At 35.6% G+C, this 144,179-nt stretch overlaps 2 protein-coding genes and 1 long non-coding RNA gene across 9 annotated transcripts in view; 2 read left to right on the top strand and 1 right to left on the bottom strand.

Annotated features, from left to right (window-relative positions):
* The window catches only part of LOC123001062 (uncharacterized), a 4,298-nt gene extending 1,667 nt beyond the window's left edge, over positions 1 to 2,631 (top strand). For both annotated transcript variants that reach the window (XR_006409588.2, XR_008957505.1), the window contains 2 exons: positions 833 to 922; positions 2,397 to 2,631. This is a non-coding gene — a long non-coding RNA (uncharacterized LOC123001062). The remainder of the gene's footprint in view (positions 1 to 832; positions 923 to 2,396) is intronic.
* A 452-nt stretch (positions 2,632 to 3,083) lies between these two features.
* CCNH (cyclin H) lies at positions 3,084 to 24,297 on the top strand. Of its 6 annotated transcripts, none has more exons than XM_026498660.4 (9): positions 3,084 to 3,439; positions 5,697 to 5,819; positions 7,938 to 8,011; positions 9,238 to 9,448; positions 13,582 to 13,745; positions 16,910 to 16,980; positions 19,531 to 19,642; positions 22,607 to 22,667; positions 23,244 to 24,297. In XM_026498660.4, the coding sequence occupies exons 1-9, from the start codon at positions 3,323 to 3,325 to the stop codon at positions 23,280 to 23,282; spliced, it is 972 nt and encodes a 323-aa protein (XP_026354445.1). In that variant the 5' UTR covers positions 3,084 to 3,322; the 3' UTR covers positions 23,283 to 24,297. The 6 variants fall into 6 exon arrangements, with proteins under 6 accessions (XP_026354445.1, XP_048076733.1, XP_026354444.1 ...); XM_026498659.4 differs by having other exon boundaries at positions 3,096 to 3,439; positions 22,607 to 22,682; XM_048220776.2 differs by lacking the exon at positions 5,697 to 5,819 and having other exon boundaries at positions 3,092 to 3,439.
* Positions 24,298 to 25,435: 1,138 nt separating this feature from the next.
* On the bottom strand, positions 25,436 to 138,150 carry RASA1 (RAS p21 protein activator 1). The gene is made up of 25 exons (XM_057307130.1): positions 137,025 to 138,150; positions 89,229 to 89,381; positions 88,093 to 88,232; positions 87,385 to 87,451; positions 83,092 to 83,209; positions 80,005 to 80,036; positions 69,065 to 69,117; positions 66,602 to 66,752; positions 62,132 to 62,210; positions 55,214 to 55,334; positions 53,838 to 53,994; positions 45,932 to 46,019; positions 43,894 to 43,971; positions 41,751 to 41,908; positions 41,189 to 41,265; positions 39,766 to 39,938; positions 39,281 to 39,440; positions 38,052 to 38,194; positions 36,496 to 36,611; positions 35,693 to 35,779; positions 33,391 to 33,458; positions 31,724 to 31,812; positions 30,045 to 30,122; positions 27,588 to 27,722; positions 25,436 to 26,546 (listed from the first exon to the last, which is right to left on the bottom strand). The coding sequence occupies exons 1-25, from the start codon at positions 137,543 to 137,545 to the stop codon at positions 26,463 to 26,465; spliced, it is 3,126 nt and encodes a 1,041-aa protein (XP_057163113.1). The 5' UTR covers positions 137,546 to 138,150; the 3' UTR covers positions 25,436 to 26,462.
* Positions 138,151 to 144,179: the final 6,029 nt, after the last annotated feature.

The raw sequence follows: 144,179 nt of genomic DNA, 5'->3' as shown, positions 1-144,179 counted from the left end.
ATATCTCTGTTAATCACCTTATCCTCCAACCAAGCTATGTTCTTTTCTCTCTCTAGATACACACTGTACTTTGTGCCCCTCTACTTTGCCCAAGCAAGTCCATCCACCTGGAGTGTCACCTCCCTCAGTATCAATAACAAAATCAAATTCACATTAGTGTTATATCCTCCAATTAGCCAGTTCTAGGTGTCCATTAAGTAATAACTAACATTTATCGAATAATTTGTAGAAGCCAGTCACTCTGCTATGTCTTCACCTGCATTAACTACTTTAATTTTCGTAACTACCTTATTAGATAGCTACAACTATTTCCTCCACTGTTCAAAAAAATGAAACTCAGGATAAAATAGATTGAAGTGATTTTCCCAAGAGTACTCAGTAGCAAATAGTAAAGCTGAGAGTAAAGCTGAGATTCTGATTTCATATCCTGAGCTCTGAAATACTAGATTTACTGAGTCACAAATGAAATCTTTCCACCCTGTTAAATTGCTATAAAATTGTGTTGGAAATGATTAAGTGGTATTCTATATAATGGATTTATTCACTATTGATTAATTGATATAAAATAAGGATAAGATGGTAACAGATCACTCCCAAACATGGTTGCAAGTGAACTAAGCCCAACTTTTTTTTGGGGGGGTGGTTAACAGTAATTAAAACAACACCAGCACCACATAGAAATTAGCTTCATGTTAACCACCTAACTATCAGAAGAGACACTAAGCCTTTGGACTGAACTGTAACCAGTGGGGGTTGAATGAACTAGGCTGTGGTTTTTCCAGATCAAGCAGTCTGATATTCTTTATTTTTCCCAAAACATTACGATCACTAGGGCGGCACCTGCGGAAGAGGGAAATTTACCTTATAGCGAGAAGAGAGAAATTCCTAATACTGTCCAGAGAAACCTTGGCATCACACATGGGTAAGTATAGAGACTTTCCACTATGACTAGCAGATGACACCTGTTCCGCATCGCCTGATCTCAGATGCACAGTGCTTGGTTTTGAGGCAATGCATGCAGTCAAAATATTTAGTTTGTCTACAAATACATACTGTAACACAATTTAACAACTGCAGCACAATAAAAGAGATCGTGTGTACTTAAAAACTCCCTGTAATCTTTCCTGTTAACATTCACTTTCTGGGTAGTGTCTAATGAAATCATCTTTGTTTTCAAGTTTTGAATCTTTCTATTTCTACAAAGTATAGATTCTATCAGTTTGTTTAGTTTATTTGAAACATCTCCATCTAGTATCAGGGAAATTATGATTTAACTGGGGTGGGAAGTGGAAGGGAATTGACCATGCATTGATAATTTTGAAATTCATTTCTAGTCTTTGAACTTTTACATAAATAAAATAGAAAGCATGGAGAGAAACACTTTCTACTTTTTCATTGGAATTGGAAATGGAACTAGGTAAAGGCACCCAGTTCTAAGTCCACAGTCTGCCTTCCACTGTAGAAATAGCACAAGGAATAAACTTGTGCTCAATAAGCTCAACAGGGGAATGTCACTCACACATAGTGACTAATGTGGCACCCAGCCTGCTCACCTTAATAAGAAGGAATCATATGTGAGCCTTAATGTTAGGGCATCAGTAACAACTTTATTCTGTAGCTGGTTAATTTAGATACAATTCTTTATACATCCCCAACATATGGTCAGTGTTAATTTTTGTAGGCTAAGATTTGTTACAGGTTTAAAAAAATAGTTACATCATCAACATCAGCTTTTTCATATTTGTCTTCCTAAATGAACTCTGACACTAAGCAATTTTACTGTTACCCCTGAGGAAATCCTATTCTGCCATCTCTCCCAAATCCCCATCTTTGGATTCCGCTTTATGTAAAACTAAAGGAGTTGTCAAATGCCTTTCAGAAAAACAAAATAAAAAGAATTGACATGGTATACATAACTGTCATGGGCCAAGATCTCATGTACATACTAATTTATCTAAACAACCTCATTTCCTGACTATCTTTTGTACCTTTCTGTTTTTCCTTTAAAATTATTCTCCCCCATTACACAATATTTTACAATGCTTACAATCCACTGGACTCAAAATTTGCCATGTCCTTCCTTAACATCATCTCATTTAATCCTTTCTGTTTTTTTAGCCAATTTACTAGTCCAGATTAGCAACATATGTTCAAGGAGTGTCTGGATTTCCAGTTATAAACTACAAATGCACAAGTTTGAGGAATTCAAATAACCCTGGCAAACTCTACCTTCAACTGTATCTACCAAAATGAAACCAAAAAAACCTCTCCCTTAAGCCTCTAAAAACATTTTCATAGAACGCAGAGTTAGAGATACCGTGCCACCTCTTTTAACTATGTAAATTTTCAAGACCTAAACTCTCTTCATCTCACCTTTATCTGCTTTTTGTTTCTAGATAAACAATTTGCTATAGGTCAGTCCATCTTTCTAACCCGATGTATGATGCACAGAATAGGTATGCTTAAATGGGACAAAGAACAATAGCTTATTGCAAGTCTCCCTTGGGGCAATAACGAAGATGGAAATTCAAGAGCTTCAGATATGGAAATGCGGTAAGATTGGCTAGTAATCAACAGAAGGGGAGGGAAAAGATCATGGGAAAAGGATAGGGTCACAGTAGCAGTAGAACAGTAAAGAACAATATATATGCACTGCTTCTGGCTTTTCGACCATGTTCCGTGTTCTCTGAGACCATTTTTTGTAATGTTCCAAGCACATTCTTCTTTAAAAGTCCCAGGAATGCTTCTGCCTTAGGACCTTGACTGTTCTATCTGCTCCCCCAAATCACCCCCCACGTGACTGATCGGCTTACTCCCTCAACTCTTTCAAGCCTTTGCTCAGATGTCACCTTTTCAGTGAGGGGTACTCTGAACACCCTACTTAAAAGTTGACAATTTCCCAGGTTCTTTGTCCACTTCTGCCTACTCCATGTAAATTGTTTATGTCGGCCTCCCCACAACCTCACCTTCCGTCGCTGGCGGACACCCCTGCCTGTCGCTTCTCCTTTAAATTTTGTCGGGAAGGGGCGGAGCTAGGGCTTAGCCTTACAAAAAGGAGGAGTAGTGTCCGTAGGCTCCGCCCACTTGCGTGTCGGGCGCCAGCGTGACGGACCCCCGGGATGTTCTCCTCTTAGTCCGCTCCGGAAACGCCACAGCGGACGGAAATATCACATGATCTTAACGTCAACGCGCCCGCGCCGCCTGAACGGACGCCCTCGGTTTCCGCGGGCTAGCGTTTGTGATTTCGGTCCTTTTTTCCCCCACGGTGTTGTGGCGTTTGGGGTCTTCTCCAGACTCTCGGGGCCTGCTTTGGAATTTCGCGATGTACCACAACAGTAGCCAGAAGCGGCACTGGACTTTCGCGAGTGAGGAGCAGTTGGCACGACTGCGGGCAGACGCCAACCGCAAATTCAAATGCAAAGCGGTGGCCAACGGGAAGGTGAGGAGTCTGGCGGCCGATTCCCTGCCCGGCCTCTAAACTCTTGAGCAGCCGCTGCCCACCCCCCTTCCCTGTTCTGCCTTCCCTGGGGCTTCCGCACACCTTCGTCTCCGCTGCCCGTGCCTCTGCGGAGCGTTTTATTTAATAAGCAGGCGAGTACTTTGCCAGGTGTAGTGGGTACAGAGACCGACAACGCCGTTAACGTAGTCGAATGGCAGAGGAGTAATCAGTAACGTGGCGAAGAAAAGACTTTGTAGGATGCTATCGTAGTGCGGGACCAGAGCTTTTTATTAGTCGAGAGGATAAGTAGGCGAAGGTTTTTCCCATTCGTTCACGGAGGGAAGATGGGGGAAAGGACGTTCCCTGCCGACAGAGCCACAGGTGCGAAGTGGGAGGTCGGAGTTGCAGGGCGGCTGCGTGGAAGGCTCCTGATCGTGTGGCAGAAGCTCCATACAGGTGCTTGAAAGGCTGGAGAAGGTATAGGCCGGGAACTTCTAAGCGGTAGTAAGGGGTTTGAGTTTACGACGATGAGATGGGGAACTTTTGAAAGATTTTAAATGGGAAATTAACCTTTCAGATTCTGTTTTATAAGATTTTATTTATTTATTTATTTAACAGAGAGAGACAGCCAGCGAGAGAGGGAACACAGCAGGGGAGTGGGAGAGGAAGAAGCAGGCTCATAGCGGAGGAGCCTGATGTGGGGCTCGATCCCATAACGCCGGGATCACGCCCTGAGCCGAAGGCAGACGCTTAACGACTGCACTACCCAGGCGCCCCCAGATTCTGTTTTAGAAAGAGATCTCAGGAAACCTGGTAGTGAATGGTTTGGAGGGGGCAGGTGGAGGTAGGGAAACAGGGACGGTCAGTACAAACCAGTTGACTGAAGATGGTTTAGACTTTGATCCTGCCGGCCAGGTCCTTTCTGTTAAAGCTCCCACCGGTTTACTCTTCTTTCACAAGTACTACTACCCATTCTAGTACAAGCTTCCCTCTGGCAAGTATTCCATGTTTCAGACCTAGGGGTACTGAGCCACTTTACCTTTTACATTTAACTCACGTCTGTTTCATGCCGCCGAATTTTTGGACTACACAAAGTAGTACGTACTGTGCTGTGTACAGGTACTATTCTAAGCAATTAGTAAGTGTTAGCTCATTTAATCCTCACAACTACCCCATGAGGTAGATGCTGTTATTATCCTTGCTTTACAGCTGAGGAAACTGAGGTATAGAGTGTTGAATAACTTTTCAGGACTACATCGTTGGTAAGTGGCAGAGCCAGGATTTTGAACCCATTTCTGTTCTAAATCATAATGCCATGCTGTCTCTATGAAATCAGTTTGTATTAATATTAGTTTCCTTGGGCTAGCATAAAAAAAATTCACACAATCTGGGTGGTTTAAAACAACAGAAATTTACTGTTTCACAGTTCTGGAGGCCTGAAGTCTGGGATAAAGCTGTAGTTTTTAAGGGAGGCTCTTTTCCTCTTTCGGCTTCTGGTAACCCTGGGTGTTCTTTGCTTCTACCTCTGTCTTTACATAGTGTTCTCTCTGTGTATCTTCCCATGTTCTCGTTATAAGGATACCAATCATTGGATTAGGAGCCCACTGTACTCCAGTATGACCTCATCGTAACTAATTACATTTGTAGAGATTCTGTTTCCAGATAAGGTTACATTCCGAGGCACTGGGGGTTAGGACTTCAGAATACCTTTTTTTGGTAGTCCTAGTTGATCCGGTAACACTGCCTAGCAGATACTTGTTGTAAAATTGTTGTATTATTTACCATCTAGTGTATTCTGTAGAGAGTTTATAAAGACAAATAGGAGGGAATGTTTTTAAGGGCCATAATCATCGTGGAGACACGTGTTTTTTTTTTTTTTTTTTTTTACCTCAACCTGCGTGACTTGAGAATGAGCTGTTGAAAGCTTTCCAACCAATGACAGTATGTGTCTTCTTTTTGATTTATAATTGACATCAAACTTGAGAGCATATGCACACCCTCTGTCATGATTCTTTTTACTCTAATACAGCAAATGTCCAGCTGACATTCGAGAAATTGTGAAATGATGGTATAGTTTTAGTTTATCAAATATTTCACTAAAACTGTTTTGTGTAATAATTAGCTCTATAAAGAGAAAAATGACATATGGGTATATTTCCCTTTGGTTGGAGATACAAGCCAAACTTCATCTGGACAGAGAAAAGTATTTTAAGATTTTTCATTTCATTGAACTTTTGTTGTAACTTTTGATCTAAAGGTTCTTCCAAATGATCCAGTCTTTCTTGAGCCTCCTGAAGAAATGATACTTTGCAAATACTATGAGAAGAGATTATTAGAATTCTGTTCAGTGTTTAAGCCAGCAATGCCAAGGTCTGTTGTGGTAAGTTATGATGGTGATAAAGTATAATGTCCTTTACCTGACTTCTGAAATCAGAACTCTTCTAAACGTGTAACTCAGTTCTTTGTCCACATTAGGCAAACTTACATATTCAAGCTTTTGTCGGTTTATGTATTTTTTGATAAATTCCTTAACTTAGGAATTCCTGTATCGTTTCCTGCAAAGTATTTTCATTCTCATTTCATTGTCAAAAGAGTTTTGAGATCTGCTAGACAGGTCATGACATCCTCATTTTATAGAGAAAGAAAAGATTACTTTCTGTCTGGGTTCTCAAATAATGAGCAATAGAACTGGGAGTAGAACTTAAACTAGTGCCTTTTCAATCTGACAAATATGTTTGAAATAAGTCATTCATTCATCATTCGTAATCAAATGCACCAGCGAAAACTCATGCCATAAGAAGTTCTTAAACCTTGATTAGGAGAAGCTGGAGATTTACCTTTGGGTAAAAAATTGTCTTGTGGTTGTTTGAGATGCATGGTTCTGAGGACTTCATTTGTGTGGGTGTGTTTACTGTGGTGTGGCACTGGTGAGGAGAAACAGGTAGTTAGAATTTTGTGGCTAAAGGGATTTGCATGCACTGTCCTTGAAATAGTTCCTTTAGTATATATTCTTGTTTATTGCACATAAGCTGCAGTTGAAAAGCTGAAAGATAAAAGAGGAGGAGCATAAAACATTTTTTCATAATTCTCTCACAGGTTTGCTGTGAAGATCAAATATGAAAGTCTGTCTTAAGTGAAAGACTATCTTAAGTTTCAAAGTTCTACGGAGTGGGGCGCCTGGGTGGCTCAGTTGGTTAAGTGTCTGCCTTCAGCTCTGGTCACGATCCCAGGTCTCTGCTCTGCAGAGAGCCTGCTTCTCCCTCTCCCTCTGCTTGCAGCTCCCCCCTGCTTGAGCTCTCTCTCTCTGTCAAATAAATTATAAATAAAATCTTTTTTAAAAAAAACAACATAAATATAGTTATACAGAGTGAATAACTTATGACTTAATAGAGAATAACTACCTAGGGAATAATCTCCATTTTCAAAGTTGAAAAAACTGAAGTAGCGAAATTTCTTTGCATAGTGTGCTTATTTATAACTGATGGAAGTTTTTTGTTTTATTTCACATAAATTGTCAAACCTAAACTTTTAAAATATTTAAAAGGAAACTTCTTTATATCCTAAAATAGGTGAACGTCTGTTTCGTTGGTTCTAGCCAGATGGCATGGTGGTTAAAAGTACAGGCAGGTCTTAGTTGACTCCATCCCTGTTCCTTATTACATGTGTGACCCAAATAAGACAGTTAACCTCACCGATAGTTTCCTTCTCTGTAAAGTGGAAATAGCAGTACTTCACCAAGCTGTTGTAAGGATTAAAAAAAGATGATGGCTTGGTGCTTGGCACAGAGTCTGGCCCATGGGATACAGTCAGTACATGGTAGGTGCTGTTTCTACTGTTTAGCTTGGCAACATGATCATGGTTCTATCACACAATCCAAAGTGGATTTACAAAGAAGGTTTATTGCCCCACCTGTGTTAATTCTGTCAATGTTTTCACAAGATTGACTGGTTAAGCTGTGAATATTTGTATGTTTCTCCTTGATTTTTTCTACTCTCGTTGGCGTTTGTTACTCAAGTCTAAAATAAACACACACACAGACTTTAAAATTAAGTCAGTGACCATAGGAAGGGTAACCAGGGTGGGTGAGGAAGGACAACAAAAGGTCTTTTGGCTGTGACATTTCCATAGTAATTCATCGCAATTTATTTGATTAAAGAAGAATTAAGTTTTGGTATTTTGTATGGGTAACTTTTTCAAAGAAACCTTTGCATAAGTAAGTTTTAAAAAAATTCCTTTTTTTTAAGATTTTGTTTATTTATTTGACAGAGAGACAGCGAGAGAGGGAACACAAGCAAGGGGAGTGTGAGAGGGAGAAGCAGGCTTCCTGCCAAGCAGGGAGCCCGATGCGGGGCTTGATCCCAGGACCCTGGGATTATGACCTGAGCTGAAGGCAGACGCTTAACGGCTGAGCCACCCAAGCGCCCCTAAAAAATTTTTTTAACAAAATTTAACATGTATGTGTGAGTAGATTCTGATAATGTATTATTTTTAATCTTAGGGTACAGCTTGTATGTATTTCAAGCGTTTTTATCTTAATAACTCAGTAATGGAATATCACCCCCGGATAATAATGTGAGTATAATTCTAATTTATTGATTTTCATTTAAGAAAACCTTTATTTGTGTGGAAAAAATGAGTTCCTAATAAAGAGTAACTTAGAGTTGCATTCTGTTACAAATTTATACTGTCTTTATACTCCTTAAATATCTGTAATATTCCCTCCCTGTAATACTGATGGCATCTGAACTTCAACTTGTTCATATTCAAATTCTGTTTTTCTCAAACTGTCTTCCCTCATATCTGTTAGTGGCACCTTTCTTGTCTTTGTTGCTCCAAGAATCATTTGTGGTACTTCCTCTCCTTCTGTATCTGTCGGTTTACAAGTCTTGTAGCTGCAGATTCATTTCAGTTGAACAAAAGTCCATTAAAAATAAAGATGAAGCTAGTATGAGACTCATCAAAGAAGTTGCTTTCAGTCACATTGTCCCTGTTTCTCTCTTTTTCGTTTTCTTTGCTGCCAGTCTAGGTCAGGCCCTTGTTACCTCCAATCTTGATTTTTGTGGTAATTTTATTACTAGATTCTCACTCTGAAACTTATGGTAGTAGCTATGAGAGTTTCACAGATTACTGAGGTAATACTGCAGAGACTTCACTGATGGCCTTCCACAGTGTTCCTTCAACCTACCTTTCTTCCCCGGGCTTCCCGTGCTTTCTTCCCAGGTACATCTGTGTATACTGTTGTGTTCTTCCATCTACATTTCATGATTCAAAGTACTCTTAATCTTCAGTTATTTTTCCAGATATTTATGTTGAACTATATGAAACTGCCATTAAGTCAATATTGGTTGAATGCTGTGGCAAGATTATACAGTTCATCCTAATTATAGTGTCTTCTAATGGATAAAAAGCTTGAACAGAAAACTCTTTCTCTCTCTCTCTTTTTTTTTTTTTTTTGTTTTTTAAGATTTTATTTATTTATTTGACAGAGATAGAGACAGCCAGCGAGAGAGGGAACACAAGCAGGGGAAGTGGGAGAGGAAGAAGCAGGCTCATAGCGGAGGAGCCTGATGTGGGGCTCGATCCCAGAACTCCGGGATCACGCCCTGAGCCGAAGGCAGACGCTTAACCGCTGTGCCACCCAGGCGCCCCCCCTTTTTTTTTTTTTTTTTTAATAAATTTCCTGCAGTGTCTAGCACAGTCACTTGTTAGGCATTTTTACAACTTACTTTTAGCAATAAAATATTCGGGTATTTCTTAAAGTATGTACAGATCCCATTCCTGGCCTTTTTTTCTTCTAGGCTCACTTGTGCATTTTTGGCCTGCAAAGTAGATGAATTCAATGTGTCTAGTCCACAGTTCGTTGGAAATCTGCGGGAGAGTCCTCTTGGACAAGAAAAGGCACTTGAACAGATTTTGGAATATGAACTACTTCTTATACAGCAGCTTAATTTCCACCTTATTGTCCACAATCCTTACAGACCGTTCGAGGGCTTTCTCATTGATTTAAAGGTAATCTTGTTGATATAAAAAATAAAATGGTAGAATGTACACCTTTGCTATAGTTCTTTAACCAGAAAAATGAAAATTTTATTATAACTTGTAATCATCCTAATTGTTACAACACGAGCTCATCTAAACCGTGAATTTAGCTTGGACCTCTAGTGCTATAGTTCTCAAACTTCAGTGCCACCTAGAAGATTCGTTAACTCGGATTGTTGGGCTACAGTTCCAGAGCTTCTCATTTAGTAGATCTGCAACTACTTATCCAAAAACTGTGATGAGGAGGATTATCAGTTTAGAGTAATGCTTTCGAAGATTTGAGTTAACTCTTCTAACTCTGAAGTAGACTGTCATGGATCTGATTTAAAGAACCACATAAATTCTTGTTTTTAACTAGGCGATTGCTAAGTGATTTCTATTTTTAGTGCATTGTGAACTTGAATCAGTATGTAGGCATCAAATATATAAGGAAATAAGCATTGACAAAAGCAACTTAAGTTGTTTTGTTTGGGCCCTGAAAGGGGACTTGGATAGTGTAGTGAAGTCAAAATGGAAGTCAAAAACTGGTTCATTCGTCTCGGTTGAGTGGCAGAATTTGGGTACATACCATATGCCAAACCGTTGTGCTTGAGGATTAAGACAACAACAGCCTCAACTCTCATAGGTCTTACAGTCTAATGGGAAAGGTAATCCTATATCCAGTGTGCTAAATTGTTCCAGAAGGAAAGATACTGGATACTTCAGAATGGGATGGCAGATTGAGAGGAAGGGAAGACAGTTGTGAGAAGGGGTCATTTAGAGTGAAATTCAGAGCAAGAGTAGCAATTAGGTAGTAGAAGAACATCCCAGAGAGTCTTCTTTAGTTCAAGGTCCAGATTCAAGAAACCACAGTGCACTAAAGAACCTAAATAGAGCTTAGAAATAGAGGGGGAGTGCTGCCTGAGTGGTAGGTAGAGTCTAGACTGTGGAGGTGATCTTAAGGATTTTGAACAGAGCAATGGGAAACCAGCATAAGGCTTAAGTCTGGGCAGTGGCATAGTTAGGTTTGCAGTTTAAAAAAAGAAAATCCTGTTGGCAAGCTCTTGCATCAGTCTGCGTCAGCTGTTTATTGCACATATGTGTGTGTCAGGCATAACGTGGAGAATGGATTAGAGTGGATGAAAGGATACCAGTGAGATGCTGTTAAGAGTAATCCAGGCAAGGGGCGCCTGGGTGGCTCAGTCGGTTAAGCCTCTGCCTTTGGCTCAGGTCATGATCTCCAGGTCCTGGGATCGAGTTCCACATTAGGCTTCCTGCTCAGTGGCGAGTCTTCTTCTCCCTCTCCCTCCGTGATCAATCTCTCGCTCGCTCTCTCTAATAAATAAATTAAAAAAAAAAAATGTCCAGGGAGAAGATGGTGGTTAGTTTGACTTACAGTGGCTGAGTACAGAGAGAACTTCCTAGACTTACGAGATACCAGTCAGAATCATTAGAGCTTGAGGATTGATTTCATATAGAGATTGAGAACAAAGGAGGAACCCCCCCGGTTTCCGGCCTAAGCATATAGGTAATGGTGGTTCACTTCCTGACACAGGAAACACTGGCATAAGACAGATTTGTTGATGATGGAGGGGTGGTGGTTGATGAATCTGGTTTGGGACGTAGTGAATTTCCAGTTTCTGCGAGACATAAGGTGTGTCTGGAGGTGGGAGAAGATGACCAAGCTATAGGTACAGATTTGGGTGTTGTTGCTCCTGGAAAATTTAAAGTGGATTGGCCGAAAGGATCGTTTAAGGGGTAGTTAGAGAAGGGCGCCGGTGGCTCAGTCGGTTAAGCGTCTGCCTCTTGGTTTTGGCTTAGGTCATGATCTCAGGGTCGTGAGATTGAGCCACACGTCACTCTGTGAGCATGGAGTCTGCTCGAGATTCTCTCCCTCTCCCTCCACCTCTGCCCTGCCCCTGCTCTCATGCTCGCTCACTCTAAGAAAATAAATTATTTTCAATAAATAAATAAAGGGTAGTTAGAGATATAAGAAGCCATTAAGGAGTCTGAAGAATATCCAGAGAGAGAGGACTTTCTGGAGAAGTGAAGAGAAGTAGAATACTTTTAGAAGATGAGCACAGGTCACACTCTAATCCTGTTCAGAATTCAGGCAAAGTAAAAGCAAAAGGATAATGTTTGCTGGATTTAGTGCCAGAAGAGTCATTTGTGATTTTTGTGAACTTAGTCTCCATTGAGTGTGGAGGAAGAAAGCGGATTGGAGCCAGTTGGGGAATACACAGAAGGTGAGAAAACAAGTTATTTATAACCTGGATTCAGCAGCTGGATTTTGAAGTAGAAAAAGGTGATTGATTGAGAAGGTGGGGGAACTCCTAGAAGTAGATGAGAGAGACAGTTTTTGTGTTTTGCTTTGTGGAAGAAACTGATGTGGAGAGCTAGTAGGGAAAGCTTAAAGGAAGAAGTGAAAAATCAGTAGCTGAAGTTTCTCTTTGGAGTAAGGTGAAGGGGCTGGCATGGGACTCAAAGCAAAATAGAAGAATCGGCCTTGAGAGAATAATAGCTCTTTGAACAGAGGGAAAGGGGAAAGCATGGGTTGAGGACAGTATCACACCTGGGGATTGATGCTGACAGGAAATGGAGTGTCTTTCTTTGTTAAAGGCAGAGATCATTTACAGAGAGTGATGGAGTCTGAAAATTATCAGAGACATTGAGACAGATGGAAGATGTTGAACACAGTCACTGAAAAATGGGAGAACAAATTTTCTATGGAATATTATCATAGCTAGGCAGTGTTGAAGAGCCCTCCTGAGGTCAGTGAACTTGAATTTGTAGTAGTAGGACCAGACCTCTTGGTGGTATTGTGTTCTGTTGCAGCACCCAGAAATGTGGATATAGTTACAAAGCAGAAGATTGCTTGAATTCAGCCATTGTTAAAGTTTTGTCTGAAATATGTTGGCAGCATATTGGGGCAGGGGATTCTGGAGGGAAATGAGAATCAGCAGACATTGGTGAGTAGGGGCAAGTAGAGGGATAAGGGGATAAGGGACCAAAGGTTCTGAGGAGGAAGTCAGGGAATAGCTGTGAAGTAATTGAGCAGATATATTGGGGGAAAGGAGTACCGTGGTCAGAGTGGAATGTCTGAATTTGTCATATCAGAGGTCAGGCATTTCAGGATAATAAGACATGGGTGTGACTGTACAATTAACTCAGGATATATTGTAAGAGCATAGACGAGATTTCTTAGTGCCTTGGGACTTGAATGTGGATATCTGAAATAGATCTGAGGGCTTAGGATTTAGAGTTCAGTATAAGAAGAGTTTTCAGGGAATATGGGCTCATCCATATTCCTTGGGCATATTCTAAAAATAATTCTGTAATCAAACCAAGATCCATTTCCATTTACGTCTTCCCGGAAGTAAACTGTAAGTAGCAGGAATTTCAAATCTAGATGAGGTGGTGCTTTGATTCCTAAATGGCCTCCAGCTGAATCAAAGCTGCACTGCCTGGGAAGCCTTTACCTTGGAGTATGTGTTTCTTAAGTCAACTTCAAACCTCTCTTCCCCTTACAACTCAGGTGGAAAAGGTCAAAGAGAGGGATTAACATAAATCAGTGCCAAGTACTATACTGGGAACTTAAGATAAATTATCTTAAAGCATATATTTCTTAGTATGGGTTGTGATTAAAAAAGAAAAGTTTGAACAAGTCACTGAGGAAAAGCAGATTCATAAAACATGCAGCATTTAATGATTATACTTTTGATACATTCCGATGCTGAATACAAAACAATCTTACATGGAAAGATTAAGCTGGGGCATTACCTTTTTTTTTTTTAAGATTTATTTATTTGAGGGAGCGTGTGCATAAGCAGGGAGGGTGGGGGGAGAGAAGGGGCGAGGGAAAAGAATCTCAAGCAGACTCCCTGCTGAACGGGGAACCCAGCGAGGGACTCCACGCAGGGACCATCCCACAACCCTGAGATCCTGACCTGAGCCGAAATCAATAGTAGGCTGTTGAACCAATGGAGACACCCAGGCACCCCTGGGGTGTTACTTTTATAGATGAAGAATCCTGTGTTAAGCATTTTCTTATTAATATAAATATTTTTGAACTACTATTACTGTATTAACTCGCAAAAGTGATAACATTTGCACTTTCTTTCTAGACTCGCTATCCCATGATAGAGAATCCAGAGATGTTGAGGAAAACAGCTGATGACTTTCTTAATAGAATTGCATTGACGGATGCTTACCTTTTATACACACCTTCCCAGATTGCCCTGACTGCCATTTTATCTAGTGCATCTCGAGCAGGAATTACTATGGAAAGGTATTAATCTGTGTTTTAGCTTCGATCAGACTGTTTATCCCTTCCTGGAGGCTGAGTTTTTAAGTGCGATTCACTTTGTGACTGTAGTTCCTTTGCACGTACTGTGGCTGGTGAGGGTGACTGAGAGAAAAAAATGAAATGACCTTTTATTTTTTTTTAAGATTTTATTTATTTGAGAAAGAGACAGAGACTGAGAGCCCATGAGTAAGGAGAAAGGGGCAGAGGGAGAGGGAGAAGCAGACTGCCTTTGCCCGCTGAGCAGGGAGCTGATGCGGGGCTCGATCTAGGACCCTGAGATCATGACCTGAGCCGAAGTCAGACGCTTAAGTGACTGAGCCACCCAGGCATCCCGTCACCTTTTAAAGAAATCTTTAAAAATTGAGTATCTTTGAGCTGAGAGGATCCATTTTATGACTAAGTAGAAGTAAATCAGGTGATCCTCGAAAGACTGAGCGAGCTGTCCATAGAGAATGAACGTAGTTTTGTGAACTGGTAAGCACCGTGCGCACAGCAAATATGTCTGCTTTATCGTTATTCTCCTGCTGTGGAGCGTGTGGCACGTGGAACTCAGTAGAGGTCTGTTGAATAAATAATGCTTTAGGGAATGTCCGAATGAATTGCACTCGAGCTGTTGACACCTATAGCTGATGCATAAATGCACAGTGAGAACCAGGCTTTGCGTTAAGCCCTTTACCTGAATTAAGTTTACTTGATTCTTTGCAACATCTTGTGCACAGATTAATTAAACATTGTTTTCATACCGGTTTGTAACTGAAGGACAGGCTAGTAGCAAATTAGATTTCGTAAATTTTTATCGTAATTTCTCTAGGATCTTTGAAGTTCTGCCTGATCTTATTCCTAGAAAAATCTGAGAAAGTTGATAAAATTTTCTGAACTTTAACTGTTCTCCGTGTTTGTAATACCCTTATCCATAATTTCAAAATCTATTGATAATGGTGGTAGAAAACGAGCAGATGTGATGTAGTCTGTATTCAGCTTAATGGGAGTGTTTGTATGTTTCCTCACAGAATATGAATGTAGCTGGTAACAGGCTGCTTCCCCAGACATTACTGGATTGCTGTACATTTCATGGTACTTCCCCTAGGTTCCCTTTCCAAATATTTCAAAACAAATCCAAGACGAGGGATTGTGGGCTTATGTTTAATTTATGGTATGCCTTTTTTCCACAAACACAGCTCACCAAATGTACATAAATACATACATTTAATCCCAAAGTGATATATACGTCCATTTATTTAACTAAACAAAACTTTATCAGGTGCCTTCTCTGTACGTTGCACTGTACTGTTAGAATGAACAAAGCTATCAATCCTTGTTCCAGTTAGGAAAGGTAGCCAGCAGATGGTTGCTATCTATGGAGTTTAGGTGTGAAGCTTCCATTCTCTAAGAGAGGAAAGCCTCTTTTCCACAATTCAGATTGCCAAATATTTGATTAATCTGTTGAAGCATCATATCTGATGCAGCATATATGCAGATTCTCCAGTGGTGAGATTGTCCTTATGTAGATGGAGAGGGATGAAGTTTATGTCATCTTGGAAGTATAGTTACAATTTCAGGTAGCCGAAACTGAAATTGGGGTAACTTGGGCTCATTGCAAATCAAGTGCACTTTTGAATTTCCCAGGGAGTATGAAGAGTTGGGCATTTTTTTTCCTTTGAGGAAGTATTTGTAAATCATTTTTAACTTCTGATTTACTTTGCAAACTTTGGGGATACATTGGAATTGCCTTTACATTTATTGCTGGTTTCAGAAAGGGAAAGTCCTTGTGCTGTTATATTCCGGATGATACTTTAGATTAATACTCATAGGATATTCTTTTGTTAGTTCTGAGTTGTCCTCTTTTTTACTGGATTTCGAGATTTGTTTTTCATCTCTTTGACTTCTTAAGTATTCCTGCTTGCTTATGGATTTTTTTTTAATAAGAATATTAAAATTCTAAACCAGATTGAGATTGAGTTGCTAACCTGAAGGTTCGTAGAGGTGTAAAGAGTCTGGTCAGCTAACTCTTCGAATCAAATGTATCACTCTTATGTTTAAGAAGTGGAAAAGAAAGGATAAAAAGAGAAGAAGATGCCAAAAGTGTGAGGGGTTTTAGGAAGAAAAAGGAAACGAAAAGACTGCTAGTTATTTTGAAATACTGATAACCAGAAATGTATTAATTACTAAGGGAGTTGATTTTTATATCTAATATTAATTCCCATCATAGATGATGAAGTTGTAACATCAGACTTAGTTATCAAAACTTACATAATATCATTAAATAATCTGGATAGTGTAACAGATAGCAACATTTCTTAAAAAATTGTCTGTTGTTGTAACCGTATTTCACCATGTATTCATTTTGCCAGTTTTCAGAGAAATTAATAATTTTTTTGCACTTGTGTTTGAAGGATTACTTATGCCCTCACAATCTGTTCACTTGGGCTTTTATCAATTGTAGTTCAAGTTCAGAGTAGGTGAATATTTAAATATAGAAATTATTTTCATGCTGCTATCATTGGTTCAGAGAAAAACAGATAATTAGGCTTTCTAGTCATTTACGGAAAAGTATTAACACTTTTGATTTGGACTCTATGCAAATAAGATGTAATAGATTTGCAAAGCATGAGGATATTCTTAACTGGTTTGAATACCTATTAGTCCCAAGAAGAGCACCTGTAGTTAACTTGATATTAAGGGGAGAGAGAATCCTTACTAGTACCATGTTCCAGCTCTGCTACTGCCTCGCTTTATGACTTTGGGCAAGTCACAAGATCATGACTTGTCTGTGCCTATGACTCAGATTGCTCAAATTGCTCAGATTGTAAAAGGAGTTAGATTCAAAGAGTTTATTAATTAGTACTTTAAATGTTATATTCATAACAATTTTCCTTCCCTCTGAAAGCTTATATATTCCAAAATTTAGGCAGATTTGAATATTAAACATCTTTTAAACTAAGTTGTATTAAACCCTTAAGACTATAATAGTTATAGATTATATAGTTTTGTGGTGTTCAAAGTATTGTTATTTAATACTTTTAAAGTAAATTAATTTTAAAATTGCCCTTAATGAAATGAACGTGGGGAAACTAATTTATGATGTCATGTTTCTCAAGAAGCTGTATGTGTTCAGTAGATTAAAACTTTTTTCCTTTCTTTACCAGTTATTTGTCAGAAAGTCTGATGCTGAAAGAGAACAGAACTTGCTTGTCGCAGTTACTAGATATAATGAAAAGTGAGTAACACAAGACACTTTATAAAATGTTCTTCTATTACAAAGCTACTTTCTAAATATCATCTTGATATTTAACCTGAGATATCATATAGATTGTTGTTTAAATTTACTTTCATTGAATTAACGTATCATGGGGGCATGAAGGATATATTTGTTGGTGGAGTACAAGTATAGGGCGTTGATGAAAGGAAGTAGTTTGTACACATAGAGAACTTACCAGAAAAGAAAACAGAAGATTCAGAAAGGGTTAAGTTTTAAAACAGAGTCCTTTTGAAGTGTACCCGGATATATGACAGGCACAGGAAAAGATCTAAAGGGAACCAAATTAAAGATAATACTTAAATTTGGAGTTCTGTGTTGTAATCAGCTTTAATTAATGCACGTTATTTGCTAGTTATATTGACACTACAAAAGCCGTGGTTCTCCACCAGGTGTGATTTTTGCACAACTGGGACACTTTTGGCTGTCAGAATTTGGGCGGGGGCGGGGGGATTGGCTACTACTGGCATCTAGTTGGTAGAAGTAAGCATGCTGTTAAACATCTTATAATTCAGTGTAACCCCTTGATCGGCTAAAAAATGGCTCCCCCCAAAAAAAAAAAAAATTGGCTCCCCGAAGATACCCACGTCCTAATCCCCGGAAACGGTGAATGTTACCTTAGAAAGTCTTTGCAGATATGTTTAAGTTGAAGATCTTGAGATGGGGACTTTATCCTGGATATCAGATAGGGCATAAATGCATCACAGGAGACTTTGTTACAGAAAGGCAGAGGGAGGTTTGACACAGAGAAGGCAATGTGAAGACAGAGCACAGAGAAAGATTTGAAGATGCACACCTTAAAAATTGGAGTGATATGGCCACAAGCCAAGGGATGCTGGCAGCCGCCAGAAGCTGCAACAGGGAAGGAATGGATTTTCCCCTAGAGCCTCCAGAGGGAATGGGGCTCTGCTGACATTTTGATATTGGCCCAGTGAAACTGATTTCAGACTCTGGGGCTTCAGAACTGAGAGAGGAGAATCCATTTCTGTTGTTTCAAGCCTTACTGAGTTTAAAGTAATTTTTAATAGCTGACTCAGAAAACAAATATGGCCCCTCACAACAAAGAATTTCCCAGCCCAAAGTGTCCCCAGTGCCAGTGTTGAGAAACCCTGTCTTAATGGTTGAGTAAAGATTACCAACCGACCCCTCTCCTTTCTTCATTCTTGCCCATGTGTCACTGAAGGCTCATGGCTACTAAGCTTTAGGATTAAAAGTCAGTTGTGTTTGTCTCCCAAACTTTTGTGGTACTTGTCCCTGTTAACTAAATATGTAGTTGAAATATAGGGTAAACCAATAAAAAGATCAAAAATCATGATCTTGGATGAGGGTAGTAAATGAGGGTACTTTTTATATGTTTTGTGTTTCAGAGGTAAGATGCTTCAAGGCGTGTAAATACCATTTCTTGATTCTCTGCTTGAAATGATCTTGAGGGCTTTTCCTTCAATTGCGAGTGATGGATTTGTGATTAATGAATCATAAAATTGTAGGTCTTCAGTTCCACCACTAGAGGGTGCACTTCCAAAGATATTGTGATTTGGCCAGCGATACTAGTTAGGACCATGGAATTTAGTAGGTAAAAGCTTTAAAGATAACCCACTGTGCTCATTGTACAGCTAACAGTTTTTGACTGATTTCTTCTCAGTACCCTTGTTTTACTCCACTTGTTTAAACAGAAGTAAGGATAGCTCTGGACAAAACACTCAGAGCTTTAACAATATTAAGGTATCTTATTCGTAATTTTTTGGAACAAAGACACTAAGCCACAAAGATGAATGCAGTTGAAAACACTGCTTTGTCTGCAAGCCAGCAAGCTCCACCTACCTGGCACATGTAGCTGGCTAATAAGAAGTCCTGGATCTCTCTCCATTCCCCTAAAAATTCTTGAGATTTCAATTTTTTGGTTTATTGTAGTTGAATAACATAAACAGACTAGGGTAGAGGGCATTTTTGCAATTGTAAAGTCACTGACACAGTAGTTTACTTTTTAGCCTAAAGAGAACCTTTTTGTGTTCTTGGTGACGCTTTATTGTATAGGTTCTGCTTTTTGTTGAAGCGAGCGATCATTGACACATTCGTACTAAGCATCCTCCCTTTATTGCATGTCATCTAATAATGGTTTCCTCTGTAAATGAGAAGTACAGTCTTCAGGCCACCATCTGTAGCACAGAGTGTTGTAAGTACAGTTGGCAGAGAACAAAGCATGTTTACTAAATCATGGATTTTTAAAGCCTTAAACCTGAAAAAGTGACCACGGTGGGATTTGGAAAAAATACTGGCTAGATTTGTAGAACATGCTTCATTTTATGCTGTGTGGGATATGGGCTAAGCCGCAGACAGCTCTAATTACTTGGAAGTATGTATTCATTGGATTTTAATGCAGAACATTACAATCCTAATCACATTTCAGGAGTTTTGTTATTGTTTCCATAATAAGATGGGAAAATACTCAGCTCTCTATGGGAACAGGACTTTTTATTATCTAGTGTGAATCTTTTTTTTATCTCCACATAGGTATGAGAAACTTGGTAAAAAAATACGAGCCTCCCAGACCTGAAGAAGTTGCTGTTCTGAAACAGAAGTTGGAGAGATGTCACTCTGCTGAGCTTGCCCTTAACGCAATTACGTAAGTAGATGGGAGTGTTATTCAAGGATAGATATAATTGTTATTGACAAGGCTTGCTCGTCCTCAAATCACTTAATTGGTAAATGTTTGCTTTTGTGGGGAAAAATGACTTACCTATTAAGTCGGGTAATGACCCACTTGACCACCTGACCACACTGACAGGCACTACTTTAGGACAAAATACCCATTCAGTATTTTTAATTGAGTGGACATTTCTAACAGGCTTATACATGAGATAACAGTTTGGCTTTCATAATACAGTTCTCCTCCTATGACTGATGTGTTCTTTGGCTTGCAGGCCTTCTCCCGTTACTCCTCATGGGACCTCTGGAGTCTTTCTAGGGTATCTCTGAACCTCTTTTGCCCTTTTAATGTTTGGGTTCTCTACAGGTCTTGTCTGAGAGAACAAGTATACTGTTTCAGACTTAGTTCTGTTAGCTAGAGCAGGGAAAGATGGCCTATTTCGGGGATAAACTTTAAATTGAAGACAGAATAAGTAGGAAAATGTGCTGTTAGATATTTTCTTGGCAGCCATAAGGAACATCTGTCTATAAGGTCTCTTATTTGTAGGCTGAATGTGGAAATCACAGAATTTGGGTTCTTTATGCTTTGCAAATTGAAGGATCCACTCAAACCTCATCTTTTAGAAGTTTAAACAAGTTGGGGGTCTGGGCCAGTAATAAGAATGGGAAAACTATTGTTTTCTCCTTTCTGTGGAATACATTCTGATTCAAAAGCTCTACCTTATTTGTTAATATTTAGTGGGAGTTAGCACTGCCATCTTACAGTTAAGATGCACCTGAGATGTTTTTATCTCTGTAACTGGTGAATATACTGTACTGCATCATGTCTGAGAAACCAGAACAGTGTTCCATGGCCTTCGGATCCAGTTCTTTACACAGCCACAGGAGGTGAATATGCAAGGATTTATGAAACATGCAAAATGTGGGACTACTTTATTATATCCTAGCCGTCACTGCAAAGCATGGCTTAGCTTAGAATTTAAAATTGGTACATCTCACTCGTGGGTTTGTGGTACACAAATGGAAGAGACAGAATTTCACAGAAATGAAAGAGTGGTTACAGAGAAGTGAAGAAATGTCAACTTGAATAAATCAAAGTATTGCAGCACTGATTATATTCTTTTCACATTGATTTTGAAATGGGCTTAGACCAAGGGTTGGCAAACTCTGGCCCACAGGCCAAATGTGAACTACTACCTGTTTTTAGAAAGACTTGTACTGGAACAGAGACATACCCATTAGTTTGCAGACTGTCTATGGCTCTTTTCACACCGCACCAGGAGTTCGGTAGTTGTGACACAGACTGTATCGCCTGTAAGTGTAGAGTATTTATATCTGAGCATATAAAGAAATGTATCACCCTCTGGATCAGACCATTGAACTATTAATCTACCCTTCTAGCTGGGTGACTGAACAGACCATAACCCAAAACCTCTAATTGCCAGAGCACCTCTTCTGACTGTGTGCGTTCGTACTGTGTCAGGCAAATTCTGCATCTCCGTGAGTACTTGGGAGGGGCTTTTCAGACTGTCTGAAAAGGACTTTTTTAAAAATCTAGGATAAAATGCAATAAATAACAAATTACTAGAATGAAATAGATAAAATATAAGCTGAAACTTTATTAGATTTTCAGCAGTCATAAAATTAATCGATGGAATTGCTATAAAATTTTCTAAACACAGTCTGTTTCTGTACTTCACCTTACTGCAAACTGAAAATGGTTCATGGCTGGTCCGTGGACCACACTGACAGGCACTACGTTAGGACAAAATAAAATTCCTTTTTCTTTCTTTCTCATTAAACAGTTAACTATATTGTCATTACTAAAGTCAGTACAGGTAAACCAAAGTTCCCTTTGACCAAAGCCCAAATCCAGTTGTGACTTCAGAGGTAATATTTAGTTGCTTTACCTTGGCCAATCTTTTCTGTGCATGTGTGTGTGAAATAAGTTTTTTCTCTTTATTAGTGCTTTCATACATACTGTACAACTTTTATAGTATCAGTCTTTAACTTTTGCCAGTTTAGGTGAGAAAACAGTATCACGCTGGTATTTTAATTTGTAATTTTCCTATTACTATGAGGCATTGGTGTTTCTGCTTTAACAGTCATTTTTATTTCTTCTTCTGTATTGCCTGCTTACAATCCTTGTGCAGTTTTCTGGTGTTACTTTCCTGAGTTGGAGTTTTTTACATATTTTATATACTTGTCTTTTCCTATATATTCTACAGCGATTTTCTTGTTTCTTTCAACTTACGTGATATTGAGGAGATTTGTGTTCTGTTTTATGCTTTTACGTTGGAATACCTTTTCTTACCCTAAAGTTAATCTTTATTTTGCTTTGTGTTCAGCTGTTAAAACCATTTAGAATTATTTGTGAATGACATGAGGTACACATCTTATAATACTAATTTTTTTCAAATAAAAAAATGTTATCTATCCGTTTTTTAAAAATTTGTAATTTTCCCCAGTTACATAGTCATCGTAGATTAAATTCCTATATATACATCGTTGTTTTTTGCCTATCTGCTCTGATTGATCATTGATCCAATTCTTGGTAATACATTAAATTATTTCATCTTTTATAGTGTTTTGATGATAACTGGGACAGGGGCCCCACACTTTATCCTTTCAGATTCTTTTTGCTATTTTTGCATAGTCTTGCATATCAGTTATACTTGACAGGTTCCATGAGAAATTTTATTAGAATTTTAGTTATCGTTAAAAGTTCAGTGCAATTCTGTCTCCTCTCCATAATTCATCTCTTTCCAACTACCATACCTTTGTTCTTCAGTAGATTTATATATATATATATAATTTCATATTTAATATATATGTATTTCACATATATATACATACGTATATATATATATAGCCTTGCTAGTTTATTTTATAGTTTCTGTTGCCAGTTATAGATAACTTATTGATGGCTGTTCAATTACAGGAAGAAGAGGAAAGGCTATGAAGATGATGATTATGTCTCAAAGAAACCCAAACATGAAGAGGTATGTTCTTCAAAGGTAAATTTTAAGTTATTCTTATTGTATAATCCATACTGTTAAGATTTTATTTTTCCAGAATGCAAGTATTACAGAGATGTGGGCTTTGAAGCCTTCATTTTTGTTTTTTGCATCCTTCTTGGCGTATATTGTCTTGCTATTATGGGATTTTTCTCACTTCTTTCTTACCCTGTTCTGAAGGGGGTATGATAGTTAATTGACGACGAATCCTTCCTATGGTTATGGAAGGCACCAGAAGTAGATATAACATGCTAAATTTCTCCTCTGTTTTTGATTCTCCAAGGATTCTTCTCTTACCCATTTCAAAAAAATTGTACCTTACACGTCAGATATAAATAATAAGAGGCAGAAGGTCACAACTGTAACCTTTACTCCTGACACTGGTGTAGTCTCGTGAGACCAAGCCATATTACTGTAAGATTGAACCTACTACAAATTGTCCTGGTTTATTACCTTCCTGTAATCAGAGTAAAAGGAGATTTTCCTGAAAGGTAAGGAGGTAAACAGTGCTGTTAAGCATCAGTATAATGTTATTCTTACTACGTTTTCTTTCCTTCTTAGGAAGAATGGACTGACGATGACCTGGTAGATTCTCTCTAACCATCTGAAATTGACTTTCCAGTGCTAACTAATCAACAGAAGGATGAAGCATACCTGGCATTTAACTTTATTGAAAACTGAAATAATGTGAAAGCATCAAATATATTAAACTTTTCTATTTAAATTTTTTTTTCCTTTCAGTATAGCTTTATGTGAAATAAAACCTGTGGAAGGAGCCAGAATAGCACCAGGTTTAGACAGTCTTGCCCCATCATGACTCATATCAAATCAGTCATAATACAGTAGTCAAAGCTGTAATTTATTTGCCTATATTGTTTTAAACGAAACCTATTTTTTTAGGAAAAAAGGCACCAAAAGTCACAAAAAATAAAACCGAGTAATCAGCTTTAACCATGCTAGGGAATGTTTTTCGTCCTCTAGAAACCTTTATAAATGCCTTCTCAAATGTCATCGTGATATACTTAGCTTTCTTGTATGTAACTACTGAACTACAAAATGTACTTCAACTGGCAAGTGCTTCACCTGTGAAACTGAAAGCTAGTTACCTAAGGTAATCATAATCCGTATGTGTTGTCCTCAGTTACCCGAAAACATTACCAAGTATGTTCTAAAGCAGAAATCAAACACGCTGTCTTGAATAGAGGTCTAGATAAAAAGATTAAGTTGCTGTAGGTCGGCAGATAGTCGCAAATTGAATATTCAGTTTCAAAACTAACACATTATTCAGGTGAATCCATATAAATAGGTGTTATAGTTATTAAGAACTTATCAAATTAAATATGTTCAAGAAATTCAAATTGAAATGAGTTGATAAAAGATGTAACTGCAGACTGTGGTACTAAAAACACTTGGGTATGATCTTGGCTATTTCACTTCATGACTCTGGTCAAGTTCTGAAGCTCTCTGTGCTAATTTCCCAAGGTGCAAATGGGAAAAATAATGCCTACTTTTTCCAGGATTAATGGGAAAGTGCTTGCATATACTAAGTGTTCAGTAAGTGTTGCACATTAAACTGTGATCTTATTTGGTTTCTAAGTTGGAACCAAATCATGAATGTCTGTTGAATTTTTTCTAGAAAACTGGGTTGCAGGAATTCTGAGAAACTCAGTAGCCCTGTAAACCTGAATTTGGTGGATACACAGCTATCCTCAGTGTCCGTGCATCCCAGGCTGCACGTGCCAATTCCAATCTCCGTACGTGAAGGCGGTATTTACTATATGCATATTCTAATACTTCTTTACATTTTAGGTTTGAAGTTTGTGGTTTTAGTTCCTTCTTGTGGAATGAAGTGTGATTTTACAAACGTGGACTGGAAGAGGCCAAAGTTGACAATCTTCCAGTGCAGTCCAAGTTAAGTAGCAGTGCTGCTAGCCTCTAGACAGCATTGCAGAGTGTTCATAATTTATCTTGTTTGTCTTTTAAGTCCCTAAACTTTGGTATCAGAGCAAGGTGCACCATTAAGAAAGTTTGAGGTTTTATTTCCTCTTTGACCCAACTAGTTACTGCAAGGAGTGTAAAGGTAAATGACACCTTTCCTATTTCAGCTTAAGAGAGAAAGATGGCATTAAAATATAAAAGGTAGAAGAGGAAATTTCAGCCTGGTCAGTATGGCTGAAGACTGAGGGGGGAGGACTAAGTTGCCTCGCCCTACAATTTGGACCTCTTTGGATAGTGTTTAAATGTTTCTGGAGATGTCACTAGTCCATATCCCTTCCACTCTGTCCTGTAACCCAAATGGGATACTGCCATGGTCGTCCAGCTGTAATGCAGGAGTGAGGGAAAAGTAAAGTAACAGGAATTGAACTGACACCAGGGAAAAGGGGCACAGGAGAGTAGACTGGGTGTTTGGCTGTTGAACACCAATGTTCACCTGCTTCCACAGGAGCAACAGCCTCTAATAGCTTAAAACTTTGCTATGCATCAATCTTATAAATCCTTGTTCTTTATTTCTGTATTTTAAAGTGTTAACTGAAGTGTTGCTCTTGGGATCCAGTCCTTTAGAAAATTATTTTTTCTTTTACTGTGGAAAATGCTTTTCTGCTGTGTACTTTTCGGTATGCCTTCTCCCTCTCCTGCACAATTATGGCAGGGAAGGAATTGTTACTTTCTTCTCCCTGGGCCTTGCTCTGGTACTAACTTTGAACTGCCCCTAAAAGGAGGAAGAAAATAATGAAATTGAATGCATAGCTGTATTTAGACAGAATTAATTATTCAAGATCTCCCTTGGTTTTATTTTAACTTAAACCCTTGTGAATACTTCACAAAAATACATATACAGAAGCAAATAAAACTATAATACAAACTATGCAGCAGATAGAACAAGTAGTAGTCAGAAGTTCAGAGATGGATGGATAGCTGTGTAAAAAATCAATTTGGAAATGAGTACTTTCAACAAAAGCATTCCAGATATTTTTAGACACATAAAATGGTAATCTAATCTATAGAATGGATGAATAGGTAACATGCATTGATCAGTACAACGACCAATAATATTTATTGAATTCAAACTATTTACTGTTGTAAACATTTAACGAAAGCATCATGAGATCTAAATACAGCCTTTGACAATTACAACAAAATAAGTGGTATGTTTAAAAAATAAAGCTGATGAGCAATAGATCCATTCTATATATTTTTTTTTCAACAGTTCAAGAGAAAGCACAGTATTTTAAAAAAGTATACAGCAAAGAAAGAAAGATTGTTCCTAATTAGAGTGTCAGACTCTGGAAACTGTAAATACAAATAGTCATTGAACAGTCAAACGGTCGTATTCCTAATCGGGAGGAAGTTACAGTAAGAACAGTCAGCAATCCAGTTATACTCCGAATGCTTTTTTTTCTTGTCAGTTGATTTCATAGTTCTTTTTCCAAGACGGAGCAAAACTTTGGCAATTGGATGTATTGAAAACATATTTTCCAAGTTCAAGAAATAGTCTTCGCATTTTGTTGTGTGAAAGGTGATCGGTACACCAAAGGCTCAGAAGTTGGTAAAGATTGATTCCGTATGTGGAAAAAGTGCAAATTTCCTGCACAGACAGCTTACAAAGCTGCTGGCACATGTACTCACCAGCAGAATCTTGGATTTTGTTTGCATAGCTCACACATCACTGGAATGTGGAAAGGTGTGCTGTTTTTTGGCAAGAGCAAAGGAGACATGATACTGATGTGAATTACCGTGTTGGGCATGCTGAAGCCAAGCAGAACACTTGGGCGAAGGCTGCTACCTGACATCGTTAGTTTTTGTATACTGGTTTTGTTTTTGCTGAAGCAGTTCTGTTATAGCCAGCAGCTTTTTCAGTACGTGCTAAACAAGGAAAAATAGTAAGAAAACAATTAGTAAATAAATGAAAGTTCAGTCAGAAACTTCAGGGAACCTGGATTTTGTAAAAAGCCACATCAATTCAAAGGAATTAATATTAACCATTCTACACAAAAGCATAAAACTGTGAACGTTTCTATTATTCAGTCCTTGACTCAATTTTTTTGGTCAAGATACAATTTTTGTACACTAAACAGAATTTCATTTATTTGGCATTTTCATATCTACTTAGGACAGAACATCTTGCTAGAAGATAGGCTGATCATTACAAATCATCTTAAGCCCCATAAGATCAATCAGCTTGCAGCCCAGTGAACACTATCAAGTATCATGGAAGAAACAGGACTAGACTACACTGGGCCTAAAATTAATTAGGCCAAATTCTCCAGTAAGAATTTCATTTGTAATTTAAGGCAAATCGTAACAAACTCAGCCCCAGTGTAGCAGGAAGGCATTATATATATACCAGGGACACATAAACAGGCCAATGGCACACATTCGGCCTAAAGTGACTGGAATCTTAATGAGCTAGAGGATTACCTAAACTTGAGGATTTTAGAATCTCTGGTTGAAGAAAACTCAGAATCCACAAACAAACACAGTGCTTTAATTTTAATCTCTTCTACAAGGCCCCTGCCAAATGGTTGGCCAGTACAGTGACAGTACTCAGGAGGAGCTGATTAGAAATGACCGTTTTCAAGGCCATACTCCAGAATCTCCGAATCTGGAGTTTGCAAGTCACTGGGCCATGCGCTGTGTACATCAGGCCACATCTCTGAAGTGTGTAACACCACCATTTTTCAGTAGAGTTCATACTATGCAGTGTCAAACACATAATTTTAGTCTGGGTCCATTATTCCTCCGCCAAGATCTTTGGGGAGGAGGCTTCAGATTCTTAAAAATATAACTGATAAAATAACAATGTTGACCATAATTCAGCTAGTTACCTCTCAGAGTCTTATACTGACGTTCTGCTTAAGTGCTAATCCAACGTCACTTAAATGAAGGCTGGCAAAAATACCCTACCTGCTGTGCACCACGTTCATTGCTAAGCGTTCGCAGTTCATCTGAATGGGCCACACAAATCTCATGCAGTGCTGCTAAATCACGAGACAGGTCAGTTCTAGAATGCTCTGTAGTGTCTGGAAGTTCAGGTACATTCTTTAAGAGAATGATAAAACTGCATTTAGAAATACAAATCTTTAAAGTCACTTCTGAAAAGATCTTAATGCTTATAGTAAACGGAATTTTTAATGTTCTCTTAAATTTCTCAAGAGTCTAAGATGCTATGTAACATTCAGTGCTATTTCTGATAAAGGTTCTATGACCTCAGTATTCACATAAAATCCAGGTTCCAATTTTCTTACAAAGCATGGCAGAATATTGTAGAGTATTAGTTATTCTAAATAAGTGGGCTTCCTAAATTCTTAGAGAGTTTTGGGGTTTTTTTTTTGATCTGGCACATAGAGCAAAACAATAACAAACAAAAAGAAAATAGTGTAACTGCTAATCTGGATTAAATGCAAGTGAAACTTAAAATTCCTCCACTTTCTTGGACTCAGTTTCATTATTTAGCTGCTATAGTCTGTCCCAATTTATCAGTATATGTATGTAAGGAATTACACTATGGAAGTGTGAGGAGAACTTGTCAGGCTTACTGATTATCTATGGACTATGCCCAAAACACTTGATAATGTGTGGAAATGATCAGTGTTAATTATGGTATCTTCAGGTAAGGTTCATTAAATGACTTCGTGCTTTATTAGCACTAAATACCAGTATTAGTTTGAGCCTCAGAATAAAATTCAACATGGATGCAGATTGCTGGTAGTTTTGAATAAATCCACTCCTCTCCGTAATTGTGATAATTAATTTGCTGTACATTCCTAAAAACTGCAAAACACTCAGTTTCTATGGCATGAACAAACAACTGAAATATAGTTCATTCTTCTTAATTAACTCTGTTACCCATTCATTTGGTGAATGAAGGATTATAGAGGTAAAAGACACTAGTATTTGCCTTCAGAGAGCTCGTAGTCTCTCTAGAAGACATAGCAACACAGATACGCAGAGAATATTTCAGAAGCAGAAGAAAAGGTTTTTGACTCAGGTTTAGTGCTCATCAAAGCCCTTCTGAAGGAGATATTTGAAGTGAGTCTGAAAAGAATCTGATTTATACATGTGGTAAAGGAATACAAGAACATGAGGCAGGAAGAATAGAATACTGGGAATTCTAAGCGGTTTAAAAGACTGATAAGAAAGCTGAACTGTAGACAGCTGTGATTATGGAAAATAAATGGAGTCCTAACCTTGAATCTAAAAACCCAGAAGTATATAGCCTAAGTCAAAGCTCAGTAGCTTTAAATATTGTACAGTTTTCACAGTTCTTTAAACAATACTATAGTAAGAATTTTTTCAATCACTGACCCAACTGTGTTTTTTGGTAGTAAGGAATTTTTTTTTTACCTCTTAAACGTCCCTGAGCTCATATATATATATATATGAAACATAGACATTTAGCCTTTGCCCCTTTTTTTCTCATTTTTATCCTAAGTATGGACCTATGTTGTAAATAACTTCTTTCACACTGGTTTTTATCCCTGAGGTAGCAAAGTAGGGGCCCTCAGGAAGTGCTAGTTACTTGCATTGCACACGGGTGTGCTTGTGGTTTTAACTGGATCTGAATACATTAAGGCAGAACGTGGGCACCTCAGTCTCCTACCCTAGGATTCCCTAACACCATACACCTGGCTAAACTGATAACCTTTTTGATAAACCTTTGTTTTTATATATGAACTGAATTACTAATATATTTTAGTTTTTAATCCATTATCTGTAAATTTGTAACAAGAAAATTCAACTTCTTTACTAAGAAATACAGGGTCTTAGGGAATTTTTATATACAATTGCTATTAATTTTATAATCACAATTTATAAAGGCCCCGAATAAGACATCAGTAGTCCTACTGAATGAAGTATAATACTAAATCCATGTATTTTATTCCTAGTCAAGCCCCAAGAACACTCTGCAGTCCATTTACTTATATAACCTGGTCAGATCTGGGTCATCTATCTTGTTTCAAGTTCCATACACCAGCAGCTAAGTAAAAGCAGCAACAGAGTATCACAGTAAGGAGATGGAGCAGCTAAAAGGATAATGAAAAACACAAGAAGTACAAAAGCCACAATAATGAGTACTTGGTATAAACCATTTAGTGTTAAGAATAAATGTTACAATCAATTTGTTTGTTTACAAAGGTAGACAAAACAGGCTTTTTTTTTTTTTTTTAAGTGGAGCCCAATGTGGGGCCTGAACTCACCAGCCTAAGATCCAGAGTTGGAGGCTTAACCAACTGAGCCATCCAGAGGCCCGTGTTTTTGTTTTTTAAGTTTTGGATAAAAATCTAAGTTGTTGCTTAAATGAGTTAATTCTCAGCGATATTAAATTTAGGTCTCAAAGCACTTGAAGAAATATATACATACCCCAAGTTCATCTAAAAACATGATCATACGATGTTTATTACTTTTGATAAATGGATTGACACCTTCCATATAGGGCTCCTAAAAACAAAACATTTACCATATATGTATCAAAAACAAACACCAATCTACTACCACCACTTACGTAGCAAGGATTCTTATAAATCTAATTATGTCCATCAACAGCAATACATGTTCACAAGAATTAGTTTAATCATATAAATTTCCTTCCAATAAAAGCAAATAGCTAAACCGAAGAACAGGAATATTTCCATGAAAGAGTAAGAAATTGTGGATGAAAAAAAAAACCCAAAGCACGAACGCCAACTGGTTGAAATCCATAAATAACTTAATTCCTCAAAAATGTGACTGAAAACCTGTTGTTGACCAGAAGCCTTATTACGGACAACAAACAGTTGACACATATTTTGTGTGTTACATATATTCTATTCTGTATTATTACAATAGAGTAAGCTAGAGAAAAAAATATTAAAATCATAAGAGAAAATACATTTACGGTATTGTAAAAACCATGAATAAGTGGACCCATGCAGTTTGAACCTGTGTGTCAAGGGTCAACTGTAATTCATTCAAAAATAATTACTGAGAAACTATTATTTGCCACCTGCCAAGATAAACCTGGGCCTAACCCAGAGGTTAGAATCTAGCAGAGAATATAAGTAAGTAAGCTACAGCGTGCTAACGACTGCAACAGGAATACGTATCACAACCTGCCTGCCTATTCAGATAAATTCAAAAGCTAAGCCTTACTATAAACTGCTCTTCGTATTAAAATATTAAGCCTATTTTAAAATGTGCTATGTTGTAAAACAGAAAATGTTTAATATTATCACAAGCTCTTTTAAAGTCAATAAACAAACGATGATAAAGACCTCATCAGTCAATTCCAAAGAAACTGACACAAAAAAATCAAAGTAACATTCTGCCCAGCAGGTTGGCAAAAATTAAACTGAATAATAATGAGTTTGGGCAAGGCTCTGGGGAGCAGAGAAGTATTACTTAGGATTTTCCTCCAAAATTAGTTTGAAACAACTGGACAAATTTGAAAGGAAATATATATGGATACTTGTTACAGCAGTATTTGTAACAGTGATAAGTTGGCAGCATCTAACTGTTGAGTAGAAGAGTACTTAACAGCTACATGATGGAATAATCATCATTAAGAATAACAAAATAGTTACATTTCCAGGCAAGAGGTTTGTTCAATATTGACAAAATCAGGCAACACGGTACAATCACTACCAGAATATTAACAATCCTTATCGTTAGGTAGTGGGAGCACATGTGGGTGTTTTAAGAACTCGTCCGAGTTATTTACAGTAAGAACTCATCCAAGTTATTTACAGTAAATGTTTATGATGAAATAAATAAAATGGACTTGAGTACATTTAAAAATATGCTTACTGATTTTTATATTTACGAGGAGAATTTTACTATATTGGAAATAGAAAATATAGTTTTCTATACTCACTAAAACAGCGGTTTTAAAAATTTCATTAAAATGTAAAATTTTTAAATATTTTTAAGAAGACACACATACCAACAAAAATATAACGATGTTTATGAAATAGACACTACTGAAAACATTATATCTTTATTCTATGGTTGTATCTCAAGGTTTCACTGGTAAATGACATTTTCCGGTATCAAAATGTTTTTACCTTAGCTCCAAATTCCACAAGATTTGCTAAGTTCTGCACAGATTTAGCCACTAATATCAGTGTTCTGGCAGCAATAGGCGATGGGGAATCTGTAAGAGAGAATTGGGCACCGGTAATGACACTGACTCCAAAGGCACTTTCAGGTAAAGCAGTATAGAGTTAGCACTTTAATATTTCTTTACTGCTAAAAATACTGACATTCTTGGAAATGATATGACCTGTATAATTCAAAACACTTGAGTTAAAGGGGGAAAGTTAAATACACTTATCAAAACTTCTAGTTTGTGAAAAGGGTGCTGCCGCGAGACTCAGCAATTCTCAGCTGGTTGATATTTCACAATACCTTAGAGCTTTAACTTTATCGCTAAAAAGACTGTCACTCCGCACACCTGCTTCATGACAGTTCACAAAGCTAATTTCAACCCCCTGCAGGTTAGCAGTTTGCAATGTGAGCAAGTCCCTACTACGAACCTCCAATGACTACATAAATAAATCACTTTAAAGCTCAGTAACAACGATAAAGCCTGGGACTTCTGCTTTACAGTGAGGGGGGAAAAACAATTTAATAAACTTAGAATATTAGAGAATAAACTATAATAAAGACTGGTCAGGAAACATTTCCCTGTAGAATATGCATAGTAGGGTGTAAATGAAAATCATATGCAGCTATTACATACAAGCCTTGAGACATAACAGAATTATTTAACAGTAAAAACATATAGGTAAGTCTAGCTGACTGCCTAATTTTAGAATGTTATCTTTGTATCTTAAGCTGCTGAACTATAAATGAGTACTGCCTAGTGGTTCAGAGACCAACATTCAGATAAACAATCTCTCCAGAATTCTACACCCTTAATTCTTAATAGAACCATAGATGTAACCATTTTAGTAGCAACAGAAGATAATGACAGAGACACGAGGACTATAACTATAATAAGGTAAAACTTAAGATTTAGTCCAAAGGATTTTTAAATACAACTTTGAGCTTCTAATTATTAAAAGAAAAATGGTTCAGGTTCCTTTTGTTAATAATGGCTCATTATTACATTTGTAGTCACAAATATCACTGTTCTCCTTTCTTTAAAAAATGCCTATGACATCTGAAAGTCCTTGCATAATGGACATATAGGCAATACGTAAAACCAAATCTGGTTTGTTGGAGTTTAAACCGGCCAAGTAACATGATCTAACTGGTGACAAACCTCTCCATCTCTAAGGGACCACAGTCAGGTATTCACAGAGCACTACTGCAACTGTAGTTATCATTTTATTTTGATCTTAAAATACAACTTGCAGTGGTAGCGATAGGGTCTAGTATGGGCTAAAAGCACACAGAAACCTCTTCCCAACTGAAAAAGCCAGGTTGTAGATTGAAAAAGTCATAATGAGAGCTTGAGACACAGGTAGCGATGGGGTAGAAGTGATACGTGTCTAATCATTGCCGCCTCAGGCTTCAGATACTGGATGGAAAGAAAAGAAGCAAAATAGAGAAGGTAAAGTAGCAAAAGGAGGGAAGAAGAAAAGGGCGCTTTGGAATGTTTTATATCAAGTCTTAGAACTGGATAATAAAAAATCAGATGTAAAAGAAAAAATGAATAATCTTACCAAATAATACCAAATTTTATTCTAATTTTTTTAATTCCAAAAGTTTATCAAAAGCTGATTACCTGAGATGATATTAAACATCCGTGGATTCAGGATGGCAGGACAGATAAGTCGAAGAAAAACAAAACCACTGAATGGGAGGGAAATTTTTTTTTTTTTAGAAAACTACTATATATGTTACATAAAAATAAACAAAAATTTTAATACTTGTAGAACCATGAACTTTGAACTGATGTAAAGAAGCCCAAACACAGCTTCAAGAAAATAGTAAGCTAAAGTATCTTACTTTAAGAACATGTATCTCTGCTTCTTACACTGTTTGCTTTTCCCAAATTTGGAATTTTCAGTTGATTTTGGGAACATTTAAGTTATATCTGTAACATTTATGGTCTTGGCAACTCTTTATTCCAATATACTTACTTTGAGGAAGCAATAGCCTTAGGAACACTAGGAATTTCTGAAATACTATAGGAGTATAAAAAAACCTTTTCATAGAGATACAGGCCTGTATGGTCCTAAAACTCACTTTCTCTCACTTCTTTCTTTCCTTAAACAGAATAAGCCCAATAAAGTCTGTTATAAATCAAGTTAATTACACTGATTTTGCTGATGAATCCTAAAAAGAATCCGTTCTATAGAGAAAAGTGATTTCTTGATAAATGAAAATGTATACAATCGAATGCTATAGAGCTTCTATGGCAATAAAGAAAAAGACCTCACCTTTCACCTTTTCCATTACAGAGCAGTTAAACCAAATTCTCAGCATTTACTTTCCAATCTAATGACAGTTTACTACTTTTTGGACTCTTAGAAATGAATGTTACTTCTCATATAGCATTTATTGCAATTACAATACACAATTATCAGCTCTTTAAATATCTCTTTTAAACTAATTTGTGAAGAATCTTGCATAAATTTTGCTTGAAAACATTTTGATACATAAGTGTTTGAATCTGAAATATAACCTACCAACATTTAATCATGAAAGAATTTCAGTATGCAAATCTACTTTCTCTGAATTTTTAGAAGTGATTTTAAATTTAAAAGGGATGCTAGGTACCTACACATATATTTAAAAGTAGGGACAGAAATCATCACTTTGGTCATAAGTGCCCCTTAAAAACTCTGTACTGTCAGAAATTCACACAGCAAAAATTCCTGCTGTTTGCTTAACAGTTATACTCGTTTGAAACAGAGTTTACAGAGGCTTTAATTTACATCCCACACAAAATTGTGCTGAAACTTAATGCTAATTCTAATTCCTCTCAATCACTACTAAAGAGAAGAAATAAAGAATCTACCATTCTTTAATACTTATGTCCTATCATTACTAACCAAGAGAAATTTTATCTACAAGAAGAGTAGAAGCCTCTTTACAAAACTTAGGTTGCAGGCAGGATTGACACACATTTTTCACAACTAACTGTACAGTATTAGTATCTTTAGTGGTTGTCTTATTTTTTTTTAAGGTGATATGACATGACTGGCATATGTATTCTACATAAAGTATCAGCAGACTGCTATATTCTCTGATGCTTTTGCACTGAATTTCCAGTTGTCTTCAGCGGGCACGGGTGTACTTAACAAAAGCCTATAATAGTGTTAGAGAGCTGACTGGACCTTAGAAGGTTGGCCTTTAGTTCTGCCTTAGCACAACCTTTCTTTATAACCTTAAGCAAACCATTTTTACCTCTACAGATCTGCTTCCTCATTGGAAAAATAAGTTAAAATAGTGATCATGAAGTCCCCCTGTATACAAGGTACAACATTCTGCAACTTGCCAAAGCGGTTCCTCCTAATTACTGCACAGCGAGTGCACTGAAACAGCTTCAGAGCAAGAGGCTCTGGCTGGAGATTAGCCCCGAGTCAGACTGCCACAAACCCACCAGTCAGTAGCTCGTCAGTTCTTAGCACTGACTGCTCTTCCTTCTTAGCACCACGTCAATCCCCCTTTCACTCCTCCCACTCTCCCCATCCTCCCTCTTCTTTCCTTCCTGAGAGGTATATGCATATATGCATGCAGGTAATGCATAGTGTGTATGAAGAGTACTATAGAATGTTAGCTACAGATTTTGCTGATTATAGAACTTTTAACCTCATTCTTTCTGATCATACATGGGTGTTCAGGTTTTTAGAAAACGCACAAGGTAGCTAAATATCTCTTAATAACTTCCAAAAAAAAAACACCAAACAGTAAAGTTAAATTGTAGTAGCCATCTGAACTCAGAAAATATTCAACAGGGTTCTGACATGAAAGTAAAAAAGTCTGGAATTATATACTGTTACTCTTCCGATTTTCACAGTCACCCACCTATCAGTGCACGCTATCCACAGTGATTTAACAAATGGATTGATGAGCCTTACCTAACAACTCTTGTTCTCATGGTGGTATTTGTAGGCCACTTGTGCTGGACAGATTTCTGTAAACACCCATAAATATATCTCAGTGTCCTGCCAAAACAACACAACATCTCAATACATAAAGCAAGGGAAAATGCTGATCACTGAGCCAAAAGCTTAATTTGCCAAATACACATTTTAATGCAACTGGCTCTTACCCCCCAAAAAGTACTCTGCTACAAGGAGTGAAGGAAACATTTGGCAAGGGATAAGGAAAACAAATAGTTTTCATCATCATTTAGTCAATTCTTTACGTTTACTTTGGAAGAATCTGACCATTTTTACATTGCTTCTGTATTAATGAAAAATAAGAAAAAAAGTACTGGAATGAGGATACAAAGGAAATACTAAGTTCAGATTCCAGGGAGATGGATTTTGACTTATGATAACTTCTACCTGAGTGAGTTCACTTTTACTAAAAGCAGTTAAGCAGGTACTAACTGTCTGGTGTACATTTAACCAAGATATTAATGATCTCAAATCTGAGATTATAAGTCTCTATTCATTACCCAAGTTACTGTATAAACCAGATATGTTAGCCTGTGTAAAAACATAATTTTGTTTTTATTTTAATGTATTTCACCACTGTGGTTTCTTCAAGTCACTCTTTTGCCTTAAACACAATTCACCTTGGAAGACTGAAAAACCCTTTTTCAGAGTGTAAAAACATTTATTAGGACAGTGGAAAAGCTTACACATTTTAGAAATACAAATTTTTCAAAATGCAGATACACAGTTTCTTGTCAAATTAAAATTTCACCACTTACGGTGGAAGTATTTCTGAAGCCATGAATATTTTCTCCACAAGCTCTGAAAGTATGTTCAATAGGTGTGCTAAATTAGTGTTCACATCTTCATTTTTTTCTAACTTTGATGGACTTAACTAAGAGAAGGAATAAAGTAATATAAATGCATCTTGGCAATGATAAAATGAATCAAGGTAATCAAACAGTAGTTTTCAAGGTTCTCTGTTTTTCCACTTTTCAATCTGTTTTAGTCTTGGGGGGTTGGATATAAATGGGAATTTTTAAGTAGTTTGCTCTACGGAACTCCTCATTTACCATTACTTCCCAATTATTCAACAAAACAATACAATAAGCAGTGATTATTCAGCACGTTTCATTTGCTCTGGGATTAATACCAGTGTTAAAATTCTCTTTTATTCATTTACCATGCTTTACCATAGATTTTTACAGCCACAGAAAATGGATTAGCCTTTATTTTCAAAATTATATTCTCAACTAGAAGACAAAAACCCAGCTTTACTGATCACATATACTAGGTATATGTGATATATATATATGATCACAAATATACTAGTATTTAAATAATGATCACCATGTATTATAAAACCTATCTTTAATTGTATTTATTTGAAAACAAATACCGATTAAAATAGAAAGGCTTTTCTGAATGCCGTAGACAGAATAATGAACCTTTCTCAAAACATTTTCAGTAACCCTTGAAATCTAAGAATTCTGATCTAGAATCAGTGGAATAGATTCATCTATGTAAGTCTGACTTCCCTAGCCTGATCTAGTGCCCACGAACACTGTGCAGACTTGCTGGATTTCTGTATCCATTTCAGTTAGGCCAACTACGGCATTACCCCAGGTGTTCAACACTGGATCCTCAATTTCTTCCCTTTAGGTTAATTAGTAAAAACTGACCACTGTAGTGCAAAATTAACATTTGACAGCTCCCAGTGTACATTACCAAAAGCAATTACTTGTTTTATTAATTTTGTATCAGATCTAAAAAATGTATTTAATATCTTCCTTCTGTAGTCACTCTATCTTCAAAATAAGAGAAGAACCATGTGAGATTCCACTCTTTCTCTTAATGTTTATTATGAATTTACACTGAAACCTTAATAATCTTAAAAGGATGTTTTTATTTGCTTTTGAGTGGAATATGTTGTACTTCTTTACCCCCAAAACCTTCAAGGATACCCCTGGCTGTTATTAGGAAGTGCTTCATCGACCTTAACTGGGTTATACAACCAAAGTCTCTAGCAAACACTTCAATTTATGTTATGTACACTTTCTGAAAGCAGCATACACTTTATTATTAGTAGAGCAGGATAAATGAGAAAGTACTTTCATTAATTTCTGGTGGAATTTGAGGTTTTTAATCTCAAAATACATCTTTTTTAAAAAGTTTATTTTGTCTAACATTTTTCTGAATGTATTGCAAAATGTGTAAATGCCCTGATGAATAATTTTAAAAAGCTAATATATTTTCCTTAAAATGTAATTAGCTATAAAGCATCACCTATTGAAATATGCTCTTTGCTGAAATACTTAAAACATGAAATTCGTACCTCGCAAGACTGCTTGCTTTCCATTATCTTTAAAATAGAGTCTTTCAACGCATGATGAACGAACTGTGTCGCAGTGGCTTTCATGTACTGCTCCATCAAGGTGCTTGCAAGTGTTGTAGCTCGAAAGAGAGTAGTGGCTTCATCTACATAAATATTTATATTAAAAGATTAGTTATATAAAGGATTATACTAATGTGAAACCAGATTAGAAATTAAATGAACTCATTTTTTCCTCAAACATTATACCCATGTAAGTATGCTTATTTGCATCCAGCACTGAAGTATGAATTATAATGACACCCTCTATTTCTATAAACTTAACTCTTCAAAGGACTTTATTCATTAGATCAACAGGAGGTGCTGACACTGCCATATTCATAAGAAAAAACAAAGGCTTAGAATGGGTACAGGACTTGTTAAGACCAAAGAGCCAGTGAGTGACAAAAATAAGATCAGACTTCAGCTCTGCTATCCACTGAGCCCACACTTTGGAAATTCTGAGTTAATTTCCAAATAAGAATATAACATAGTGGTATAAATAGACTTATCATAGGGATCATTTTGAAAAGTATAAAAATACCAAATCACTATGATACATACCTGAAGCTAACAGGATATTGTATGTCAATTATACTTCCAATTTTTTTAATGAAGAAAATGAAAAAAAAAACCCACAAAATCCCAGTATAAATTATTACGTTAAAAAACACAAATATTGCCAAAAAAAGACAGTCTCGGTGTAACATCTGGACCATCACTTTATCTTTCCTGACAAATCTATCTTTCACATTTTCTATGATTAGGAGGAAATAGTTTTAGCTTTTATAGTTTATTGGAGAACCTAGAAGCAAGCACTGTTACTGAGCCAAAGTGCTAGCTGGAAAGGGGTTAACTGTGACAAATCTGTAAGCTGTTACAAAGCACCATGTGTCCAGCTCTATTACCTGGGAACTACCTATCTATAGAAGCTAGAAATAAAATGCAGCTGTCACCTAACTTTTGTGCAAAGAATAAGTAAAATATAAATGAGAGAATATGGTAGGTACACCAAACTATTCTTAATAATCAAGCACCATAAGCCACTGATAGGGATAAAGAAGTCACTTTCTTATGGCTTCTAGTGGAATAATTTACCATGACAGAAACTGCCAAATGTTAGCCAGCACAAGGATCAGAACTGACATTCCGACTTTAATTTTTAATGAAGAAAAACAGAGTAGCTTATTTACCTTCCATGCTTATTTCTCTGTCATTTAGTGTACACAACAACAATGATTCAAGCTTTTCATGAAGAAAAATCCTTAGTAGGATGCTAGCCAGTAGTGTTCGGTCCTGTCCACATACATGTGATAAAGCATAGACTACATGAAGCTCCTTTTGCAGTATAAGCTAAAAATGACATCGAGAAAGATTATTGTAAGTACACAGCATTAAATGTTCTCAATGAGATGAACAGGAATTCTCTTATGTTCTTCTATTTAGAAATATGTTCTATTCAATACATTTATTAAAAATAGAATGAGTTTACAGCCTGCATATTTATAGTCTCTTAAGACCAACATCATACTACTGCAAGGTTTTTTAATTTTAACCTTCTGTGCCCATCACTGGTGCACTAAGTATGACATTACTATGTTTAACTTAAGGAATTTTTTGTTTAAATGTTTACTGTTAATTCCATCAAAAATAATTAGACTGGTAAATAACTTAATACCTCTTTAAATTCACTGTACTCTTCTTCTGGCATGATTTTTTCCATAGAATATCGTGCTCGCACACGCAGGGATCCTGGTTCAATACCTTTTAATGGTATATGGGAGCTGAGCAAAAACCATTCATCTGTGGCATGCCCTTTCTGTAACCGGCTCAACTGGCAGCGCATAAATACTTTAATAGAAAAACATCAGATGATTACTGTCTAAAAAGAGGACACTATAATTCGTCATACCACTAAATTTTCCTGACATTTTGTCTTCTCTGTAGTGTTAAATGCTTTAAAGGAGTTTTCAGTAGCAACACAAATTCAATACTTGATACTTACTTCATGCATTTACTCAGTGCCTATTTTGTGCCAGACTATGGTAGGCAGGGACATGGGATACAGACATGATTAAGATACGGTCTATGACCTGCATGGAGGTCACAGTAAGGCAAGAAATCAATCATGGTACAATACAGTGTGGTGAGTGCTGTTAACAGTGGCTAATGCTACCGAAGTAAAAGAAATAAGTAATTCAGCCCATGGAAAAATCCATTCCAAACAGGTAACCCTTAAGCTGACACTTAACAGGCTGTGGAGGTGTAGCTACGTAGAAAGGCAGAGAAAAAGAGCATAGTCCAAACAGAAGGTATGATGGGCACTTTTAAAATCCATGGATCGCTTCAGAGCTACAAAGAAAGCTGGTATAACTAGAGAGAGGATATACCAGAGACACACTATGAAAGCAACATGGTGGAGGAGTAGATCAGGAAAGGGCCTTTCTTCTGTGTTTACTACAGGTTTGGATTTTATTTTAAAAGTAACAGGGAACCACTAAAAAAGTGTTAAGCATTTAAATAGTACAGAACCGACAGAATAAATATTTTGTAGAGGAAAATTCAGGCTTTGATCTGTTCATGTATATCACTTCTTTCCCTAAGGCTGACTTTTAAGAAGGTATTAACCTAATTCACTCTGATGTGAACGGCTAAATCTCACTGCCACCTGTTTCAGCAACAGGCTGGGTGAAGGTGTGCTACTGAGAATAAGAATGGAAAAGGTTCACCAGAAATGAATAAATTTAAAGAAAAATTTTTAATAGAGTGATTTTATCCACTTACATAAAACTATACGAAAACAGGAAAAACCTACAAAGTACAAAGAAGGGATAGTGGAAGCACCATAGAAATATGGCCACTCTTACTGTTCTCTTGTTCCTGTCCACTGGGGAGGGAAGGGAAGATGAAAGATTAAATCAAGAGTTTAAGTTTACAATATGTACTATTTAGCCATTTTGGTCTTTTTATCTTATGAAACTCTTCCTCAACAATCAAAACTTTTAGAAGTACAAAAAGAAACTATGTCAAATTATATATTATTTGCACTTTTTTAGACTACATTATGAGTTTAAAAAAGTAAAATTTCTGTATCAACTTACAAATATCAGGATCTTTGCTTTTCTTTGTTTTATTACTAAGAGTTATCTCAAATCTGTTGATGTCAGGAGGAAGATCACTAGAGGACCAAAAAGAAAAAGAATTAACAAAATACCCTGGCATCAAATTCTAAGTCTTTTATTTCTACTATCGAATAAGTCCCTTATTTCTGCTATTAAACAATCTGAACATGCATGCTGGATTCAAAACGTATTATTATTTGGAATACAGGAATGCAGACAAGCAAATCATACTTTTCCTACTATCTTTAACCTCCTCAAGTAAATCCTGGAAACTATTGTAAACGTTTTTTATATGTCTCTTAAGTAAATGCTTCTGAACTTGTCAGTTAACACTAATTCCTATTAATAACTAGGTGAAAAACCAAGAACACAGCACTTCAGTAATAAAAGCAGGGAAAAAATATATAAGTACTACTAAAATGCCTGGACTCAGCCCTTTGTTCTGGTAGTTCAGAGACAGAGACAAAAAGAGAGAGAGAGAGAATGCAGGGGCAAAAGGGTAAAAGAAAAAGATTTAATGTAATGATAAAATCAGACTTACTCAAAGACAAACTCTTCCGACCATACAGGGTTTTGCCCTTCCCTTGCATGAGTTTTTGCTACTTGGACACTATTCAGGTAGATGTTACAATATGGATTAGTAAAATGTTTTACAGGGAGTTTATGGGCCTCTTCAATGTGTAAAACAAGACTGCTGACCTAAAGAAAACACAAAAAATTGTTACCCCAGATTTCAAGAATTATGCATTAGGTTTCAAAAGTAATTACTATTTAAAAATAACCCAAAACTGACTAATTTTTCCCCTTTCTTCAGACATTATGACCTGTAATTATATTTTCCTTTTTATGTGATGTATAAAATACAACATTCAAGCATTTAAAATAATTCTTTTTTTTTTTAAAAAGTGCCATTTTAAGTTATTCCTCCAATTACATTCTTGTAGCAGTTTAATGAAATGCACCTTTTTTACTAAAAAATAGTTCAGAGAAAATGGAAATAGAGGATTTTATTTTAACTTAAGTAAAAAACTGTCACCACCCAAATCAAAATCCTGTAGGTTATATAAAGCTCACCTGGGAGATTTATCTATAAACTTCCACAGCTAGAAAATATGTTTACAACACTGATCCTGCCTTCTCATTTTACAGAAAAAGATACAAATCCAAAGAAGCTATTTGTCAGTTTTGATGCCAAAACTGAGATCATTCACTTTCTAGTATCAGGTTCTCTTTCCCCCTTGCCACATACTGCTTCTATGGTGTAGGACAAGTCAGCCTCTCTGAGCCTCAACTCCTCAGAAAATTAGGATAAAGTCTACACTGCAAGTTGTTGTAAAGATTCGAAATAATACATGTAAAAGCATACAGCAGAGTACCAGCAAAAGGGCTCAAGAGATGTTAGCTATGATTTTATTATTTCTTATTCTGTAGTATTATAGCTAAAAATGATAACTTCATAGCTAAAGTTTCACACAAGACACAATCTGCAAAAACTCAGTCTGACTTTTTTTTTTACAGTTTACAAAAACGTTAAAAAAAAGATCTGAGAACACAATTATGTGTATAATTAAATGTCCTTGGGGAAAGGGTCAGACTTTTGGTTACAGGAAATGTAACTTATATTAACCATTTATTGACTAAATATTAACCATTTATTGACTTGCAATAGAACAATATATTAAATTCACAAAGCTTATTGGAAATTTCCATAAATAAAACAAGAATCACCTTTGGTCAATAAATGCTGTAGTAATGTTCCTCAAAACTCAAGAATATTAAAATTATTTTTTCCAACTATCTAGGGATAACAATACAGAAAAAAAAAAAAAAAGCAAAGATATGGAGGGTACAGAGTTGACTATACATACCTAGAAAGAAAGAGAAAGCCCAGCTTAACTCTATAAAATGAACACGTACAACATGTTACGGTTCAAATAAGACAGGACACTAGCTAACAGTTACACAATAGACTACAAAGCAAAAAACCGTAAAGTTTATTTGGATTAATACTTAAAGTCAGATGATCTTTTCAATAATTACCTTTAGTTGTACTTTTTGAAATAGGCCAAAATAATTCTTTCAAGAAAAAAACGAATGAAAGTGCCTAACAGAATGGTTTCTATTGTTGTTGGTTGGTATTGTTATTTTAAGTCAAAGAAAAAAAAAATCCTTGGTATGTATTCAAAAGATGGCATTATGGACTAAGTACCCAGCATGTATATAAAGAAACTTCTTTTTCATAAATATTTCTCCTGCTACTGAACAAAGTGGAAGCATGGCTTTAAAATGCCTGAAAAGATAAACTTCTCTTAAGAACTCAGAAGTGTTATTTCTTATGTTCCACACATGAGTGAAACCATACGATAACTGTCTTTCTCTGCTTAACTTACTTCACTTAGCATAATCCCCTCCAGTTCCATCCATGTTGATGCAAATGGTGGGTATTCATCCTTTCTGATGGCTGAGTAATATTCCATTGTATATACGTACAAAACCTAATGATGCACTGTATGTTGGCTAACTGAATATTATAAAAATAAATAAATAAATAAATATTTTAAAAAACAAACAAAAAAGTACTCAGAAGAGTTTGAAATGTAGCCCAAAACAGTTCTGATAGAAATAAAGAGCAAAGTAATAAAGTGAAACGTGATAACATCAAATCAAAGAAAATCAAGTTTCACCTGACGCAGGCGTTTATTAGATGACCCTGGACTACTTTTCCGTAAACTGCAAAATGCCTGCAGACCTTTCATCCAGTCCTACAAAAAATAACAGCATGTCAAAGAAATATACATTAGTTTATTCAGTTTCCAATCATCAGGATTTTTTCCCCCAAATTCAGTTCTTTCCTGCTCCAGATGGCCACTGCTATACTCAGAGTGTGCTGCACTTTTACACTGGGGGCCCCACAAAATAAAACGATGACCAAAACAATTATAATCATCCTTCAAATTGTATTTTTGTTGAATCCCTAAATTAATGTTAAGTATACCATGAGTGACCATTAATTAGCCAAAAAATAAAATCCATGTAAAATTATTAAACAGTTATATTTTGTGAAAGGAGGGCTGATTGCAAAACCAACTGATCATGTGATGACTGACTTGATGACCAGCACCTACTCTTACCTTAGACCATGATAAGGGTAGAATGTGTAAGGGGGTCTGGGTTATTTGTAAGCCTTTCAAATGTAACATTAGATTCAAAACAGTTTTCAGGCTAATATTCAAGACGCTATATTTTCAAATGTTTATCTAGTGGTTTGGAGAAATCTTAGGTTTATCAAAAATAAAGCTAAATATTTCACTTTAGCTTACTTATTTCCACAAAGCTGTGCACTACTGCTTTACTCAGTTTATCTTTAGCTTGTTGACTATTTCAGTCTGAACTCTGAATGTTTAGAGGACGTCTTTACAGAACAAATTAAGACCTAATCAAATACCATAGCTTTTAGAACTAGAAGAGAGTAACCACCGATCCCAAAGGCCACCCAAGTAACAAAAACTGGAAATACCAATAGTATTTTTGGACTTCAAGTGGTATATGGAAATAAAGAATATGTAAAGCTTACATATAAATATAAGAAAATGTTCTATTTATACTGAAATGTCATCAAGGTATATAACATACCTTTATTTAGAAAGAGGGAACCTGGTGAAATAATTGGAGGATAGGAAACTGAAGTTTAAATTTCTTTCCTAACTCAATTTCTAGCATTCAAAAAAAAAAAAAAAAACTGTTAACAAAATGTTTTGAACTCTACTTTCTGCATCTAAATAGTAGGGATAATACCCACAAAACCAGGTTTTTTGTGTGTTATATGTTAATAATGTTTATTTGAAATATTTTGCCAAGATTTGAAACATGACATTCAATTGTGAACCACAAAACATTATGTGGCTCATTCATCAATTCTACAGTCTAAGATATTTTCATAATTTATGAATCAGGGACGCATGCCAGGATCCAGTTTTAAAAGCTTCTGCCTCATATCCAGAATTGGCACAGTATCTTCTATTTACAAAAAGTTGTTTTCTTTGACCTCTTAACCACCTTCAGATTCTTCCCGTAGAGTATAAGCAGAAGAAGTATCACCGTATTTGTATAAAATACCAGTAAACACCCCTGATATATTATGGTTCAAAGAAATCAAAGTATTTTTAAAAAGAGTTTTTGGAAAAGATTCTCTTGTCACAGCACTGCTGAAAGTTTAATAAAATAAGAAGGGCACTGCATGTGGATCAATGCCTAGTGCTGAAAGTAGGCATCATATGTAGGTTTAGAGAAAAACAAAGTTGCTCAAATACTTTTATTTTTGATGACTGAACTTCTGTTTTTAGACATGAAGTTCAACCAGTAAAGAATAACAATGCTTGTTTGCAAAACTAACTGGCTTACCTTTCAATTGTACTGAGAATATCTATAACCTTTCTGCAGAGAGGATTTTAAATGAGCATTCTCAGTTGGACTCAACATCAGAGTATTTAAAGATCAATTTAAAATGGAGTTCTCATTCCTAATAGCCCTTCACTGAGTTTTTTGCTGCATTTCTTTCAAAAAAAATTTTACACATCAGAGTTCTCATTCCTTGAAATAAAAAGATTATTCGATTTCAGTCTTCCTTTGTATTACTTTAACATATATGCAATAGTTTCTTAGTTAAAAAGAAAACATGAGCTAAATAAAGGTTAGCAGTCGTTGAGAAAACAATTAACTTACCTCTGCTTGTTCTGGAGTTTCTCCTGCAAAGTAAAAAATGTAATGTTCTTCACTAAAGTGCTGAACCACTATCTGAAAACAGTTTGGCCTTTAAAATATAAACAGAAAAGTGATTAGGAAGCTTAACAAAAAGCATTAAAACACACCAAAAATCACAACATATATAATGTATTTCAATTGACATCATTCTTAATTTAGAGAACCAATACTCCACTGTCCAAAGCATTACTGAAAAGAAAATATCAGTTGCATATATTTTTAAGAACTTTTTGTCAGCACCACTGAAATTCTATCAATCCTTGCAAAGTTTAAAAATGTTTTATGCTAGAATTGCATATAGCTAATCTAAACACTTTTTAAAGCAAAATGTTATAAATTCATTACTTCATAGTAATATATATTATACATTCATAAGTGCTGGAAAAAGACTAGACATGTTCCTAGACCAAAATGTTCTTAGTGGTTATCTCTCACAGGTAGATTGTGGGTGATTTTTTAAAATCTATTTTTATATGTATTTTCAATTTTTTTTTTTTTACAATTTTTCCTCATCTGTTAAAATGGAAACATCTGCTCACACATATGCTTGTTCTGATGATTAAATAACCCAACAATGGTATACAGTACATATCAGTTCTTGTCCTCCAATAGTATGCACCATACTAAAATAGTTTATATCTTTTTTGAAGATGTGTTTGTTGTCTTTCCAACTAGACCTGAAAAGGATTATAAATGTTTAATAAGGGCCACTCCAATGTTCATAGCAGCAGTGTCCACAATAGCCAAACTGTGGAAGGAGCCGAGATGCCCTTCAGTAGATGAATGGATAAAGAAGATGTGATACATATATACAATGAATATTACTCAGCCATCAGAAAGGACGAATACCCACCATTTGCATCGACATGGATGGAACTGGAGGGGATTATGCTAAGTGAAATAAGAAGAGAAAGACAAAAATCGTATGGTTTCACTCATGTGGAACATATGGAATAGCACAGAGGACCATAGGGGAAGGGTAGGAAAACTGAAGGGGGAGAAATCAGACAGGAAGACAAACCATGAGAGACTCTGGACTCTGGGAAACAAACTGAGGGTTTCAGAAGGGGGGTGGGTGCATGGAGGGCTGGGGGGCCGGGTGATGGGTGTTAAGGAGGGCATGTGTTATGATGAGCACTGGGTGTTATGTGCAACTAATGAACACTAGATCAAAAACTAATGATGTTGGCTAACTGAACATAATTAATGATAGGTAGGTAGGTAGGTAGGTAGGTTAGGTAGGTAGGTAGATAAATAAATAGGTAAAGTAAGTAAGTAAGGGCCAGGGCGCCTGGGTAGCTCAGTTGGTTGAGCGTCTGCCTTCAGCTCAGGTCATGATCTGGGAGTCCCAGGATCAAGTCCCACATGGGGCTCCCTGCTCGGCAGGGAGTCTGCCTCTCCCTCTGCCCTTCACCCTGCTGTGTTCTCTCTCACTCTCTCAAATAAATAAGTAAATAAAATCTTTACTAAATAAATAAAGGCCTTCATGTTTTTGAAACTCAAAACTCAATAAATGTTATTCCTATTTCTTGCATTAACCAGATTATATCTCTTACTTCAGCGTTAGGAGGCCATAGCAAAATACCCACAGTACAAGCTTAATATTTACTTAAAAACCATCCTTTCATGCTTTGAGAATGCTATAAAATAATACAAATACAAGTTGGAAACTTCAGCTTCTGAAAGTGGCTTGAATCACAATGGCCTTCCTGGCTCCATAAAATATAAATAAAACAAAAGACAACTGTTGGAAATCACTGGAGAACAACAGAGCAACTAAGACTTAAGAGGCCAAGATCATAGTGAGGTGAGCCTGAACTTCTCCACAGCTTTTCCTTTCAAGGCATTTGCCAATTCCTAAACTGCACAGGGCAAGAAGCTGAGAAGCCTAGCAGAAGGAAGCAGCATCTAAGAGGCCCCAAAACTAACCAGCACAGCAGTTTCATACTGCTAGGAGAGACAAATGATTTTAGGGCCTTTAAAAGAGAAGGCTTTCATCTGAGACCCCTACCCATGCCTTCAAAAGAAGGGCAAACCAGAAAATAGAACAGCCTTCACCAATACCTCCATTTGATCCCTGAGGGGACTTATCTGGCAGAACAGCCCTTTCTGGAGGCAATAACATTATCCATAGCTTCTACAATCTTTCATACACAATGTCCACCATTCAGTCAAACATAAGTACGTATCACAGGAATCGTGATTCAACCAACTGAAAAGCCAATCTAAGAAAACAAACGAAGGGGAAAGACCTACATATAATCCAGATATTGTTAGATACAACATTCAAATAACTGTAATTAAAACGTTTAAGAAAATAGGTAACAAAATAGATAATTTTGCCAGCTAACTACATCTATGAAAGAATCAAATGGAAACTCTAAACTGAAAAATGTAATTAATTAAATTAAGACCTCAAGAAATGCATTTAACTGCAGAAGAGTGTATTTGTGAACTGGAAGACAAATCAGAATATCCAGTCTAGGGCACATAAAAAAAAATTATGACAAACATAGAACAGAAAACTATGTAATAGGCACATGGGACCTAGTAAAAGATTTAACATGCTGGGGCGCCTCAGCGGCTCAGTCGGTGAAGCCGACTCTTGATTTCGGCTCAGGTCATGATATCAAGCCCTGTGTCGTGCTCTGCACTCAGCGGGGAATCTGCTTGAAATTCTCTCTTCCTCTCCTCCTGCCCCCAGCCGCTCTCTCTCTAAATAAATCTTTAAAAAAGATATAACATGTAACATGAATCACAGAAGATGAAAGAAAATGTGGCGGAAGAACTGTTTAAAGAGAGAGTAACCAAGACTTTCCTAGAACTCAAAAAAGACATCAGGTATCAAACTGAAGAAGCTCTGCAAATAATTAGGATAAAGTTTTTGAGGAAAATTTATAGTAGGCACATTTTTGTTTAACTGCTAAAAATCTAAAGAAAAATCTCCAAGTAACCAGAAAAAGATGAAATATAGTACACCTGAAAGAGAAAAAAAGATATATTATCTCTAAAAGAGAAATAATCAGAAAAAAAGAAAAAGGTGGAAGGCAGAAAACATTGTTTAAAATGCTGAAAGAAGGGCGCCTGGGTGGCTCAGTTGTTTAAGCATCTGCTTTGGCTCAGGTCATGATCCCAGGATCCTGGAATAGAGCCCCACGTGGGGCTCCCTGCTCCACAGGGAGTCTGCTTCTCCCTTTGCCCCTCCTACTCATTCTCTCAGTCTTTTGCTCTCACTCACTCATAAATAATCTTTAAAACACTGAAAGAAAATAATTGTCAACCTAAAATTTAATATCCAGTGAAAACATCATTCCTAAGTGAAGATAGTAAATACCACCACAATGAAAGATTCAGCCTATGAAAAGGTGTAAACATTCCCATATATTACTCACTACAGTAACTCTATCACTGAAATATCTTTCAGCCCATGCTTCTGAAATGATTCTATTTAAAGTAAAGCAATATTAGAAGTTAGAAGTTTAATATAAAGAAAGTATTTAGTGACCTCTTAATACTGAAAATAATCTGGAAAAAATTGCATAGCTGTGAAGCTAAAGCAGTTTGAGAAAACAGGCAAATGAGCAATGCTACCCTTCACCATGGCGAGAGCAAGCATGCTGTTCACCTCTGTTGCAAGGAGCTGTTGTTAACTTTCACATTACATTTCATTCAAATGCAGGTCAGTCAGTGTATTGGGTTCTATGCATACAAAAAGCAAGAAATGTTCAGCGCCAGCCATATATTTCAAAGAAAAAGAACTGCATTCATCCATGATTCCCCCTTTCATACTATGATATTTACATTCCATGATACATAATTTGATGTCAACCTATTTTTCATTAGTCCTACTATCTGGTAGAGGTGTCTTTCATTTCCTTGAAATATACTTTGCTGATGCTGTTTTTCTTGGGATCTGCTCTTTCTTGGTACTTCCCAACTCTTCCATAGTAAGGCCGTCAAAAATATAGTTGATGATGGTAAACTGGCATACTTTGGAAAAAACTCAGTTCTTTAAAATAAAAGACTTGTACCTTAGTTCCCATGAACATAATTTTTTCATACCAGGTTTAGACTTGGTATCATTAAATACAATGTCAGAGTCTTAAAAGCCACCTTCAACAAGAAACTCTGCACAAGAAGCAAGCTGTGATCCTATAGCAAATGGTAAATGTATTTTTACTGCTTTACTGCTTCCTCAAACGCCTTTCTTGATGTTAACCATAAAAGAAATAATTCAGTCTCTTTAAACTGCATTAGAAGACCTGATCTTTAACCCTACAGTCATTTTCTTTAATTGGCAAGTGTAACATTGACCTTTCTTTTTGATACTGCAAACTGGTTTTCGGTCCACTAGTGCCTGTTCATAGAAAATATGTCAAAAATAATGTTACAGCTTTTTCCCCCACCCAAATTTACACAGATGTACTTTTATTAGTCTTAATAATTCTTTTAAGATTCTTGTTATTCAAATTTTAAGTATCACTGGGGAATCATTTTTAACCTCATTTTTCCAAAGTTGAATTTCTGCTTTGAATCTATAAGCTATCAGAGCACATTAATATATTTTTGTGTTGTACTTCTAATTCTGAGGAAGTTTTACCCATTCTTCAACTAATCTGCTAAGTGCAAATCATTTGCCAAGAAGTTTTTTTCTTGTACATCATAAGCTTCCGCAAAGCTCTTCTTTTGGACAGCTTACGGACTCTGGTATCAAACAGTACAGTGGTATTCTGATCCCATTTCCTCCCATAAAACTGAAAACATGCAGCTGAAGCAGCTTGCATTTATTAGACTCCATTTTATAACATTTCATGTGGAATTCTGGTCTACAAACCGACTTTTACATGTAAGAGTCTCTCTGTATTGCTTATTTTCCAAAATGAATTTTTGATGTAAAACCTTTAAATGTTCCTATCATGAAGCTTCATCACTGGTCATAAATACTATTTCTACAGTATCTTCGTTGTTCCAAAGGATTCCTTTACTTTTTGAATACTTTATCTTTAATATTTTCTTTTGGTACCTCTTTGAATGACCAATAATTTACGTCCAAGTATTTCTCTAATGTTTGCAGATTCATCAGTATACAGTGAAAATGTAATCTCTGGATCTGTATACAGCCTATCATTTGATTCACCGATGCATTTCCTGGTAATACTATCTGAACACAATCTAATACTATCTGAAAACAGTATCTCTTTTATTGCTTTTGCTTTTTGGTTCCAAACATACAAGTGGCAATTTCCACACAGACTGATTCAACAAGGAAGTTCTCCAACTCCATGAGAAGCATTTTGGCTTTAGCTTTAGCTATTAATTCCAAGATCTCCTAACAAGCTTCCAGAGTATAATTTGATTTTGTAGGAACAGATCTATGGAAAGGAGGGGATTGGGAGGGGAACCTATGGGGGCAGAGGGACTTTTATTTAAAACTTAGTTCTTTAGTGGTATGGTGCCAACACAGTGTGCCTGGCACCACTGATTTATTCAACTTATATGCAAAATATTTAGGCTGAGGAAGAGAAGATTTACTGGATTTAGTTATCCCAATACATTTCTTAAGTGGCCTAATTAATAGGTTGAATTTTTAAGGCTACTGTTTTTATCTTGTGATTTTAATGACTTTTCAGCTTTAATCACCAAATTGCCCTTGATGGTGGGAAAATAACTACACACTAAAGCCAATTGAAGAAGTAACAATGAAAAAAAATCTAAATATCTAAAAAATATATCTAAAGTTACATTTTTTGAAGAACTCCCTTATATATTTTACAATAATGAAATGCTGAAACTTAAAACATTTAATATTTTTATTACAGTAACATTTTTATAACCACCAATACCTCAAGGGACACCCATAACCTATTCGTGGCACGCAGATTGGGAAAGCTCTGATCTAATTATCTAAATGAATTTATACCCATCTTCCACGGCTCAGCTTAAGAACCACCTATTTCATATTACTTATTTCAATATGCTTGTCCCCAAAATCTCTTCCCTCTTGCAGCTATTTATAGCACAAATAAACCATGTTTGGTGGTGAATAGTGTGGTTGTCTCCCCAACATCCATTTCCCTCTCCCAGAGAGAATACATAGCAGCCTCTATTTCAGTGGGCTCATCCTCAGCAACGGGGTTTGGGCACCCAATAGCCTCCGTTTATAAAAGGTAATCCCATTCCTTTGCTACTTCAGGTAAGCCACAACTACACACTGATTGAGAGGTGGCTCAACAGTGCATTCTCAGGATTTTCAATCATTACCAGAGGGAATGCTTACTTTTTCCTTCTCTGGGTACTGTAGGCCATTTTGGTACCATGAAGGAAAAACTGTTTTGTGAGGAATAATTCAGTACACGCAAAGGCAGGCAGAGCAGAAAGATGAAAAGAGCCAGAGGTCTGATCTAACCACACCCAAAGGCCAAGGTTCTCATATTGTTAAGGAAGGAAAAACAAAATTTAGGATATCCTATCTTACCCAAAAAATTTTTGCTTGTTTTTTGGAAGAGCTGTTTTTATGAGATATTAGGAAGTGTTTGAAAAAAAAGGGGGGGTTATCAAAGTCAAAGGATTCATGAAATATTTCATATTATAATTCCCTCTTAGTGATGCAGAATATAAATACTAGCAGAGATTCCAAAAAGCCCTGCTTTAAGGTAATAAACTATGTGTTCAATTCAGCATTTCTCAAACCCTGACCATTTAAAACAAACTGTTAACATTACAAATAACACCAATGTGATATCCTAAACACAGTTTGGAGAAAAGAAATGACAAGGTTGTATGTTCTACAGCTATTTGTTTTGAAGTTTCCTGAACTTAAACAGGATAAAGCTAGACTTGCTTAGTAGAAATGCCATCTTGCAGCAGAAAAAAAAGTTGTAAAAAGCATTTGTTTTTAATTGCCTTGTGTTTTATTAATACCAATATTTATATATTGGTATTAATATATATATTAATATATATTAAAAAGGGTAAGTTTATCTAAAAAGACTCTAGATTCAATTATTAATAATACTGATGGTGACAGGTAAAGAAAGGCCATTGTTCCTCATCAAAAAATCAGAAGTAATCAAGAGCTGGATGAGCTTTGTGATGGTCACGATTCACCTTTAACTTATACGTTTATATTTACTTTTTAAAAAACTTTGAAATTAATGTAAGAAAAAATGTTTTGACTCCAAATCTGAAATACTCTCCTTTTTCCTACTGAAGCAATTATTTTATTAGAATTCTTTTTTTTTTTTTAAAGATTTTATTTATTTATTTGACAGAGATACAGACAGCCAGCGAGAGAGGGAACACAAGCAGGGGGAGTGGGAGAGGAAGAAGCAGGCTCATAGCAGAGGAGCCTGATGTGGGGCTCGATCCCATAACACCGGGATCACGCCCTGAGCCGAAGGCAGACGCTTAACCGCTGTGCCACCCAGGCGCCCCAGAATTGTTTCTTAATGTTAAATTTTTTTAGGAACCTGCCTATCAGGTTGTTAATACAACCGAGTGTACTCAGAACTATCAGATGCAATGAGTTAGAGAATTTGATAAAACGGGAAAGAGGACAAGACACAAAGTCAGTCATTCAAAAGACTGGGAGTAGGGGAGGGAGGAAACATGCGATATACAGGTCATATTTTACTACAGGAAATGTCATTCCAAAGATTTCTATATAATACAAAAGTGGAATTTCACGCACAGGTTAGTCTAAAATAAATAAGGAAGACAGAAGTTACCCCTAGAAAGTAAATCTGACATTTTCAGATGATTTTAGGACTCTCAAAAATTCACTATGCTTTGAAAAATGATCTGAATATATCCACAGTATTTTATTATTAAAACAATTCCAAAAAGAAATATGAAACCAATTTCTTACCTGCCAAAGAGACTATCATGAACAACATAGACAGAACATACGCTGAGATCTATTAATCCTTTTGGTTTGGTAGCTCGTTTTTCACTTTCAAAATAAATAAGTTGGGCATCACTGCCCTCTAAGATAAAATATAAGTTTTTCCACCGTTTTCCTTTGCCTGGTTAAAAAAAAAAAAAAAAAAAAAAAGTGCTTTCCCTTAGCCAAATAATAAACTATGAAGTCATGTATATATATATATCATAAAAATTGTTGCTGAAAATAAAAATCATATTTCCATTTTTATTCCAAAGCTTCAGTAATATACCAATCCTTACAAAATAAGAAAATGCCTATTAAATTTATCTGTAGAAAAATGCCTTTTGTTATACTGCTTGTTTTAATGGATCACAGAGTAAATGACAATGGTACCATAACTATATCTTTTAAAGTTTCATTAAGATAAAATCTTTAAAATTTTTGCTTAGGAATAATTCTTTTTTAATCATAAGAAAAAACTCTTCCACCCCACACCCTAACAACCAACCCCCTAACATTTCTTAATGTTAAATTGAGGCAAATCTATAAAACAGAAACATCAAAACAATGAATGTGACAAGTGTCATTAGAAGTCTCTCTTTAAAAAGGAAGAAAATAATGAAGTACGGAGTAGACAGGGGGCAAAAAATCAAATACCTCGCACTGGAATTGACCTCAAGAATGAAAGACATATTTGGAAATACGTAAACTTGTTTCATGAAACTTTGCTTGAAAATGTGGACTTAATATACTAGACTCTAGACTGTATTTAAACTCAATTAATTAACCTATATTATTAGTGTCAGTGGCAGAGGTCATTGATCTTATATAATACCCAGTGCTCATTACATCACGTGCCCTAATGTCCATCACCTAGTCACCCCATCCCCCCTGCCTCCTTCCCCTCCAGCAATCCTGTTTCCTATGATTAAGTTTCTCATGGTTTGTCTCCCTCTCTGATTTCATCTTGTTTTACTTTTTCCTCTCTTCCCCATGATCCTGTTTTGTTTCTTAAATTCCACATATGAGTGAGAGCATATGATAATTATCTTTCTCTGACTGACTTATTTCGCTTGGCATAGTACCCTAGTTCCATCCACGTCATTGCAAATGGCAAGATTTCATTTTTTGATGGCTGAGTAGTATTCCATTGTGCATATATACCACACCTTCTTTATCCTAGACTAGATTTTGAAGGATATTTAGATATAAAAGCTTTAAGCAAGGGTCAATTACTAATAATTCATGTTGAAACAACTTATTAAATACATCAGTGGGAAGTTTTATGCCCAATATTTACACTGTTTCTACTAAATAGTAATGGAAAATACTGAAATTGAATCTTTACAGTTAATACTTACCCTTTTTTAGAAGATAACCTTTTTTAACAATATTTTTATAAAAGGCATCCTTTGTTTTTCGACGAATTGTATTATAGATTTCCTTGCCATCTACTGTATCGTTGAGAACTTGTTCTTGATCCTGAATTTTTAAAAACATTAAAATTATTTCACAAATTCTTGATGGAAATTAAATAAAATCTACTAAATTACCAATTAAAAGCCAAGTTATATGTCTGTCTAGAACATTTAAATAAAGTTTTTAAGGCTGAATTCTAAAATAATGTAACATATATTAAGAGATCCTTTGCTTTCCAAAGAAAGTCTCAAAAATACAGTTTTGTTATGTTGCCTTGTTTGTTATAGCAAGTAACACTGACAACATGAATTTGTCCCAACAGAACTGATAAACTGGGAACGAATTTAAGCATAAAACTAATTCCTGGTAGCTTATGCACAGTTATGTCTATGAGATGCACTAGGTGAATGCAGAAAACTGCACTTAGCCGATATGAGATGCACGGGAATATACAAAACACACCTCCAGTACCTCATAGCCCGCTCAATTCACCAAGCGTAATATGCCACACCACCCGTCCACACCTGGGATTAGAACACCATCTGATTTCAAATAATCCTTCTACCACCTTACAATAATCACAACCCTTCTGACAGCCTCTTTGACAAGTAAACTTCAGGTCTTTTTCAAGGTAAAGTGCCATATTTATGTAGTAGTTAAGTATTTCTTAGCCATTTAGCACAGAAAAAACTATGCTACATTTTATTAGGTTCTTATTGTTACATGTTACTGATGAGGTTCTGGAGTGTTATACCCCTAACCTTACCATCCCATAACCTTTGTGGTTTTCATTATGGTTTTACATAACTCTGACTTTCAGGAATGGACACATGTGTCTTAAGTGCTAAATCCTCCCAAGTAACAAAAAGAATTCTGATGTCAGGAAGAATATAAAGAGAAGAGTGTCTTTATAATGATCTTTCCAAAACTAATCTGTCATCAGTATTACCACTGGAATCCACTGGATTCAATTTCAGTTTCTTAATTTCTTTTTTGAGTAGTTCTTACTATTTGCTAGGATTAATATTTTATGACGATTTTCTTAGAGACTTCATGGGTCCATCTGATCCTTTTATAAATCTAAGATATGAGATTTTCATAAATCATATTTTTCCTCTATCTTGAAACATTCTGCTATTTCATCATCCTAGGAATCATTTCATCATTATTCAAAAATTACTTCTCAAGTACGCTAAAGATCAGGGATTGGCAAACCATGGCACAGGCGCCAAATCCAGCCCACTGCCTGGTGCTGGACATAAAGTTTTATCGAAACACACCCACACTCATTCCTTTATGTTTTGTCTGTGGTTTCTTTCTCACTACAAAGGCAGAGTTCAACAGCTCAGATGGAGACTGAAGGGACTGCAAAACCTAAAATATTTATAATCTAGCCCTTTACAGAAACATTTGCCAGCCATTAGCTTACAGGATGGTGCAAGAGTGAAATAAATATTTCTATTGCATCATCCTTTGTTGGGTTTTTTTTTCAAACGGTGTTGCCAAATGTTGCAGCATCTTTCAAAAAAGTATAAAAGCCCACCATTAGCTTTCATTGAGCACAGCCCAGAACTCTTGATTTTCTGCTAACAGCAAAGAGAAAAAGTTGACATAGGAAGAGTTTGACAATTATTAGAAGAATCAAAAGATGAATGCAAGAGGCAGAAGCACTTTGTGATCTACTGTGATGATAAAATTGATTTTTGATAAGCAAAAATCTCACACTATAATTCTTCAGATGACAGTATCCTTAAACTTTCTCAAACTCAAGAAACACTGAGTAAATGATATATTTTGCGGGGGAGGAGGGCAGTATGGAGTTTCTACCTAGTCAGACATTTAATAGGAAGGATGTCATCACACTGTATTGTGACAAGAATCTCGACTGTCCCGTTTTGCTAAAAAGAAGGGTTCTTTTAATTTTTATGTTTGTGCACCAAGATTTACTTAATATGATTTATAAGTGTACAAAAGGTACTTTGCATCCAAAGGTTGTAGAAGGAAACATACGTAGAAATTTTAAAATTCACCATATTTATCACTGAAATTGATGTTTAAAAATCTAAACAGAAAAATATTTTACCCTTATGGGGCAAAGAAGGCTGTACTCTCCCAACAAAATCATAAGCCATCCAAGTTTTCAAAATTATTCCATTTGATGATTCAAGTACATGAACAAAAAGCAAGAATCATAATCTAAAGCCCAGTACAGAGATATTTACATCTGGAATCAGTATTGGATTCTGACAGGGAAAGTGTGGGAAGAATAACCAGAGTAATTACAAAGCAAGAATTAATTAGAGATGTGTCTGAAATCTGGAATTAGGATTTACAAGATGGGTATGTTCCAGGTCCATGCATGACACTGAATTAACAACTGCTTATTTCAAGCCTTTATAACCAAGGAAATATGGAAAAACATTTGAGTTTGCTGTGTTTAAATTCTTATTAAATTTTCTAATAACCTTTTTTGGACTATACCTTTATTCCTACTTCTAAGAATTATTCATAAAATGACTTAAGAATAAAAAAATTAAAAGGATACACTGGACCCAGATGATAAATAGTGATGACTACTTTCCTGGTTATATAGATTTGTACTTATCAGTCTTTTATTTCAATAATGATAATATTTAGGGGCACCTGGGTAGCTCAGTCAGTTAAGCATCTGCCTTCTGCTCAGGTCATAATCCCAAAGTCCTGGGATAGAGCCCTGCTTTGGCCTCCCTGCTCAGTGGGGAATTCTGCCTCTCCCTCTCCATCTGCATCCCCCCCAGCTCATGCTTGCTCTCTAATAAAATCTTTGAAAATAATAATGATGATAATATTTAGTATTGGCTACAGAATGGGGCATATTTGTAGTTTGTTCTTTAAGACATAACTACACTAATATTTGGATTTAAATATCTGATTTCAGGATGATTTCTATAGCTCTTTTCTAAACTGTATTAAGGTAGGGGCTGATAAACTTATCTACAATTTCTAAAGGATTCCAATATATTAGAAGACACTATGGCCAAGGACAGAACTTCACTTTCCGAACTCCAGTAAATCACTGGATGACAAAACGAAGGCTTTAGGGCCTACTCTCTGCACAGTTCTGGAGAAGTCTTAAATGTTCCCGTACATTTAATTCAATAAATGTTTGTTGAGTGCCAGGGTCTGTTCTAGTTCTTGAGATATATCAGTGAACAAATCAAAGATCCTTAACCCCAAAGAACATATATTCTAATGAGGGAAAGATAATAAACATAATACATAAATCATACTGTATGTTAAGAAATGGTAAGCGCTTTACAGGGTAGGGCAAGTAGCAGTATTAAATAAGGTGTATGGGTCAATCTCATTGTGAAGCAAATTTCTGAGCAAAAGGAATAAGAGAATGACGCAAGTGGATATTTGAGAAAAAAAAATCGTTTTGGGCAGAGTCAACAGCTTAAGCAAAGATCCTAAAGCAGGAGAGAGCCTGGCATATTTTAAAAGTCAGCAGAGAAGCCAGTATGAGTGGAGAAAGTGAGAGAGAAATGGTATAAAGACAGGAGTTCAGAGGACCAATGAGACGACATCTATGGTCTGAGAGGCCACTGTAAGGACTTTGGCTTTCACTCTGAATGAAATATAGAACGTGTGCAGGTCTTAAAGAGAAGAGTGAAATGATCTGACTCACATTTTAAATGGATCCCTCTGACTGTCGTGCAGTGTCAAGGGGCAAAGGTGGAAACAGGGAGACCAAAGTCAGATTCTGACGGTGGTCATGTGCTACATTTATTTGGAAGGCAGAGTCAGCATGAGGTTTCTGACAGTGTGGATACAAAGCATAGGAGAGAAAGAAGAGTCAAGGATAACTCAGTGCCCTAGCTCATTACCCTCTCCAGTCTCAATTTCCCTACTGTACAGTAGCGACCTCATCAAGCTGTTGAAAAATTTTAAAAACTAGTAAGAACAGTGTCTAAAACATACTGCTTAAAAAATGCTGCCTATTTTTATCGTGGGCTTCACTGTCTCAACAGGCTCCTTTGCTTCTAACGTCTGTCTCGAGAAGTGTTAGCTCCACACAGAAAGCAGATCTACCTAGGACCGCTCTTTCCATCCCAGTGTCTTACTCTGCGTGGGGTATGCAGGGTCACCGGGGGGGGGGGGGGTAAGCTAATCAGTTTTTCCATTAATAAAAGGTTATTATTACACTTTCTGTTCTGCAATAGAATCCTGCTGGGAAGGATAGGTAAGTATTATGATTCCCAAACTTCTACAGTAACCTACTTTTTTACTCCAGGCCCTAATTAATAGACTTCAAATAGCACTTAATGGTTTTTATGTAGTAATCAAATTGCTTTGTGATTGGCATCAGTTATTTCTGAAATATTCAAGGCCTTAACTGGCACTTTTGCAAATGACAACAATGTGGGGTTTGCTGAATTAAGAAATTGCAACATGGGAGTACGGCAGACTATATATTTGAAGTAATTCTTTAAACAACTTTATAACTTAAATACCAAAGTTTACATGTCAAATACTACTTACTTATTGTGCTAAGAGTTTTTATTCTACAAAAGTAAATCTTTCTAAAAAAATTAAATTAAAAAATTCTAAGCACAATTTCAAGATGGGAAAATGTAGGACTTAATTTGTAGACAAAATAAAATCTGTAGACTTCTGAAACAAAACCGCCATTAACTCTAAAAACCAATGTGAATTAGAATTCAGGATACAGCAGTGGGACACAGTGACAGAATCTGGAGGTAAAGGCACCTCCGACCCCCGAATAAAAAGACCCTGAGCAGTGCTTATAGAAAACATGTACCAAACTATGTGATTAAAAGAAAAAAAAACAGAGGGTGGGGAGGGTGCTTAGGTGGCTCAGTCCATTAAGAGTCTGCCTTTGAACATTGGGGTGCATATGGCCCTTCTCTTCACTACATTGTCCACAATACCTAAATTGTGGAAGGAGCCGAGATGCCCTTCAACAGATGACTGGACTAAGATGTGGTCCATATATACAATGGAATATTACTCAGCCATCAGAAAGAACGATTACCCAACATTTGCAGCAACATGGACGGGACTGGTGGAGATTATGCTAAGTGAAATAAGTCAAGCAGAGAAAGACAATTATCATATGGTTTCTCTCATTTATGGAATATAAGAAATAGGAAAATCGGTAGGAGAAGGAAGGGAAGAATGATGGGGGGTAAACAGAGGGGGAATGAACCATGAGAGACTGTGGACTCTGGGAAACAAACTGAGGGCTTCAGAGGGGAGGGGGTGGGGGATTGGGAGAGGCCGGTGATGGGTATTACGGAGGGCGCATAGTGCACTGGGTGTTATACGCAAATAATGAATCATGGAACATTGCATCAAAAACTGGGGATATACTGTATGGTGACTAATATAACAAAATAAAAATTATAAAAAAAAAAAAAGAGTCTGCCTTTGGCTCAGGTCATGGTTGGGACTGAGCCCTGCATTGGGCTCCTTGCTCAGCGGGGAGCCTGCCTCTCCCTCCCCCTCTGGCTGCCACTCCCCCTGCCTCACTCTCTCTCAAATAAATAAATAAAATCTTTTTTTAAAAAGTTCATTTTAATATGCAGTAAGTAGAATAATGAACAATGTCTGTCAGAACTGCCAACAAAAGAGGGACATTAGGGCTGACTACGGTTATTAGGAAGGTGTCAAGGAGAAAGTGAAACTTGAGATGGATCTGGAACTAGCAGTGCTTAGACAGTCTGAGAGGAAAGGGTGGACATGGAGACAGCAACAAGCTCGAGGAGGTTAAGACACAGTAGCGATAATACAGAAGGGATGAAGTAGGTGCTTCCTACTGGAGAGCAGACAGTCGTTCACTCAGTAACCCTGATGCTAGTCTAGGCACTGGGAACACAACACCCCTGCTCTCGTGGACCACACATTCTACCAGAAAAGTATGAGGAAATGAAGCTATAATAAGTGTGACAAAATCATGATGATTCTTGAATTGAAATTAAGCATCAGAATAATGATCCCCCACCTCAGCAACTACAGAGGAGAGCAGGTACAACCATCTGAAACTAACTTGTTAGGAGGAGGAAAAACTGAGAAGCTAGAGACATAACCAGTCACTGTGGAAGTTTAGTTGGGCACCCAAAAACCCTTCTTTATGTCCCTGGAGTATCAATACCTCTGTTTTCCACATAGAAAATTCTTAATCACTCTTTTGAAATACCTGTTCCTAACCTCTGCTACAAACTTTGCCTACCACTCTTTAGAAAGTATAAGAAATGCAATAACCCTATGCATTAAGCAGCTAATATTCAACAGGCCCTCTTGTTCAAGACCAATCTTCCTTCCTATATTGTGGCTTTTAGCCACTCTTGCCTTTCCTAGGACCTTGTACATCAGGTACTGCCACTACCCCCGTCTCACCCACCACTGTCGCTCTCCTCACTACTAGTGGCTTTATGCAGAGTATACAGACATGCACAAGACGCTCTCACCATAAACCTATAGCCAAATAAACAATAATCTCAGCCCTATATCTTCTTCTAGAGTTCATTTTTATTTTATTTACCAAGCTCACCTATGTAAGCCCAGCTGTGATTTATCCTTGCTGTCTCTCCACTTCTGCCTCCAACAAGCTCACTCTCTGACCCGAGGTAACATGGCTTCTGCCCCACCACTGCTTCTGTTCTCAAAAAGCCACAAAGGCTAAAATCAACATAAATTAAAACTAAGTGTTTCTCTTACAATTTACTTTCTGAAAGAATCTAATGGCAGTTTTAAATTTTATCCAATTTTAAAGGCATGAATGTGTGCATAAAACATACCACCAAAAATGCATTTTAAAATGAAATGCTTATTACTGCAAAAAGAAAAACAACACTGACCTGCATTGGTACAGGTTCCTTAAGATAATACCCTTCAACAATTTGTTCTTTTCGATAGTGATCTATGATGTCCCCAATGCTGTTAAAATAAAAATTACTGACATTGACATAATTTGTCTTACAAAAAATGCAAATCTTCAACATACACAAAGACCCTGTTAGCAAGGATTATGTATTTGCAAGTGTTTTCCAAAGCATATAACCCAACTACATCAACAGTATATATGATTATAATAGTCACATTATTTTAAAAAAGCAAGAATTCATTTACAGGTCAGAATACCTGGGTCAGGGATTCCAATTTTGCATACACATACTCAAAGAGTCAGTATAAGTAAGGAAAGAATAAAAATCTACCTTTTTTTTTTTAAAGATTATTTCTGAGGAATTGAGAAAGAACTGATAGAGAAATGGCATTTATATAGCAAGTTCAGGTAGATTTTAAGAATTTTTGTCATCAAAACACACATTCTGCTTTCATAACAATCAGATGAAGTTACATCATAAAACATTAACAGCAAGTAAAAGCAGAAACAAACAGAAGACCAGGAGCTAATTTTACATGTAGGATTATTGCTGCCACAGGAAAGGCTTATAGATGATTTTGATAAACAATGCTATAAAATATTCTTACTATCTGGGAAATTTTACTAATAAAACTGAAAATAAAATGGCATTATATAATGTACTTTAAGACGTATTTTAGCAGGGCATAATGAGTTTTCCAATATAAAAGTGTTTCTGTATAATCAGTAGGTCATTTTATTGTCCTGAATATTTAAATCCCAGACTTTTAAACTTTCGTTTAATATACTGGAGGAATGGCTATTTTAGGTACAGATAGGAAACATTTCTCAAAACAGATGTTGTTTAACCTTCCACTTGATTTTTTCCACACTTCTTCTGATGGAATTGAAACATATTTTATCTTTAGATATATATGTGTATATACACATACGCACACCCCTCTCTCCAAAGATACATATATACACACACATATATGTCTCCGAAGATAAAATGTCTTTGCTGTGCTACAAAATTAATTTAAACCGAATATAATGTTAAAAATAGCAAAAGAGAAGACCTGAAATGATTAATGAAAAAACAAGTATGAATGGATATGAACTAAATACCAGAGGCAGCATTTTACGCAAGGGGGAGGGGCACAAAATGAGACAAGTAAAAAGGTATTCACATTAAAAAAGACAAGGAGAGTTCTGAGTGTTTAAAGGAAAAATGTAATAAAACATATAAATCCAAAAATGTTGAAAGCAAAAAGAAAATCAGAGATGACTACATGTTTCAAAGCAAAAAGCATCAAATCTATAAAAAAACAGTAAATATCAAAGGTTTGACTCAGTAACTGTAAAATGCAATTGACCCTGTGGAGCATCTCAGCGTTTCAATGTAATTCTTGTCCACGAGCTGAAAGAACAGGACACTGTTGTGGAGTACAGTTCAGACTGCCCAAGAGCAAATTTAAAAGTACCTGACAACCAATCAGATATATTTTTACCAATGAGCTGGACTTTCAAGATATTTTTTTAAAAAGTTACTTTAGTTCATATTCTGCCCAGATATACCTAACAGTCACAACAACCCAGAATTTCCTGGACATTCCTTGAAAGTTTTAGATATGAAATCAGATAGATTTACATCTCAGAAAACTAAAACATGTTCACTATCCATCTGTGAAATAAATGTGATTTTCTAGAGATACTATATCCTATACTTTCATTTTAGTAATTTAAAATAAAAATGAAACCATGTCTCTCCTTGAACCTCCTAGATAAATGTTAGTAATCTTCAAGGTCTGACCAAAATCCTTCCTCTCTCTCCCTTCTCATCACTACCTCAACTGCTCTCTTTCCACTGAGTCTCTTATGCCCATGTGTACAGCCCTGAACTCATCACAGTCAGCCAACCATCTGCTCTCATAGACCTGTACCTCACAGACCTTTCTCTTTAATGTATGTGCACAGGGTCTGTACAATATATTTCAAAAAGTAAACTCGTTAATAAATGTTTGAATTATACCTGCTGTTAAATGCTTCTCCTGCTTTTCTAAGTTATAATATAGGAATGATAAGTTATGTCTCGACAAAGCAGTTTCTAAATGAAACAGACTTAAGTGCTACTGCTCTTTACCAAAAGACTAATGTAGAATTAATGGGGAGAAAAGACAGTAGAGTGTGGCTCTGTTATATAGATTTATTGGATAATCCAACTTAACACTTACATATCTAAAAAGTAAGTGATAATCACAAATGTCTATCTATTTAAGTTCATTTATTTCTTCCTAGTAATCTCTACACCCAATGTGAGGTTTGAACTCACAACCCTGAGATCAAGAGTGGCATGCTCTTCTTAACTGAGTCAGCCAAACACCCCACAAAGGTTTATCTTCTGAGATTTACTTTATTAAAACTGACACTAATTCTGTAATGGAATATATTTCCATGCTGAAATATGTATTTCCAAACAACTGTAAAACTGCCCTTTTCCAGCATCAGATTTACATAATTGTAGCTTTCTTTGAAAAAAAAATTTTAATATTAATACTAGAAACAATACTTCTGAACTTAACCAAATGAACATATCTATAAAGAAAATTCGTGTGTGGGGGAGCACCTGGGTGGCTCAGTCAGTTGAGCATCAGATTCTTGGCTTCAGCTCAGGTTATGATCTCATGAGTCGTGAGATCAAGCCCCACATTGGGCATCACACTCGGTGGGGAGTCTGCTTGAAAGATTCTCTCTCTGCCCCTACCCCTCCTTGTACATGTTCTCAATCGCTTGCTAGATATCTAAAATAAATAAATAAATGTTTTTTAAAAAAGAAAAAATTGGGGGGTTAGGGTTAATGATCATGGCCACAAAATTAACACGTATTTAAAAATTTTTAAGTCATCATTTTGTAAGCAGACTAATAATTTTGCAGTAATTTAGAAAGAAATATACTTCAAATATTTCTTTCTTCCCGCTTCATTCTGGTCTTTACCAATAAAAAGGTCAACCTTTATATATTTTATAGACTTGCTTCCATTATGTAGGAAGAATTTTCATTTGGCAGAATGCATATCATAAGGAAATTTAAGTCAGTAAACTTCCCTGAAAATAAATCTATGTAAATTATTTTATCTTTAAAAGTTTCCAGGTAGATATTTATCAATTCAGTTAAGAATATGTTTTCAATTTACAGTTTTATATATTCCAAGTCCCCAGAAAACTGGAAAACGGGAAAAAGTAATTTACCTTCATAAAGAGCTAAAATTGCAGCTAGCTAGATTTTCACTGAGGATGTCCAGATTGGACTATTAATGTAGAAACCACTCAAGCAGCTTTTTTGTATGATGATGTGCAAAAGAACCCAAATGTCTAGACTCACATCTTCCACTTGATGTCTCCTAACTGTTCTCATAACCGTGGGCCTTCTGGCAAGCAACTACAACTTGTTTTTTTGTTTGTTTGTTTTGTTTTCTAAGATAAACCAGCTGCTGGATCTCTATACCCTCAAAGGTCAAGCTGGAATTAAGAGAAATTCTAAATGGGATGGAGAATACTGCTGTGGTATTAAGGGATTAAACTAGGCAAATACCATCATTTTAGTTTCTAAAAGCCTCCAAAAGAGGAAGACAATGCCACTCTAGAGTTATCTAGTATGGAAAATTCTTTACATTAGGAAAAATAAAAAATGAAAGATTTCCTTCTAATAAAAAAAAAAAAAAGCTGAGACTCTATCATATGGCTTCTCTATTAACTTATTTTCCTGCTTCAGTGACTGAAGTTCATTCTGAGCTTTGGGATAATCAATGAGTTCACTATAATTTTTAAAATAAGAAGTAGGAACCAGTAATTACAAACAAGAAATATCAACTTGAGAACAACCCAATTACGTGGGAAATATTTGTAGTAAAGTCCCTGTTTACTCTTCAAGAACTTTTTCTTCCTATTAAAATGTCTTGGGGCGCCTGGGTGGCTCAGGCAGTTAAGCATCCCAGATTCAGGGTCCTGGGATTGAGCCCCACATCAGGCTCCCCACTCTCCCTCTGCCTGCTGCTTCCCCTTGCTTGTACTCTCTCTCTCTCAAATAAATGAATAAAATCTTGAAAAAAAATAAAATAAAATGTCTAATAAATGAATGTAATATATTTTCTTTTTCTTAGAACAAATGTTTTGCTATACTACAGTTAAGAACTTAGCAAATTTGGTATAAATAGTCTGCATATAATCAACAAGCACATAAATTATATCGGAAGAAAACAAATTATAGTTATTAACTTATATTCATGTTTGACACTGTGAAGAATCCTTGGACATGACTACTACTAAATTATATTAAAGGCCTTATAATTTTAAATTCTAAAAAGTCAGACACTTTTATACAATTTTGAATCTGATACACTGTGTTATTGAAATTTCAACTATTTTTGCCAAAAGTAAAAGATAACTAAAATTTCTCACAACTCACCTGTTATAATATCGGCCTCCCATCATAAACTGATTGTTTGGTGTTGGACATATTTTAAATCGCTGAATATTTTCATTGGTCCGAAAGTAAAGTGAATAGTCACCAGGAGTATTATCTGAGGGCCTCACAAGAAAACTGCATACTTGGCCAACTGTAAAAATTAAGCTGTTAGTTTTATTTCCTAATTATCAAATAAAAAAAGAAATAGTGTTAAGTAATGTAATTATAAAGTACATTTAAAAGTCATAAACATATATAACTTTTCACCAGGAACTTGTTTTATAATAAAGACAATTTTAATACATTTTTATATTTTCTAGTTTATGAGTCACAACCACCCATGATGTTGCATGTGTGTATTATGTAAAAATAAGTCTGCAGCTGTGATTTCTGGTTAATAATGTCTATACCTGTCATGACTTCGAAAGAATAATCTAACCACAGGTGGAGGACACTGGCTAAATGGGTACATTCTATTTGTAAATCCTCTTAATAAGAAAAGTCTAAAAAAAGTTAATTTTGTTTAGGAATACTCTGTATTTAATCAATGCTTCTGATTAAATATTAAAAAGTAATAACTGTAATAAAACAGTACCAACACTTACAAAGGTAGATTCAAAATGAAATATGTGTGTACCTTATTAAAATAAATACATGTACACTACCTTTCATTTAATAGGTAAGAACCTGAAAAGTCATATAGAAACAAATTATCATATATTAAAGATTTTCACACTAACTTTAGAGAAGGTTTTTTGATATCTTCAGTTGGCAGTGACTCAACACCAAAACGCTTTGTCTTTCCTCTGCCTTAAGTACTAATGACATAGAAAAGATCAAAACTTGACTGCTTTTAGGAAAACACATTGAACACTTAGAATATCAGATGCAATTCTTATGTAAATTACTAAGCATTCCAATCATCTACCCAAGGCACTTACTACCAAGTAATTTCATGTTTAATACAAAAAATAGGAATTCATGCAAAATTGTGCATGCAAGTGCTTATGTGTACTGTTAACGGGAGAAAATCACCAGATTCTTAGAAGAGCACATGACCCAAAGAAAATAAAAAGTAACACAAAGAAATTAAATTTAGCTCCTTTCAACTTGAAGTTCATTAAACAAGAATGAGTCCCTCAAGTATTTGGTCATCCAAGTTCAAAAATATAAACTTATATTCAAAATTCAGTAAATTCACTAAAATAAATATTTTGGTCCCACTCTCAAAGCTGATAGCATGCCATTTCGGTTGAGCATCTGGTCTCTATTACTACCATATTCCATCATGATGTTCCTTAGTTTTAACCTACTTAACCTACATCTTCACAATAAAATCAAAAGATTTTAAAACTGCCTTAAATCTTCCAAAAGGGCCAAGTATTTATTACATTAAACTCCAATGCTACAGTTCAAAACAGTAATTCAGATAACATCTTTAATAATCAGTAGTTTACTCACCATATACAGAAGCTATCAAATATTGGTTGTTTTTAAAGAACTAGGATTTCTACATTATAGATTATGGCTTAAACTTGTGTCATAATGTATGGCTTATGAAAAAGATATTTAGAGGGCGCCTGGGTGGCTCGGTCATTAAGCATCTGCCTTCGGCTCAGGGCGTGATCCCGGCGTTCTGGGATCGAGCCCCACATCAGGCTCCTCCGCTGGGAGCCTGCTTCTCCCTCTCCCACTCCCTCTGCCTGTGTTCCCTCTCTCACTGGCTGTCTCTCTCTCAAAAAAAAAAAAGAAAAAAAAAAAAGATACTTAGTAGTTATATTAATTCCATCTTAAATGGTAGGATAAATGATGACAGAATGGTTTTTAGTTTAAATAATAAACCCACAAGTCAAATTTTACTTTGCATATCTCTATAACCAAACTTTAAAGAAATGTTAAAATTTAAATAAGGCCCAATTCTATAATTTCACAAGTGCACAAAGATAAATGCAAGAACATTTGCTGCAGCTGAACGGCAAAAAAATAAAACTACACATTACTCTAAATATAGATAATAAATTATGGTTTTTATATAACAGAAACTTATGGTCATTCAAAAGAATAATGAAAACTTATATAAGCAGACACAGAATGATCTCCCAAAATGTATCCTAACATGAAGAAAGTGTATCGCATGCTCCTATGAGTGTGTGTGTGTAGGGGTATGTTTAGGAGCGTGGATGGGAGATATAAACGGACACTGAAAATTTATAAAAATACAGGAAAAAAACTCAAATCTGGTGCTGCTTGTAGGGAAGAGAACACGACTGCGATAGAAAGAAACACACTTCACTGAATTTTATACTGCATGTATGTGTTCAACTAAAAAACACCAGATAACAAATACACCAGTTTCTCTGTGGTGCGCAAGAATTTACAGTATGTTTAGATACCAAATGAGTGCTAAAGGCAAAATGGATGATAAGTGGTCAGTTTTTAAATAAAGAGTGAATATACAAGTACCTGTCATTAGTAAGTTATAAGCTTCTTGTTTGGAAATTTTCCCATGGAACCATCTTAAAAAGAGAACAAATTAAATATGTAAATCTAACGTCCTTTTTGCTGTTATACAATCAAAACTAAACAACCAGCACAAGTTTAATTCAAGCTGATATAATGAAATAAAAGCAAATACAACTGATCAAATTATCTCATCCTTTTTACATTTATGTTATCGCACTTTGTAAACATACATAATTTCAACAAAATATAGAAAAATAAGGGACTAATATGAATTATAATTTCCATATTAATTAACAATACAAGGACAGTAATGGTTTTAATTCTGATAATGAGAAACTGTTACATGTTTACACCATAGCTAGTGTTCCCTTTTCTTTGTATTAGGAGGGAGGGCTGGTACAGGTAGAGCCCACTACAGAATTATCCAGAAAAAGAAATCAGCAAATGAATTTTCCTCTCATTACTCTCAAAGTGAACTTTCCCTACAATAGGAGGTAAGTTCTCTCTTGAAAGAAAATAGACATGGCTGACTGATACTTTCCTTAAAGTCAGAAAGTAAGATTGAGTGATGACAGAGAATAAGTATCAGCATCAAGGACTGAAATTAAAGAATGACTTAGCATTCCTAATTCTATTTGAGCTAATGCCGTAACAAATTACATGGCTAGAGTATTTAGTTTCTGTATACTTAAGCATTTAGAAATTATCATAAATGGCATTATAGTCAAGATCCACTACATATAATAACTAAAGTATTTAAATTTTACCTTAGAATAAAATGACACATCTGATTTTAAAAATTAATTATTGGTAATAAATTTCTTAAAATCTCCTCTCATTTACCTGAAGGACTATTATCTAGCTCGCGGATTAATATCTCTTAATGCCAGGCTGACAACGCCAAATCACCCCTCTATCACTATGCCACAATTCATGGGATATACTCTATTAGTTTCGATAGTGGATCAAAAAGCAACTTGGAAAGTAAAAATAATACAAGACTAAAACAAAAGAAGAAGCAAGACCCATCCATACACTGCCTACAAGAGACTCACTTCGGACCTAAAGACACATGCAGAGTGAAGTGAAGGGACAAAAAAACATTTATCAGGCAAATGGAAGTGAAAAGAAAGCTGGGGTAGCAGTACTTATAGCAGACAAAATAGGCTTTAAAAACAAAGACTGTGACAGGAGAAAAGAAAGACATTATAAGATGATAAAAGGAACAATCCAACATGAAGATACAACAATTATAAATACTTAATGCACCTAACATGGGAGCTCCTAAATACACAGAGCAGCTATTAACAGACATAAAGGAAGAAACTAACAGTAATACAGAAACAGTAGGAGACTTAAACATCCCATTTACATCAATTAGGTGCATCCCTGATTCCAGGGATGCAAGTATGATTCAATATTTGCAAATCAATCAACATGATACATCAGAGTAATAAGAGAAATGATAAAAACCATATGATCATCTCAATAAATGCAGAAAAAACATTTCACAAAGTACAACATCAATTCATGATAAAACTCTCAACAAAGTAGGTTTGGGGGGATGTACCCCAACAATATAAAGGCCATAGATGGAAAACCCACAGCTAATATCATACTCAATAGTTACAAACTAAAAGCTTTTCCCTTAAGATCAGGAACAAGACAAGGATGTCTACTCTTACCACTTTTATTCAGTGGAGTACCAGAAGTCCTAACTGCAGCAATCAGACAAGAAAAATAGAAAAAAAGGCATCCAAACTGGTAAGAAAGAAGTAAAACTTTCACTATATTTGCAGATGACAATGATACTATAAGAAAAACCCTAAAGACTCCACCAAAAAACTACTAGAACTGCTAAATAAATTCAGTAAGTCACAGAATACAAAATCAATACAGAGAAATCCATTGCATGTCTATACACTAATAAAAAGTAGGAGAAAGAAAAATTAAGAAAACAATCCTATTTACAATTGCATCAAAAATAATAAAATACCTACAAATAAACTTCAACCAAAGAGGTGAAAGACTGTATTCCAAAATCTATAAAACAATTAAAGAAACTGAAGATGAGACAAACAAATTAAAAGATATTCCACGTTCATGCATTGGAAGAACAAACGTTAAAATGTCCATATTACCCAAAGTAATCTAGAGATTCAACACAACCCATATCAAAATACCAACAGCATTTTTCACAGAACTAGAACAATCCTTAAATTTGTATGCAACCACATAACATCCTGAATAGCCAAAGCAATCTTGAAAATGAAGAACAAAGCTGGAGTTACCACAATCCCAGATTTTAAAATATACTACAAAGCTGTAGTAATTAAAAGAAAACAGACCCATAGGTCAATGGAAGAGAACAGAGAGCCCAGAAATAAACCCACGATCATATGGTCAATTAATCTATGACACAGGAAGCAAGAATATAGAATGGAGAAAAGAACATTCTGTTCAACAAATAATTTATAATAATTTATTTTTAAAAAAAAGGATAGCCATATGCAAAAGAATGAAACTGGGCCACTTATCTACACCGTATACAAAAATGAATTCCAAATGGATTAGAGACCTAAAAGTGAGACGTGAAACCAAAAAACTCCTTAAAGAAAACATCATAGGCAGTAATTTCTTTGACATCAGCCACAGATACATTTTTCTAGATATATCTCCTCAGGCAAAGGAAACAAAAGCAAAAATAAACTGCTGGGACTACATCAAAATAAAGTTTCTGCACAGTGAAATAAATCATCACTAAAATGACAAGGCAACCTACTGAATGAGAGAAGATATTGGCAAAGGAGATATCTGATAAGGGGTTAATATCCAAAATATATAAAGAACTTCTAAAACTTAACACCAAAAAATAAACAATTCAATTAAAAAATGGGCAGAGAGGGGCGCCTGGGTGGCTCAGTTGTTAAGCATCTGCCTTTGGCCCAGGGCGTGATCCCAGGGTCCTGGGATCGAGCCCCGCATCAGGCTCCCTGCTCCACTGGGAGCCTGCTTCTTCCTCTCCCACTCCCCCTGCTTGTGTTCCCTCTCTTGCTGGCTGTGTCTCTCTCTGTCGAATAAATAAATAAAATCTTTAAAAAAAAAAAATGGGCAGAGAGCCTGAATAGACATTTTTCCAAAGAAGATACACAAATAACCAATAGACACATGAAAAGACGCTCAACATCACTTATCATCAGGGAAATGCAAATCAAAAGCACAGTGAGATTACTGCTTCAATTTCCTTGCTTGTTATGGGGCTGTTCAGGTTTTCTATATCTTCCTGGTTCAGTTTTGGTAGTTTATACGTCTCTAGGAATGCAACCATTTCTTCCAGATTGTCTAATTTGACAAAACTGGCATATAGCTGCCAATTTTGCTTATAGTTGCTCATAATATGTTCTTGTAATTGTTTGTGTTTCTTCAGTGTTGGTTGTGATCTCTCCTCTTTCATTCATGAATCCCCCAACAAACAAGAGCCCAGGACCAGATGGCTTCCCACAGGAATTCTACCAAACATTTAAAGAAGAATTAGGGGCGCCTGGTTAAGCGTCTGCCTTCGGCTCAGGGTGTGATCCTGACGTTATGGGATCGAGCCCCACATCAGGCTCCTCTGCTATGAGCCTGCTTCTTCCTCTCCCACTCCCCCTGGTTGTGTTCCCTCTCTCGCTGGCTGTCTCCATCTCTGTCAAATAAATAAATAAAATCTTTAAAAAAATAAAAAATAAATAGAGAAGAATTAATACCTATTTTTCTGAAACTGTTCCAAAAAAAAATAGAAATGGAAGGAAAACTTTCAAACTCTTTTTATGAGGCCGGCATTACCTTGATCCCAAAACCAGACAAAAACCCCACCACCAAAAAGGAGAGTTACAGACCAATACCCTGACAAACACGGATGCATAAATTCTCACCAAAATACTAGCCAACAGGATCCAAGAGTACATTAAAAGGATTATTCACCACGACCAAGTGGGATTTACTCCTGGGCTGCAAGGTTGGTTCAACATCCACAAATCAACCAATGTGATACAATATATTAATAAAAGAAAGGTCAAGAACCATATGATCTCTCAATAGATGCAGAAAAAGCATTTGACAAAGTACAACATCCTTTCCTGATTAAAACTCTTCACAGTGTAGGGGCAGAGGGCACATACCTCAATATCATAAAAGCCATCTATGAAAAACCCACAGCGAATATCATTCTCAATGGGGAAAAATTGAAAGCTTTTCCCCTAAGGTCAGGAACACGGCAGGGATGTCCACTATCACCATGCTCTTGAACATAGTACTAGAAGTCCTAGCCTCAGCAATCAGACAACAAAAAGAAATAAAAGGCATCTGAATCGGCAAAGAAGAAGTCAAACTCTCACTTTTTGCAGATGATACGATACTTTACGTGGAAAACCCAAAAGACTCCACCCCAAAACTGCTAGAACTCATACAGGAATTCAGTAAAGGATATAAAGTCAATGCACAGAAATCAGTTGCATTTCTGTACACCAACAAGACAGAAGAAAGAGAAATTAAGGAGTCAATCCCAATTCCAATTGCACCCAAAACCATAAGACACCTAGGACTAAATCTAACCGAAGAGGCAAAGAATCTGTACTCGGAAAACTACAGAACACTCATGAAAGAAATTTAGAAAGACACAAAGAAATGGAAAGACATTCCATGCTCATGGATTGGAAGAACAAATATTGTTAAAATGTCTATGCTACCTAGAGCAATCTACATATTTAACATAATCCCTATCAAAATACCATCAACTTTTTTCACAGAAATTGAACAAATAATCCTAAAATTTGTATGGAACCAGAAAAGACCCCAAATAACCACAGGAATGTTGAAACAGAAAACCAAAGCTGGTGGCATCACAATTCCGGACTTCAAGCTCTATTCCAAAGCTGTCATCATCAAGACAGTATGGTACTGGCACAAAAAGAGACACACGATCCATGAAACAGAATAGAGAACTCAGAAACGGACCCTCAACTCTATGGTCAACTAATCTTTGACAAAACAGGAAAGAATATCCAATTGAAAAAAGACAGTCTCTTCAACAAATGGTGCTGGGAAAATTGGACAGCCACGTGCAGAAGTATTAAACTGGACCATTCTCTTAAACCATACACAAAAATAGACTAAAAATGAATGAAAGACCTAAATGTGGGACAGGAATCCATCAAAATCCTAGAGGAGAACACAGGCAGCAACCTCTTCAACCTTGGCCACAGCAACGTCTTGCTAGACACATCTCCAAAGGCAAGGGAAACAAAGGTAAAAATGAATTATTGGGACTTCATCAAGATAAAAAGCTTTTGCACAGCACAGGAAACAATCAACAAAACCAAAACACAACCAATAGAATGGGAGAAGATATTTGTAAATGACATATCAGATAAAGGGTTAGTATCCAAAATCTATAAAGAACTTCTCAAACTCAACACCCAAAGAACAAATAATCCAATCAAGAAATAGGCAGAAGACATGAACATACATTTCTGCAAAGAAGACATCCAAACGGCCAACAGACATATGAAAAAGTGCTCCATATCACTTGCCATTGGGGAAATACAAATAAAAACCACAATGAGATACCACCTCACACCAATCAGAATGGCTCAAATTAACAAATTAGGAAACAACAGATGTGGGCAAGGAGGCAGAGAAAGGGGAACCCTCCTACACTATTGGTAAGAATGCAAGCTGGCGTAGCCACTCTGGAAAACGGTATGCAGGTTCCTCAAAAAGTTGAAAATAGAGCTACCCTACAACCCGGCAATTGTACTACTCAGTATTTACCCAAAAGATATAAATGTAGTGATCCGAAGGGGCACCTGCACCCCAATGTATAGCAGCAATGTCAACAATAGCCAAAGTATGGAAAGAGCCCAGATGTCCATGGACAGATGAATGGATAAAGATGATGTGGTGTATATATATACACAATGGAATATTACTCAGCCATCAAAAAAGGAACTCTTGCCATTTGCAACAACGTGGATAGAACTAAAGGGTATTATGCTAAGCAAAATAAGTCAATCAGAGAAAGACAATTATCATATGATCTCACTGGTATGTGGAATTTAAGAAACAATGCAGAGGACCATAGGGGAAAAGAGGAAAGAATGAAACAAGATGAAACCAGAGAGGGAGACAAACCATTAAGAGACTCTTAATCTTAGGAAACAAACTGAGAGTTGCTAGAGGCCAGGCAGGTGGGGGGATGGGGTGGTTGGGTGATGGACACTGGGGAGGGTATGTGTTGTAGTGAGCACTGTGTGTTGTGTAAGACTGATGAATCACAGACCTGTACCCCTGAAACAAATAAAAATTATATGTCAAGAATTATTTTTTAAAAAATCATCAAAAAAAAGCACAATGAGATATCAGCTCATACCTATCAGAACGGCTAGAATCAAAAAGACAAGAAATAATAAATACTGGCAAGGATGTAGAGAAAAAGTATCCTCGTGCACTGTCGGTGGGAATGCCAATTTGTGCAGTCACTATGAGGAAAACAGTATGGAGGTTCCTCAAAAAATTAAAAACAGAATCATCATATCCAGTAATTCCATTACTGGGTATCTACCCACAGAAAATGAAAACACTAATTTAAAAACATATATCCACTCCCATGTTTACTGCTGCACTATTTACAGTAGCCAAGACAGATAAATGGATAAAAAAAGATGGGGTGTGTGTGTATGTGTGTATATGTATGTGTGTGTGTGTGTGTGTGTGTGTGTGTGTAATGGAATATTACTCAGCCATTAAAAAAAAGAATGAGATTTTGCCATCTGTAACAACATGGATGTACCTAGAGGTATAATGCTGAATGAAGTAAGTTAGAGAAAGACAAATATCATATGATTTCACTCAGGTCTGGAATTTAAGAAACAAAACGAACAAACAAAAAAAGAGATAAGCAAAAACACTCTTAAATACAGAGAACAAACTGATGGTTGCCAGAGGGAGGTAGGCAGGAGGACGGGTGAAATAGATAAGGGGGATTAAGAGTATACTTATTGTGATGAACACTGAGTAATGTATGGAACTGTTGAATCAATTCTGAAACAAATGTAAGTGCATTTAATTATACTCCATTTAGAAGTTTTTTTAATAAAAATGAAAAATTCCTCTACGGAAAAAAAAACCTAATTGTATATGTTAACAAATACAGTGTTAATTCACTAAATCAATGTGTTCAGAACACTGTGCAGTATTTAATACATTCTGGAAAGGCACAATAACACTAAGTGTTATTTCAGTGAATAAACGTATACAAAAAAACTGTAAGTAAAAATACTACAAGACTAAAACACGTTAAGTGCTCTAAAATCCAACGTTACAGGCTTAGAAGCTGTTTTTACTGTTTTAAATTATCGATACTATTACTGGTCCAAATATAAAATATAACTGAATGTTTACCTTTTCACATGAATGAAATTTTAAACTTTTAAATTCCCTCTTTACTCCAACCATTAACTCACTAATTCAGTGCAAATTACAAATAATATAAAGTAAGCATACAACTGCAGCCATCCAGCCTGCCTTAAAAGTAAGGTTCCATATCATATTGAATATAGTCTAAATGACCATTTACTAACAAATGCTAGAATAGGGTTTTTATATTATGGGGGAAACTTAATTAGATAACCTTGAAGGTTAATCCTATATTTTGATCGCAAAAACGAAGGGAAAAAACAGGGAACTCAAAGGGGGAAAGCAACAAATGGGACTTAGAAAACAAACTGGTAATATGTTTTTGTGAAAGTATTAGATCTGAGTTTCCTTATTCTGACATTACCTATATGTAAAAAGCATATATTTCAAACACGTGGTGTATACCAATGATACAAAGGGGAGCCTCTGCTCTTACAAAGTCCTATTACAGTAAGAAAAAGGGACACACATACTGTATAACTACAAAAACAATGCCAAAAATATAATAAAGTGCACTAATAGATATTCACAGAGGGCATTTTCTGAATAAAAGAGAAAGGTGCCAGTTCTGTGGAACATGTGAGGGAGAAGATAAAGGAAGACTTCTTGGGAAGTGATAAATAAGTTAGGTCGTATTAAGTAAGAATAGAAATTAACCAAACATAATGCAGAAGAATTCTGGCCTAGGAACTAGCTTAGGCAAAGGTGAAAAACAGTATTATGCATTTAAAGATCTACAAGCTGGAGAGTAGAGTATACATCTAAAAATGACAAGAGATAGGACTAGTGAAGGACACACGCAGTCATCAAATCCCAGGATCATTTTAGGCTCTGCTAAGGTAAAGATGGTAGAAAAAAAGTTAAGACTTTTAAGTGAAAAAGTGATACGGTCAGATACAGGTTTTAGGTAGATTATTCTGACTACTGGAAGAAAGGATTTAAGGAGACTAAAGAATCAAAGACCAATGTGGAGGTTATTGCTACACCAAGTCCCGTTAAGAAATAAAAAGGACAGGGATAAAGAAAGGGGGGGTAATCAGAAGGGGGAATGAAACATGAGAGACTATGGACTATGAGAAACAAACTGAGGACTTCAGAGGGGAGGGGGGTGGGGGAATGGGATAGACCGGTGATGGGTAGTAAGGAGGGCACGTATTGCATGGTGCACTGGGTGTTATACACAACTAATGAATCATCAAGCCTTACATCAGAGACCGGGGATGTACTGTATGGTGACTAACATAATATAATAAAAAATCATTTAAAAAAAAAAAAATAAAAAAAAATAAAATAAAATAAAACTGCTGGGAAAAAAAAAAAAAAAAAAAGAAATAAAAAGGACAGACCTATAAATACAGATAACAAACTAGATGCTTGCCAGAGGGGAGGGTAGGCAAAATGAGTTAAGGGGAGTGGGAAATACAGGCTTCCAGTTATGGAATGAATAAGTTACAGGAACAAAAGGCACAGCATAATGAATATAGTCAATGATTCCATACTAATGCTATATGGTGACAGATGGTAGCTACGCTTGTGGTGAGCACAGCATAATATATGGAGTTGTTGAATTACTATGCTGTACGTGTGAAACTAATGTAACACTGTGTTGTCAACTATACTCAAAAATTTTTAATATAAAAAAAGAAAGAAAAATGGCCTTAATTAGAATATGGTTGCTTAAAATTGCAAAGAAAAGACACGTTCAAGAAATACTTGAGAAAACAAAATTATCAGGACTTGGTACCTATTGCACTGGAAATAGGGAGCCTGAGAGAAACACAGTTTAAGTTATACCACTTTCAATGGCAGTGAAAGTCTCCACCTTAAGAAATTAGAGGGAGCTGAGAATACACAAAATAAATCAACAGTGCAAATTTAGCTTATGCTAAACAGCAAATGAGGAGAAAATATAAAGTTCAAAAATGGAACAATCACAACGGTATTAACTAAAAAACATTCCCAGCAAAAGTGGGATTTATACTTTACACTACGAGAAAACTGGATGTAACTTTAAATATTTACTGGCATTGACCTATATTTTTTCTTCTTTTAAAAATAAATTTATGGTATTATTTTCAGTAGAGAAAAAAATACAGATTTGTAACTATCTTAAAAATCAGGAGGATTTCATAACACTGGACTCCCATTCTTACACACAGCAATTAGAGCAGTCACCTTCCTGTAGGCAAACACTTTCTAGTTTTTGGCTTCCTACTCTCTAATACAAAGAGAGAATGTTAGTTGCCATTTATTGTAACACTTTGCACTGTTGTTTGTACTGTAGGGAAATAGTTCCATGTACCTTAATCTCCATCAAAGAGGTAAAATAAGAAAGATCAAGATTATTGTAATTTGAGAAAAATAGGAGCATTTACACCTGACCCACTTCATTTGCTTACATTATCGGTAAGCCTCCTCCACTCATTAATTACAATTCGTACTCTGATAGAGGTAGTTGGAAGACTTCACACTAACAGAATCAACAAGGTATGGTCTCACTCATGGAGCCTATTTTACAGTTACACAGCTACATCGAACAGTAAGGAAAATGAACTCAGAAAACATCTCATACGCTCCACCTAAGGCAGGGTGGGGAACTAAACGAGGTGTACTGAAAGTAGAGTATTCAGCTTCATGTTTTTGTGTTCTAATGGTTAGAAAACAATAACCACCACTTGAGAGGCAAGCCTTAAATTCCATTTGTAAATTCTAACAGGATGGTAAGAAAAAAAATGTTCCAGTGAAAAGAGATCAAAAGATGAACAGCTTCTATTAAAATCATATGAGTAAAATAGAATTGGGATTGAGAGTTAACATCTTCAGAAGAAAATTCATATACAAATAAATGAGGGGGGCGCCTGTGTGGCTCAGATGGTTAAGCGTCTGCCTTCAGCTCAGGTCATAATCCCGGGGTTCTGGGATAGAGCCCCACAGCTTCTCCCTCTCCTTCTGCTTGCCGTCCCTCCTGCCTATGCTCGCTCTCTGTCAAATGAATAAATAAAATCTTTCAAAAAAAAAAGAAAAGAAAAGAACCCTGATGTTGGAGAAAAGTTCTCTCTTTTTCTATCTCTCTCTCTTACACACACACACACCCCCAAACAAAAAAGACTGAAAAAACTGAAACATAAAATACCTAAAAGATGTCGTTACAAAAACAAGAAATGCTATAAATGTATCAGTAAGAAAGTAAAGAAAAATAGGAATCATGACATTCATAATGTCATTAATGTTTATAGAAAAGCCTTTAGTGATAGAAGAGTTGCATATAGGTAAAAGATACCTTCATTATTTAAAAATAAGACTATCAATAGATGCTAAAGAAAATATTAACATATCAGTTCCTGAGCCAAATAAAAACAATTCTTAAGACAGCCCCAAAAGTAGCAGTTTTCTTTTAAAATAAATTTTGGCCTAAGTTTTCCAATTTGCAGTCTTATAACGCATTTTCTTTTTTTTTTTTTTTTTAGTAATTAACACAAACTCACATTTTGCCTTCATGTGGATCTTCTTCCCGGCCCTAAAGGGTAAGACATTAAGACAGTATTTTATATAATTTTAACCATTAATCTATTTTTATTAAAATTAATAAAAATCATATCTTCAAACACATCTCTACCCTGGCCCTCATATTTACTTATGCATATACAAGAAAAGATGTTATCAGTTCAAGAAGCATCTTTCTAAAACTCTCTCCCTTACCATTACTACTCTTCTCCTCTTGTTGTGGTTACTGTAATTCAGGCCCTTTTCCTCCCTTTCCTCAAACTCAGCTCAATGAGTTTTAATTACCTCTGTGCCCTGTCCTACCCCATCATCTCACCACTCCAATCTGGACTCATCAGTTTCAACTGCAACTTTCTCCTGCACTAAGAACACCAAACAAGACAAAAAGAACAAAATTTAAAAACCAAACTTTTAATACCTCTCTGCCCCCTACAAATTGCTCCTTTGATAAAACCAAAATCCTTTATCCTATCACTCAAGTCTACATTTCCTATCTCGTACTACCAATTCTCTTTAGGTAGCTATACAACGGACCCAAATAACTACCAATTTGTTTATCTATATTGTCAACACCACTGGCTTGTTCTTTTTAACTTAGAATTTCTTTTCCACTCATCGCTTCCTACCTGTCTGTTAACCTAAACTATCCAGAAAGGATCTTCTTCAAATACTAGTCCTCAGTAAAATACTGAGTCCCTAAAACATAAATATAAACTTCTACTTTGAATAGAAAGGACATACTTCTTTTATCACCTTCTGAATTTTACCTTACTCTATTTGGCATGCCTATTATTTAAGATACACTGATGTTAGTCATTACTTAATAGTGGCTATAAGCACCTTAAGATCTTAACTCTTCTTTAACACCCAACCACCACCACAACCACTAGCACAATATAATTTTCACTGAACACTTACTGGACTGTACTCTTAGTATACAAAGATTTACCTCTCTCAATTTGTTCCTGAATCATCAGATATCTAACCAAATTAAAATCAAATACCCACTGAATGTCTACTATAAAACAAAGCAGAATGCTAAAAAAAAAAAAAAAAAAAAAAATTACACAAATACAAAATGCATAATCATTGCCCAAAAGGAGGTAATCTCTATAGAATAGGTTTACACCATAAATTAATTTTATACAATGTAATAAAATACAGAATTAACAAGGTGCTATAGAAACACGAGGGGAAATAATTTAGCCTAAGAAAGGCATAAATCCTCTGTGAAAACAGGGACAGTATCTGAGCTAAATTGATAAAGATGAATTAAATTTTACATGGTAGTAGTCTAGCAGGCCAGTAGTGCCGGGAAAGTGTAGGCATAAAGAAATTCATTCAACAAACATTTGCTGAATGCTTACTAATGTCAGACACTATTATATGCTATGGGAATACATCACTGAATCAAAACAAAAACCCTCACAGAGCTTATATTCTAGATTTAAGGCATAAAAGTATAAATGTACTTGGAGAACAGTAATTAGACTTTCAGAGTGGGAAAATCCTTAAATCCAACCACTGACCTAATGTCTGAAATCTAGACAATCTCCAAAAGGCTTTTCAAGCTACAAGGAATCACTAGGCTCCAATGAAGATCATTATGAAAACTTAATTTAAGTATTAGAGTAAAAATTTTTATTAATTCTAACTTGTAACTATTCCACTATTAACTGAAAGTATGACTATATTCCTTTTTAGCAGCCACAACACATTTTTCATTCATATTGACTTGTTAACTTGTTCTTTTATTTTTTTTCCATTTATCAATGTCAGGTCATGTGTCCTTATGTTAAATAGGGCTTCCCCCTCCCCAATACTCGTTGTATAACTTTCACTTACTCTTCTTAAAGTTAATCTCATTAAATATGACCCAAGAGCTGGAGATAGGTTAAACTATACTCTTAAATCCTTTCAATAATCAGAAAAATGGGGGCAGGAGGATTACAGCAAGGAGGGAAAAAAACCCAACATTAAAAAGTTTTAACTAAGAAATTTTGTAGTAAAACCAATATAGTAAGATTCTTCAGTTTGAACACTTCTGGCCCATATGAAATAAATACCTCTCTCTACTGTAAAATAACAAATACTAACCTAGGAATTAGGAGTTCTGGTCCCAGTTCTTCCACTAAGTAACTATGGGTACGCAATGTATCATATACCATTTCCTCAACTGCCCTTCACTTTTGCTCAGTATGTTTTACTTCTACATATCAAGATCTATTAATCAAGAGAATTAATAACAAAGAAAAATATTCTCCACTGCTATCTTCCTGGAAAATAATCAAAGCACAGGTTTCCGAATATTACCAAGTTCATGACATAATTTAAAAACAGTAGCTCTGAGGGTTGTGAAGGATAAAAGGAAACCATTTCATCACACTAAACAAATCTAAAAGGGAAGGATGGACTCCAAAACTGTAATATGTTTGATAAGATTCAGTGATACTGAGTATTATCTCTGAAATGCAAATGCTGCTTGAATGCAGACATGTTATCAAAAAACACACAATTATCAATACTGTGTGATAAGACGACTGATACTGTATTATGTGGTGACAATGAAAATGGGAATACTGGAAATGTAGAAACGTGATAATATATGTGTAATATAACTAAGTTTTTCCAAGGTTACTAGAAAATTATACCTATATTTGGGAGATAAAGATTCTGAAAAGCAAACATGGGCAACCCTGTTTGATTCAGATTCCATGATCATTTTTTCATAGCCTCATTTATGAGGAAAACCACTAAGAAGACAAAAAGAGATACAAATAAGCACAAATTGAGTTTTTAATTCTTAGAAACTCATAAAAACTTTCTGGGAAAAAAAAAACTTTCAGAAAATCGACAAAGATTCAAACACGCTAGCTTAGTTACACTCTTTATAAATAAATAACATTTACTACAGTAAATACATTTTAATGAAAAATTCCTTATACTTAGGAATTGAGGTTTTTAATTTTAAACAGTTTCATTACTAATTTTGCCTTATTATGGATAAGTTCCAAAAATATACAAAATATTTAACATTCTGAGAGTGAGAAAAAAAGAACAAAACTTACCACCTCTTCCACTAGGTCTTCAACAATAAGGCCCTGTTCATCTGTTCTTAGATTTGTAACCCACATCCATCCATCTTCTAATTCATTATGAACAATAAACATATCTCCTTTTAGGAAACTGAAAATAGCATTTATGAAGTTATTAAAATTGAATTAAAATTTTAAACATGGAAATTTGAGTAATTATGTGCCATACTACAGAGATAATATGATATTGGAAAATGCATAAAGTCATAAACCCTGGATTTTTGTCCTGTTTCTGGCATCACCTAAATATAAAACTCTAAAGATACTTAACAATCTGAATCATTCCCTGATGTGTAAAATGGATTTAATAATGGTATCTGCACTATCTACATTATTGGATTACTCTTAAATTCAAATTAGAATGTGTGTAAACAGTAATTACATATGTATTATAGGCTTTAGGGTATAACTCCAAGACAACCAAACTTAAAAATTTAAGCCTCTATGTAATTACTCTTTCAGATGTAGGTTAGATATAAAATTATAATATAATTAACTCATTACACATACACAAGATAGTTACTTTAGAAAAACTTTATTTTAAATAAGCACAATTGGCCTTATCAGATGTTTATGAGAATTAACATTTTTCTCATAAAAAAACATTAACGTTTACTTAATTCACTTAGACATCCATGATACAGCATAGCATTCTTTCTCCGAAAGTGGTATCAAAGGACAGGAGAATGTATGCATGTTTTTTCTGTTAACAATTTCTGAGAGACGCATAAAGAAACTAGTTTCTTTTCCTTGGGATCTATATGTTCTCAACCTCCACAAAATCACAGGAGGAGTAAGTTAGTTTTATATTGATGCCATTTTTCAACATCAGTAATTCGCTGAACTTTTCATTTTAGGCCTGAATGAATGCCTCCCAGTGTTCAAAGTTTCAAGATTGACTGGCTGCTGCTATTAACCCTATATCTATATCCATAACTATCACATATTTTTTAATCAAGTTTCCTTTCAGTCTAAATTTTCAGAAACCAAAGTTCCATTCAGTAAATCTCTTCTACTTCTGAAAACTGTTTTTCTCCCGAATATCTCAAGCTTCGCTGTTTCTTGGACAAATTCAAGACCAAAAAAACTTATACACAACACTTTAGATGAATTCTATTTGGATGAGCACGTAATACTGCATTCTATCTTGATTCTACAATCCTTGTTAACAGTGACCAATATTTCACCAGCTGACTGGGAGCAGACATAACTACTTAACCAAATAAATTACTCCTTTCTAGAACCAATCTCCTACATAACTACGTTAAAAAAATAATTATGAGTAAAAGCGGAGAACATACGGACAAAACTTAGAAATGAAAAGTGACAAGTTTCATTTCTTGGTCAAAAGCAGTCATAAGAGAATTTTGTTTTTAATTTTGACTTCTGTTGTTACTAGAACACTAAATATATGGTGCAAAACAAAAAAAATTTAAATAAAAAGCTTATTACTAACACAAACAATATAATCATAAGATTCTTTATTTTGCATTTTTCCCTAAAAGAAGTTAAAATGCCTTATTAAATCTCATTAATCTTCAGATGTTTCTACCTAAAAAAAAAAAAAACTTCACAGATACACACAGATTTTTAAGGACTCATACATTCAAATATATCTATATGATCAAATTAAAATTTATATATTCCAATTCTTGTTTAAATTTCCATCTTCCTAGAATAATAACTGTCAGTTTGGAAGGTCTCTCAGGACTCCTTTATATACTCAAAAACTGACACCCTAAAAGGCTTTTATTTATATGAATTATATCTATTAATATTTACCATATTAGAATTTAAAATGGTTTTAAGTGTTTACTAATTTGTTTAAAAATATACCCCATTGGGGCGCCTGGCACAGCAGTTAGGCATCTGCCTTCGGCTCAGGCCTGATCCCGGCGTTGTGGGATCGAGCCCCACATCAGGCTCCTCCGCTATGAGCCTGCTTCTGCCTCTCCCACTCCCCCTGCTTGTGTTCCCTCTCTCGCTGGCTGTCTCTATCTCTGTCGAATAAATAAAATCTTATATATATATATATATATATATTATATATAATATATATATATACACACACACACACAACCCCATCACACAATAACATAAAGAATACGAAAAAGTATTATTTTTACAAGTTTTGTGAGAATATTATTGTTTTACATTTTTGCAAATCTCAACATCTGGCTTAACTGCAAACTGCTAGATTCTTCTCTTTCTACATTCAATCTGTTGTTTTAGGGGGTTTTTTTTGTTTGAAGTATACGAAGAAAAATCTGGCTTCACAAAAATATGTAGTTGTGAAAAGAAGAGTATTTTAATACCCTCTCAGATAATTAGATATCCTATGATATTACACCAAAAACTCAACAATTGATACTTGAAGGTTAGTTGTAATATGGAATCTAAAACTGCATCAATGAACCTTTTGTACCCCATTTCAGTATTATCTATTTGTCCATCTTGCACTTTGAATGGACCTTTCCCAGGCATAATTCTTTAACAGCATGCATCGATCATTTTGAAAATACTGGTTCACTGAGCTATGCAGATCATCCAGATGTAAATACATTTTACACAGTCAAAACATCACATTCTTTAATATCACCACCAATCTCATCAGAAAAATCGGGAAGTATGTGGGAAGCTGTCAAGCTCCTGACGGCAGATACAGGGTTTCCAAAATTCTCATACTCTCATTTTTGCTGGCAAGCTCAAATTTTGTCACTGGCAACAAATACTGCCAGTTATTCCCCCTGAAGTAACTAACATAACAGACTCACTCTTAAAGGAAGAAAAAAAAAAAAAAAGTCAAATACTCTAGTCTGAATAATCATAGTTGAGTAGTTTGCCTGTCAGTCTTAAGTACAAATGGTGTACACAAAAGCAGAAGCTAGCTCAGCTCTCCACTCACTGTTCTCAAGATAAGGACCTGTGGTGCACAGCCGAGATACTTTGTGCGTACTTCCCATTTCATCACACGGAATATTAAAAGAGACTCATCAGTTTTCTTCATCACACAGAAGATTAAAAAGATATTCATCACACAGAATACTAAAAGGGTTGAGATTTAGTGAGATACCTTTTACGGTCTCAGCAAGAAAAATTTGAGGGGAAGCTGTTTTGTAGCTTTTTACCCCCAAGTGTGTGGCAGCGAAGAATACTGTATACTTTGGTGCCACTGCCTTGATTTGTGCTAACACACTAACAGTTTTACTGCTTGTTGCTTTTGTACCATCAATGTAAATGTCACAGTGAAAAAAGGCAAATTACATCTTGGTCTTATTAAGAAAACAGTTCTGCTCTCATGAATTCTCTAAACGAGTCTCAAGTAGCCCCAAGGTTACAAGGATCACACTTTAAGCACTGCTGTCCCAGGGGATACACTGGGAATTTACAAGTTATTCAAAATTCCTGAATTGGTAGTTCACCACTGTTCTTCTTTATTGTATGTATTTCATTCCTTCTCTTTATTTCATTGGCTTTTCCTGCTTAGATCACAAATAAAGGTATGCCAATAAAAACTAAATGAGAAGTTGTTATTTTGTGGACAATCATATAAAAATAGAATCCTTATTCTGAGATTCCAGATAGTTAAATCTTTATTTTATAAAATACCACATTTCCAGAAATTTCAGTACCTCCCAAAGTTACTGTTTTTTAAATACTGCTGTTGATTTCAGTGAGAAGCTGTATACCAGAATCAGTAAACATTTTACCAGTAAGAAAGAAATTTTCTATTGCAAAGTAGCTTGTAGAAAGACAGATAATTTGATAATTATCAAACATCAGATTATATGAAAATAATAAAAATAAGTTACATATAAATCAAATTATATGAAAGTAATTTTTAAAAATTATCATGTTCTGTATTCTATGTCACACTTAAACTATTCACCCATCACGTAAAATAGAAGTTTAGTCATCATTTAAGTACAAATTACAGTTGAGACTAAATGCCATGTACTAATAAAAATTAAAATAGAGTACAGAATGTAACAATTATCCTTACTTTGTCAGAGACATTCTAATAAAATCTGAATTTATTTCACCTGTCATCTTCCCTGTGGCCACTCTGATCCAAATCCATATTCTGAACAAATAAGCCAAACACAGGAGTACAGGAATGATGAACTCAATATTAAAGGTACTTTCACTCTGCTGCATGCTATTTCCTCAAAGTCCAAAACCTTGCCAGTTCAAGAGTACTAAGTTTTTGAAGTCTGTCAAATGCCTATTTCAGATGCTTATAAATGAGAATACATTCTAAAATACCTTATTTCATCAGTGTCTGGAACCTTTGTGTAAGGTAGAATGGCTCGAACACGCCTTCTATCTTCTACTGGCTGGGAATCATAAGAAAAAAAAGATTTACAAAAGATAATCTTTTTATGTCAAAGTCAAATCAGGTATGTCCACATAAAGTTCAAACCAACAAAAATCCACATTATGAACATAAGATCATTCAAATCGTTTTTAGTAAGGTTCTAAATACTCAAAGCCTAGAAATACTTGTCTTGTTTCTGGTTGTTTTCTTTTTTTTACAGACATTCTTTTAACTGTATAACCTATGCTTTTATCAAGTAATATGAATAACCATTTAATTTTAAATGAACTACATGGAATATATAAATTAACCTTTCTCTGATGATGCAGGAGGCGTTTCAGAATCTTACAGCAACTTCAGGGTGAGCACTATGCTATCGGTCATTACTGTTCATTCACTTAAAAATATTTGTTAAGCTATCACCATACAGTATTTTATAAAAGAGAAAAAGTCTAGCAACTTAAATACAAAATTACTGAAAATTTTTCTTTTTTTGAAGAGGATATCAGTTTTGCTGACAGTACAACCAGAATTAAAGTTTAAGACAACAAATATTTCTTGAATTATAATAAATACCATAAGAAACTGAACAAGAGCTAACCTCATTAGTAAAGTGAAATAATAAATTTTTGAAAAATATTTTATTTAAGTTTTACTTGCCTCTGGTGGTGCAACTGGATAAAGCAATTTTTCTCCTTTAAGCAAACAGGAAACATGACTGTAATAACCTATTAAGTCTGACAGTGAAGAAAAACGTCTTCCACCAATGTAGTAATCTCCACACATAGCAATAATCCTATTTGTAAAGGAAAAAAATACAGTATAACAAAAACCTTTAGAGCCAATTCTGAAGACCCATTTCTAAAGAAATTATAAATCCCTAATTTTCATACTCTTTTAACTATATCCTTGTATTAAAACACTACTGATTAATCTCCACCAATGCAAATTTACCTGAGGTTATTTCTTCTAAAAATATATATGCATACATATGATAGATATGAAATACATATCTGACTTACCCCATTACATAATTCATTACAATATTTATAAATCTATCTTCAAATACCTCTGCTCACTTTTCATATTTAAGACTAAATAGCAATTTCAGTAAGTTTTCTCTGGCTAAAAGTAGCTTGCAGATCTGAAAATATTTAGAGTATTATAATAATTTCACATTCTACGTGTGGTATAAAGTACTCTTAGAACTTATTTTATTATCTGAAAGTCCAGGGCATACAAACATTTTTATCAGTTAACATTATAGGCAATATATGATTTTTTTCAATATCTCCCATAAAAATGAAATTGAAGACAATAATAAAGGTATGTATATTTATGGAGACTTTGATATCTGTACTTGAAAATCTACATACCTTAGACATGAATGTTTGCAAAGAATTTCACAACAGTGAAGCAAGATGAATTAAAGGGCACACATCTTGACTCTTTGTTTCCTATATTTTGTTACTCTGTAGTCTGAAAGTACACATTTCCTTTATTTCTGCTTTACCACTCAAAGTTTCCTCATAATTCTTTATACTTTAAAAGTGATAATTATATTTGAGATTAGCACAGTAATGCCCAATAATATTGTTTTTAAACAAAAAAGCAAGCATTCAATAATATCTACTCTATAATCACCTGATTAAATCACTTAACTGAAAACAAATCACTTTCCCCATCATTTAAATATCACTGAATCATTCACCTTTAATAAAGCAGGTATATTTAAGAACACTACAGCAAAGTAACTATATTATTTAGCCTCATATTAGAAATAAAGACTTACCTAAAATGGTTGACAACATTTGTCTGGCTAAGAAATGAAAGTACAAAGGACCCTGGCCTCCGATCACTCTCTCTTATAAGGTAACTGCCGGACTTCCCTGCCTGCCTTAGGCGTTCTTCTGCTATAGTTCTATCAAGTTTTCCATGATACCACCTAAAGGAAAAAAGCTGCGATTAGAATACAAATAGCAACCATAAAATTAATACTGACAGTTGAAAAACTTACTACTAGAAGTTTTAAATACCTAAATGTAACTTAAACATTTACCTTTTACTCTTGATAGGTTATTCCAATTTTTTTTTTGTTTTTGTTTTGTTTTATTTTTATTTATTTGACAGAGATAGAGACCGCCAGAGAGAGAGGGAACAAAAGCAGGGGGAGTGGGAGAGGAAGAAGCAGGCTCCTAGCGGAGGAGCCTGATGCGGGGCTCGATGCCATAATGCCGGGATCACGCCCTGAGCCGAAGGCAGATGCTTAACTACTGCGCCACCCAGGTGCCCCAGGTTATTCCAATTTTAACTCAATTGTTTCTAACTTTACAGTCTCAAAAAAAAATTCATTTATTCAGTTTCTAATTTGTTCTGTAAACTCAGGGCTAATCATCTCACACGTGAACCTGTTCCATTTCTGTCCATCTTTCTACCTCTAGGATTGTCTACCTGGTCAAGATATAAACACTTATTACAATCAAATCTTTATTTAGAAAAATAAGAATACGATGGACAAATGGAAACAATTACTACCTCTCTATATACTAAAGAACCTAAGTATATCACTTGACATAACAAGCAAGGCACATGGTACCTGTAAGAAAATAAAACTTTAATCCATTTCAGTGTCTGTGTCCTTGAACAGGAAAATAAACATTGTCAAAGACTATCGTTCTAATTTCCTATTTCAACATGAAGCTGATTACTCCCTAACCACACATCTGATGTTAATTCCTCAAATTTATTTAACAAACATGTGAGAAATAAATAATACCTTTGTCCCTTTAACTTTCCTACTCTGAATTTAAATATGTTCTACCTACCATACTACCAGATAATCTGCTTAAATGACTCGCTATAACTCTAGCATCACCCATGCTACCAATTTATGCCTATAAAAGACTCATTGATCTATATAAAAAAATATTAGAATCATATTGGAATTTTCACATGGTTGTGGTAATAGATCTACAAAGTAACTGTTATGAAATATTTTTACACCTTCAGTATGTTAGTCATCCGAACTCATCCTTGATACTTGTAGGCTCTCTTGAAACAGAGGAAAAGAATAAAACATTCATATTGCATTGATATATTTAACATATAGCCATAAGTCAACAGTCAAAACTATTACAGTCCTATGACTATTTTTGTAATACTATTTTTGTAAGCTTGCTGTAAGGAAAGCTAACTATTCTTGACTAATTAGTTAAAAAAAAAACTTAAAAGTTATCAAAAGAATTTTCAATTTTCTTTTAAAAACCAACCCACTTATTTGAAGTCTGTGCATAAGGTTGAAATGAAATAATGAAAAAAATCACAAAGCTTCATTTTAACCTAATAGGTAAAACATAATTGTAAACTGTTAGTATTAGAGGAAGAAGGCAAAAGCAACACTGCATTCTTCTAAAATTCTAATCTCAGTTCAATCATTATATTTGAGCCTACTGACAAGTAAATTTAACTTTCAGGAACTGTTTTCTCTTTTTTTTAATCTAAAAGGAAAAGTTTAGACTAATGATGATTAGAAGTTCCTTGAAGAGCTAAAGTTTAAACATATATGATCAGGACAAAATTTACTCAGAAGGGCGCCTGGGTGGCTCAGTGAAGTGTCTGCCTTCAGCTCAGGTCGTGATCTCAGGGTCCTGGGATGGAGTCCTACATCGGGTTCCCTGCTCAGTGGGCAGTCTGCTTCTCCCTTTCCCTCTACCCATCCCAGCCCTGCTCGTGTTTGCTCTCGAATGAATGAATGAATGAATAAATAAATAAATTCTTTTAAAAAATAAAGATTTAAAAAGTTACCATTTTTTAAAAATTCATTTAGAAATTTATTTAGTTGTGAAAATACATGGGACATGTCCTTATAATACAAAATTGGTACATTCTTTATTACCTAAAGCAATGAAGCTATCCCACAGAGCAAATTTACACACTGAGGAGACAAAAATTAAAAATTATAAGCAAAACTATTTTATGTACTTATTTAATTTCTTTTGTTTTACCCAAAATGTCAAGATTAAAAATTTTCATTTAATCTCCATCTTGTGGACCCACCATGAGACGATACAGAAGACCATGAGGTGTTACACAATTAATTACTAATTTATAATAAATACTTGATTAAAAACTTTTACTGATATATAAAAGATATATTTGTGATTTTTTTAGTTTTTAGCCCTGTACTTTCTGTAAGATTCTGGCTTTAACACAGGTATTCAGTTTAAGACAGACTTTACCTTAAGCAAACAATTTTGTTTCTTGAATACTAATAATTTCCTTTATGTCAAAAGCTCGTTCATCTTCAAATATATGATGCAAAACATGTCAATTCATTATTTTTTCTTTTTTTTTTAAATTTTTTAAATAAATAAAAAACAGAATCAGACTTGTAAATACAGAGAACAAACTGATGGTTGACAAAGGGGAGGAGTGGGGGGGATGGGCAAAACAGGTGAAGGGGAGTGGGAGATACAGGCTTCCAGTTATGAAATGAGTAAGTCACAGGAACAAAGGCACAACATAATTAATACAGTCAAAGATATTGTACTAGCAATGTATGGTGACAGATGGTAGCTACACTTGTGGTGAACACAGCATACTGCATAAATTTGTCAAATCACTATGTTGTATACCTGAAACTAATGTAACATTGTGTGTCAACTATAGTTTAAAAAAGGTCAATTACTGAATATGATTATAATGTGAAAAAATGCCAATTATTGATTATGATTATAATGTGAAATTAAGTTATCCAGTATTAGGCTGGATGAGCATATGTAGTGGAGCTGGATCCTCTTAGTGTTGAAATTCCATTGTTAAAAGTCACTGGCTGTTCTACAAAAAAAAAACCTAATTTGTCTTAATCAAAACTCAGACTTTCTTGAATTATCTTTATTGTTAATTTGAAATTACTAAGGCGAATCATACTATCAAGAATATTTTATATGTATCTGCACATCTATTTTAAAGCTATTATTGAAGCATAAAAAGCACTTCAAGTAAGCTGTTACAATACACGATCTCCATCCCATTCAGAAACTTGGAAATAAAAAAACCAGTATCATGAGTGGTAAAATAATAATTTTATTGTAAATGCATATGGCATCATGATATGTAGCTAAAACGAGTATTTTATAAGTAGATCACAATTCCAATGTGATATGGTTTGATTATAGTACTGCACAGATTTACAGAACCTAAGCCCTAGATCCACTGAGCACTAGTCCGTGGGTCTTTAAAACAATGTCTCTCAACCCTTTTTTTAACCCATGAACTTTTTGATAAACATAGAATTTCACCTACCAGGAAATTCAGAATACTTAAGTTGTCAATTTCTCACAGAGAATCATTACAGATTTTGTTTAACCCCAGGAGTAAAAAAAAAATTATGTGGAATATGGCTTCTCAAAACATACCCTCACACCAAAGATGTGAACTCCCCTAGAGGAGATATGCCCTAGTGGATATCAGTTTAAGATTCATTTAACAAAAATGTTACACTTTCTGACTGTACATATACTAGCAATATTACAAGGAAATCTATTTAATCATTCCCACTATTTCTTTACAAAGTCTTATTTTATCTCCTTAAGGGTAGTTTTGCTGGTGATTGTTTTCAAGTAAGTTAAAACAACAACAACAACAACAAGAAGAAATGCAACTGAATCTAGAATACCTCTAAGGAACACAGAATAACTGGTATTGTTTTGAGGTACGAGGATATTCTGAGTACAACATGAGATGACTGAATATCTATGGGTGCCATTACCTAAGGTAAATTTGTTACTCTGCTTATTACATTTATGGCAATTTCAACTCACAGGATGTACCAGGCACATAGTAATATTAATTCTAAAAACATTTGTTGAAAGAAGGAAGAAGTGTCAAATCTTAAGCATAATGTTGGAAAAAACTTTTTAAAGTCTAGTTCAAATTCCCCACCAATGTAAAAAAAAAAAAAAATTCTTCAATGTCAGAATAAGCAAGTTCTGACCTTTGAGGACTGCTAGCTAGGTCTAAAAAAAATATGAAAATAATTTAGATTGACAGAGCTTAAAGAGGATGGCTACACTGACACCTCCTAAACATCTTCAGAAGAGACTAAAAACTAACTGGTAAGATGAAGACTTACCAGAAACCTCCACGACTCTGGTCAAGCCTCTACATTTTGTTACCTTATTACCATCACTTATGAAATAAGGAAAACAATCTCCATCTCAACCTCAGAATATATTACATATTGTCCTAAACTCCTTCAAAGAAAAATATAAAAATGAAAAACTACTACATAGGCTATAATTGCATAATGGTTAAGCAAAGACTCCAGAGGCACCCTGTTTCTGTTTCAATTGTAGCTCTGCTACCTGGCTGTACAAGTGTGGGCAAATGACTTAATTTCTGAGCCTCGAGTTTTCTCCTCTATAAAAGGCATATAATAACAGTATCTACCTCATAGTAGGTTGACTTAATATTATTAGATGAAACAATACATATAAAATTATATAAACATATAAAAGACTACAGGACTGATTACAGCAATTTCATCAATGAAAATCCCAAATTTTATGACTGTGGCCTAATGGATGATTAATCTGTAGATCACGTAAGCCCCAATTATCTTCCTATTTTCCAGTCTTGTTTCACCTTCCAGCTAATTTTGGAAAGACAACACAAGAAACCAGTCTTTGTATCTGTGAAAGCCTTATTTTTAAGAGAAAATTTCTTTTCCCCAAATTCCTTTTTTGAACATTATAGATCATACATATTAAGTGGGACTGGAGATGCCATTGTATTCATAAACTAGAAATTCTTCCATTTCTCCTGCCAACTCCAGAAGAAAACCCTCAGATAGCCCCAGTCTTTCTCCAGGGGATATATTCTTTGGAGGGATGACAAAGAAAGTATGCATCTGAGATACTGTGACTTAAATTTTGCTAATATAGCACTTTAATAATTAAGTATCTAATGTTCTCCTATTTAAAAGTCAAGTACCCCTCTCTTTTTCTTTTAAGGAGGTAGGAAAAAGAAAACAGCAGGAAATTGAGTAAGTAAATATATTTTTTTCAGCTAGCCTTATAATTTTTTTGTTGAGAAATCTTTTTTCCTCCAGTTTTTATTTAAATTCTAGTTAACATACAGTATAATATTAGTTTCAGGTGCACAATATAGTGATTCAACACTTCCATACATCACCTGGTGCTCATCACAAGTGCACTCCTTACCCCCATCACCTATTTCACCCATCCCACCCATTCCCTGGCCCACCTCCCCTATGGCAACCATCAGTTTGTTCTCTACAGTTAAAAGTTTGTTCTTGATTTTCCTCACTTTTTTTCCCACGTTCCTTAGTTTTGTTTCTTAAAGTTGAGAAAACTTACGGGCAGATACAGAGTCCCTTGATTTCAACAGAAACTACATAATCAATTTATCTAAGATAACTTACCATCCAAGATGATACTATATATTTAAAAAGTCAACAATAAAAGAGACAAGTTGGACAAGTTGCAGGAATCATTTTACTTTTAAACTTGGAATAACATGAATTATTTATATTTATAAATTTATATTGTATATTGGTAAAGGACTTTTGAGGAACCTTATAGAGGCTTTCGTGCTCTTTAGTTTGTCTCTCCTGACAGGAAAAATAATACAGAAATCTATGCAATGAGAAAACCAGCTGGTGTGAAGATAGACACTTCATTCAAACTATACGCTTAAAAATTACCTGACATTCCTAAATGGAAACTGTCTACTACAGTAGAAAACAATTAAAACATTGTCACCATCAACACACTTCCTTTTAAAAAGGAAACTAAACTGAAGTTCCCAGTTCACTTTTACTTTCCACTATGCCCTTCCTCTTAATTATGTCACTGACAGGCATCAAAGTTCTTATAGAGAAATGTATATGCAGATATCCAATTGCCAAGAAATCTCTTTTGTCACCTAAATCACCTAGGATTCTGTGTGTCTGATCATACTACAAACTCTGAAAGTGTTTCTGTAATTCTCAAAGATGTTAATCAGATTTTCTTATATATGTTTGTCCTTTCTGAAATTGAACTGGTTATTTCAAGATGGTATGATATACACAAAAAATCTGATAAAACTAGTATACATCCCTTAAAGCCCCCATATTTCCTTTCAACAGAGTTCTTACAGTCACTGAGTCTGAGCTGATGGTTAAGAAAAACTGACTTTTTTAAGTGAGAAAGTAAAGAAATCATGCTTTCTACTCAGTGACTTTATTTGGTCTTTTTATTTTCATATCATTATGCAGAGAGATTAAAATTTGGTCACTAGTAAATTCATTTGAACAACCACTAGACTAATAAGCATAACAGGTTTAATATACCCCTATAAGGCTCCTCAAATGTCCTCTACCCAGACCAACTACATCACTTAAACTTGAGAAAAAAATGCTTATGTAAATGGTGGATATACGTAATGCTTATGTGTATAAGTTGGGTATCCTGAGTATATTCATGTGTTCAGGCAAATATCGTGTGTGTGTATTTAGTTCTATGTCTCAGATCAAATTAGCTCAAACCAAGAGTAGAAATTCTATTTCCTTTTGCTCCAAGTGCATATTTACAGAGTCCAAAAGAGGTTTTAGTTCCTGGGAGTATTTCTAAAGAAAAGCACTGCCATGTGACCTACCCACCAAAAATTTAGTCTTCTGGAAGACTAATATAGGAAAGATGGAAACCAACACAATGCTTACATAGGCAAAAGTTTATGTTAAAAGGCATCCAACCAAGATAGCCTCATTCTCATTACCCTTAACTCCCATTACCCTAGATAACAGGGAAGAATAGAAAAAGCCATATCCTCTCCAAAGATGTTATGCACTAATCAAACATGTTAAGAAAGAAAGAAAGAAAGAAAGAAAGAAAGAAAGAAAGAAAGAAAGAAAGAGAGAAAGAGAAAAAAAGAAAAGGAAAAATGATGAGGAAAAGAAAAGAGGAAGAAAAGAAAAAGAAAAAGCACAATACCTACTAGCAGAAGGCTAGCATCAATTCCTACCTCCATGGTCAATCACTTCTATCTGAGTAATTTCACTCCTCAAAAACTCCCAATTCTTATGGTTGAGTTTTTCTTAGAACCTCAACAATTAGTGTCATAACAGTAACTGAGCACATGAAAAACAAAAGGAGGAAATGACTTGTGGCCACTGTGCTGCAACATAGTTGTAAACCACCTTGAAGCAATCCTTCATGTAAAAAGGAACACTGTTTCTTTAATTTCACAATGCTCATTCTAAGACTTTGGAGGTAATGCTGATTCAGTGGCTACCCACTGCCACTAAAACATTTCTTAACCTGTATTTTAAGATAGATCTTTAAAACACTGAATCTGAAGGTTAAAAGCAAACTTTAGTCTTACATTGCCTTTTATTTAGTCCATCTCCAACAAACAATGACCAAGCATTGTGCTACACGGTAGAAAACAAGTTAACACCAATGAACATGAGGACATAGAAATTTATGATCTAGTGGAGAATATAGAAAAAACTAGCAATTACAACCTGCTCCAGTAACTACTAGAATGTGGGGGCATAGAGAAAAACATCAGTCTTAGAATTACAGAATACACTTCCTGAAAAACCTGATGGCTAAACGGAAACTTAAAAGATGAGTAGCAACTGATTCAGAGAAAGAAAGGGACTGTGAAGGTGAGAAAGATGTCATTAGGCAGAGGAAAAATCACAAGCAAAAAAAAGTTTACTTACAGATATAAAAACATAAGAATACTTCCAACTTTCAAAATATTCCTTACATATCAACTTCTTAGCAGAAAAAATGTAAAGAATATATGCTTTCAAATTAGACCAGACTTAAAACCTTACTTTCTGAACTTCTTTCATTTCTCAGAAATATATCTCAAAGAACATTTTTAAAAGTTCAAGATAGTCTAAGTTGTATTCTCTAATCTGGTCTCAGCCATAACCCTATGGGGAGAGGGAGCATTATACCATAGCTCAAAATTCTCCACAATGTGCCCACTTATTCCCCTATAAATGCCTGTATCCCGACTAAATTACATTTATTCATTCAACAAGTATTTCTTAAGCACCTACTATGTTTTAGGCAGTCCCCCTCTAAACTTTCTCAAAATGTTTTTCCAGTATAACTTCATAAAAAAAAATATAGGTGGAAAGATTATGCAATTTAGCCAAAGGTCATCCTAAAATTAAAGCATTTCCTAAGAGTTTTTTTTTTTTTCCTCAAAATTTTCTATTCTCTATTCTTACTCATGGAACTATCAGTACTTCAGTATCAGCTCAAACTATAACTTCTATGAGAATGATTTCCCAAATTCTTTTCGCTAAACCTGACTTTCTTCCTAAGCATCAGGCCTAAATTAACAAGTATCTGCTAAGAATTTTCAACTTAAGGTGAATATAGCCAAATCTAAAAAATTAGCAATTACCCCTACCAACACACACACACACACACACACTCTCTCTCTCTCTCTCTCTCTCCTCTTTACGTCTCTATGGCACCAGCATCCTTCCTAATGTTCAGACTCACAACTCTTATTCCTTCCCATCTCTCTAGCCATAATACTAGCGCCAACTTGTATATCGCACCTCCAACACCACTGGAGTTGCAATATACAAATTATTCTCCAGTTTTTCATTCCCTCCTCATTACTCTAGCTCAAGCCCTCTTTTCTTCTCACTATTTCAACCCTTCCCACAACTGGGGAAAGTTTCATCTTCCCAATAGACTCTTCTAAACCATAGGCTTAAGCATGGCACTCTAATAATTCAAAAGTCTACAAATGACTATCTGGTACCAAATGAGGTATAAACTATTCAACCTGGCATTCAAAGGCCACCACAAAAGGCTCCAGTCTATCTTTAAGAGAGAGAGAGGTATAGAGTTTAGAGAAGAAAAAGACAAAAAAGAAAAAGAGGTTTAAATTTTGAAGTATGTTTGTTGTTATCAAATTTAACATTTGTCTATTGCTTATCTAGAAATGAGAATAAGCTATCCACTGACTTCTAAAATTTTTTCCACAACTATACTTTATATTGCTCAAGTGCATTATGAAACCAAAAGGCCCTTAAGAGCATGACCATAGTAACTGTCTAAAGAACGAATTGTTTTCCAGGTACCATGGCCAGAACAATGATACCTTAGAGGGTATTTGTTAAAGGCAGGAGAGCCATGGCACAAGCTAATAATTATTCTTTATATTGGCTTTAACTTTATACCCTTTTAACTTGTCTCTTCAGATAAACAGATCTGGTCTCGAGGCATTCTACCACAAAGAAATTAAATATTAATGGTTCCTTGAAATCTATCCACAAAAAAAGTCAATTTAAAATGTATTACTCTGATAGACTTGAACATCTACTATCCCAATTTTTGCTAAATTTTAATGAATTACAAATAAATTGTCTAAGAAGCCACAGAAAATTTTTATTAAAATTCTGAACTTTCATTAAAAGAAATCAAAGGATCAACCTATATATTGATTTATTAAAATCAGGGGGTTTTTTTGACTTAGGGTGTATTCTATTTTATATCAACATTGTCTCTTAAGCAAAATAAATGACCATAATTGCTAGGAAGTATTTAATTTGCTTCATAACCAATACATATAAAAACTATGTAAAACAAGGCTGTTATTCTCAAGTTGCTTCTTTTTAAAAAAAAAAAAAGATTTTATTTATTTGAGAGAGAGAGAAAGCGCGTGCGAGAAAGACAGAACATGTGAGGGGTGAATGGCAGAGGGAGAAGCAGACTCCCCGCTGAGCAGGGAGCCTGATGTGGGGCTTGATCAAGACCTGAGCAGAGGGCAGATGCTTAACTGACTGAGCCTCCCAGGCACCCCCTCAGGTTGCTTTTTATTTAATAGTACATGAAACACAATAATGTCAGGAGCAATTGTTCAATCCTCTCCTATATGAAGCATTCTATGAGATATCAAACAGTACTCTATACAGTTGGCCCCCAAACAATGCAGGGGTTAGAGGGGAACCAACCCCACACAGTGGAAAATCTGCATATAACTTTCGACTCCCTCAATACTTAACTACTAATAGTCTACTTTCAACTGGGAAGACTTACTGATAACATAAACAGCCAATTAAAAAATATTATGTATGTAATTTGTATTCTACATTATATTCGTACAATTAAAAATGTTATTAAGAAAATCATAGGGAAAAAAACATTTACGGTACTGTACTGTATTTACTGAAAAGAATCCACATGTTAGTGGAGTTGTGGAGCTAAACCTGTGTTCTTCAAGGGTCAGCCATACTTACTCCAGATTGAGATGTTCTCTGAAAACCCCAGAAGATAGCATACTTCTTTTAAAATACTAGATTTCTAAAAGGAAGCTTTTGTTTACTGGCCATTAATAAGAGCTGCAACATAATTCTGTATTTATTTATGAAAATGGTGTTCCCTCACCTGTACACCCCAACCACCCTTACTCTGAATTCCCATAATGCCTGCAATCCATACAACTTGCTGAAACTCAAAAGATGCTGACTTGGGAGCTGCTGGTTCAGCAGCCATCCCATTCAGGGAAAACACTCACACACCCTCTCTGGGAGGTCTTTCTTCCCCAATTTCAACAACATGGTTTCTGAGGAAGCTTTCATTTTCTTTGAAGAACTTGGCCTAGTCAAAATTCATCATTCCATGGTGAGCACCTGAACCAAGCAGAATCATACTTTCTTTTCAAATACTCTGTTCATAATGGAATTAAGAAAGAGTCAGCCTTTCTCTGATAGCATACACTATAGGACACACGGTCAAAAAGAAGGGTTTTTGTGTGTTTGCTAAATTTCCCATCACTTCAAAGAGCCAGTCTATAAGAAAAAATGAAGCTGACAGGGCCAAACAAATACAGAGACAGAAATGCAGAGTAATGGTGTACTTGGGTGGCTCAGTCAGTTAAGTGTCCTACTCTTGATTTTGGCTCAGGTCATTATCTCAGGGTTGTGAGAGCGAGCGCCACATTGGGCTCTGTGGTGCACATGGATCTTAAGAAAACAGAAAAGAAAAGAAAGGAAAAAAAAGAAAAGAAAAGAAAAGAAAAGAAAAGAAAAGAAAAGAAAAGAAAAGAGAAAAAGAAAAGAGGCTCATGATTGCATTCAAATCCCTGATTCCAGTTCTCTCTGAGATCCCACTAACAAGCCTACCCTTCCCTTTGTTCAGCTGTTCATCTCATCCTTTTATTACCTCCAGACCAGCTTTTTGGTCTCTAGATCACATTTAAAAAACCACAGGATCCAAAAGAAATTTGTGTATGTGGGTTATATATATATCAATATTAGCAGTATTAGAAATAAAACTAAGAATATTACCTGGATACTCATATCTGTTTCTGCATTTAATTAGTTGCTGTTATTGCTTTCATTCATAGCATATGCAGACTGTTTCTTAATGCAGTTACTTAAGAGTTAGATGAATAACCATACCTATAAATGTTCCATACTCCATCAAAATCCACTGCTCTATCATTTACTCATGAATATTTTGTAGCATTATGCAATAGTCATTTGCCAATACTGGTTCACGGACTATAACTTTCAAGTTTTAATATTTTATAATATCAAAGCATCACATTCTTTCTAACACCACTAAACAGAAAGCACACCTGAGGGTTGTCCAAACTATGCACATCTGGCCCTTGCCTGGCTCCTAGGCGATAACCTCTAAGCCTCTGAAATATCCTGCCTAAAAAGAGTGTCTTTGTTTACTAAGAACCTTGGGCCACACCAGGTTATTTATGATAACAAAGTGATTTATGGTGGGGAGCCTGGAATTAAACTGATGGAGTAACTAAGGTCAGCCACAGGGGGGCTCCAGACCTATAGGACCAACCCTTAATAAAAATTCTGGACCCCAAGACTCAGGTGAGGTTTCTTGACTGGCAATACTTCATCGGTATTGTCACACACTGCTGTTGGGAGAATTAAGCACTGTCTGTATGACGCCAGTGGCAGAGGAAACTAGAAGCCTGCATCTTGACTCTGCTGTATGCACTTTCTTCCTTTGCTGATTTTAACCCATATCCTCTTGTATAATAAATGGTTACTGTGAGTGTAATAGCTTTGCTGACTTCTGTTAGTCCTTCTAGAAAATCACTGAACCTGAGGGCAGTTTTAGGAACCTCAAACAATAACCATCAATATCATCAGAGAAGTCATTAAGTATATGAGAAGTTCTCAAATTCAAAGATAAAAGGTTCTGAAAATTCTAATTTTTACTTAAAGCTCAAAATTTGCTTGAAAGCACCAAATATTGTCAGTTATTTTCCTTAAAGTGACAGGCTCACTTTGTTCTTTTTCATGAAAATGTCTGTTAAATACTCAAGTCTGAATTACCATACTTTGTCCTTCTTCATAGCAAAAAAAAAAAAAAAAACTGACTAAATAAATTAGGCACATCCAATAGCAAACTATGTTGCTACTTAAAAGAATGCACAAAAAATCTCCTCAATGAGTCCTATTCAGACCACCCTATTTAAAATTACACCTTCCCTTCTGGCACCACCAATACCCCTTCATCGTGAGCAACTTTTCCCTCTTTTTTTGTCTTAGCACTTATTACCTCTAGCATTTTGTGTAATTTATTTATTACATTTATTGTCTTTCTACTTCCAGCAAAATGTAAACCCCGAAGGGGAAGCTATCTTCATCTGTTTATTTATCTTAAATCATTTAGAATAGTGTTTGGTATAAGACAGGTTCTGAAAAAATTTATCTGTTAAATAAACATACAAAAAAGTGGTAATAGTTGACCTTAGAAAGCGTAATTAGGGAACTGAAAGCCTGTAGTAAAATAAATTTATTCCTTATTTATTTTTATTGAAGTATATTTGACATACTTGAGGTGTACAGCACAGCGATTTGACAACACTATACATTAAGCTGTGCTCACCACAAATGTACTTACCACTTGTCACCATACAAAGTTATTACAGTACCACTATGTTCCCTAGGCTGTACCTTTCATCTCTGTGATTTATTGATTCCACAACTGAAAGCCTGTATTTTCAAACTCCCCTTCACTCATTTTGCACATACTCTCACCCACTGCCCCTCTGACAACTATCATTTTGTTCTCTGTATTTATGGGCATACTTCTGCTTTTTTTGGTTTGTTCATGTGTTTTGTTTTTTAGATTCCACTTATTAGTAAAATCAAATGTCTTTTGCTCTACATATTTCTGTTATACATATTGCAATGTTCCCTACATGCAAACATAAACTGCCTATTGGAAAAATTAATAATCTTAACACTCATAACAATCAAAACAATCTTAACACTCGTAGCAATATATATGTGTGTGTGTGTGTGTATATATATATATATGCTACACATATCTATTTATGAACAAACCTATCTATAAATAATAGCAACAGTTACTAGTAAGATATTGAGCATAAGGAGGTATAAAGGAGTGGAAACTGTTTATTGTTCGGTTTTTGTTTGTTTTACAAGAAGTATTCATCTAATACTTGTAACATTGTTTACAATAGAATAATCCTTCCACCAAGAATAACTTTAAAAAGCAAATAAAAAACAAAGAAAAAAAAAAGAAGTCTGTCTGTTTGAAGTTATCCCAGAGTTACTGAGGCATTCACAATCTGAGGAGCCCAAATTTCACAGGAAGTAGAATGCCATCAGCAGCCACACTGCCACTTTTTCCCTCAGAGTATTTCCCAATTGGGGTCACAAAGGGGCTGAAAAAAACAAGTAAATGACCCACACGTCTTCTGCTTGGATCCTATTTGGAGGAAAAGAATCCAGTGGAGCTTTTGATAGTCTCACAAAGCTGGTAAAACACATATGAGAGACTTGAAGAGGATTCCAGTCATAAAGGAGAGACAGAGGACCTGAATGATAAGCTGAACTAATTCCTCTCTGAAGAGATTTACTAAATGCTGAAGCTATAGGGATATGAAACTTAGCAAAGACTCTGCATAGCAAAATGCAGCATTTGAAAATTTTGTGATTAAAGTGATTTGACTGCAAGGCATCTGGGTGGCTCAATGAGTTGAGCATCAGACTCTGGATTTCGGGTTGGTCATGACCTCAAGGTCATGGAGGGAGCCCAATGCTTCACACTCAGTGTGGAGCCTGCTTGTCCCTCTCCCTCTGCTCCTCCCCGCCCCCATGTGCTGTCTCTCTCAAATAAATGAATAAATAAAATCTTTTAAAATTTTTTAAAAATAAAGTGATCTGACTGCATTCTATCTGCTTACCAGAGAAAAGGGTAGGCTATTCTCTGTAGCAAATTTTCATTCAGATACCCTATAAACTGTTAAAAACAATGTCTGGCATTTAATTAAAAATTAAGAGCATATCATGAGACAGAACCCAATAAACTTCAGGACAAAAACAAAGTTGTTTCTTAGAGAGACTAATAAGATCAATAGACTCTAGCAAAACTGATCAGAAGGGAAAAAAAGCCACAAATTACCAATATCAGACCCATAGGTGAATAAATCTGAAATAGAGACTGTAGTGATTCAAGAAAATATAGGAAAGGATAAAATAAATAAAAAGGTAGAATTTAACCATTAAATTGGTATGATTAAAAAGCAAATTTACAAAATTAAGAAATAATATGAGATTAGTATCAGATTAGGCATATTTTTAAGAAGCTAATAAATGAGTAGCTTTCATAGAAAATATCCATACAGAAGCACAAGAAGAACACAGAAATGAAAAATACAGAAAAGAGCATAGGAAATGAAGAGGACACAATTTTTTTAAAAAAGTGATTAACATATATATTTGGAGTCTCAGAGGGAAAAAAAGAGAATGAAACAAAAGCAAAGTCTAAAGAGAAAATAACAAAGAATTTTTCAAACCCAAGTAAGGATATCAATCCAAAGATTCAAGAAGCTCAGTATACCAACAAAGAAAAAAATAAAGAAAGAGAATGCCACATCTAGGCACACCATAATAAAGACATGAAAAAACAAAGACAAGACCCCATTTTAATAGCAGTCAGAACAAAAATGCATTATCTTTAAAGAAATAACAATAAAATCTTTGCTGACTTTGCAACAGAAATACTGGAAGCCTGAGAGGATAAAATTATCTTTACATAGGAAAATAACTGCAAACCTAGAATTTTATGCTCAAAAATAATATCCTTCAAAATCAAAAATCAGCACATTTTCAGATAAGCAGACAATAAATCTGTTGACAGATGTTTACCAAAAGAGATACTAAAAGAAGTTCTATAAGCCAAAAAAAAAAAAAAAAAAAAAGGTTCTCAAAGTAAAACATGGAACTGCAGTATGAAGTAAAGCAGGTAAATACATGCATAAATCTAAACAAACACTTGACTGTATAAACCAATAATAATACCTACTGAGTATTAAAGCATATGTACAACAAAAATTCAGGACAATAGTTAAAAAGCTGGAGAAGCATAAGTAGAGTTCAAGTGTTCCAAGTTCTTAGCATTCGTAGGGAAGTGATAAAAGTAAATTTTTTCAGTAGACTGCAATAAGTCAGTATGTATTGTAATCTCTAAGGCAACCACTAAAAGATCAAGATTTCAGAATGGATAAAAAATAAAACACACTTGTGAGAAATACATCTTAAATAAAAGAACACAGAAAGGTCAAAAGTAAAAGGATAGAAAAAGGTGTTCCACGCTAGCATTAATCAAAAGAAAAATGATGTCAGCCAAACTAGATTTTAAGACAAGAAGTACTATTAGACATACTCAGGGCATTTCATAATAATAAAGGGACCAATTCACCAGGAATGTAAGCTAACAATGCAATACACCCAATAATATAACATCAAAATATAAATCATTATAGGTTGGAAAATTTGTACATACTTCTCTATGTTAATAACTGATTAAAGAAGTAAACAGAAGAAAAAAATCAGTAAATATAAAAAGATATGACCAAGATTCATAAATTTAATGTAATGACCCATATAGAAAACTGTATCGAGGGGCACCTGGGAGGCTCAGTAGGTTAGGCATCTGCCTTTGGCTCAGGTCATGATCCCAGGGTCCTGGTATCAAGTTCCATATCGAGCTCCCTGCTTCTCCCTCTACCCCTTCCCCCTGCTTGTATGCTCTCACTCTCTCTCCCTCCCTCATACTTTCTCTCCCCCTCTCTCAAATAAGTAAAAATCTTAAAAAAATAAAAAAGAGAACTGCATCCAGTAACAAAAGAGTATATGTTCCTTTCAACATGGTACATTTATTAAAACTGCCATATGCTGAATCAAAAAAAAAACCAAACCCTCATTTCAAAGGACTGAAATCAGACTATGTTCTCTTGCCTCAGTGGAATTCAAGTAATCACTAAACCAAATGAACAAATAAAAAACAAACCTATTAACAACTATGTGGAAATTAAGCAACTATAAGGAAATTAACTCTTGAATCAAAGTAGAAATCACAATGGAAAAAAAAAACATTCAAATGAATGAGAATGAAAAATGGATATATAAAAGTTATGAGTGACATGCCACTGAAGCTATACTTGGAGCTAGGTGACCTTAAAGGCTTATGTTAAGAAGATGGACAGTAATTATTTAAGTACATCAAAAAATCAGCAAAAGAACAAAAAGTTAAATATGAAAAAAAGCAAATAAAAAGTAGAAAACAGAATTAATGAAATCAAAAGCAAAGGTATAACATAAAACTTCAGAAAAATAATCAAAAGTTGATTTTTGGGAAGACAGTAAAACTGACGATTCTACAAGATAAGTCAGGGGGAAAAAGTCACAAATTGTCAATTTCAATAATAAAAAGGAGAAAATTGTATAGGTCCTACAGGAAAGTTATTTATGCAATCATTTATCAAGACTTATTGCAAAGATAATAAAGTAAACCAAAGGAAAACAATTGAGATGTTAAAAGACTCACTCGAAGACTGATGTTAATTTATGACAATGATAAAACCTGAAAAAGATAGTTTTTTGGTTAAAATGCTGCTGGCTTAACAGGATATGCATATTTTTAAAAAGGGGGGGGAATGTTTATCCCTTCCCTGCTCCATACACAAAAATCAATTCCATATGTATGTTACATCTAATAGATAAGTGAAAGATAAAACAAAAAGGTTTGGAAAAAAGGATAGGCAAATATATTTATGCCCGCAGGACAGGCAAAGATTTCTTAAACATGTCCAAAAGAAAAAGAAAAGCACCAATCAAAAAGGGAAAAAAAAAAACCAAAACTGACATGTATAAATTGATATAAATTAATATAAATTAAGAACTGTTCGTTAAAGATGGCATTAAGATAATAAAAAGGTAAGATACAAATTGATTTCTATAAGATATACATCCAACAAAAAATTCATAGCCAGGACAAAGAACAAGTAGAAATCACTAAGGAAAAAAAAAAAAGCCGACAGAAAAATAGCACAAGACTTGAACAGACAATTTATAAAAGAGGTTATCAAAACAGTCAATATGAAAAGATACACACCATCATTATTCCTCACATCAGGGAAATACAAATTAAAACCACAAGGGCTATTTCATCAGTCACCCACAAAAACAGCTAAAATGAAAAGGATAAACAATATCAACTGTTGGCAAGAATGTGGAGTAACTGGAATTCTCATACATTCCTACTAAGAATGCAAATTGGTACTGGCACTTTGCAAACTATTTAACAATATCTACCACGCTTACCATATGAATATCTTATGATCCAGGAAACTTAATTGTAGGTATGGAACTAATGTAACTGCATATATATGTTGATCAAAAGACATTACAAGAAAATTCATAGTAGTACTATTTCTAAGACAGAACTGGAAACAACCAAAACATCATGTCTGTCAATAGTAGAAAAGATAATAAACTGCAGTATAGTCACAATGTAACAGTATAAACGATGAGACTGAATGAAATACTGCTACATGCACAACATGGAGAATCTCACAAATGTAAAAAGTTTATAAACACAGAAGAATACGTACTATATTACTCAACTTCTATAAAATCTAATTTACATGGAATCAAAAATTCAAAAATAATCTATGGTATAAAAAGTTAGGTTCATGTTTATCTTTGGGAGAGGTGGCATAGGTGTTACACTGGGAGCAGACACAAAAGGACTTCTGGACGGTGATAATATTCTGTTCTCACATTTAAAGATGGATTACAGGGGCACCTGGGTGGCTCAGTCGATTAAGCATCCGACTCGGCTTCGGCTCAGGTCATGATCTCAGGGTCATCAAACCCCATAACTTGCTCCTCGCCCAGCCCATCTGCTCAGGAGTCTGCTTGAGATTCTTTCTTTCCCTCTGCCCCTCCCCTCACACACTCTCTCTTTCCCTCTAAAATAAATAAATCTTTAGAAAAAATTAAATAAAGACAGATTACATAGGAATTATGGTAATAGTAATAACATATTAATAGGAATTAACATAGTATCATACATATACGATACCTATTACTGCAATAACTATGTATTAATACATAGGTCTACTTGTTAAAATTCACTGAGATGAAGACTTATGATGCTAAACTTTATGTATACTTCAATATGTTATCCTTAACTGCATACTTAAGCAAAAAAAGTAATCCAAATACAGGAAAACTCTTTATACTAAAACTTTCATTTTAACATTAAAAGGGAGCATGCTTAAATATATTTTAATACACATACACAAACAATATTAGGCAAAGTTATATCCACATTAGACACCTCATTACAGTATACTGCCAACTGCTGCCCTCCTCCTCATCCATTACATCATCATGGACTCAATATCCCTTAACCCTCAATACTGCCAAATGTTTGCCCAGGCCAAGACTGTGCTATGTTATGTTCTGCTCAAGAGCCTAAGACTCTATGATCAGTACCAGCAGCTAAGTCAATGGATGACTGAGCCAGGACCTAGTCCTGTCTCATCTGTTCTGTCTCCCTGTGACTAATAACACATGACCACTGAGGTCGGAGATATGATGAGAATGCATGCTTCTGCCTCTTTGGCATGTGTATTGTTATACGTCTCAGGGTTTTGTCACCATTTTTCACTTTTTCTATTAATTATGTAAACTTTAATCATATATATCATTTTAAGCTTTTCAATAATAAAAAAATCTGAATACTTTGGTCTCTCTTCATATAAAAAGTTTTTCATCCCCTATTACCATCAATATTGTTCTAAAACTCATACAGTTTTAAGTTCCTTAAAATAAAGCAAATAAACTAAATACAAATATTATCTCAAAAACAACTGCATGTGATTTTATCCAAAAATTCTGTCATGTTCTAACAAGCAGAATAAATTTTCCGCTGGGAAATTTACTCTTATACCTAAATCTTAATAAGTAACACTAAAATGTATATTTATTCTTGCTTTATTGTTATCTCATCCTAGCCACATATTATTTTGTGTGCAAAAAAAAAAAAAAAAACTACATGAAAACTCAAGTTATCAGCACTGCTGACTATACATAAATTTAACAAGCAACTTGCTTACGTACTTGATTCATTTACTATTTCAATATTTATACAGGTTTTTTATTTCTATGACAATTCACATCAATTGGCACCTGCCTCCCTAAGGTAGGTGTCAAATGTTCACTCTCTTCTCTAAGAACCACATACAAACCTTATATAGAAGTGCTTTACAAAAGCTGTTTTTATAACTATGAAACACCAACATCACAGGGAATTAGAAAAGGAGAAAAGCTACCATATTTTACAAAAGGAAAACTGAACCAAGAGGAAATTAAATAAATTTTCCAAAATAGTGATTCACTAAAAGCATAAAAAACAGAGGCTCAGGTTTTCCGAACTCTAATCTATGGGTTCTTCCTCTATGTACTACTTCCCCTATAAGCACCAGTTGGATAGAAACCTAGCTACTTAAAATTACTGTTTCTCAACATGTTCCACAATCAATGCTCACTAAACATGTAATTAAGTTTCAGAAAAGCAGAGTTCAATGAAAAAAAATTTTTTTATCATAATAAAAACTTAGGAATCTTGCACCATGTGCATTCTGTATTTCTAAGAACATAGATTCAAATTATTTAACTATCAAAAGAGTCACAGAACACTAATTCTTATGACTGAACAATGCAGTGCACAATTTAGGAAATGGTATGAAACACTTAGGTGGACACTGGTTGGTTAGTAATTCTCTCCTCTTGTTTAAACTGCTTTTTTTGGGGGGAGAAAATCTCTACCTTAATTTTGTAGGTTTTGATTAAATATATTAATATATTTTAAAATAAAGCATAACTTACTTTTGAATACAGTGAAGTAAAAACAAGAAACCCAAGCTAAATGACTGTTAAAAACACAACTAAATATTTACTATTAGGAATAAAATTATTCTCATTCAAATTACTTCTCTTTGCTATTTTGAAAAAGCTGCTACTTTGCTATGCCTTCTACTTTGCTACCATTCTCTTGAAGGATTTAGCCTCAAAATTCCCATACACCAAACTCATTTTAAGCTCTTTAAAACTTTTAACTTAAAACCCCTTTGCGCCACTTGCAATTTTTTATCAGACATATAAGGAATTTAGAAGTTGCTACTCTGTCCTAATGACAAGTTAAAAGCTGAACAAACTGAAAAGTCAACAATTCTTCATGGATGTATCAGAGAAATAGGGCAAACCACTGCCCCCAAAATTGAGGGGAAAAACAGGTGATTAATGAGAATCCTAACTTACGTGGGCAGAAACCTCCCTCTAGAAACAGCATCAGACTAGGAAAACCTACACTGCAATTGAGGAATTACTGGATGTTCAGTGTGGACAACTCTCAGAGTTAAAAAATCCAGGGGGACCCAGCAATAGAGGGGAGGAAGCAACATCTTTCTGAGTTTTACTTTCAAGACCTCTACCAGGTCCTCACAGGAAATATCCGAGAAAAATCACCTCATTCTTCTGTGAGGGGGAGGGAAATGAACAACTTTGAAATATTTCAGAGCAATCTATTCTTAACAAGGCCTGTACCCAAAAGAAATTAATTTATCAATGCCTAATCTGCTGGGGTCTTATCAAGAGTCCAAACAACCTAAAGGAAGGGAAATACCCAACTCAAGCCAGCTCTAGTCTACAATGTAGGGAAAGGGAAATATTCTAGCCCTCTATAGCCATCCTGTCCAACCTAAAGGGATAAAAAATAAACTGATAAACGCTGAAGTTCACAGTCCAGGGGCACAGGATCACCAAAGAACTAAGACCTAATAATAGGACTATAGAACACTTCCTGCCCTCCACACTTCAGCACTACATTGTTAAAGGCCTATCTACCACAGTCACTTTTATCCAGTACATCAAGTCTACCTTCCAACAAAAAGTTACAAGACATGCTAAAAGCAAAAAACACAATTTGGAAAGACAGAGTAAGCATCAGAACCAGAGCACAATGTGGCAGGAATGGTGGAATTATGAGACCAGAAATCTTTTCCTTTTAACCTGTTATTAATATGCTAAGAGCTTTAATGGAAAAAGTAGACAAGAACAGAGGGGCAATATAAATGAAGAAATGTAAATTCTACAAAACAATCAAAAAGAAATGTTAGAGATTAAAAAACATTGTAACAAATGAAGATTGCCTTTGATGGACTCATTAGTAAATTGGAAATGATAGAAAACAATTAATGTACTTTATATGACAATAGAAACTCCATAACTGAAAAGCAAAAAGAAAAATCATTTAAAAAAGAATGGAACAGAACATCCAAGAACTATAGGAGAGCTACAGAAGATGTAATATATATGTACTGAAAACACCAAAGGAGAAGAAAAAGAGAAAGGAAGAAAGGCAACATTTAAGCAATAATGACTGCAAATTTCCCCAAATCAATGTCGGACATCACATATCCTGGAAACTCAGAGATACCAAGCAAGACATACACTGAAAGAACTATACCTAGGCATATCATATCATAGTCAAAACTTAAAAATCAAACATTAAAAAAAAAAATCTTGGAAAGAAAAAGTCTTGAAAGAAGCCAAAGGAGAAAAAACACCTTACCAACAGAGGAGCAAAGATAAGAATTAAATCCAACTTCTCCTCAGAAACCATGAAAGAAAGAAGAGAGTGGAATGAAATATTTGAAGTCTTGAGAGAAACCATCAACCTAGCATTCTATACCCTGTGAAACTATACTTAACAGCACAGGGGAATTGGTTGAAAGTAGATCTGCTTTGCATGAAAAGTTAAAAGAAGTTCTTCAGAGAAAAAACAATTGATACAGGTAAAAAAGTCAAATATACATAAAGAAAAGAAGAACATTTGAGAATGATTAAGTGAAGGTAAAATAAAGTTTTGTCTTATTCTTAACCAACCTAACAGATAGAAGTTTGTTCAAAATAATAACAGCAACAATATATTTGATTACATATCCTTACCTATGTATCACATATCCATATAGACATATATAAGTGAAATGAACAGCAGCAATGATACAAGGGACAAGAAGGAAGAACTGAGAATATTTTGAATATAAAGTACCTGCATTATCAGTGAACCAGTACAGTATTTGAAAATGGACTTGGATTATTTGCAAATCTATATTTGCAAACTCTAGGGGAAAAAAATCAAAAAGTAAAATGTTAAGTATAATTGATATGCTAATAAAAGAAAAAATGGAAACATAAAATGCTTAAAACCACAAAAGGCAAATTATGTTAGACAAAAACAGGAACAAGAAACAAGGGCAACAAATGGAACACAGTAACAAAGTGGCTATTAGTCCAACTGTATCAATAATCACTTTAAAGGTCAAAGTTCTAATGTACCAATTAAAAGACAGACTGCCACAGTGGATCAAATAGCAAGACTCAACTGAATGTTATCTACAAGAAACCAACTTTAAATAGAAAGATACATAAATATGAAAAGTAAAGAGATGGAGACCTTAAAAGTTCTCACCTCGGGGGGTGGGGGGGTGAGAAAAAACACTGTAACTAAAAAAAAAAAAAAAAAAGGTAGAGGTGTAGAAAGATACACCGGCTAATACCATTTAAAAAATAATTTTTAGGGGGGGCACCTGGCTGGCACAGTGGTTAAGCGTCTGCCTTCGGCTCAGGGCGTAATCCTGGCGTTATGGGATCGAGCCCCACATCAGGCTCCTCCGCTATAAGCCTGCTTCTTCCACTCCCACTTCCCCTGCTTGTGTTCCCTCTCTCGCTGGCTGTCTCTATCTCTGTCAAATAAATAAATAAAATCTTTAAAAATAATAATAATAATAATAATTTTTAGGGGCACCTGGGTCGCTCAGTCAGTTAAGTATCTGCCTTCAGCTCAGGTCCTGAGATCAAGCCCCACATCAGGCTCCCTGCTCAGTGGGGAGTCTGCTTCTCCCTCTCTGCCCTTCCCCCTGCCCCATTCATACTCTCTCTCTCTTGCTCTCAAATAAATAAAATCTTTAAAAAAATAAAAATAATTTTTTAAAAAGCTGGAGTAGCTATAATACTTTCCAACAGAACAGCTTCAGAGCACAGTTATCAGAGTTAAAGAAGAACATTACATAATGATACAAGAGTCAATACTCGAAGAAGACAGGACAATCCTTAGCATGTATGTGCCTAACAAGAGAGTAACGAAATATGTGAAGCAAAAACTGACAGTACTGCAAAGTGAAATACATGAATTCACAATTATAATTAGAAACTGCAACAACCCTCTATAAGAAATGAACAGATGCAGCAGGCAGAAAATCAGAAAGGACATAGTTAGCGGCATCTCAGCGGCACAGTCAGTTAAGCATCCAACTCTTAGTTTTGGCTCAGGTCTCAGGGTCCTAGGACTGAGCCCCACATTGGGCTCCACATAGCTCCACACTCAGCATGGGAGTCTGCTTGAGATTCTCCCACCTTCTCCTCCCTCTGCCCCTCCCACTTGTGCTTCCTCTCTCTCTCTTTCTCTCAAATAAAAATAAAATCTTAAGAAAGAAAGAAAGAAAAAGAAAGAAAGAAAGAAAGAAAGAAAGAAAGAAAGGAAGGAAGAAAGAAAGGACACAGTTAAATTCAGCACCATCTGGAAATAACTGACATCTATGGACTGGAAATAACTGACATCTATGGACTATTTCATCTAACAACAGCAGATAACATATTCTACTCAAGCTCACATGGTACATTTATCAAGATACACCACATTATGGGCCATAAAAAAAAAAAAAAGGTAACACATTTAAAATAGAGACCAATGTCTGGTCTCAGACGACAGTGGAATGAAAATAGAAATCACAAACAGAAACATAGTTTGAAAATCTCAAAATGTTTGGAGGTGAAACAATACATTTCTAAATAACATATGTATCAATGAAGAAATATCAAGAGAAATTTTTAAATATTTTTAACTAAATAAAAATGAAAATACAATTTATTTAAAATTTATGGGATGCAGCAAAAACCATCCTTAGAGAGAAATTTATAGCACTGAATGCACAAATTAGAAAATACTTAAAATCAGTATCCTAAGCATCAACCTTCAGAAACTAGAAAAAGAGCAAATTAAACCCAAAGCAAGCACAAAAGCAGTAAAAATTAGACCAAACTAAGTATTTTGAAATTGAAAACAAATCAACAGAGAAAAATCAATGAAACCAAAAACTAATTCTTTGAAAAGATAAAAAACTTGATAAGCCTCTTGCCGGGTCAAGATAAAAAAGAAAGAAGATGCAAATTACCAATATCAGAAATTAAAGAGGGGGCACCAAGGGGCGCCTGGGTGGCTCAGCCGTTCAGCATCTGCCTTCAGCTCAGGTCATGATCCCAGTGTTCTGGGATCCAGCCCCACATCGGCTCCCTGCTCAGCAGGAAGCCTGCTTCTCCCTCTCCCACTCCCCCTGCTTGTGTTCCCTCCCTCGCTGCCTCTCTCTCTGTCAAATAAATAAGTAAAATCTTTTAAAAAAATAAAAAATAAAAAAATAAAATAAAGAGGGGACACCAAAACAGATCCTATAAACATTAAAAGGATTGCAAAGGAACACTATGAACAACTCTATGCCCACCAATAAAAAACCTAGATGAAACAAAACAATTACTTGAAAAACACAATTTGCCCAAACTCATACAAGAAACAGATGTTCTAAAGACAATGCACTTATTAAAGAAATCAATAATTAATAACCTTCCAAAACAAAAAGCACTAGGCCCAGGTGGGTTCAATGGTGAATTCTACCAAACGTTAAAGGAGAAATTAATACCAATTCTCTACAATCTCTCCCAAAAAACAGAAGTAGAGGGAATAATTCCTAACTGATTCTATGAGATCAAAACCAGACAAAGAATTACAGGAAAACTGCAGACCAGTATCTCATTAACACAGATGCAAAAATCCTCACCAACATATTAGCAAATCAAATCCAACAATGTACAAAAATAAATATACATCATGACCAAGTAATATTTATCCCAGATATGCATGGGTAATTCAACATTTGAAAATCAATTAATGTAATCTATCACATCAACAAGTCAAAAAGGAAAATCACATGATCCAAACAGATGCCAAAAAAATCTGACAAAATCCAACATGCCTTAATGATAAGAAACTTGACTTTTCCCACTAAGACTAGGAATAAGGCAAGGATATCTTCTCTCACAATGCCCTTTCATCATACAGGAAAGTCTTAACTAACAAATTAGATGAGAGGAAATAAAAGGTATAGAAATAGGAAAGAAGAAATAAAACTGTCAATGTTCTCAGATGACATGATTTTCTGTAGAGAAAACTGAAAAGAATCAGGAAAAAAAAAAAAAACAAACTCTTGTAATCAGAGATTATACAGCAAGGTTGCAAGATATAGGGTTAATATACAAAAGCCATTAGCTTTCCTATTACCAGCTATGAACAATTGGAATTTGAAAATTAAAACGTATCAACATTTATTTTAACACTCAAAAGAATGAAAGACCCAGTTATAAATCTAACAAAATATGTACAAGATATATACGAGGAAAACTAGAAAACTCTGATCAACAAAATCAAAAAGCTAAATAAATGGAGAGACAATCTCCATGTCCATAGATAGGAAGATTCACTATTGTCAATATGTCATATCGTCCCAACTTGATCTATAATCTAGGCAACTGAAATCACAACTCCAGCAAATTACTTTGTAAAAACTAAGAAGTTACTTCTAAAGTTTACATGGAGAGGCCAAAGACCCAGAATAACCAACTCAATATTAAAGAAGAAGAAAGTCGGAAGACTGATATTACCTGACTTCAAGATTCATGGTAAACCCACAGTAATAAAGACAGAGTGCTACTGGTGAAAAAACAGATGAATAGATCAACTGAACAGAATAGCAGGTCCAGAAATAGACCCACAAAAATACAGTGAACAGGTCTTGAACAAAGGAGGAAAGGCAATACACAGAGCAAAGGTAATCTTTTCAACAAATAGTGGTGGAACAACTGGATATTCAAAGAAAAAGAAAAAGAAAATCCTACACATAGACCTTAAATTCTTAACAAAAATTAATTCAAAATCGATCTCAGATGCAAATGTAAAATACAAAACTACAAAACTCCTAGAAGATAATGTAGGGAAAAAACCTAGATGACCTTGGGAATGAGAATACTTGACAAAGACTGGGAGAAAATATTTGGCAAAAGACAAATGTAACCAAAGGACTGACACCTATTAGAATGACCAAAATCCAAACAGCTGACACCAAACACTGGAGAGGACAGAGAACAACACAGACCTCCACTCACTGCTGATGGAAATGCAAAATGGTACAGCAACTCTGGAAGACACTCTGGAAGTTTCTTAGTAACTAAATACACTATTACCATTTAATCTAGCCAATTGTACTCCTTGATATTTTCCCAAATGAACTGATAACTATGGCCACATCAAATCCTGCAACAGATGTTTACAGCAGTTTTATTTATTCCAAAACTTGGGCAGAACAAAGATGCCCTCAGTACATGAACGGATAAATAAAATGAGAGATATCCAGAAAATGGAATAATATTTAGCACTAAAAATATGAGCTATCAAACAATGAAAAGACATATTGGAACATTAACTACCTATTACTACGTCTAAGAAGCCAAATTGAAAGACTACATATTGTATGATTCCAACTCTATCATTCTGGAAAAGGCAAGGCTATGGAGACGTAAAACGACTGCCAGGACTTCGGGCATGAGGTGGGGTGGGGAGGAAAGGATGAAAAGGCAGAGCACAGAGGATTTTCAGGGCAGTAGAACTATTCTGTGTGATACCACAGGAGTGGATACATGTCATTTTATATTTGTTAAAACCCATAAAATGCAGAGCACCAAGAGTGATCCCTAATGTAAACCACAAACTTTGGGTGATAATGACATGTCAATTTAGGTTTGTGGATTTTAACAAATGTACCACTGCGATGTGGGATATTGATGCTGTACATGTATGGACACAAGGATATGAGAATTATCTGTACTTCCTACTGAATTTTTGACTTGAACTTAAAATTTCTCTGAAAAATAAATTTATTAGTTTAAAAAAATTGAGCTCAAATAACACTCCTTTAAGCTTATTTATAATCATTCACCATTTTACTCAAACGGCACTTCTATTAAATATTTATCACCTTAAACCAATAAAATCCAACACCCTTTCTGATATGCATCCCTCGACTCTTACTACTTTGAAATGGTCATTGTAAAAACACATGAAACGAAAGGGTGCTGGACAGAATTAACTTGCTGGCTCCCAAGACACTTCGTAAGATCGCAATAGGCGAGGTGACTTCTCTACAGTCTGCACCTTAAAATTCAAGTTAGTTAAGTTTCAAGAGTTGACTAGACTCAAGGTTGTCGATCCATTCTAACAAAATGCAGAAATGACTAATATTGAATCCACAATAATTTTTCTATTAATAACAAAAACGCCTGCATGTATCTCTTCCCAGCTTACTCTCCTGCAGAAAGCCTGTTAAGTGGGAAGCCAAACTGTTAATCACAAGGCTGTGTAAAGAAGACTGTCAACTAAGACATTTCAAAGTAATAATAAATAAGAAAAAACACCCCATCTTACAATACCATTGCAACAGAGCAACAACTGATTCAGGTAAAATTCATCAAAGAATACTAAAACCACTGGGTATTCATTATTTATTAATTACCTTTTAAAAAAAGATTTTATTTATTTGAGAGAGAGCGAGCACACAACCTGGCAGGGGAAGCGGCAGGCAGAGGGAGAGGGAAAAGCAGGCTCCCCACTAAGCAGGGAGCCCAACATGGGACTCGATCCCAGGACCCTGGGATCATGACCTGAGCCGAAGGCAGACGCTTAACCGACTGAACCACCAAGGAACCCCAATTAGCTTTTTTTAATGGCAAAATCTGGTGGGATCCATCTTAACCAAGTTCTAACTTCTATACATCAATAAGACAACTGACATCATGTTCCCCTAGATATGATATATGGAGAACTCATGATCTGTTATTTCTCCCAAGAATGGTTCACCTGAATCTAATTATGAGGGAACAAACAAATACAAATTGAAACACATTCTCCAAAGCAACAGTCCGGGACTCTTCAAAAATGTCAATGTCATAAAAAAAAAAAAAAAAAACATGGTGGGTGAACTGTTCTAGATTAAAGGAGACTAAAGACATAAAAAATACAATTCATTGAAATAAAATAATTAGATATAAAGGAAATAAGAACTGTGGCTATCTAAATATGAATATTAGTGTTAAATTCATTATATTTGGCTATGTAGGCTACTGTCGTTACTCTTAGAAAACACATGATGAAGTATTTGAGAGTGAAGGGATATGATCTCTGCAAGTAACTCACAAATAGTTGAGTGGAAATACGTATGTATAAAAGCAAACAGATAAATGAAATGTGGCAAAATGTAAGGTAAATGATATATGGTTACTTGGTACACTGTTCTTACAACTTTTTTGCAGAAATAAAATTTTTCAACATAAAAACTTACAGAAGAGGTTGCTCATTGAGCGTAAAATCTGGACAAAAAGAAAATTCAACAGAGGTGCTGGCTGGCTCAGTGGGAAGCATGGAGCTCTTAATTTCAGAATATAGATAATTCATATATTTAATGTAAGTATTTACATAATAAAAATAATTGCACCAGGAATAAACAGGTTTCATCCTTGGGCTTAAAAAAAGCCCACTTTTGAATGTAGATGATCACTGACAAGCTTACCCTTAATATGGCCCATTTTCTATGAACCCATTATGACTATGTCATTTGCTTAAGTCCCCATTATTTTTAAATATATTAATAGCACCAACCACATTACTGTCAGATCTTCCTAACCAGAAACATCTTTCACTCATCCCATGTTAATTTAATTGAAATACTGTGGTTTAATTCTCTGAGAAAATGTTTCTTTCCAAGTCTGTTTGATGAAATGACTGTTGTCACAGCTTAAGAAAAAACCTTCATTTCTATCATGATACACTACTTTGGGTAGTATCTCAGCTGTATTTAGAAAAATGAATGATAGTTTGTTACACAGTCAAGACACAGAGAAGGGTACCCCAGACAGAAGAAATAGTAAACTGGAGAAACAAAATACCACTTAAAGTTTAAGGAATAGTACAGAATTGATGAAATATATAATACTGGAGAACAGGATAAGATGGTGTTGTATGTCACACTAAAGTAAGCTTTCATTTTTTTTTGTCTCATCCTGAAGGTCTCAAGCCACTGAGTCAAGAAATCAATTTAGTAGGTCACAATCAGCATTTTTTCAATTAAGTGAAAAAGATGAGAACAGAACAGCAAATAGAGTGCATCACAGGCAGTAAGGATAAATTTTTTTCATTAAACTTTTGTTTCCGTTGTTTATATGTGTGTACTGGCTCACAGATGTAAAATCTATTTCTTTTGGTGAGTCATGGTCAAAATGAGATTTGAAAGCCACTACTCTCCAGATCATGGAGACTCATGAAAGGAAAGGTTTCAAGAAAGAATACGGTAAAATGTGTCTTTACAAAATCGTGCTGGCAGTTAATACAAAGCAGCTTTTCAAGCCCACGGGAGTCTCGAATTAAATTTACTCTCTGCCAGTATGTTTAAGGAGAATAGAACAGTGTTAAAAAGAAAACAGAACACATCCTAAGTAGTAATTAAGAAGGGTATATTTCATGCATGTTGGTTTCACTGTTTTGTAGTTTCACACACACACCCAGATAAATTCTATATCACAAGGCACAATGAATTTCTTAATTTTTACTTAGATGAAATGAAATTTTTGGAAGTCTGTGATAAGGAGAGTGGAAGAAAAAGAGATCAAGGACAGAGAGAAAATTAACAAACTACCCCAAAGGAGGAAAGAGAAAATGAGGGTCTGAAGCCAGAGAGGGTTTAAAAAAGAAAAAGAAAACAAATGTTGGGTCTGAAAGCACTTTAGGAGGTAGAAAACAATCTTAGTAGATGTTTATAGATTGGAGTGGGAGAAGGAGAAAAAGAAAGCCAGAATAACTGAAATCTTAAAACAAGAAAAACTATTTTGAGAAGCAGCAAAGGATTTCCCTCTGGATTCTACTAAATTGCACAAGCCCCTCACTGTACCAATCAAAGCCTATCTTACAGGTCTGCAAGCTATTATATTTCAACTTTTCTTCATTGCATTCGCAGGCCTTGTTACTAGGCAAACAACACCATTTCCATAAATATTAATACTACTTTCTTATAAGGTATTAAGGACTCCACAGCACTGTGATTTCAGACACTATAGTGTTAAATGTTATTTTATCACATCACATAGAACAGGTTCCTTAAAAAAAAGTCATAATAAAAATATTAGCTATTTTCTATTCACTTCTAAAATTATATCAAAAATGGTTTCATCAGGGCGCCTGGGTGGCACAGCGGTTAAGCATCTGCCTTCGGCTCAGGGCGTGATCCCGGTGTTATGGGATCGAGCCCCACATCAGGCTCCTCTGCTATGAGCCTGCTTCTTCCTCTCCCACTCCCCCTGCTTGTGTTCCCTCTCTCGCTGGCTGTCTCTATCTCCGTTGAATAAATAAATAAAATCTTTAAAAAAAAAAAAATGATTTCATGATGAAAACATTCCAAGGATAATATTCAGAAATTTTAGTATTAACTAAAGGATGCAGTCTCCTATCTGTCTGAGATCTGTGTTCCTTTCTTCTGAATTTCATGAGAAATTTATGTAATAACTAAAAGCAAAACATCAAATCTCACTGTTAACTTGTCTTTAATTGCCAGCAATGACTAAGACAATTCTTACAGAATTCCAAAGATCTACAGTTGACCCTGGAACAATACAGGCTTGAACTACACAGGTCAATTTATACACAAATTCTTTTCAATAAATAGAAAGTACTGTAAGTATATTTTCTCTTCCGTATGATTTTCTTAATAACATTTTCTTTTCTCTAGCTTACTTTACTGTAAGAACACACGAAATATACATAACCTACAAAATATGTGTTAATGTACTGTTTATCAGTAAGGCTTCCAGTCACAGGCTATCAGTAGTTAAGTTTTAGGGGAGTCCAAAGTTATACACAGATTTGACCATGCAGGGGGTAGGTAACCCTTACCCCCACATTGTTCAAGGGTCATCGCAGTGAAGAAAACTGATTTAAATCTTATTTCTTTTACCACCAATCATAAGCATTACTATGTCTCATAAGTAAATAAGTATAATAGCAATTCCACTCTAGATATCTGGATTAGTTTTCTTAGTCAGCTAAGAACGAAAAGGTAGTAAATATTCCTAAACCTTCATACAGTCACCATGTAACCCAATGATTAGGAATTTCCTCTAAATCCATGGTGAGGCAGCCATGCCGAAACTCAGCTGATATGGATGAACAACCAAGCTCACTCTATGTAAAAAATGAGTGACCTTAAGTGAAATAATATGGGGAAGAATATCTATACATTGTTGCTCAATAAATAAGGAAGTTAATAAGATCTGCTTTAAAACAAAACTAAATAGAAAAACAAAAAAACACTATTGCTCCTGAAAGGAGACACAAACTTATAAAGAAAAAAAAAGGCCTATCATTACTTTCCATTCAAATTTAAGGAGATATTCATTTCTTTAAATATCCATGTGAATGCATAAACAGAGGTATCAAAGCTCCTTTCTCTACTACCAAAACATATATATATATGTATCTAAACAAACTCAAATATCTATAAACATATATGCTGAACTACTAAAACATTATTCAAAATATTTTAAGAATGCTACTAATCTTTTGATGATTCCTCCTCCAAGAAGTTCATGCTCCTATTGAAAAGTTATCTTAAGTGGTTTAAAAAAAGAGAGTGAGTGAGTATTCCATTCTGGTTTAAAGTACAAACTTAAGGGTCAAAAGCTTGCTTTGAATTATTTGGTAGCTTTGTGAACTGAGAAAGTTACCTAAAACTCTCCTTACTTCAATTTCCTCATATATAAAACTGTTATTTATAATTATATGGGAGAAGTGGAAATATATACATATTTCCTTCCAAAAATTTTATATATATACATAATCTAAAAAAAATTAACAGTAGCAACCTTTGGCAATAAAAGAGTGATTTTTTTTTTCTTTGTATTTTCCAAGTCTCCAAATTTTCTACAAAAAAAATATACTCATCAATCTTAGGGGTAAAAGTGATTTTTTAAAAAATTACACAGTAGACAAAAACTACAACATATAATCAAAATCACCCATCATACCAAGAACCAAGAAAATTACTTAAAGGAAAAAAAAGACAATCAACAAATGCCAACACTGAAATGAATTACATATTGCAACTGTCTAACAAAGATGTAAAAGCAGCCATCATGAAAATTCATCACTCAATTACAAACTCTCATGAAAAAGACAAATAAAATAGGAAATCCAAGCCAAGAAATAGAAGTATAAAAAGCAACCAATTAGAAGTTATAGAACTGAAAACTACAATAAGAAAAAATACTTAATGGATGGGATCAATAATAAGAATTACAAAGAGCACAGATTAGTGAATTTGAGGACAGATCAACAGAATTTACCCAATCTGAATAAAAGAGAAACATGACTGAAAAGAAACGAACAAAGACTCAAAGATCCGTGGGGCAATAACAAAAGATTCAATCCCATATCACTGGAGTCCCATAAAGAAAGAAAAAGAAGGTGAAACTGAAAGAGTATTCATAAAAATAATAGCTGAAAACTTCCAAATTTGGAGAAAGACAAAAACCTACAGATTCAAGTGAGAACCCCAAACAGGTAAACCTACAAAAATTACACCTTGCCACATCATCATTTCATATCTGAAAACAAAGGAAAAATCTTAAAAGCAACCACAAAGAAAGGATTCATTACCTATAAGGGAACATGAATTCAAATGACAGACTTCTCACATGAAACCACAAAGGTCAGACAAAAGTAACAAAAATTTTTCAAGAGCTCAAAGAACGCACTGTCAACCATGAATTCTATATCTGACAAAACTATCTTTCAGGAATGAAAGAGAAATAAAGACATAAGCAGGCAAAGGAACACTAAAAATCTGTCATTGGCAAATGTATCCTTCAAGAATAGCCAAGGAAGTTCTTTCAGATGATAAATGAAGGAATGTTTTAACATTAGGAAAGAAGAAAGAACATGCAAAAAGCAAGAATATGGGTAAACACTATAGACTCAATAGACTACCCTTCTATGCAAGAAGTTTTAAAATCATAGTTGATGGAATAAAAATTATACAGGCAACGAAAAGAAAAGTTAAAGTTCATCAAAATTTTAAAAATCTCTGTACATTGAAAGGCAATATCAAAAGAGTGCAAAGGCAATGCATAGAATGGGAGAAAATATCTGCAAACCACTTATCTGAAAAAGGATTTATATGACAATATACAAAGAACTCCTGTAATTCAAGAGGAAACAAACTGATTTAAAAATGGACAAAAGACTTTAATAGACATTTCTCCAAGTAAGATATACGAACAGCCAATAAGCACATGAAAAGATGCTCATTCATTAGGGAAATGCAAGTCAAAATCACAATGAGATAGCTCACATGGATAACTATTATGAAGAAGAAAAAGGAGGAGGAAGGGGAGGAGAAAGGAACAGAAAATTACAAGTAATGGTGAGAATGTGGAGCTATTGGAATTCTTGTGCATTGCTGGTGGGACTGTAAAATGGTATAGGCACTATCATAGGTGGTATGACAATTCTTCAAACACCTAAATACAGAATTACCATATGATCCAACAATTCCACTTCTAGGTATATATTTAAAGTGAAAGCAGGGACTTGAAGAAATATTTGTGTGCCATGTTTGAGCAGCCATCACTCACAAGAGCCAAAAGACCGGAAGCAATCCAAGGGTCCATCAGTAGGTAAATGCATAATCTAAATGTGGGAAAAGACTAGAATAGTATTCAGACTTAAAAGGAAAATTTCAATAAATGCTACAACACAAACCTTGCAGACATTACGCTAAGTGAAATAAATCAGTCATAAAAGAATATTTTATGATTCCACTTACATGAGGTACCTAGAGCAATCAAATTCATAAAAACAGAAAGTAAAATAGTGTATGTCAGAAACTGGGGGAAAGGGATATGGGGAGTTAGTGTTTAATGGGTCCAGGATTTCAGTTAGGCAAGATGGAAAAGTTCCGGGGATGGATGATGGTAACAGCTGCACAACAATGTGAATGTACTTTACATCACAGAACTGTACACTTAAAAATGGTTAAAATGGTAAATTTTATGTCACATATATTTTAGTATAATAGGAAAAAATATTAACACCATCTGAAATCAGCTGTTCAACGTATGAAGAAGAAATATTCAAAACAATGATATTTACAAAGTGGGAGAGTAAAGGGGTCTAAACAGAAAGGTAGTTTCCACACTTCACTCAAACTGATGAACTGTTTTACCAATACACAGCAGTAAGTTACATATGTATATTTTAATATCCAGTAAAACCACTAAGAAAACACTACAAAGTGATACATTTGAAAAATATTATAAATAAATCAGGATGAAATATTAACCAACGCTCAAGTAATGCATAAAAAGAAAAGAGAAGGGACACCTGGGTGGCTCAGTCAGTTAAGCATCTGCCTTCGGCTCAGGTCATGATTCCAGGGTCCTAGGATTGAGCCCTGCATCAGTGGGGAGTCTGCTTCTCCCTCTTCCTCTGCCCCTGCCTCCAGCTCATGCAAGCTCTCTTTCTAAAAAATAAATAAAATCTTTAAAAAAAGAGAAACAGAGAAACAAGAGAGAAGAAAACAGAAAATGAAAATAAAATGGCAGAAGCCCTGAAAGCAAATGACATATCCAATAAAGAGTTAGTATCCAAAATAAATACAGAACTTATAAAACTCAAAACCCAAAAAACAAATAATCCAATTAAAAATGGGCAAAAGACATGGAAAGAGATTTCTCCAAAAAAGACATCCACATGGCCAAAAGACATGAAAATATGTTCCTAATAACCATCATGGAAATGCAAATCAAAACTACAATGAGGTATCACCTCACATTTGTCAGAATCGTTAAAAGCAACCACACAAGAAACAACAGGTGTTGGTGAGGATGTGGAAAAAAGGAACACTCCTGCACTGTTGGTGGGAATGCGAACAGGTGCAGCCACTGTGGAAAACAGAACAGAGGTTCCTCAAAAGGTTAAAAAAAGAACTACCCTATGATACAACAACTGCACTACTGGGTGCAAAGAATACCCAAAGAATATAAAAACATTAATTTAATGGGATACATGCACCCATGCATTTATGGCAGCATTATTTACAATAGCCAAGATATGGAAGCAGTCTAAGTGTCCATTGACTGATGGATGAATGCAGTATTTATATACAATGGAATATTAGTCATAAAAAGAATGAAATCTTGCCATTTGCAATAACATGGATGAAGCTAGAGAGTACTGTGCTAAGAGAAATAAGTCAGAGAAAGACAAATACCATATGATTTCATTCGTATGTGGAATTTAAGAAACAAAACAAACGAAAGGGGAAAAAAGAGAGACAAACCAAGAAACAGACTCTTAATTATAGAGAACTAATGGTCACCAGAGGTAAGGGAGGTGGGGAGGAGGGTGGGTTAAACAGGTGATGGGGATTAAGGAGTGCATCTGTAGTGATGAGCACCAGGTGGTATATGGAATTACTGAATCATTGTATTCGAACTAATATAACACTATATGCTAACTGGAATTAAAATAAAAACTTCTTTAAAAAGTAAGCTCTAACATATCAATAATTAAAATAAATGTAAATAGTTAAAATATGCCAAATAAAGGCAAATATTGGCAATGTGGACTTAAGAAAAATGACCCAACTACAGGCTCACTTAAAATAAGAGGTGAAAAAGTACCAGAAAAGATGCATGTAAACAAAATAAAAGCAGGAATGGCTATATCAATTTTGGACAAACTTTAGAGCAAAGACAATTGCTAGAGAGAAAAGAGGAATATTATATAATGATAAAGGATGGGTCCAACAGGAATACATAACAATCCTAAATGGTACATACCAAGCAAAATACATGAAGAACTGATAGAGCTAACAGGAGAAATAGACAAATTCTCAGTTATGATTGGGAACTTCAAGATTTCCCTCTCAGAGACTCACAGAAATACCAAACAGAAAATCAGCAAAGAATCCTCAAAGCATCAAATACATCTCAACGTAAAGTTAAAAAGGAAACACAGAATTGAGTAAAAACGAAAAGACAACACAGAAAAGACATCAAAAGATGTGGGATACGACTAAAGCAGTACCAAGAGGAAAAGGTATAGCATTAAAATGCTTACATTAGCAAACAGAAAAGGTCTCAAATCAGTATCTTAAATTTCTACTTCAAGAAACTAGAAAGACAGAAGAAAATAAACCCAAAGCAATCAGAAGAGAATAAAAATAAAAGCAAAAATCAACAAAACCGAAATCAAGAAAACCCTTGAAATCTTTTGAAAAAATAAAATTGATAAATCATTAGCAAGACTGGCAAAACAAAAAGGAGAGAAGATACAAATTACCAACATCATTAATAAAAGAAAGTACCACTAAACATTCTAGAGCCATTAAAAGGGTAATTAGGAAATAATACAAAGAAGTTTACGCTCCTAAATTAGACTAATTAGAAGAAATGAATCAGTTCCTCAATCAACCACATACAAATCCTCCACTCCTTACAATAGGGCTACATCCAGCTAACCCATTTTAATTTGAAAATATCACAAATCAAAAATGCATTTAATGTACCTAAGCTACCAAACATCAGAGCTTAGCCTCGCCTACATTAAGCCTCCTCAGAACACTTACATTAGCCTACAGTTGGGCAAAATCATCTAATGCAAAGCATATTTTATTTAAAAAAAAAAGTGTTGAATATCTCATGTAATTTATTTAATACTGAAAGTGAAAAACAGAACAGTTGTAAGGGTACAGAATCCTTTTAAGTGTTATAGGTTGTGGTTGTTTACCCTTGTGACTGCTGACTGGGAGCTATGATTTGCTGCAGCATCATAATAGAGAATCTTACCACATAATGTTAGCCCAGGGAAAAGATCAAAATTCAAAATCCAAGTGTGGTTTTTACTGAATGTGTATCACTTTCACACCATCATAAAGACAAAAAACCTTAAGTTAGGGACTGTTTGTGCTACCAAGTTTCAACCAAAGTAAATAATAAATAAATAAATAATCCCACAACCATTAAAAAAATGAATTCATAATTTTAATTCTAAAAAAAAAATCCCAGGCTGAGATGTTTTCACCAGAGAATTCTACCAAATATTTAAAGAATACCAAAACATCACAAACTCTACCAAAGAGCAGAAAAGGAGGGAACATGGCCTACCTCATTCCGTAAGGTAAATATTACCCAAATATTGAAAAGAAACAAGAAAGATGCAGACCATATCTCTAATGAACTTAGACACAAATTCTCAACAAAACAACCTAAATTCAGCAATATTTGAAAAGCATTACATATCATACCCACATGGAATTTATTCCACATATGCAAGGAGTGTTCAACATTAAAAAAAAAAAAAGTGTAATCTACAATATCAACAAGCTAAAGAAAAAAAAATTCGATCATATAAACTGACTCAGAAAAAGAATTTGGCAAAATCCATCACCCATTCGTAATAAAAACTCTCAGTTAACTAGGAAGACAGGTGATCTACTTGATAGAGTATCTATCCAATTACCCACGTCCCCCCAAAAAACACACAGTTAGCATCATATTTAATGGTGAAATACTAAATGCTTTCCACCTAAAACAAGGAACAAAGCAAGGATGTCTACTCTTACCACTTGGAGTCGATACAGTACTAGAAGTTCTAGCCACTGCAATAAGACAAGAAATAAAAGGCATAGAGATTAGAAAGAATACTGTAAAAAGCCTCTAAAAACTAAAAGGTAATTTTAGTAAGGTCAAAGAATACAGGACCAATGCAAAAATCAACCACATTTCTATGTACTAATAATGAACATGTGGAAACTGAAATAAAAAACATAATATTCACAAAATTCCTCCACAGAAAACAAAAAAATTAAGTATAAATTTAACAAGAGGTGTACAATAGGACTTGTAAATATAGACAAGCTTGTTCTAAAATTTTTATGTAAATATCACAAGGCTTTGAATAACTCAAACCATCTTGAAAAGTGAGAGGAACCACTCTACCTGATGGTCGGGCTTACTACATAGCTACAGTAATCAACAGTATGATATAAGCAAATGGAAACTTATAAACCAACAGACCTCAAGTGAGAACGCAGAAGTAAACACATACATATATGCCCAATTGATATTTTATAAAAGTGAAAAAGCAATTCAAAAGAGAAAAGATATTTACTTTTTCAACAAATGGTGCTGGAGCAACTGGATATCCATAGGCAAGAATATGAACTTCAATTTATCTTTTATAAAAATAAAAATAGATCTATTTTTAACTATAAAAATAAAAATAGATCTATTTTAACTATAAACCATTAAAATATAAAACTTTTATTAAGCTATCACAGTAGAAAATTTTTGAGACCTATGCTAGGTGAAGAGTTCTCAGACTTGCCTCCAAAAAGAAATATTAATAAATCAAGCCTCAACAAAATTAAAGACGTTTGCGCACAGAAAGACCTTGCTAAAAGGAAAAAAAGAGAAGCTACAGAATGGGAGAAAGTATTTGCACAGAGCAGACATCGGAGTAATATTTAGAATTCTCAAAACTCAACAAAACAATCCTATTGGGAAATGGGCAAAAGACACGAACAAACATTTCACCAAACAGGATATACAGATAGCAAATTAGCATATGAAAAGATATTCGACATCATGAGCCATTAGGGAAATACAAATTAAAACCTCAAGAAGATCACTAGACACCAATGAGAATAGCTTAAATAAAAATTTATGACAATATCAAACGCTTGTGAGAATACAGAGAATCTGGATTGCTCATACATTACTGGTGAGAATGTAAAAGGATACAGCCACGCGAAAAAACAGATTGGCAGTTTCTTATAAAACTGAACGCGCAACTGCCACATAATCCAACAACTGCACTCTTGGATATTTATTAGACAAAAATGAAAACTTATGTTCACACAAAAACATAAACACGTATGTTCACAGCAGCTTTTTTCCCCTAATAGTCGAAACTGGAAATAATCCAAATGTTCTCCAATAGGTGAATGGCTAAGCTGTCCTACATCCATACCATGAAATACTCCTTAGCAAATGAAAAGGAACAAAGTACTGATACATGCAATGACTGGGATGAATCTTGAAGGAATTATGTTGAGTAACAAATGCTAACCCCAAAAGGTTACATACTATATGATTCCATCTGTACAATGGCGGGGGGGGGTGTTTGTATAACGTTTTTTGAAACAACAACAAAATGAAAAACAGATTAGTGGTGGCCAGGAGTCACAAATAAGGGAGAGGTGCAAGGAGGTGAGTTTGATTATAGAAGGGCGGCAAAAGGAATCCTGGTGGTGATGAAGCTGTTCTGTATCTTTACTGTAGTGATGATTACACAAATCTACACATGTGATAAAACTGCATAGAACTAAATGCATGCTGAACACACACACAATTTTATGCAGAACCAGTGAAATCTGAAGATGTAAATTAAATCAATGTCAACTTTCTGGTTGTCATACCAGATGTTGCCTCTGAGGAAAAAATGGGTGAAGGACAAATGCTTTCTGTATTATTTCTTACAACTAAATGTTAATCTACAATTACATCAAAATAAAATGTAATTTAAAAATCTGAGAGATAAATCAAAATTTAGGTAGGTAGATAGACATGGGTGAGGAGAATCTGGTGCAAAAAGTGATGTAAGTGTCTGAACTGTGAACCCGCAGTCTAATGGGTTATACCTACAAAGAAGTCTTAAAAGAGTTAAGAAGAATCTCTAGGTCTTTCCCTTATGCTTCAGACAGATATATAAGAGAAAGGGAATTTTAAAAGTAACAGCAAGAGAGATTCCAGTTGGTGAACACATGGAGGTGGGAGAGTGGCTAGAAGAGTGGCATTCCCAGAGAGAGCATGGACGCTCCGGACCCTTTTCCACATTCCTTGCCCACTGCTTCTCTTCCAGTTGGTTGTTCCTGCGTTATATCTTTTGTAATAAGCTGATAATGTAGCTTGATAAAGCTTGACAAGGTGTTTATCTTCTTGACACATAGACAAAATAATTTTAAAAAATATACACATACACGCACACAAAATTGTGTAACACTGAATATTACAATAATGAACACAGAGTGAATACAGAAATTTTGCTGGAGTAATGTCTCCCCCACGGGCTTTTCCATGGCTACCATCCACGGTCATATGTAGGATCTTTTCACACTGTAATAATCAGACAGGCACCTAAATAATTTTTCCATTTCAACACACATATGGCCCCCCTCCAAATAAAAAGAGAGAGATAAATCACTAACATATAAGGAAAGAAGGTAAAGTATAAGGAAAGTTTTTCTTTCCTACAATGAAAGATAGGAAATAAAAACATCAGGACCCTGTTTCTCAAGTAGTAAATGTGCATCTGATCTGCATCAAAATCACCCAAAGCCATTTTTAAAGAGACAGGGTTATCCAGTGTTATCAGTCAGCTCAGACTACCATAACAAAAACCACACTGGATTGCTTAAACCACAGAAATTTATTTTCTCACAGTTTTGAAAGCTGTGTCCAAGATTAAAGGGTCAGCAGAGGTGCTTTTTAGTGAGTCCACTCTGCTTGGCTTCCTTCTCACTGGCCACCTTCTCACTGTTAACTCACATGGCCTTTTCTCTGTGCATGTGCACTCCTGTGTCTCTTCCTCTTCTAATAACGTCCAAAAGAATTGTGAGCCCACGCTTATGACCTCATTTAATCTTAATCGCCTCTTTAAAGGACCTATACATATACAGCCACACTGAAACTTAGGGCTTCAACCTATGAGTTTTAGGGGGACAAAATGCAGTCCATAATACCCAGTGACCAACCAGCCCTGAAGTATGTTTTATATACATGCACATATATATGTGTGTATTATACTTAACGGAAGTGGGCAAAGCAAAGAAAAAGTACGGTATTTGCATCAGAATTCCAATTCTATCACTCAGCTTTCCCAATAATAAAAATGAGGAGAATATCAATTCTCACTGTATAGCTGTGAGAAATAAAAGATATAATCTATGTAAAGTACCTAGCATATGGTAAAGGACTAGTCAATCCTGGGCCTCCGCCTTTCATCCCCTCCGCCCCCAAAATTAATTATAAATATTACTCAAATCTAAACATATCTGTAAAATTATGAGAACTGGAATCTGTCCCAGTTCTACCACTACCTAGCTATGTGACCTTAACCAAACCACTCTACTTCTGTATCTGGGCAGTCTGTCAGTCTGCTTCTGCATCTAGGTGATGAGAGTTTCCTCTATTACTAAAATACTGTGTATCTATGCCTACCACTCATGACTATAATATCAAACACCAATACTACAAAAGCTAATCAAACTTTCTAAAAAAACTCCAGTAAAAGAGGATTACGGTATGAAATTTCAATTTATTCTTTCAAATACTTTCATTATTTAAGCTCTTCCACAACTATCCTCCAATGTGAAATATGTATCTATACAACACATCTGTAAGATTTTACCATCTTCTCTATTATTAATGCTTCATCTTCCAAGTAGACTGTATATTCTTTTATATTTTTGTTCCCCCAAATGTTCATTATTTTACTCACAAAAATCACTTAATCATTGAAAGGCCTAAAATCATACCCAAATCCTGTTGAGATATGATTAGACACACGGAGAAGTTATCAATAAATTGTACATGACAACTGTTTTTAACTTAGCCCACAATTGAAAGGTATTGCAGGTGATTTCAAGATGACACACCTACCACACATACACGGCACATTCAAACTGTGAGCCATAACCAGCATCCATACTCCATAAACGTAGTTTAAAATTAAGATAATGGTCAGAAGCAAAATCTATTGTGAGGATATCTGAATCATTAGCGAAAAACAATTTACCATGTTAAGCCTAAGGGAAGAACCTGTAAGTACTTGCCCTTTCTCCCATCTCATCCCTCACCACTCCTATCTTAGTATTATCTGGTATTACATGTAAATGAATAACACATGAGGTAGGTTGTTACTTTGGTGCCCTCAACAAATCTCACCTCCCAGTATCGATGCCCTTGTACAGTCCCCATCCATACTAAATCTGAACTGGGTCACGCTGTTAGCACTGGTCATTGGTATATCAGCAAACACAAAGAACGCAGACACTTGGTAAGTGTTGGCACAGTGAGGCTTGTCCTCTTGACACCTCCTTCATGACACCCAACTTCCATGCTGTGGAGAAACTCAAGCTAATTAAGTGGGGAGGCTACATAGAGGGAGGTAAAGGGAGAGAGGCAGTCATATATTCTCAGGTATCCACCAGTTGTTCCAGCCATATCAGCTGAGGCATCAGATTTATGAATCAAGAAGCCACCTTAGATGGTATAGCCAACAGATGACACACGGAGCAGTCTCCATCAAGCCTTGCCCAACTTTTAGAATAAAGAGCAAATAAACATTGTTTTAGGTGTAACTATAACTAAACACATGCAAGCCGATTAGAACAGTTCTTGTTATGTAGTAAGCAACCAAGAAATGTCAGCAGTAACAACAGTTATTGTTAACAATTATTTTAAGTTCCATCCCCACCAAGGTATTGTTTTGGGTATCAGAGCTGCTCTTAGGGGCATTCTCTCATTTTCCTAAGGGCCAGTAAAGAGACAGGAGTAAAGCAACCAGAAAGGCCTACGTTTTGCTTTCCCTTTCTTCTTCCTAATTAACAGCTGTCCTTTATATTCCCCTCCCCCACCCCCGGCTCCACACACAGGGTGGAGCCCAATGCAGGGCTCCAACTCAGACCATGAGATCAAGACCTGAGCCAAGATCAAGAGTGGGACACTTAACCCACTGAGCCACCCAGGTACCCCTGTCATTTTTCTTTTTATCTCTGCCAATAATGTTTGCCTGGTTTCCGTGGAGTACCTAATCAATGATCCAAACCAATTCTAGCCTTTGGCTGTGCTCTATATTCTCAGAAACTACAGGCATCTCCTTCACCCTCCTTCCAGACCACTGGCAAATAATTAAGAGTTGAGTAGGGCAGACTCTTCTTTCAGGGTCAAAAGTTTATACTCCTTTAACTAGTAATTCTTTTTTACATGATAGAATCATTAGGCAAAGGGCGTGGGGACCGATAAGGTCTTGTTTAGAAAATAAAAAAGCAACAGGGATAACATACTTGCTACTTCTCAAGGACTTACTGATCCTAATTATATAAATGTCTTATTCTTTTAAAGCCCGTGACCTTTTGTTCATACTTCACTCATGATATTTATCTTAATCTAGCCTGAATCATAGTAGTTGGTTTACCTAATTTCCTATTAGATCTGTAACTGCCCTGGAAGAAAGACTTGAGAAAATGGGCATCTTACTCATTTTTGTATCCCTTAAATTAAGCGCCTACTACACTGATCCACTATTCATACAAATACGGTAAAAAAAAATATCTGGGTCCTGGTCAGCAAGCACTCTGTACCTAACTAATCTTTGCAATTCTCACCCCTCATGTTTATTAAGAAATAATGACTCACCCATAGTTATAATGCAATTAGTGACAAAGTTAATGAACACTACGTGTCCTAACATTCACCTCTAATAATTATTTGGCTTAATTAAGAATGATTTTATTTTTGTAGAGATGGTTACCTGTTTTTTAAGGAAAAGAAAGGCATCATTTACATTCCTTATTTCCTTTTCCTTCAAGTTTCAGGCTTGAGAAGCCTGCAAATTAGGTCCAGGGTAAGATCTACGTCACCTGCCAGGAAAATAATATCAAAGGCAAAGCAAGCCTAGTGGAGGCTACAGCAAACTAGAGCTCAGAACTCACCTAAAAGGGGCAACTACTACTCAGCTCTAGCAAGATATAATCAAACAGGAACAGCAACCAGGTAGAGCCAAATCCTGTGATTTTGCAAGTGATGCTAGAAAGTGAGACTTCTTAAATATGAAGTCTTCCTATTTTTAAATGGTGGTGAGTAATTACTAAATGGTCCAAATTCACCAAGAGAAAGCAATATATATATATATATATCTCTGTGGATTGGATTCAGTCCAAGGGCATCCTGCTACAGCAGGCTCATAGTTTAAAATCTCTACATATAACTGAAAGTAACATGCTTCTTTACTATTAGCTTCACATCTACCCCAAAGAAAGCAGGACCACTAAAAGCAAGTTCATAAAATTAGAAGGTGTACCAGTGACAAACTCCTTTAACTTTTTTCTCTCTTGAAAAACAAATCTGTTGGCAGTTTTAGATACAGAAACTTCTATAGCATAAAAATACATAGGGAGAATTTTTTGCTTTTTAAATTTTCTTCCTCAAAATTTGAGAAAAGGGAAATATTCAAATAAATATAATCGTTAAAATTATACAAACTTTTCTGGCCTTAACCAAACTAATGAAAACACTCAGTGATAAATGAGACAATGACTCCCTGTGCACACAGGAAAACAAGGTACAAAATACTAATGGCATTTATGTATTTGCACTTGTCTATCTATATATTGTCATTTGACTCTCTTGTGACCAACAGCACCAAACTAGATGGATACAAGGTTGAACTCCACGACGAGGGAACCCTACTCTAACAAACCACTGTGGACTCAAACTTGTGACCCAAACCTCCTTAATATCATGCTATCCAATAACTAAAGTGACCACTCACTAGTAAATAAATATTCAATTAGTCCAAGAACATTTCTTATATAATTTTACAAAAGATTTGACGTTATTTAACCAAGTCATTAAAGCCCTTTAAAAATAGGAATTTATAGAAAAAATCTGAATTTCATCTCTAAACCTACTTAACCTGCCAGAAGACTTTATAAAGTCACAATTTTTCATATAATTAATCATGGTAGATAGGCCTTTGGCGTTCCAACCATTCTTTAAAGTAACTATTAGTGAGGGAGTCCCTGTACCAATAGAATTAATAGGCAATTTATTGACAATAAAATTACATTACTGTTACTTTGGGATACTATTTACCGAACACTTGTTATGTGCCAGGCACTGTGCTCAATACTTCGGGTTCTCATTAAACTTTAAAAACAACCATATGATGGAGGTACCAGTATTATCCCCATTTTACAGATGGGGAAACTGACCTTTCCAAGATCACACAGCTATAAGTGGCAGACTCAGGATTCCAACCCAAATCTTGTCTAACTTCAGAATTTGCAAGCTTAAACACTACACTCTATTGCCTGCAGTGACTCTGGGTTGATATCTAAGATAAGGAATAGAGGGAAATTTGTACTTCTCAGTGACAAATTTAAAAAACATACTATAAATGGAGGATACTTTTCAGAACATGATCAATTCTTAGACACACAGTCATACAAATATTATTTTTATTCCCAAATACATATTAATAATGATGGAAATCTCACACAATAGACTTCCCACAATTTCTAAGTACTCATTCATGTTTATTAAAAATTTAATGGGAACGCTCTACATTTTCTGCACAATTTTGCTGTGAACCTAAAATTGTTCTACAAAATAAACATTTCAAAAAAAAAATTAGAACTACAATATGCCAAGTATGTCTAATACAATTCAGTTATCAACACTGACATAAGATTATCTTCTTTCAGTATGAAAAGTTGCACTTTAAAACAGCAGTGCTGAGTATGTAGTGAGCACTTAAATATTTGACTGATTCTTTCAAAAAAGCTCGAAGGTATGTAAACAGTGCTGTAAAATTAAAATTTTTAACACTCCCAGAACAGACAGAAAGACATCATATGGTAAGTCAGAATAAAATTAGACAAAAAAATTAAACTCCTATTGAGCAATATAAAAGGAATGCAACACTGTTATACCATGGCTGGCATAAATAAGGCTAATTTTACTTTTCCACCTACATCAAAAGATGTAGCCTGAAGTAAAAAATGATTACAGAATCTTTTTCTAATTCATTTTGTAAGTCCTCTCTAAATCCTCCAGAGCTTATCCAAAACAAACAAACAAGAACTTTCAATTGTTCCAAGTGACTGCCAACATATGAACCAAATATTTTTTCCTCTGATACACCACACCAAGGTTGTCAAAATTCTAAAGGTCAAATAATACTGATATGAGGGCTCCACGAAAACAGTTTTGCCATCTATTACCACTTCCCATAAACATTTTCCTCTCATCAAGGTCCATCTTTATAAATACATACCTATGTTCACTTACGAAGGGAACAAGTAAGGGGAAGGTCCTAACTGTATGAAAAAAACCATTTGCCCTATATAATCTACAATATACCGTCAAAACTAATTGTCAAACAGAATACTGTACTGGCCACCAACAAAGTGTCTAAGTGTTAATTTTATTTTACTTCAGAATTGTACTTACAAAGTCTCAACTATAAAAGATTACACTAATATCAATAAACGGGAATTCTATGGCATAAATTACAGTTACTATTAGAAGACAGGCCCTTAATCACACCTGTAATTCACAGAACTCCTTTCCTTTCTCGCTGACCCACATCTTCCTAAGGGATTCGAAGACTTTTCTGCATCGCTATGCTTTAAAGGCATAGGTTGGGATTTGCAGTGCCACAAAAACAAAGCATTCTGACCAATGCATGTTTCAAATGATATCAATACAAAACTCATTCAAATTCTTGTATACTCAAAGCTCCTTATTAATTATCTGGCTTCAACAGGGAATGCACACAAGGTTAAAAGAGACTACGACTGCCTTGGTAGCTGCAAGCTCAGCTGAATCCCAGGACGCCAACCTCAATTTGGAAGAGGCAGAACTATATCCGGTTCTCAATGGATACACATTTTTCCCATGCTTCTCAGTCTCAAAAACTTTACATCTTCCCACAGTTAACAATAAATATACAAAGACGCCAGGGGGTACGTCCGTAGGGAAGATGAACGATCAAATTAAATCCCTACGCACGGAACCTGAAGCTTCAAAACTTTTCAGAACAAATCACAACTGAAAGAACGAGGTAAGTTTTCCCACTTCTTTCCAGGAGCCAGCTTCTCCAATCCCTGAACAGCTGTCTTGACTTACTGGTTAGTTGGAGGAGCAGTCAGCGGGATGGCCACTTCTTCTTCCTCGTATTCTGGTCCATCCAGAGAGTCACCTTCGTCCACTGTTCCCAGGCCCGCGCCCAAAGGGGGCAGCTGAGGAGGCGGCGGCAGAGGAGGGAATCCGCCGCCTGCCCCGAAGGTCTCAGCAGGCAACGAAGTGGTCCCCTTGGCGAGAGCCATCTCTCCTCCAGGTCCGGCGGCAGCGGCAGCACCAGCCACGCCAGCAGCAGCACCTCCCCCTGACAGTCCGGCTTCCCCCATTGCTCCTGCCACAGACCCGGCTCCTAGAAACCCTGACCCCAAAGCGGCTCCGCCAGCCAGAGTCCCGGCCACTCCGGCCTCCGTCAGCCCAGAATAAGGGACGGCTGCCACGGGCAGGGCCGGTGGTATCTTCACTCTACACACTGCCGGATAGGCACTCGAGCCCGCCGCTGCGCCGCCTCCTGCTGCCCCGGCGGTCACCGGGCCGCCCTCCTCACTGCCGGCCTCGGCCGCCATCATGTTGAAGCCCGCTCTACTCTACCCTACCCTACCCGCCCGGGAGCCCCGGGGGCCACCAGGCCCGGGCTCCGAGCCGCCCCACCCAGGCGCGTCCCCCTTCAGCTCCCCAGGCGGAGGAAACAACAACAAAAGGAGAGAGCCCGCCGCCGCGCCCCCTCCTCGGGCCACAGCCCAGGCTCCGGAGCTGCCCGGGTTACGGGAAGCGAAGTGGGCAAAAAATCCAACGCCTGCACAAACGCCGCCCGAAACCTTCACCTTACACACCCACACTCACGCACACACACATGCACCGAAGTAAAAAAACTTCCTGGCTGCACTAAAGAGGAAGGGAAGCACAGAGGAAGCGGCTGGGGCGGCTGCCGCTCCTTCAGCCACCGCCGCCGCCGCCACCGCTTCTTCACCACCCTAGTTCCGGCCACCCCCACCGCAGCCACCGCCGGTGCCGCTGCTGGGGCTGGGGCCACTGCAGCCGCTTCATCCTCCACGGGGCTGGAGATGGGAGGGGTGGGGAGAAAAGAGGAAGGGGGGCGGGGTAGTGGGGAAATCGACTGAACTGCTCCCAACCTGGAGAGCTCAGTGAAACCGACTAGAGAGAATGGAAGGCGGGGCACCAGAGGAGGAGCCGAGGAAAGGAAGGGCGGGGGAGGAGGGCGAGGGCAACTTCTGCGCAGGCGCGTTCCTGGCGCGGGGGAGAGGGTGCTGGGCCTGAAGGGAGGAAAAGGAAGAGTCGGGAGGGAAGGAAGCGGCGGGGGCGCGCGTGCGCGGCCGTACTCACTGTTTCGCTGGGTTTAGAGCGTGCGGTGGCGTCGCCGTTTCTCCGGTCGGTGTCGCGGGCGGTGGCGCGCGCCTGCTTCCCTGGGTTTTGTTTGACGGGCAGAGGGTGCAGAGGGGAGGAGTGGGTACCCGAGCACGCGGCCGCTCGGCACTGTAAAAGCAGGAGAGACGAGACGGACCCGGAGGGGTGGAGAGGAAGGAACCGAGGAAAAGGGAAAGGAAGATGCCGCGAAGCCAGTTCCCTGCTTCCTGACTGGTAGAAAAAACACCTTTAGTCAGCGGCGCAGTAACCAGACGGCCAAGGCCCAGGGGTAGGGGGATTGCTTCGAAGTTCGAGGCAGTACTACTAATTTTTTTGTTTTCTTGTTTTCGTTTCATACTAGAAGAATAGATGAGAAAGCCAACTCAATGTCATTCATTAGGTAGGTGGATAAGAAAAGTATTGTGTTGCTAAGCCCTGTACTATTCTAGAAAAGTGGTTGGGAAATGAGAAAATGCAATAACTATATGATTATTCCGTGCTTTAAAAAAAATGAAATTTTAAACTGCGTTCTGAAACTCAAGAGAAGTAAACGAAATAGGGGAGCCTCACGGGGAGGGCTAAGAATTTTAGTAGAAATGGTGATTGTAAAGTCGCATTTCTAAGAGTATAGACATTCTGTTTTCTTCACTCACATCGCCATCTCTCCTCTCTGTCCTATCTCTCCTCCCTTCCTCCCCCCACTCTTAATAGTGCCATCGGAAGTCTGTTGGGTACTAATGAGGTGTGTAGAGGAGGGGTGCCACAAACAACACTCATTTGTGTGCAGAAGGCGGGTCATGTTCCAGGATGCATATGTGAAGCATAGAGAATCTTGAACAAGGCAAATGTCAAGGTTTTCAAAGTGCCAGATACAATTATGCATAGTTTCAAAAAATTACCAATAAACTGAAATCTCACACTAAATATAGCTGGAGACATGGGTTTTGTTTTGTCTTTTATGCTAGAATATATATAAACTATTATGTGCATTCATATAGGTGGAGGACTCATTCCTATTGTTTGAGATTACAGTATGGGTAATTTGCCCTTTGCATTCATATATTGTTCTTTTAAATTCTCCCAGGAGGAATCCCACATTGAATACCTTTAAATATTGGTCTTTGAGCTCAATGTTTCTTCTGCTAAAGATGATGAAACCAACAGAGGAGCACAAAGGGGATGAGTAGGAACTCTTAACAGAGATCCAGGAAAAAAAGGAAAAGACCACCAAAAGAGGTGGCAAGGTGCACACAAGATATTTTCCTTTTCTTTAGAAGTTTGCACAAACCTATTTGCCAAATCAGTGACAAACTTGCTTAATCCTGAGGACTCCTTCATGGTGCTTACCTCTTAGTATACCACTTGAGAGAGCGAAGATGAATTAGTCACAAGAGTGGTGTTAGACCAGTGTTATTCTAGGAACTTGTTAGTGCAAATTCTTGGCCCCATCCCAGACTCTCTGAATCAGAACTCGCAGAAATCTGTTTTAATAGTCCCTCCAAGTTTACACATTTAAGAACCACTATACTATAGTATGCTAATCAAGAAGGAGGTATACAGTACCTAAAATGGTTTTGAAAGAAAGAATAGATGAGAAAGCCAACTCAATGTCATTCATTAGGTAGGTGGATAAGAAAAGTATTGTGTTGCTAAGCCCTGTACTATTCTAGAAAAGTGGTTGGGAAATGAGAAAATTCATAATGAAGTAATTTCATAATACTGAAGAGAATAATGCAATCCTACTTCTTACAGTTGCCTCCCTGGAACAATTTTTCTTTTTCTTTTAAACTTAGACCCTCAAAAAAGAGAATCTCAAAGTACCAATTCCACCCACTCCCAACAAATTTTCTTGTAGTCTGTGGTTGAAAGCCACAGTGCGTTAGCATCCCAGTCCTCCAACACTCCCACCCCAAATACCACCCTCAGCCTTTGAATGTAGGACACTGGCCTAGCAGGTTATCACCAACTCTTATCACTGATCTCTGAGTGTTCACACGTATGCTGCCTAATTCACAAAAGTGCCTTCTTTCCCCTCTTGAAAATTCTTTAGCAAATAAAGGCCAATATTTAATGCAGTCCAACACCAATTATGGACCGAGTTCTATTGTTTTCTGGTTCCTTACAGGTGTATGTACCTACAAACCTACTCTGCAGATACGTGTAGCCTATCCTGCCTAGCCCAGTGCTAGGCATCCGTGCCAACGGCTTTGAACAGGCCTCCGTTCCTTTAACAAATTCTGGATTAGATCAGCCCACATCTTTGGACATCAGTTGCTCAACTAGTAGGAAAAAACCTACCATGTTTGTCCATATATCAGCCTAATACCAATATCTTACCATATATTCGATCTTAGAGTTGTGCTGTCCTTTTTATCCAAAGAGATTAACACATATCTTTCATGAGGTATTTCCAAATACCTGATATACTCCCTTTATTGGACGGATCTAGGCTTTGATCTTTCCTATTCCTTGTGTGCTTCCTGAATCTCAAGTCCGTCGTCTCTCTTCAGTGACATTTTATTTTTATAAAAGGGTTATATGTTTATACCTCATTTTTTGTCTGTTGCCTTTTTTCTTTTTCTACTCACCTTGACCTTCTGTCCTCTCATTTATAGTCCCATGTTCTCTTTTCTCCTGCTAATTTCTTTCTCAATTTCTATTTCTGTGTTTCTTTTTCTGTTCTTTCAAGCCCTGTATTTCCTAACTCCTTGAACTTTCATGAGTCATACTCCTTAAACTTTCATGAGTCAAAAACTGAAGAACACTGTAAAAGAACAAAAAAAAAACTATGAAATATCTATGTAGAGAGAGGCATTACAGAGATTCTGCAGGAGTTGATGTTAGATGTGGTGTTATGTAACATCAGTTAACAAAGGGAAGTAAACAGTCTGTTAATTAAATTCACAGATAATATTAAACTAGGAGGTACTAAAAAACAGAACAATATACAAAAAAAGAGGAAAATTCAAAATAGCATTTACCTTGAGTAAAACAATCTTTGATATCTATGACTTTAGAAAACTTATCCAGTTATTGAATTAAATACAGTATTTAATGAAAAATAAATAATCAAAAATGTTGGGCAAAGACTTATGGGTGAAAAGAATCTAAACATTTTTAATTAAAAAAATAATTTGGCTCATTCTGATTTTATTGGCAACTTAAGTATGAATGCAATACATTCCAATGTATTTTTTCAGTTTTGATACCTCAGTATGTGAAAAGGTAATTCTTAGGCAGTAATACAATTTTAAAGAACCTCAAAGGGCTTAGAGCAAATATATGAGTTGTGTCTGAGGGGAAAACTAAGCTGGAAGTGATAAAGTACTTACAGCTGTGTTTGAAGAATCCCAAATTGTGTTTCATGCCCTGGTACATACTCAGCTACACAAACAGGCTTCCAAGTTCATCTAAATAAAATCAAAAGGTTTCAATGACCCAAAAAAATCTTGAAAAGAAGCTTTTACTGCTAACCCCTAATATTCCTACTTCATTAGCTGACCTCATCTTAAAGTCCTCAAGAGCACACATTTCCTGATTAGGGAGATGTTTTAAGAAAATAATATTGAGGAGATACAGGTTAAAGGAAATTATTTTAATGAAAAAATAAATAGCTCTGCGGAGATTACAGTATGTGGTTTAATAACTAAATAAGATTTATGAAAATTATAAACACTGAAGAAATTAAATAATAGTATGATATCTCAGACTGTAAAATAAACTTCAAAGAAAATTTTCAGAAGCCGTCTTCTGATGGCTAAAGGAGCTTAGAGCAGTTGGATCTAAATATTCTTTCTCTTGAAAGAAGAGTTGACAAACGTCTTTATTTTTTATTAGTTTATTCTTTTTTTTTTAAAAGATTTTATTTATTTATTTGACAGAGATAGAGACAGCCAGCGAGAGAGGGAACACAAGCAGGGGGAGTGGGAGAGGAAGAAGCAGGCTCACAGTGGAGGAGCCTGACGTGGGGCTCGATCCCGCAACGCCGGGATCACGCCCCGAGCCGAAGGCAGATGCTCAACCACTGTGCCACCCAGGCGCCCCTTATTAGTTTATTCTTATTCTTCTATCTTTATTTTGCTGATTTTTCATTATTCTTTACCAGAAATTCTCCTCTTTCATTATTTCTAATCCTTTTTCTTTGCCTACCGTTTTCCTCTGACCAGAAACATTTCTGTATTTCCTGACTATACCTTGGTCCCTTTGCATGATAGTGCTCTATGGGAGAAGTGAAAGAAAAAAGGCAATGGAATGGTTTCGGGGCAAGGGAAATGGGAGAGTCAGGATGACTAGGACTCTGGTCCATGTGTTCTTCATCATTATACTCCCATACTTTGCCTGTGTCAGCTACATTTTACCACCTGAAGCACAGTCAGGAAATCCAACTAATCTTTGGCCTCTTCACTTTAGAAGTTCTGCAGAATCTCTAATTCAGGTTGCATCCTTAGGTCTACATGAAAATCCCCTGGTAACCCCTCCATCTCTAAATTCAGTTAGCACATCAAATACACAGGTTTCTTTACAATGAAATGGTTAAGCATGCCTTAAGTATAGATAAAATAAGGTGAGAGTTTTAAGTATATCAGAGGTTGTAAGTAACATAACGTTACAAAACTAAAATGACCTTTCTTAAATATTGCCAACTATAATTACTTCTCAATTCATGTTCCTTTGAAGAGATTTTCAACTTCACCTGTTAACCTGTTAACACTTCTCAACTTCACCTGTTAACCTGTTAACACTTCTTTATTTTTTAACTTTCTCTTCATTCTTTATCTAATTGTTAACAAACATAACACATAGAATAGCAGTGATTTCTAGATTTCTGAATTTTACAGACTACTAACGCTTCAACAAAAATTGAAAGACTACTAAATTGTTATGAAGTTGCTGACTTTTGGTTTTATTGTTGTTATTAACTACTAATTCCTACCACTCTATTTCATACAAGGAAAGGACATTTCAAGGCAGAAAGAAAGGAGGGTGAGGGAGGGAGAAAAAAAGGGGAAGGAATTAATTTCAATAAAAAGTCTTTTGATTACATAAATTTAGCTTCATGAAAAGTGCATCAAATATTATGTCCTTTTTCATTTTCCCACAGATTTATTAAAAATTGGCATTGGTTTGCTGACAAGGTATCTTAGTCTGGGCTTCTCCAAAAGCAGACTCTGAATTAAGACTTGAGTGGTAAGTCATTTGGGAGGTGATCACGAAATTTCAGACAGAGAGTAGGGAAGGGAAGGAAGCCTGTACAAGATGTGTTATTGAGCAGGTTACTGCTATGAGCAACTGGGGCTCAATCTCACTAGGGAGCCCTGGGAGACAACACAGAGTACCCCTGAGAATTGTCACACCTGAGGGACAAAGAAACTGGTTTTTGCTCTTCAGCTCCCATTTGTCATTGATTGAGGGCTACTCCTAAGAGTATCTCCTCTCCAACCCCTCTACACTGCTCTCTTTGCAAGCTGAGTGTCTCCCAGGGCTAGAGAAAGCTCTCAAGTAGAGAGTTAACTGGTGTTTGTAGTGAAAGGCTATTACATGCAGAGAAAAGGTGAGTGTCAAAGGGGTATGGAGTTGGTAAGGACAGTACCTGCTGTCCTGGGATTTGAAAACCTCTGTGATGAAGAACTTACTTCTGTTAAATATAGGTACTCTGGAATGTTATTTGTTACACTTAAGCCATTTTATATTTAATTTATCCTACTCTATGACCTACTAACTTTATTTAGCACAACTGACTAAGAGGCTTCTTCAGTGTTAATCATAGTATAGCTGGAACGAGAACTCATCATTTCCCAGTAATGCGTATTATCCCTGGAACAATGCTAATCAGAGGGA

This window comes from Ursus arctos, unplaced genomic scaffold, assembly GCF_023065955.2.
Source record: "Ursus arctos isolate Adak ecotype North America unplaced genomic scaffold, UrsArc2.0 scaffold_5, whole genome shotgun sequence".
In the NCBI taxonomy this organism is placed as follows: Eukaryota; Metazoa; Chordata; class Mammalia; order Carnivora; family Ursidae; genus Ursus; species Ursus arctos.
Note: the sequence above shows the minus strand (reverse complement) of the source record. Positions and strands in the feature narration are given on the sequence as shown.

Coding starts and splice junctions, on each gene's coding strand:
- RASA1 (XM_057307130.1), bottom strand. CDS start 137,545: ATGATGGCGGCCGAGGCCGGCAGTGAGGAGGGCGGCCCGGTGACCGCC. Junction 89,382..137,024: donor ACTGCTCCTCCAACTAACCA/GTAAGTCAAGAC, acceptor TTTTTCCTTTAG/GTGGTATCATGGAAAACTTG. Junction 41,909..43,893: donor CTAATAAACGCCTGCGTCAG/GTGAAACTTGAT, acceptor TGTTTTCTTTAG/GTCAGCAGTCTTGTTTTACA.
- CCNH (XM_057307134.1), top strand. CDS start 3,323: ATGTACCACAACAGTAGCCAGAAGCGGCACTGGACTTTCGCGAGTGAG. Junction 9,449..13,581: donor GCTTTCTCATTGATTTAAAG/GTAATCTTGTTG, acceptor CTTTCTTTCTAG/ACTCGCTATCCCATGATAGA. Junction 13,746..16,909: donor GCAGGAATTACTATGGAAAG/GTATTAATCTGT, acceptor TTTCTTTACCAG/TTATTTGTCAGAAAGTCTGA.